The following is a 144,179-nucleotide window of genomic DNA, read 5'->3' on the forward strand; positions in this document are numbered from 1 at the left end:
GTAAATTGCACACACACCTCCCACTGTTGAGATATGACGTTCATCAGGTTGTTGATGTACAAGAAACACATGTCTGCTTCCTGCAGCCAGCAGCCCGCCCAGGCAATTAGCTAATATGGAACAGATACTGAAAATATAATAGGGCTCAAACTCAAACTGGTCTCAGGCCTTGGAATTGACTTGGCCCTTGAGGGCGTTTTCTCTTTGGTGATTAAATGTGAATTCTGGAGTGGTTTACCTGAAATTTAGTAGTGGACATTGGGCCTCATGCAAGAAGTACAGGTATGAACAGATTCGTTCTTAAGATGCATGTACAAGTGATTTAAGAACATTTGTGGCATTCATCAATTGTCTTGTACTTAGAATTTTATCTTAGGTACAAAATTTACAAGCGTCGTATGTGTCATGAATAGATCATCTCTGCCTTTCTTCACATGGGAGAAACACTTGTTTGACTTACAATTATAATGTCCTAATGTGAATGAATTTGGAGTTTAAATATGATACCGAAATGAACAAAAATTAAATATATAAGTAAAACAAACTTAATGCAAAATTCATATTCTGTTTACCACATTATCATCATCATGGCTGCCATTTTACTGAAAGTTTTTTTTAGATTTTACTTGGCATATTTTGGTGCAGCAACTTCTACATTTCAATAGTTGCAGGAAACTTCTCTCACTCTGACAGCTGCCTCTGTGTCTCTGCAGCTCTCCAGTATCATCTTATGTTGCAACCGACAGTGTAACATCACCTGTAGACTATAATATTCTCCTCACATCTCTGTGACTGTCACATCCCTTGACCACCTCCCAACACGAAGCGCTTTGCTTTAGAAAGATGTTTTTTAGCATCTATCTTCACGTCAAAGCATCCTCTCTTTATTTCTGTCACAGTGCAGAGCTGCTCGGATGACACATCGTTCTGGATTCATGTTTTCTAAATGTTTTGGCTCTCCTTCTACTGACGCTCCTAAATTTGTTGTTGTTTTGTCTACTGATCTCTGAAAGTAGGATTTGAAGCTGTGGGGTATTTTTTCTCTTTGAGAACTCTTGGTAAATGAAACTCGCCCACAAATGGAGCGGAACAGGACACCTTATATGGCAGATTTAAGGCCGTGGATTATGCCAGTGATCAAATCTCACAAACAAGCACATACTCATGAACAGGTGGCATTCCTCAGGCTGAAATGAGCGATTTACAACAAGTTCAGGCAGTTAAGAGAGCTCTGACTTGAAGCACTCTTATGAGCAAACCTCACAGAAGAAAGTCAGAGTTTTAGGATAAAAATATAAAATGTCCTTGCATGAGGCCCAATGTTTCAAAGCCTGGGTGCAGACCAAGGAAAAGGACTAGAGTCGGTTGAAATGTAGTAGGATTTATGTGCAATCCTCAGTCCCACAGGAGGACAATTCATGTGCTCATGTCGTGATGATATTACTCTTTGTTGGCAAGAGAACCAGAGAGATAAAAACTTTCAACTCCTTTCATCCCATTTCTTTTTCTCAGCGGTGCTTGCATGGCCTCCATCTTTCTCGTGATTTTTCTTACGTGCATCATAACAGGAATCAATCTTGTTTTAGCAATGGTGGTAAACAATCACACATTGTTAACAAAAAGACAGCAGAACAAGCACAAGCAGACCATGTGTCAGAACAGAAGAATAACAAGAAATTAGAGGAAGGGCGAAATTCTGATTCAAACTCAACAAAGTTTGAAAATCGCCTCAAAAAAATTTTGTTGCCTTTTTGCATTGCCTCCTAAAATATGGTTTCATAATGCAATCATATTCCGACTTAAATATGTTACACTACCTTATAAGTGTTTTTCCTTTATTTAAACAGAGGACATACCTTCAAAGGCTACAAACAGTTAAAGGAATAATCTTTTTAAACGCTCTGCATCATTGCATATGTAGAAGAATTTAGCAGAACTGATCCTCTGTGTGGGTTTTTTTATGCTTATAAGTTGCTTTGTCTGATTCATGTTGTGTCTTTATCTTTGCTGCTGAGTTCCCAAGTATTACAGCTCACAGCTTTTAGTTGCCTTTTGGTTCAGACCAGTCTAGTAGCTGTTTAATTTAAGTAGCAGTAAGACACAATTATAGCTCAGAAGATCAAATATCCACTAACAAATTCACTATTCTAAAAAAAAGTAAAAACTTCTGTGTATATATAAACATTTTTCGTATGTATTATGGATGTTTACAAAGAAGCATTTGAAGATGATTATGTATAACTGATCAGCGTAGTATGATGCTTGTAAGATCTTAACATCCCAATGTCGATGTGAATTACTGCATATACAGTATGTGACTGAAGTGTGTTTCAGTTTGGTCCAGCCTGGATTGATACACATTAGTGTAGATTTTAGAATCAGCTTCATACATGAATACATGAAGTACTGATTTAAATGAAATACACATTTTGTATCAGTTCATAACTAATATAAATAGCTTGAAACTGGGAGACACGCTGTCATCAGACTTAATGAAAAAAGCTCTAATAGAGACAAACAAGTCCTATAGTGACTTATAATAATGATACTAATATCAAGCTTTGCACTACACTGAAGTATCTTAGCTCAGCTTTGTTACTGTGACAGTAATTGTTTACATTATATGCAGTGTTGTATAGTATTACTGAATGTTTAAATCACTGTGTCCTAATGAAGGAATAAAGTGTGGATCATAAAGGGAAAATTACTGTGAAAATTCTTACAGCTTTTATGTTTGCATGTTCATTTTTTTTTCTGATGATGATTGTAAACAAACACTAGAAACCATCCTGACTTTGTCCTCATGACTTTATTCAGTGATCCTTACAAAATTCCTCAGCAGTTTCATTGTAATTTCAGGCAAATATTTAAGAGAATTTCAATGTACAAAACAGGGTTTTTGTTTTCCATTGGTACAAAATCTAAAAGGTACTAGTACTTGTGCTACAAAGTAGATACAGCTATATATTTTTTTATTCTCCATACAACAAATGGGTAGAAAGCAGAAATTTTCAAGTTCATCACTTACTTTTTACAAATACTGTACAGATTTTATACATTGTTTTCATTTCATCAACATCTGTAAAGCAGTGGAACAGTACAAAAAATAAAGCTGTCAGTTGCACGTACAACAAAGCTTCATGTTTTTTGGGGGGTTTTTTTATTTTTTTTTTTACTTTTTTTGTAACTACATTAGTTTTGATAAAACTCTAGATTCTAAAGTATTTGGATAGTTGTCCTGTGAATAAACGGCAGATTGTTGTTGTTGTTTTTTTCTGACATGATGTGAGCCACAAGGTTTGGTTTTATCAGCACATAAAGTAGACTGTGATGTGTGTAAAACTAATCAATGATGACACTGATTGACTCATTTATTTTTTTTATTTAAAAAGTGTGTTTTTGATCTGGACTTTATTTATTTAGCAGCAGAAATAATTAGCATGTGTTTCTCCTTTAACTGCACTCCCTGTTAATATTGTGTGAATGTGTAACAGCTTTACATCAGACAGAAGCTTCTATAGGAACTGAGGAAAACGTGGCAGACTCTTGATCCCAACAACTAGCAGAGAGTCCATCATGACTGTGTGAGACGCTGCGTTCTTTGGAGGTCTTTAGACTACTGGTGTGTAGCATGTGTGTGTAATATGGCTTTTGTAGTGTTCTAAACAAAAAAAATCACTAAAACATTTACTTAAAATGATGAGATTTTAAAAGATTCTTGAGTTCGTTGCTAAGATTTTAGTGATGCAGCGTTTCTGATCAGATCACCGGTCAATCAAACACTGATCACTTTACTGTCTGATCGCTACAAACCAATAATAACTCAAGATTTTAGGACACGTGAGATGGCCAAGGAGATTAACTACAGAAAATAATTTACAGTATGTGAGCAGGTTTCACATTATTACCACTTTAAGTATCTTATTTTACCATTTTGTGCAAAGACAGCCTTCATCACACAGTTTCCCTGACACGTTAACGGACACACCTGGGTAGTTACAGAGGTAATAATAACAGAATTCAATAAAAGTCTTAAACACAATTCACATGCAGTTAGAAAATGCATAAGTCATATTTTATTAGTTGTATTGGCCACTAAAACCTATGTGTGCGTATATTTATGAATCTTCTGGAGAGAAGAGAAAATGAGTGAATTTACAGTACATGTGAAGCGTATGTAAGTACCAGCTCATATCCTGCAGTGGTGTGGGTGAAACTAATCTGTAGATCTGTTGGGGTTTCCCAGTATTTTGCGTCAGTCATGCTCATACCTTTTAGTCTTTAACTTGTCAACAACAAAAACTCAGTGTCAGAAATAATATTTGAATATGAATGTGTTCATGAAATTACCCCTTGTTTTGGTTTCATATTTGAAGGAGCCCTTTGATTGCACAGATCAAACATGTTGCACAGACAACAGCGCACAGATTGAGGGATAAAAAAAATGCCCTGCCACAACCCAATGTTGTTTTTAATAAAAGTTGACCTGAAGACATTATTACAGTCAGCAGCGGTAGAGCACGTGCAGTGAAATGTTGCCTCTACTCAGCGTTTTTCCTACGAGCAGGTTTTCTTGTTCTCTTTACAGGCAGCAGCTGTTTTAGACGTCTTGTGTACTCAAACTGGCGTTGGAACAAAAACAAAACCCTACAAATTAAAGGCAACAGCTAACATCAATCATGTTACCCCAAGTACTACTGTATGTACACCCAGCAATATACTGAATTTATATATTAGAAAACTATATATTGTCTCCCTTTCTGTTGCTGTGTTTTGAATTTACAGCATGTAGACGGTAATAAACAGCTGTCAGACCTTGGTGTTCAGGATCTCAAAGCTCAAACTTATTTACTTCTCTTCTCATCTTACTGCACTGATTCATCCATAAAAAGCACTCAAGTACTGAAATTCAACCCTGAGGCCCCACAGTTGTGAAATTGCTGTTTGAAGAGTACCTATTATTGACTGATTGTAGACAAACAGTACGTATCCCAACAACCCAGACTCTGAACTGTATCATAGCAACAAGCAAGAAAATATTAATACTGTAAGCATTCCAAGTTCAAACAACATGGTTGTCTCCCACTGACCACCCAAGCTCTCAATTTCAACATTTTTCCAAGTAAGTATTTGAACTGTAGCATTTTTTCCCCTTATTCTAAAGATGTTTAGTGATAGAAAACTTTAATAATTAAAGAAAAAAGTATAATACACATGATTTGGAGGGATTTGTTTCAATGTCGCAAAAATGCAACACTGGGCTTCAATGGGTGCCACTTATTCACAAAAAGGCCCCATCACTGAGTCCTGAGTATATTCATCAAATGTGCCTATGGCAATATACAGTGTATATACTATATATGTATATATGGGTTATAGGGTTAAGGTTAAGGGTTAACCCTATATATACAGTATAGGGTTAGGGGGAACAGACTATATATATATATACACTCACACACATACATACATACATACATACATATATAAGTATTGTATAGGTATTTAGGTGTGTGCGTGCATGTGTGCGTTGCATTAGATATCTAAATTTATTTTTAAAAAACCTATTTACATTTCAGAATGCCATTGACTAAGTGAGGAAGAGTGTGCTCAGTTAAGGATGTATTGGATGCTGTTGTTATGGAGATACAAGTGATTTTGAGATTGAGTCAGAGAACAGTGATAGCGATAAAGAAAGCACAGCACAGGATGGCCAGGATTGGGACTTTTCAGCTGACAATGAAAATGAGAGTGAAACCCTCAGTCAGAACCAGGCAGAGAGCATGAGTAGCGACAGTGAGGATATGCCTGGTACAATACAGCGCAGGCAGAAAGCTTCGCTGGTTAAAGAAAGAGTTCATAATCCTTGAAACAATCTTCATAGGTGCTGATGTTGCGGCCACCTCCAACACTACAAACCCCATTGCAATACATGAAGAGATTTGTGTCCTCAGAGATGCTTCAAGAGCAATGAGCTTAGTCTCCAGAAACATGGGACAGTTGTTGACATATTTGTTAAAGAACTAGAACAAATGACAGGCATGTATTTGTGAATGGGTATAGTACAAATCTTATCAGGGTTTACTGGAAAGCCAAAACACACTATGTAGCTGACGTAATCTGTCGTAACTGTTTCCCATAATTGCTTTCATCATCCACTTTGTCAACAATCTCACTGCCTTGGATGAACAGAAGAAGGAAAATCTTTGAAAGATTAGGTCATGGTTGGATGCACTCTGAGAGAGAAAAGCCTACAGATAGTGCCAGAGGAGCATAACTAGATGAAAAGTGGATGAAATGATGATTCCTTTTGAAGGAAAGTTCAGTGGGATCAGACAATACACGCACAGGAAACCCTTAAGACTTGTGCAAGAACAGGAATGTCAGGTATACTCTGCGACATTGACGTGTCCAAGGTAGAGGAAGCTTTGACTTCTGAGTGGAGCAAAGTCACAACGTCTGTGCTGTGAGGTGGGATGACAACTAGTCAATTACTCTTCTCTCTACTTTTGATGGTCCACACCCAGTTGACAGGGTTGACTGGTGGGACAAATCCACCAAGTCCTACAATGAAGTGAGAAATCCATCCAATTGTGAAGATGTACAACAGATTCACGGGTGGGGTTGATTTGCTTGATTCCTTTATAGCCAAGTACAAGTTCCACATGCGTGAGGTCCACATACTGGTATTTGTACATTTTTTGGCACACCACCGTCCTTGGAGCAATTCAACCATGACTGTTGAAACCTGCAGATCCCTAAAAAGGAAGTTATGAACAGGAGGCACTTCCAGGAACAGCTGGCAACCCCTCTCATCCAAATACCCTGAAGAGAGGCAGACCATCCATGGATGAGGCAAGAGCAGAAAGCCAAGCCACAATGCTCCCCCTCCTGATGTTCGTAGGGATAATGTGGGGCACTTGCCAATGAAAGTTGAAAAAAGCGGCTGCTGCAGGCACTGCAAGGATGGATATAAATCAACTGCATTCATCAAGTGTGATGTTCGTTTGTGCTTAATGCATCAAAAAAACTGCTTCCTTCAGTTTCACACATAAGGAGACCCAAACGAGGAGAGCATCCACCAAGTTAGACATCAAAAATCATTATGACGTTCAAGCAAATTCAATGTGTAAATATGAAGAAATGGTAGAGGACTGATGTAATAAAATTCCAATTTTGCAAAGTCAAAAAACAAGTCATTTTCTTACAGTTTTTTATCGTGCGGACATGATTACAATTACAATTACAATATTACCTAGTCAAATTCATTTGCTTTTTATTGTGCTGTATCAAACAGTTTAATGTCAATAAAGTTCATTTTTAAGATACATATCAATATTATTGAATCATCAATGCCTAAAAATCTATGTACTTTGTTAAAATTAGAGTGGTAATATTTGTAAGCACTAAGACCCGCTGTTGCAATTTTTCAACGTTTTCACAAAATCCTCCAAAAACCACAAAATGAATAAAACTCTTTTTTGAAAACTTTCTTGATCAGAGTCTAAAAACTGTTTAAAAAGGAGAAAAAATTCTACATCAATAAAATCAATGCTTGGGTTTCAGAGGGTTAATTTCTTTGCTGCTCAGCTGATGAAACCCATCAAACATAACATGGAATTCATGGGAACTACTTACTAACTACTGGGAACTGTTAGTCAAGTGGAACATTGCATATTCTGAATGAGTATGTAACAATGAAATGGTCTCACATCACAGTTTTAAAAGGCCTTGATAAACATTAAGCATCACTATGGAAACAAGTCTGACAATAATCCTCCATTCATCCTTTATTTCCAAGGTATTTTAAGTAATCGAATCAGTAAAATTTAAAAAGTGGGGACATCACTGTCGTGGGTGTAAAGGAGGGAGGACTTACAGTATGTTTCCCTGTGTGTCATATGAGCGTGTGCCTGAAACAGAAGGATATGCCAGAGGACAAAGACTTTTTTCATTGATATGTGATTTTTTTTTTCAAGTCAAGTACTGACACAAGTAACGTTGAACCTGAAACCCTGAACTGTGAAGCCAGAGCAGCTCCCAGATTAAAACATATCAGCTGTGATGGCTTTGGATGGGCCTGATCGTCACTCTGCACTGAGATTACCTGAAATAAACTAACAAATAATATTATATATACATCTTTATCACCTGTTTGTGTCATTTGAGTCATGGCGGACAAAATGTAATCTGAATAACGAGCGGAAGATCAAAACTGCTTCTGTTATAACGTAATTACGTAATAATGTAATGTAATAATAATAAAAGTTTAAAATCACATCATATATAAATATATATATATGTTTCATATATATATATATATATATGAAACCCAACTGGATACAGGGCATCTTGGAATCATTGGGCGGCCAAAGACATTTTGCAGCAGGACAATTGTAGCTTTGCAAAGCCAGCTCACACATGCCTCATTTCAAACTGGATGGAGGAGATGACAGTTAGTTTTCACCTGCACTGAGGCATCAACTGGTGAAAGCACAACTAATTGGTCTGTCTTTGCTTCAGATATTCAAAGTGGAGAACAGGCTGCAGAACAAGTTATATATCTTAAACCTTTTCCACTAAAATCACTTTTCTGAATAAATTTGAAGTGATGTCTGTGAGTGTTTAGGAGGTGACACATTTTCTGGGATTTTTTGGCTTAATATCCATATTGAGGTAATGGTGTAGGACTCGTTTTATGCAGTGTAACACAGTTTTAAAACAGTGCAACAATGAAAGGACTCAGTCAACCAATCACCTTGATTTAAGGGTACTGGAGTGCTGAAGCTGTCTGGAGCCAAAACAAAACAATAATCAAATACTTACAGATTATGCACCTTATTTATCTCATCACTATAATTAACTCCCTGTATTTTACCAAACTGTGGCTCTCAGCTGCTGGGCTCAGTTGGTTCTCAGAGGATTTTGTTAGAAAAACTAAGTTCACAGGCTTTGGGTTGGCTTTGCAAAGCTACCAGATTACCCTACCTAAATCACCATTAATATAAAGAAAAAAAAAACAATTTCTAAGGAGTGTCCTGCTGAATGACAGGAGGGCTGGCAGGTAAATTGATTCCCTCTGGTTTCAGTATTTGCTGAATTTAACTCAGTCCTTCCATGAATCCATCTGTGTTTCCTATGTTTCCACTCTCCACTCCACAGAAAGAGAAAACAAGGCACTTTTGTTCTCTTATACCTCCATGTTTTACATTTTCTGTCTGTTGCAGGATACACTGGAGCACAGACATCCCCTCGATGTGGAATTGTAGCAGAAATTCAATTGAAAAAACCTAAATATCCTGTGTGAGCCGCTGCTATAGCGACGTGATGCATATCATCTCATCTGTTAGGTCCTCCTCAGATTTCACAGCCACGTACGGCTCTTCGTCACTATAGTCACGGATACTGCGGTCTCTAAGATGCGCTGTGGCAAGTGGGTCTGAGCTGATGCTCTCCAGTGCCCCAGTGGTGCTGTTACCCATACTCCCGTTCAGCAGATTACTGGCGGCGCTCTCCATCTCATCGATGGTCATCTCACAGGCGTCTGCGATCTCGTGTTTGGTTGCTGACACAAACTTGGGATCCCTAGCATATTTCCCCAGGCCCTCAGAGATCAACACCTGAAAACAACAAAGAAATAATAATCACATCTGAAGAAGATCAATTAATTCAAATCTGAATTCATCTTACTGTCAGACTCTGGCACACCTCAGGCTATCTGTGTGTACATGTATAATTTATGTTGAGTTGTAATGATCAGTCAGTTTGTTGATTAGTTTACAGAAAATTGATGAGTTGTAATTTTGATAGTCCAATAATTGCTTTGTCTGTCACCAAAATACCAAACATTTGCTAGTTTCAGCTTCAGATATACTAAGACTAGCTTGACCTTCTCTTAAAATCTGCAATAACTGATTTTTTTTGGGCCACTTATTCAAACCTTTTAAGCCGATATGCTGAACTTGTTTGCAAACTTGCATAGTTACATAACCAGCAAATACAGAGCAACAGTACTGAGCAGGTAGTTTATCAGAGTGGTTTATCAGAGTTTTTTTTTTTTTGTTTTTTCGCTGAAAACAGCCATCTGCTACGCCTGGAAACAACCCTGCTGACAGCTATGAGAGGGAACCAAAACAAACCCGCAACAATGAGCTGACAGATGCTATCATGCTTTGTGAGTGGAAGGAAGCTGCAGAGTTGGGTGACAATTCACCTTTGGTTCATCATTATACATACACAGTATGACAGGAGTCATGATGTGATCCATTGCTGATATAAAAATATTGATTATAGCAGCTTTAATATCATTATAAAATGAATGATTCTGTTTTTTTTGTTGTCGATAAAAGTATAAAATGTTCGAATGAAACTTTTGCATATTGCATTTTCTTTATTTGTAACATTTCATAGATTAAACCAGTGGTTCTCAAAGTAGGGTCTGGAGACCCCCAGGGTTCCTTGAGGGGTTTCCAGGGGGTAAACTAAACTATTGATCAGAAATATATATAGATTATAGTACATGATAACTGTGATTTTAGCATTCAGTGTAAACACTGTTCGATCTCCACACACATCAGTGAAATGTTTCTCAAATGTGGGTCTACAGTTCTATACTTTGAGGGTCCATGTGATTAAAAAACTCAACAGAGCCACTGTGTGTTACTCACAGCCTCTACCAGACTGTTGGCGCTGCCTCTCTTCTGCAGGAGGTGCGAGCAGCTCTCTGCAGGTAACTGCAAACGTGATGGAGACTGGCTGCGGCTGGGAGCTCCATCCTGGCTGTCTGTATACCATAGACTCCTCTTCACTGCTCCAGGGATGCTGCTGACGCTGCCAGGGCTGCGCCAGTCCACCTAAGTACACACACACATACAGACACACTCAGGGGCATACATTTTCAAACTACATGGTAGCACTGACTGAGACAGATTTGTTGATTCTAATGACATTAAATCATTTATTAATGTCAAAAGTTTGATTGGAGCATCAACAGTAATGAACGACATGTATTTTCGCCTCTACAATAAACATTTTTTCTGTCCTTACACATTTTTTCTTAGTAGGAAAATAATTAAGAAAAATTTTTGATATTTCTTTTGTCTTCATTCTTTTTTAATTTTATCTTACTAAATCTAATTACTACTGATTCAATTCAATTCAATTTTATTTATATAGTGCCAAATCATAATGAAAGTTATCCCAGGGCACTTTTCACATAGAACAGGTCTAGACTGTACTCTTACTTAATTTACAGAGAAACAGCCATTCCCCCATGAGCAAGCACTTGGAAACCACTGCAATGAAAAACTCCCCTCTGACGGTAAGAAACCTCTGGCCATCTGCCTTGACTGGTTGGGTGGACAAATATTGACACATTTTCCCAGAGCAGCTTGACCGAGTTACAAATGACTCAAATATGAGTGTAGTTCTATTTATGGCAGCACTACAGTCAAGTTTTGGAAATTCATTAAAAAATATCTGGTCACTAAAATTTAGGCTCATTTGAGAAGAATCACTTTGACTTTTCAAACCTGCAAAGATCATTTAAAACTAGTAGTAGTAGTATAGTAGTGCAGAGACTAGTTTGTTCAAATTTCACCAACGTCGCTGTGAACAATCTTTAGACTAGGACAAGTACTGTCTTTGATCACACAGGGAACCAGACCTGTATGAGCGGTGTGTAGCAGGGTGAGCAGTCATGGGGGATGGGGGAGGCCGGAGGTGTGGCCCAGGATCGCAGCGACCGTGTAGGGGACAGACGATGAATTCTGCTGGCATCCAGACCGGCCACCGCCATTACCTGAAGTTAGTGATAAAAGGTCATGATGATGAAAAGGAATCAATAAAGACAGACATTTTGGAGTACGGAGTAGAGACAAAACAGGTCTTGTAAAGAGGTGCTGCTTTGTGACAATATGTCCCAAGTTTTGTGTGTGTGTGTGTGTGTGTGTGTGTGTGTGTGTGTGTGTGTATGTGTGTGTGTGTTGTGTGCTGGTTTACCTGTTGCTGTACCAGGTGTAGCGGAAGAGCTGTGCAGGATGGAGAAGGGGGAGTGTCATCCTGACTACTTCTTCTGCGAAGACACTCAAAACTGAATGTTGGTCTGTTGGAAGCTGAGAGGACACACAATAACTCTGGTTATGTACTGAATAATACAGAGTTATTCATGATTAACATTCATCATAAATGTCTGTCAGATGTGACTCTGAGGCTTTAGCTGGATTGGGATGAAACACATGATAGTGACAACATATATAGTACACAGTAATAGCACAAACATTATATTCAGTAAAATATTCATAAAATATTACTACTGTATTATTACAACAAACAATCTGAGTGACAATAACACAACTATGTTAGTTCAATATTCTGCAGTCATTTTGAATCAGTCCAGGTTATCGACATGTGGAATAAAACACTAAAAAATATAATAAAACAAACTACAGTTGTTTTTCTGTGGCGTCCCACCTTGAGGTGACGGTAAAAACCATCTCCTAGGTGACCGCCTGCCATCTTGGTAAATTGGCTGTTGGTCATCGTCACAGTAACCATCAAGCTGATGGCTGCCCCTGGAAACCTCGAGGTCAAAGTCTCCCTCTGCATCATGGCGGTCCTTGTTGGACAACCTGTCAAACAAAATGATGAAAAATGAAGTGTATTTTTATTAAAGTGGACTGACCTGAGGAATTATTTCATCAAGATGTAACTCACTCTTATATAATAATACAGAGATTTATGGTAAAAATAACTTATTCACAACTAGCAAACCAATACAATGTTATTATATTATCACTCTTGGTGAGCATGTTGCTAGGGATGCACCTGTTTCACACATGAAAATGATAAATTTGCTGTTGCGGCCACAGTACCTGTCCCTCGTGAGCATGATGTCGTCTTCGTGAAACTCCTCCCCGCTGTAGTACTCTGCTGAGCCTCGCTCCTCATCGCTGTCGCCGCCCCCTGGCTCCTCTCGACGAATGGTGGGGTAGAGTCCCCCGCCACTTTCTGACCTGCATCCAAACGTCAAAGATACAATCAGTCATACTGTAGCTAGATTGACCAGTGCAATGATTAAACTGTCTGTTGAATTAAGTGCAGTAAAGTATAAACACTGATTTATTGTAAAATCATGACTTCACAGATTTGCATTTCCCCAGTGCTCATATGCTGTCATCACATGTAATGAAACTGACACTATTTGTCTGTTTTTTATTTGCAAATAAGAAACTATAATGTGACACAGCCGCCACCAAAGACAGCATTTTGTGAAATGAAGCTCTGTGAAGTCGTAACATCATGCACATACCTAATGTAGGCCTCATAGTAGCGTGTCCTGCTCCGAGGAGAGAAGGGGGTCAGTCAGACAGACAGGATTTTTTGGAACAGGAGGGCAGGAAAGGAAGACGAGGAGAGAGGTTGCGTGCAGTGACAAAGGACAAGAGGACACAAATTCAACATTGATTTTTGCACAGGCAGGGAAGTGGTTCCAATCAAAACAGCAAGGTCTGCAAATTATCCAGAGCAACCGCGACATTGTTTCTGGAAAGGGAAGTTACCTAATTAAGTTTTTTTTCTCCGTGCTGTGAGCACAATGTACCAAATTCCATTCACCTGCATCGTATTGGGGCGGCAACAGAAATTTCAATGGCTGATCAGACTTGTTTTTTGACTTTGCAAAATTGGCTCAGCACATGAAACAGAAGCTATATCGCTAGACAGTAAGAAAATATGTTTCCTTGTGTTTTGGGTGGACTGACCCTTTAAGATACTGTAGCTGAGACATTTTTATTATGTGTAAAGGCAGCTGCCAAGTGATTTAAAAACCAAATAATTTATATTGGCACTTTACAGGCCTAGTGTCCCAAAGCATAAAGGGAGCAACAGGGACAATATCACATGGCCACTTATTAATAGCTTTTTATATTAAGTCATGTTTATTTGTTTAGCCTATGAAGACAAGGAAAAACTTTGTTAAAACCTTAACACATAAAGAAAATGAGTGAAAACCTACTGATGGCTGAGCTCAAATTTTGAGACACTGAATCTCTAAAGTACCAACTGAAAATAAACGTTTAACTTTTTCTCCTGATTTGAGCTCATATCTGCTTGTTGATGAAATGTCATATTAATATAATGAGGCTGCACAAGTCATGTATAATAACACTCACAGTGGAAATATGGGTACATACTGTAGGAGGAGTTTTGGGTGACTTTGACATTTTAGATCAAACACTACAGTATTAAAAAAAAATATTATCTGCATCTGGTAAATGTAAATTATCTTTGGCACAGGAAACGAAACCCATGTAAGTGTCCTTTTGCAGTCAACTGCGTGGGCAGAGATGAATTCAGTTGAGAAAATACAGTTTGTCCGTCAACAGGATGATGAACAGTGAGACCTGATCACGCTGAACGGGAGACTCAGAAGTAGTTTCAGAAGGTTTTCGTCTGGCAATCAACTGGTTAATAGATACTGCAGTAGGATATGACTTAAATAAATATCAGTACGTTAATATGAATATTTTTCTAATATCACTATATTAAGGATCCCAACCACCTGAATAAAGGCCTTTTCTCCCTGCTGCGGTCGGCCTGCGGCCTACCCCCTCATCAGCTGACCAACAAAAAATTAATTGGCAACTGGCATTTTCATAATTGATTAATTATTTAAATATATATTTTAAAGCAAAAATGACCAAAATTCACTGGTTTCTCTCTTCTATGATAGAAAATTCAATATCTTTGGGTTTTGGACAGATGGTTGCACAAAACAAGCAGTTTGCATGTTGTACTCCAGGAAACTATGATGGACATATTTTTACTATTTTGTGACATTTTATAGACTGAATTATTAATGGAGAAAATAATCAGCTGATTAATCAATTACTAAAATAATTGTTAATTGCAGCTAATCCAATACAATTCATGAAAAGTCAATAAACACTTATACTGAATTATCCTACAATGCAAAACACAAACATACTTTAATTCATGAATCATTGAACTTTTGATGTCAGTTTTGAATCATTAGCAAAAATAGGAGCATCAAATATTAGATTAAGCATCTGTAACTATCAAATAATACATTCTTGTGGCTGCATTGGTTTATACCTTTAACAAAAGGTCCCCATCCCACCCCCCCAAACCCCATGCTGGTTATAAGTTTAATTAGTGTCTTAACAGGAAAACACGTCTCAATCAACTGACCTTGTGGAGTGTGACTTCCAAGGCCTGTCATGCAGGCCTTTGCTGTAAGTGGACACCGGTGATCCAGTTTTGGCGGAGGACGGGCGGTCTCGCCTTAACAAACACTTCTGCTGCCTCCCGTTGGTCATGGAGAGAAGTGAGGGCACATTGGCATTGTTGAGGTTGGCATTGGAGGGTATTGGCGATTGGTGGCAAGTGGAATTACAGTGAGGGTAATTATACGGATGAGGGGTGTGATAATGATGATTATACTGGATGGGTGAAGAGTTCATATCTGTCTCCCCTCCTCTGTCGCTGTCGCTGGCTCTCCCGCTGGTCTGGATGGGTTCAATCGAGGCACTGCAGGAAAAGGGCAGGATCTGTAGCGGCCGCTGAGTGACTGTAGTTGGGTGAGAGGAGCCTTGCTGATCTGCACTGACATGGTTGACATGGTTCCCAAAGAGACCGCCATTACGCTGCAGAGAGACACCAGAGACCAATGAGGACTGAGACAAAACACCATAATAAACACAGCAAGATGCTGAAAGTAGAACTCACAAAGATGCTGGTCAAAACTAAAAACCCGACAACTTTAACCAATACACATCATTTTAAACAATTCTCCAATAAATGAATAAATGTTGGTTCATTTAAAGGAGTAGTTCACAACTTTTTTCATCTTAGATAATCCCACATCCCCATCAGATGACCTCAAATACCCTGTCATCAACACACTTGTCATGTTTTCAAAATGTGTCCATTTAAATAGAGTTTAAACTGCTTATTTGACACCATTAATTATATAAAGCTGGATGTTGTTTAAATTTTTTCATACAAGGCATAGAGGTCCCTGTTCAACCTTGTCTTTTCTTCCTTTTTTTCAGTAGGTTTGATGGAGTTTACATTTGTACCAGTTCCAGTTGTAGAGAAAAAACCCCCAAAAAATACAAATAAACATAACCTGTGAAATGAAACCAAGGATTTATATCATCTGACCCTTCAGTCTGTACTGAAGAGAGTTAATGCTAAAAGGCTGTTTTCACATTCATTTGCTGAAGTTGGACAGTTTGTCTATGTCATCTACAATCAGAGTTTAAGGCGTGAACCTGCGTGCATGATTTGATTAAAAGATGTCTGAAGGTGATCTAAAAGGATGTTTACCCTGTAGATTTCCTCTTCTTCCTCTCCATTAGCATCTACTAGCCCCTCGTCCTGCAGGTCACATGATATGGCTCGACGAATCTCTGGTCCAATGTCATGCAGCGTACGCAGGCCGGCCTGCAAAGACAGCAGCTGTAATACCAAGCCTATCAGTAAATATTTGTTTTTTCAAGTGCCAACATGTCTCTCTTGCAGATCCCCTGACACAACAGTAATTACAGAGATAAATGCGGTTAACCTGCTTTTAAAGGTAGTCAGGTCTTAAATCTGGAGGTTTTCTACTCAGTGGAGCATGGAAGCTAAACTAACAATAACAATTGCATCTCCATGTTTAAATTGGGCAAGAAGACCTGAAAGGTCAAGAAGTTTCATATGATGAAAGAAAGTCTGAGATTTACTTTGGTCCAAACTCACTGAGAGATTTATAGACAAGCAGAAGTATTTATAAAGGGTTGTTTCACCCAAATTACAAAAATGGTAATTTGGGTTTTATTTGTCCAGGTTACTCTGTTACTCTGGATAATCCACAAGATACACTGTCAAAAGTTCTACTTCTTTGGTAGAAAGTAGTTCAATGAAATCTATTGACTGTGTCCTCTGGATTCATTCAGTAATTACTTTTTTAATCACCTCAGTGTACACTTCCAACACAAAAATTTACACAAAATATAAATTACAATCTGTAAAAACATAATACACATGTCTGTTAGAAACTCCCTGCAGTCCCGGGACTAAATCATCCCCTTTTAGCAGACTGTGGATAATAGTTGTAAAACTAACTTTCCCAGAATGCACTCCTCCTTTACCTTGTTTATTACCTAATTCAGCTCCTGACGCAGTTAGTGTGCCCTCACTCGGGAGAGCAGTAGCGAGCTCAGTAAATACCTGGCCCCTTCTTAAAACACAGCTGGTCTACCATAAATTATCCACAGTAACAGTGACATATTTTTGCAGTAAGAGCTGCTGCTCTTGGATGTCTTAATGTGTTTTTGCAGGAGCACCACAAAAGGAATTCTGTTCACCTTCATCGTAGCGGGGTGCAGGCAGACATATCTGAGACAGAATGTCTCAAAACCCAGAGAAATAAAACCAAAATATTTGCACAGCTTGATATGAAGCCTTGAAATGACGTATGACGTAGGGTAAATATGTTCAATGATGCTCTGCAGGCCAGTGCAAATATCTCAGACTTGTGTAATGCATTTAGTTTGTTTTTGTTAGATCTCAGCAATAGACATCTTAATAAGTATTACAATGTTCCAACCTCTGTTTCTCTTGTCTGGGAATGAATCATCTATTATTATATTATATATATTATATTCACTGTGTTTTCATGATGACTACGGGCTGACTTTTTTTAATGTGTTATTAAAGTTTTGATGCAATTTCATGATTAAATGATTCATGATTAGATGGTTTTCATAGACAGAGTTGATACGAGTGCAGAGTTTCAGCTTTTCTCCTGTATTTATTCTGTATCTAGATGAAAGTAACATAAGTAGTAAAATAAGTTACATCCAATCACTGATTTGTTCAATGCTCTGGTGGAGTAAATCTGTGAAATTGAACTACTACAGACACAAGCATGATACTCTGCATTTAACTCACCTGTAGAGCCATGGTGGTGTTCAGCCTCTCCCATGAGCGCCTGCCCACAAGACCTTGCTCTTTGCGCCTCTTGAACTTCCTGAAGTAGTCCTGTATCAGGAAGGTGGCATAGAACTTCCCCACTGTTACCTCGTCATCTGAGTGAACAGACCAGACACACCAAAGCCTCCCGAATCAACACCAAAGTACCTAAATGCCTCAACACAGAAATCCTGTATGTATTCATACACACAATTAAAACAAACACCAATAACCAATACTATCTCACCCTCTAAAAGAACACAAAAACATCTTCCCACATCAAAACAAATCAGAAGTATCAAAACGGTAACCTCTCAAGAGAAAAACATCACAGTGGTGAAGTACCACCACTGCAGATGGTTGTATGAAAAGACAATATCTTGACATTGAAATCAAATAACTCTGCATCATTAAAATTTGATATCCAGCCTTTAAAAAGAATACCAAAGCTAGTTCATGAAATGTCATAAACACTAACTGCTTGGGCGCTATGAAAACTGTTAATTCTAGGAAACACTATTTTAAGGAAACACTATTTCAAGGAAACACTATTTCAAGGGAATCACAACAGTAACCACACAGTAAGTAAACTGAATTTCTCAGTACACACATCATAAAACCTGTGGTCTTCCTGACTTAACTGAAAGTTATGTTATCGTCCATTGCACTGTATCCTGAGATGTGGCTTTATCGATACAGAGGAAAACATTGCTAAATTCCCTTTCAATTTGAACTTTGAACAAAAACAAAGGGTTTGATAAACCTTAGTCTTGGCACTGTCTAAGTGTGTTCAGGTGCTGTGATGACAGAGCTGAACATTAAAAGTCTGCAGGAATCTGCAAATGACATTTACACACACATGCAACTGTGTGCAGCAGGTTTTAACCCGACAATAGATAATATCTTGACCTGCAGCTCCAATCTTGTTTCATCTCTAAAAGCACATGTATGTGGTTATGAAGCACTCCTCTCAAACACACACACAAAAAAAAAAACAGGTATACACACACGTAACCCTGACCCACAAGTTACTATTACAGAAATTATAGCTGCATTGAAATCTGAGGAAACAGAAACATATAACTGTGTCTCGGTTACTGCAGCACAGACCACTGCTTCGTCATATAGTGACTAATTACAACTATAATTACTGATTTACTACATTAAACATTTACCACTAAAGAGACAGATGAGCAGAGTTGCTTTATATCTGTGATTGCAGAAAAACACGATCTGTGGCAAGAAGCACATGCAGGGAGGCAGCAGAGTTCAGAGAAGCAGCAGAGAGGGTCGGAGCTACAAAGTCCCTCTCAAGGGAGAACACCGAAACTACATTTAGCCATAGGGGAAACTGTGACTACATATCTGTCATGCAAGGAGGCTTATAAGCATCGGTCTGATTCACTCAGATAAGTGAGTTGCTGAAGCAGACTGGGGAGGGACACTACAGAAGAAAAAAAATGAGGCTGCATCGTGGAATGTGGGGAAATGTGGGTCTTTACTTTTATCACAAACTTTAGCTTGAGATGAATCGAGTAAAGGTGGCGAATGTCAATGGGATGGATGCTTTAAGATGGAAGCATCACTGCCTCCCATGGTTAAAAAACGGTGTTGGGCCTGTATTGATGATGATCCATCTTAGAGCAACTACCACATTTCCCCACAACATCCGACGCAGCCAGTGAGAAACTACGAAGGGCTCTGTTCAGAAAGAAAACCACTGAATTTACCTTTCTGTCATGACCAAAGCCATTTTCAAGGTCTAAAATTACACTGTTTGTCTAAATAAGGACTTAAAATGCATTACATGATTAACTATTTACTACACTACAAGAAAGAAATGTTTGAAAAGACTGGACAGCTGTCTTACAAAGTCTTTGTCCGTATGATACTGGATAAAGCCTGGTGTATGTTGATAACAAACTTTAGTTTGGATTTTCATTAACTATATACAGAAAGTGTTTGAGTTGACATAAAACCAGAAACATCTAAGGATTCACTTGATAAGATAGTAAAAAAAAAAATGTATGCATCAACCTGCCATGTCTGTCAGATCAATGTATGTTTGGTTCTCTTTCTGGGCAGAGCCTGGTGAAGTTTTTGAAAGAGAGGTATCAGTAGTTTCATGCCACCAGACTAAAACAGAACTGCCCCAGAGAGCTCAGGGCGGCAGAAAGAGAAGAGAAGAAGGCCAGCGACTGACTGAGCACTCTATTGATAGCAGAGCAAGCTGTGGAAGAGAGAGGCTTGGCAGAAAATATTCAAAAGAGAGAGAGAGAGACAGAGGTGCAGGGACTTAGCAGACTAACGACACAGACTAACACACAAAGACATGCAGTTGAATATGGTTTGACAAAATAAGTTCTAAAACACAGCAGTGCTGAAGTGTAGTAAGCAGAGTCAGACACAACTAGAGGAAGATCTGTGTTCATGCTTGACTGAGGGGACGTTCACAATAAGCCAGTTTGGAGCATTAAGTCTTTTACTGTTTGTTTTGTTTTTGTGATCTTTGTTTTGTCTGAGATCAGAAAAGTGACCACCCCAAATGACTCAACGACCTGCATATTTATGGGTAGGAGGAGGAAGAAGTAGATGTTGGCATCTGATAATGTCTGGAAAGTTTCTTACATGAGAACCATAAAATAGAACAGACCACAAACCACAGTTTGAACTCATATACAGTGATTTTTGATACTTGACTGGTATGACCAATGGCCACACACTTGGCTGAAGTGCAATTACTGGCATATCTCAGCTTGGCAATCATTTTGAAACTCCTTTATCTCGACATGCTGGTAATTGATGCATGCAAACACAGTTGTTCAAGGAGTTCAAGGAAATGCACAGTTCATCTTAGAATTGTTATTTGTTACGTGCATAATGTCAGTCAGTCAGTTTTTGCTAAAGCTGTTTATAAAAATGTTTGTAAAACTAGTTTTACAAACAGAAGTCTCAGCACAGACAGAAAACTGCACATGTACATGCACTTGGCCTGTATCAGTAGCAAAACATAAAAAGGATACAACATATATAAAACATCAGCATTTTATGAAATCTCTCTACACTGTTTCAGGATGTTCTGATCTGAATAAGATTTAGTCAGTATGACAGAGTGAGTGTGAGCTAGAGGAGGAGAGAGGTCCAACCAACAGTCAGATTAATGATAAACAAAACCAGTGATTCTAAAAGAAACTGGCTGAGACAGATAAGGGGTGTTTCTGTGAACTGAGGTGGAACTACAAGGAAGAGTCTGGTCCTCGGTCGCGTTTTGCTGGTTGTGGTCAGCAAGTGGGTGTCAGTGCTTCAGAGCAAAGCAAAAACAAGATACTCAAGGCCTCTCATGGATTAACCCCAAAACCTAGATTTTGCGCACTAAACATTTCCACTCTGTAAATTTGAAATGTGGCTTTGTACAATATGTAAATATCTCCTCCATAGTGAGCAGCAGTAGTCAGCTTGGATTCATGTTTTCATATCATTTTTTTCAACTTCTTAATGGAAAATAATGAACCACTAAAGGCCCTCTTTCAAGTTTAGGGTGCGTTTGATACCCAAAAGACAAAATCTGGGTATCAAATTAGAGTATAACTTTAACTCTCTCACTCCATCTCTGACACCATAATGATTTGATCACAACAACAAAATGTATTTGAAACAAAATATCACAGATCGGCTTGTCTTCCATCTAAGTTTGACATGATTCCTGTCTGACACATAGAATATAGTGGGTAAAACAGAGAGAGAGTGTATCCAGAAGAGTGAAAATAATCAGCAAAGCAAATGTAACCGACTTCATTTCAGTTCAACTTATGGGGATAATAAAGTCGCATTCAAAAGCATGTCCATTGTTTGACATCCTTCCTCCCTCTATTTATACACATGCAGTCTGCAGTGTTTCTGTCAATACAAATAATGTATTAACAGATGTAAATTAATTTTACATAATATTAAGATCTCATGCTTGATATCCCTTCTGTTATGTGTGCAAATGGTCCAAAATCAGCAGCATATCTGGTCTTCAACCAGTCTATTCACCTGCTCTTTCTCTCATTCAACCTTGTGGCACTTTGTGTCAGGTTGAACATGGAGCTTTTTGTATGCAGCACTTATTCTCTAAAGTGTCTCCTTGAGCTACTTTGACTTGGATTTGACCTCACTTGTATGTTGATTTGGAAAAAAAGCATCATAAATGCTATCAGCAGGAAGCTGTGTTCCCCTATACTGTCGGTCACATGTTAATTCTTGTGAAAATAGAAATGAGAAGTATTGTGTTTTCAAATCAAGCGAGAGAATGGTGCAGAGGGAGCGAGAGAGACAGACACCGTCATTCACAGAACTGTGAATGACGGTGTCTGTGTCTCTCTCTCCCAAATGAGAGAGACACAGACACTGTCAACTGATCATCACGTGTTCCTGCTTGTGTTTAATGACCACTGACCGCCTGCAGGGGGCACCACTTGGTCCAGCAGCTTCATGCTGGTCCTTTTCCAGATCTTCTTGATCACAGCTCTCAGCTCCTCATTGGCTTGCTCCAGGTTACCTTGGAAATGGCAGAAAATGTGAAGAATGTAAGGTATTTTTTGGCAAAAGTGTCAAGTAGCTGCTGAATATGTTGGTGAATTAAGTGGTTCATAGCAGAAAGTATTAATTGTATCTCTCTCACACATACACAGTTATCAATACACTGCAAATATGCCAAAGACAAATCAACAATAACATAAAACATTAAAATACAAATACATAACTAGAGAGAAAGTAATAAATCCAAATCCAATTGAGCAGGAAACACTCCCAGTAAACATGAAATAGAGTTTAAAAGTAAATTATCTGAATCAGTTGAATAAATTAAATACTTTTGATGCCATATTATGCATAAATGAAATGTTCTGGCTTTTATGTCAACTTAGCCGAGCAGTGGGTGCTGGAGAGAAACCACTTATTGAACATCTATAGTTCCCTCTTGTGGCAAAATGCTAAATGAGTTTATGGACTTTCTGACTAGGAAGAGTTCAAGACATTAACAGAGTTTGTAAATAAGGAACTATTCTATTAAAGTCACAGTAGCATGACGTGACATACATTTAAATGCATGAGCTCTGTCCGATGATCTCTGTCAGAGTAAATCATTTAGAAGTGTTGGCTTGCAGATTTCTGGACGTAAGTAATTGATGTCTTGGTATGTTTGGTTTCATTTTATAGGATTCATGCCTCTACACTGATTGATGAATTTGCTCTGTTTGTTCCATAAACTTTAATTTAATTAACCTTCATAAAAGGCATATTTTATATGCTGAATATTCATTTCAGTTTATGTTTTTGTGTCCTTATGGTGGTGAATAATGCTTACTAGACAAAGTATTAAAGCAGCTCTGTTCATGAATATGGGAATAATAACTGATTAAAGGTGAAAAAATTACCAAATATCAAACACATGGCCTCATGCAAGAACAACTCATGAACAGATTTGTTCTTAAGTCGCATGTACAAGTAATTTAAGAGAATTTGTGGCACCTCATGTTCTTAGAATTTTCTCTTAGTTACGGACGAAATTCGAGAGATCTCCAGATGTCTGAACTGATAACTCAAGTAGCTTTTATACGTGGAAGCTGCGGTACACACAATAGGACAGGCACTTACTGTATATACCCGTGCTCCATCTTCTTACCTTGTGGTCAAAGTACCTCAGAGTACTATTTTATACTACAAATCCCTCGTCTTTACTGTACAGAGTGGGAATGCACAGACCAAATAGCCACAATCCATATGAATATAACAGACAATTTTGAATATCTCTGATGGACAGGAGGTGCAGACTCACCTTCTGTTTTAATCTTGAGAGCGGTGCGGACCAGAGCAAACAAGGTGGCATTAAACATGACAGTCCCATCACTGTTCAGGGGCATGTTCATCGCCACCAGACGCTGCAATCACATGCAGAAATGTCAAAGATGTACAAAAGGTTTAATGTATTTTTGTCATCCTCAAGATTTACCACAACTTCAATTCATGCATTTCTCTCTCTGTATAAGTATGAGCATGGAAACCTACCTTGCAGGCCACTCTGTGAGGACAGAGCTTGCCGAAGCCCAGTGGAGGCTGGATCCTCCTCAGCAGAGTCACCACATCAAGGTGCTTTATCCTGCCCCTGACAACAACACACAATCAAATCAAAGACATGATACCACTGAGCACTGGCTTCACTACTTCCACAGTTACACTGATAATTCAAGAAAAACTGTTACTGTCTCCAAAATGAGTCCTGAGTACTCACTTGGCTTCAGGGTCATATTCAGACCAGATCCTTTTAAACTCATCCAGGTGATGTGGTCCAAGAATGGACCAATCACGGGTCAGATAGTCAAAGTTATCCATGATGACAGCTACAAACAGGTTGATGATCTGAAACCAGGACATGCAGCACTTTTTTTTAGCATTTTTTGTTGTATTTCATTGTATACAGGAATGTGCATGCAGTCTGTGTCCAAACATTACTGCTGCTGAATTCAGAGACACATCTAAAGATTACCAGAAAAGCACAGAGCATATAGAAGCTGATGAAGTAGATGACAGCAAAGCCACTGCCGCAGGTTCTTTCCTCTCCGGGGTTGTAGTCGGACTCCAAATCACAGAGCTTTCCTGGCAGACAGGCCAGCATGATCTCCTGCCAGGCCTCACCAGTGGCACACCTAACATTCAACAACAACCAGGAAACATTAATACAGAAGCAGAATGAGAGTTTTTTTGCACATCAACGTATGACTCTTAGTTACTTATAATCGGCAATTCAAGTTAAACAAACACAAAGACCTGAAGAGCATCAGGACAGCTTGAGGAAAGGTTTGGAAGTTGTTGTTGCGGTTGATTTGTGTCCCATCCACCATGGCTATTTTCCCAAACACCTAAAAGTGGACAAAAGTGTAATACAAAGAATCAACCAGCCTGCTCTCAGATACCGCCTAAAAAAACTACAAAACAAGGGGTTACAAGATGATATCAGTCACTGGAGGCAACATATATCTTGCAGGGTGTCTTTCAGGTTCCAGTCGTACTCTGATCACATTTGATTATAAAAATATTTTACACTTTACCTGCATTCCAATTACAGCATAGATGAAGAACAACATGGCTATCAGAAGTGCAACATAGGGAAGAGCCTGGTTGGGAAAAAAAGAGAAAAGAGTAAGACACTGTAACAAAACCCTGCAATCTACAGTCGTGAATTTCAGTGATGCACATTGTCATCTACTAGTTACCAACCAAACAGCAGTTGCAAAATAACCACTCAAACTTCTGTGCTCTTATGCAATTTAAAATGGTGTAACTTGGTTCACTGGTACAACTTGACTACTGACTTAGAAGGCCCCTCACATAAAAAATGAATATGGATCAGTTTTTGACACAATGCATGGTTAACCAATGATGCACTATGTTGGCCAATCAAATACATGATTATCACTTGTAACGTTTCAGTTATAAAATGTTGCCTCATAGTATCAGAAACTGATGTACAGATGGAAACATGTATTTTTCAAACAGGATTGTTTTTATTTCATCCTCTCACTGACGCAGCACCTAGTGTTTTTTTCAATGTAGTGCTATTTTCTTAAAAAGACAAATGGGCTGAATATATTATACATTGGTGAAAATATGTGAAACTACGTATTAACTCATAAGCCAACTACCCTGCAGCTGTTTTTAGAAGTTAACGCTCCAAGTCTCTCTTATCTGTTTTATAATACTGCAGATTCAAGAAGGATGTGTATTAGCTGCCTATCTCACAGTCTCACCTGAAAGGACTTGATGAAGGTCCACAGCAGAGTCCTGATGCCCTCCCCTCTGCTCAGCAGTTTGACCAATCGCATCACTCTGAACAGGCGGAAGAAGGTGATGGAGATGCGAGCGCTGTCCTCCGTGTTCTGAAGGGCAGGAGACAGAGAGCGATTAAGGGATGAAGAAACTAAAGATGTAATATCCAAACACAGCCGGCAGTCATTCTTACATGCGTTCTTTCAACCAGTCATGTGTTCAACTTACAAACAACATAAAAATAAATGAAAATCGTTATGAAGAAATCTTCCTATTTGTGATCTTTCTGCGTCTTTGCAATGACAACAATCAACGTGCATGCAGAGTAGCAGTGTCTTAAACACCATGCCATGAACAGACCTGGGGGATTTACACATACAGTACATTTAATTCTGACTGATAAACAGGCAACAGACACAATCTGCAGTCTAAAGACAAACAAACCAAAAGACAAACTGTGAACGACTGTTTACAATTGAGTCAAACACCAAGATGGATCTTTTACAGTACAATCACACAAGACCTTTGACAAGAAGTGTAAATTCAAAGCAGTGCATTGACTATATGACGTTGGTAGTCTGATTGCAAACATTTGGTCAAGCTATGCTGTAATGAAGAAATGAGACAAAAGACCACACAGCGCGTTAGCTGTTCCTCCGTCTCATGCCATGCACCAAGACAGGACAAGATCTAAACAAAACAAAATGTCAGCTCAACCATGAAACTGGGGGCCAAAATGCAACAAACCAGGCGGTTTCAAAACAAGACTTTGACAAACATTGAGAGTTCGATCACAAACCCTCACACTTGACTGAAAAAGTGAGACCAGAAGTTCTGACAGAAAGCATCTCAATGCATCAGTTAAGTGAGCGACAGAGAGCGACAACAAAAAGATCTTGATGCTTTTAAATGGGTAAAAAGGGTAAGGGGACATAGATGGAGGAGGAGGAGGGGCTTCTTCTTACCCCTGGTTCCACTATCACCTTGACGACAGGAATGGCTGCCGACTTGAAATCAAAAGCCTAAAGTTAATCCGAGTTACACAAACCAGCTGTACAGCACCAAACCGTTCACGAGTCAATGCTGCTGCAAACGTCATCACACATCATTATTACCTTTCATTCATTCAACATCTAATTACATTTTTAAAAAATCACTCAGAAGCTCCATCACTTAAAAAAAATCCCCACAGCATTATTATTTATACCACAAACAAAAACAACATCAGCGTGAAGCCTCTCATGCAAAAGCTTTACCTAATGTTCTCAGCAGACATGAGATGCAGGCATACAACGCTAATGGAAAATGAACTTCAGCAGATAAAGAGTTTATCTGTTGACATTCACCATGAGGGGGAAGCACTGATACACATCCTTAGAGGAAAATACTGATACTGTTTTGTTTTATCATTACTATCATCTACATAAAATTACCCCAAATACATTTTTATGCGATTCATGCTGGATGTAATTAAATATCTGAAACACTTTTTCCACTGTTTTTAAATTATATTACTTTTCAATATCAAACCTGATTTGCAACACGTTTCTTTTTGAGATTTTGTTTTGGAAGAGACTTTCATCACTTCCTGTTGCTGTATGACAATTACTGACTGATTAATTACTGACTTTTTGACTAAAACAAATCAAGGTGCTGTGAATTATTGTGATGGTTGATCAAGGTCGAGGAAGTTTCAAGTTGTTTTTGTTGTGTATGAAAATGAATGGGGCAATGGAGTGTCGAGTTGTCTTCCACAGTTTTATTGCTACAACCGGATCACACTTGCAAATGCGGATCCCCCAGTTTGCTAGGCTGAAGAGATACTGTATGAAGTTCAGTGTTGGTATTTGTACATACAGCTGCGTGCATCACAAACATCTCGTATTCGTCACACTATTAGGTTTCTTTTAATTAATTTACCATCTCTCTGGGGAGTTTCTCTCGGTCTTCTGAGAATTAAAAGTTGAAAGCCGAATCGTTATCTGCCTTAACTTTCCCTCTCTGCCTCTGTCTAATGAGCAGTAAAGCTACAGTGACTGAGCCCAACCGCTCACCTTTGATGGTACCTGTTGGGAACATTTTCACACAGGAAGCTGAGAGCACAAAGTCCTACATACTTCTTTTGGCAATAAAGGCAAATCTTAATCTTAAAACACTGGTTCAATACAGCAGCCACTGTACATGAAGTGCTGACATCTCAGGTTATATTTACTTTTTTCCTCTAACTCATAATATCCAGGCTCTCTGCATGCAACATTTATTTTATACATTACATCATATCCTAGAGTTTGATCAATGAAGGTTTACAGTGTGCTCTCTCATTCAAACATCCATTCAAAACAAGTGACTAACAGGACAAACATACACTTTCACACGGACCACCCTGCAGCTAACATGGGGTCAGTGTTAAGAGCAGACCTGCACACAGAGTGGTTTCGCAGTAGCAGGACGGCAGATTCAAAGAGTTTACAAGCAGAGGAATTACTACATGCAAGATTTTTACATGGGATAATTGAGTTGCATTCAAAAACAATTCAAACATTTTATTTTTACTGTCTCTGTTATCAATTATTTTTTGTAATCCAGGGAGGATAAAGCATTTTGAGGTATATAATCTGGACAGAATTGCAAGAAATGCTGATTAAATTTCGAAATCTTAAAAATCTTAACATAGATTTCATTTGTACACCACTAAACATGTGAAAGTCTCATTTTACCCTTTTTTCTGTTCAGTTAAAAATGATTTAGTCATCATAACATAATAATCAAATAAAACTGAGCAATTAATCTTGACACTGTGGCCAGTTGCTAGCATTTATTTAAACATTAAAAAAAATGTTGTGATCTTGAACGCAACTCTAATGCTAAAGCAAGGTCCTCCTGCTGGGAGCGTCACAGGAAGACAGGTGTGTATGTGTGATAAATGACTACTTACATTGATCTCAGTGATGGCAATGTCAACCACGCTACCCACAACAATTAAGGCATCAAACGTGTTCCATGCATCAGCAAAATAGTTCTGCAAGCACAAGCAACAAAGACACACAGAAAAGAAGAAAGAGAGAGACAACAGAGCAGGAAAGAAAAGAAAGAAGAAGAAGAAGAGGTAAAAAAAAGAAGAATTATGAAAGATAGAAGAGAACATCAAAAGGTTGTGATTTGATATAACAGTGAGGTTGAAAGTCAAATCCTTCCTGCCACTGAGCCTGTGAGAGTATAACTTTTTATATATAATATATAATGACAAATTTTTAGAAATATCCATCTGAAAACTTAGAACTCGTTGTCATTATTCTTGAATTTTGAAAGTAATTGTTACTCTCACTGATACAGTAGCAGACTCAAAGAAATGGCCACCATAGACTTAAAGCAATTTAACAAAATCTAATCAGTATGGACTCATGGCTCAATGCATACAGTATGTTTAACACTGTTGAGTTGTAGACGCATATAACTGATGGAAATTGTTCCAGTCCAGTTGGTCTATGGTGCCCATCAACCATTAAGTCCACACCAGATTCAACAGATTTGCTTCATGAGCAGAAATTGGATCAAGCCAACCTTAAGAGATAATATAAAATTAAGAGAGGAAGGAAGGGAAGGAGGAGAGACGTGAAGGAAGGGAAAAAAAGGAGAGTGGCAGCAGCAGTGGGAGAGCCGGAAGAGGGAATGACAGAGTTGTACATACTGACGTCTTTCTACCTGGCTGAGTATGATGTCGATTACACTGCCAATCACCACCAAAGCATCGAAGACGTTCCAGGCGTCTCCGACATAGTCCTGAATATGGCAGCATGTACAGCCAGCAGGAGGAGGGAGAAAGGCAGGAGAGGAGGGGGATGCAGGAAAGTGTAAGAGGTAGAGAGGTTACGGTGACAGGAGTAATGGAGGGTGGGGGTAAGGAGAAAATGGAAGAGGTGTCGCAGTCAGTGGGGGAAGAGCCCCACAGTGAGACGCATCAAGAGGAACCAGAGGGGAGGTAAGAGGGACAGGAAGAGTGTATGAGGGCTGGGTTAAAAGGAAAAGGGGAAGGCTATCAGACAAGAACCATTGTTGGGATAAAATGTAAGGGGAGGTCTAAAAGGAAAACTGAGCAAACCGTAGTGGCAGTTTTGCTTATATTTGCATATTATTTGCTTAAATATTGCAAATACTGCAATATCTGCAAATTTCTACAAACAAAGAGACTTACTCTGGGTTTGAAGGCGATGAGCTTGAGGATCATCTCCACAGTGAAAACCCCGGTGAAGACCATGTTTAGGATGTCCATGGCGTAGTTAAACAGATGAGACTGACCATGGTGCTGGAAAGAGACAGACAGACTGACTAAGCAGAGATATAAAACAAACATTTATCATTGATACATGTGTATTAAGTACATCTATATTCAGTAGTACACAATATAATAGGAAGTGTTGAATTTATTCAGTTATACTGTACTATTAACTCCAATGAAGAGGAAAATGCCCCAAAACATCTTAAAATAACTGCTGCCATGAAATTCTCAACAAGCACCGAAATATTTCCAACAATATTATGTTTTAAATATCTAATCTCCATGTGGTGTATATAATCAAACTAATGTTTTCCGGGTAATATGCAGTAATGGGTATCATGAACTTAAGCTAGATGGGTTTTGTCAATGGATTTATGATCCATTGTACCATTAAATGAATGAAGGTAGATTCACCAGCTAGTTTACATCAATTTTAGCTGAAGGACTGAATGAAGAGTACTTACCTGTATGGCCAGACACAAGGTGTTGAGGATGATTAGGACAAACATGACATACTCAAAGCCAGTGGAGTTGACCACATACCAGAACTTGTACTGGTACGGGTTTTTGGGGATGTATCGCCGCAGAGGGCGGGCCTTAAGAGCGTACTCCACACACTGACGCTGCAGTGATGGTGAGGTTGGGTGGTGGCAAATAGAGAAACAGACAGAGACACAAACAGATTAACAAGTGCAAAATGTTGTCTTATGTAAAAGATGCGAGCACTCTTTAGACCTATCAGTAATAAGATACAGGAGATATTTCATCACATTTGAGCACAAATCCATTTGGATCAGGTCAGTCTTTATTCATTTTTTAAAGCAGAAAAATGAAATTGATGAAATGGTGCATTGTTAATTAGCTACATCCAGTTGTTTGGGATCAACAAATCTCCTTTTACATGTTCTTCTGTTCTACTAAACTTAAAATGTTCAACCCATCACACTCACAAACGCAACAGGCTGCTCCTACCTGGTTCTTGTCCAGCTCACAGTTCTTGTACTCTTTCTCTCCCTGCTCCTGGAAGGTGACAATAACGAAACCGACAAAGATGTTCATCATGAAGAAGGCGATGATGATGATGTAGATGATGAAGAAGATGGAGATTTCAACGCGGTAGTTGTAGATGGGACCCATGTTCTCTCTGTTAGAGTCAATGGCCTTGTACAACAGACTAAGAAAAAAAAACAGAAAGTCAAGACACTGAACAGGTAATTATTGATAGCAACTATAACTGAACAAAGTTGGTTACTTAATAGTACATGATGGACTTTAAGTCTTACAAATACAAATGCATGCTTAAGCAAAAATTCATACACACAAAGTGGTCAATTTATAGACAAAATAGGTGATATCTCTTTACTTTTGGTTACTGAAAATGGTGACAATAGAGAATTTTCATTTAGACAGAAAAAAGGTGAATAATTATCAAACATTAAGTGAATCCAGAGTCCTACCAAACTCAAAGCAGTACTCACGTGGGCCATCCCTCAAAGGTGGAGACGGTAAAGAGAGCCATCATGGCCATGAGGACGTTGTCAAAGTTGAACTCACTGTTGTACCAGATCCTTTCCTTCACCATGGGCAGCGCAGTGTCTCCGTTGTTGTAGAGAATATAGGTACCTCTGTGATTTATAGATGAAATTTTAACCACATATATATGCATAAGCATAAACTCAGAGACACTCATGCAGGCCAACATCTGAAGCTGGAAACTGTGAAGACATAAAAGAACTTACTTGCACTCCTCTGGGCTGGACTTTGCCTCATCTGTGCATCGATAAAATTTCCCCTGTGTAAGAAAACAACAAAGAAAGTCAGAGATGCATTTAGTTTTAGACCCTCAACTTCTGTACAACAAGTTACTGTTTCAAACAAGCAGAGTCAGAGTTTGTTTTGTGACCACACTACACTCTTTCCCTCTCACCATCTCTTCACTGTACCTTAAAGAGCTGTACTCCGATACAAGCGAACATGAACTGCAGCAGCGTGGTGACGATCATGATGTTGCCAATGGTCCTAATGGCAACAAACACGCACTGGACCACATGCTGCAAAGGAGTTACACACTGTTAGTAGGAGTACACAGTACTGTATCAGAGGCATGCATGCACAAATATACTTCAGGACTTATTCACATGGAGAACTACGCACACATACAGTAGATACACACTGCTCCACGTTGTACTATTGTCATTCTGACCTTGAGTCCCTTGGCTCTGTTGATGGCCCTGAGCGGACGGAGGACTCTCAAAACACGGAGAATCTTCACCACTGAGATAGCAGAAGATCTATGGAAGATAAGAAGATAAGGATAAGCAGATTCAGCTAGGTAATGTATGTGACAGAGGTGTTACCATTAAACATCTTTGTGATGTTCAAGGCCTTAACTAATACTCATCTGCTGACAGCTCATTGCCTGTCATTCATTACAGATTATGGTTTAAAGGACTAGTGTGTAAGATTTAGTGGCATCTAGCGGTGAAGTTGAACCAACAGAATAACCGACTTAACCATCCATCCAGCCCCTCCACCACAAATACAACACAATTGCTCAGCCAAGACATTGAAAAAACAATGAATGAGTGATACGTACTGAATGCCAAAGGAGACCAGAGACACACCAACAACCAGCAGGTCTAATAGGTTGAAGTAGTTTCTGCAGAAAGCTCCTTTATGTAGGAATGCTCCAAACGCTGTCATCTGGACAGGAGAGAGAAAACAATCAGGACTAAAGAAGATGCCATCATAAACACAAGCACTTACAGTACAGTGGGACAGCCCCAGTTCAGGCTGAAATTTGATTTAAATGACTGTTTAGTGGACTGATATGTAAAACTACTTACAGCGTCAATTTTCAAAACTGTGTGTAACCAAAGATTTTTGTTGTATTTTGTATTTCTACTTGAAGGACAAGAGTTGATTGCATTCTGCATTTTATGAGTGTTCATAACAACAATGCAGAACTTAATTTGGTTTGCAGTTTCCTTGTTGGTTTTTGAAATAAATCCATCTCCCCCATCCTGTTTATTATGGGTATGAACCTCCTAATATCATCAGTAGAAGGCGTAACCCGTGGCTTCATGCGAGAGTTGGGGATCGCCCAGCTGGCACTATGAAGGTACTTGGACAACAACACAATAACAACCGTGTCACATGTCCAAGCAAAATGTGTACTGGAAACCCCCTCATTTAAGGCCAGCAAGTCCATGAGTATGGTGTATCGGGAAGGGCACCAACAAGTTCAGCCTCCAAGTTCAGGGTGAGGTCATCCACTGAGGACAACCCAACAAAGTGCTTAGGAAAGTGGTTTAATGTATCACTGACAGATGGAGCCATTGCACCAATGCTGTGAAGCAGATCGATGAATGGCTGAAGAGGATCGACAAATCCGGACTCCGGACCCAGTAAATTTAAGACAGACCTGGCTGTACCAGCATGGCCTTCTTCCCAGGCTTCTTTGGCTCTTCACAGTTTATGAGTTCCCCATGACCTGTAGAGGGCATCGAGAGGAAAATCAACAAGCACCTGCAGAGATGGTTGGGAATTCCCCCAAGTTTCTCTTTAGTGGGCCTTTACATCTGATCTGGGCAAGTACAGCTCCCCCTGTCATCAGTTGTGGAGGAATACAAGGTGGCAAAATGCAGAATTTTATTAAGCCCGAGAGACTCCAACGATGACCTGGTAAAGCAAGCAGCTGTCACAACCAGATATGGGGTAAGCGGGCAGCCAGCGCAGCCATAGAGTAGGCAGTGAGTTCTCTGAAGCTGCAAGACATCATCAGCAACCCCTGCATCAGGCAGCAAGGCCTTAATTCTGAACACTTCCAGTGGTGGGGAAACACAAGTGCATGGTCCAGGCAGAGGTATGGACCCATGAGGAGGAGAAGCGAATGTCAAAGGCAGTGGAACAAGGGTCCCAGGGCGCATGGACAAAATGGGATCTGCCCAAGCGCAAGATCTCCTGGGCAGAGCTGTGGAGACTGGAGCCCTTCCATGTTTCCTTCCTCCTGCCATCCATGTATGACACCCTGCCTTTGCCATCACAACTGCACACATGGGGGCTGAGAAAGGACCCACATTGCAAGCTCTGTGTGGGTGTAAAGCATGTCTAACTCAAGGATGGTAGAAGTGGCGCCATGATAAGGTGCTTCTGTCTCTTACTGACACAATAGAGCGGGAGAGATGCAAGAAGAGGTCAGCTGGCTTGAACTTGAAGAAGGTCATCACCTTCATCAAGTAGGGAGCCTGGCTTTTCTTAACTAAAAGACCAAAGCCCAATCTGCTGCAAACTGCCAGGTTCTGGGATTTGAGGGTCGACGTGGGAAGGAGGCTGCAGTTCTCGGAGGTGGTGAACACAACTCACTCCACTCAGACATTGTATTGTGGTCAACCAAAGACCGGAAAATGATTCTGGTTTAGCTGACAGTGCCGTGGGAGGAGGGATGTCAGAAGACCCATGAGAGAAAGGCCTTGTACCAGCCCTTAGTTCAGGAGTGTAAGGACAAGGGATGGCAGGCATGGTTGTTTGCCACTGAGATCAGCTGCAGAGGTTTACCAGCCCAATCAACAGGTAGTTGTTGTCAACTCTAGGCCTGGACAAAAGGAGCAAGAAACAAGCAGCTCGTAGGATGAGGGAGGAGGCAGAACAAGCCTCTTGCTGGATATGGAGTAGGCTGGGGAGGGAAGCTGGAAGCCAGGAGCAGATAGGCAGTGATTTGGACACCAACTGGAGAGTGTCGAAACACTCAGTGAAGGTTGGGTACCACCTGATGACATCTGCTCCTGGCTGAAGGCTACGGTTACCTCATAAGGTAACTGGAGAATGCACCTAAACAGGTGTTTGTCACAAGTAATGATAATTATGTTTCTTAGAGCAGGCACAGTTGAAAAGTAGTATCTCAGAAACAAACTTGTTAACAGATTGGTACTTGTAATATTGTGTAAGCAACAATAGTGTCATGCAATTCAATTTTTCTATTTTTAAAATTCTAAATAAAAAAATATTCATTCACATACAATAGGAACTTAAAAGCAGACATATACATATGCAGTACTGCACACACACATACACATAAATAGACAGATCATAAAAAATGCAAAATGTTCACAAGACATGGGGCACATTATTCCAAAGCCACTACATTCATTTCTAATGCAGATTAAGCCAGGGACCCTACAACAAACACTTTCCAAGAAACAGGGCTTATAATCCTCTCCTGATCAAATGTTAGGCTTAAAGTGAAAAACAAGGGATTTCCTGGTATAGGCATGCAGCAAGCAAAGGGTAAGGCAGAGGACTGAATTTTAACAGTAAAAATGACATTTCCTGATTTTTTTAGATTTCTTCAAGTTCATTCAAATGACCAAATTAAAGAGAGAAGAATATCTGTATGTGCAGTACACAGTCAGGCAGTGGAATACTAAGCTTGATGGTTGTTCAAGTTCAAGTTCATCTCTCCACAGTCCACAATGTTTCAAATTTAACACATCTGTCATATTAAAAAAAAAAAGTTAGTTGTTCATAATGTGGGTATTTACTAGTCAAGGATGTTGACAAAGATTCAAAGTTTTTAAAAATGATCATAACTGGTGAAAGGTCTCAAAACGCCACCAGAGTTATAGTGCCAATTAGGCATATATTTTTTAATCTTCAGAAAGTTAAAAAGAAAAATTAAAAAAGAATTTGGGAACAGCCAAACAGGAAGTTGTACTCTGGAGAGCCACTGGTCCATAAACTGGTCGAGGATGAAGAAGGGGAGTGGGCCGTGATGGAAAAGTGACTGACAGACAAAAAAATATCTGACAAAAATGCATGATCTCCACGTTGACGGATTGGCGCTATGACAACAAAACAAGCAGGCGGCCGTTTTAACAAAAAAAGTATAGAGACAAAAATGGGGGGAGGGAGGACATGTGCAGCAAGCTTGGACGTGGTGGGTTGTTGCTGAGGCAGCTCAACAGTTTTTATTATCCAAGGAGGGTTGAACCGAGGGCAACTGAACTTGGTTGAAGATACTTGAAGATGTTTCGCCTCTCATCCAAGGGGCTTCTTCAAGTATCTACAACCAAGTCCAGTCCCCCTCGATTCGACCCTCCTTGGATAACCATGACCTGGATGACTGAGAATCTTCACAGACAACAGTTTTTATTGTTTACCTTAATAAGGATCTCAAATGTAAACATACTAGTGAAGACATAGTCTGCATACCCTAGGATCTGAGGAGGCAATCAGAGTGACATAAGCACGCAGGGTTACTGAAGCTCTACCCAGCACAGCACAACACAGCACACAAAGGACATTTACCTTCAACAGGATCTCAACAGTAAAGATTGCGGTGAAAGCATAGTCAAAATAACCAAGTATCTGCAAGAGGCAATGCACAAGTTCAAGTCATCAAGTCATTCCAGGATAACAGCACAATGAATGATCTAAAGCTGTAGATACAGTGAGGGTCAACACATGACATAAAAATTTAAAGCTGCACTAGGTAATATTTTAATGTAAAAACAGTAAAGAGTTTCCCATAAACAAATCAAGATACTAGAGATTTATTTTTGTAGTAGTAGTTTGCTCTAATCATAGAATGTGAGGAATTCAAATTTGCATGTATCTCCTATATCTCTAAAAATATCTCTTTAAAGTCAAGTTTCAGACTTTATAAGACATCTTCAATACCACATAGAAAGCAATTTAATGTCTGTTTCACAATCATACAGATCAAAGTATGAAAGTATGATGGAAAACCAGTATGGACGATATGGCCTAGAATTATTTATTATTATATACTGTATTTTTTAAGTACTTTCCATCATTATGTAACAATAATTCCCAACAATATAAATAACTAAAGTAATGCAACTTGGGCCTGAATAAGCAGCATAAAATGGACAGATGGATTAACCAATAAAAAAAGATTAATTCATTTAAGTTTGTTTGAGTTTTTGCTAAAACCGACACTTGCCCATTATGAGACAATGAGCTTCCTACAGTAGCTACTGTACATAGCAGTAGTGACAGTGCTTGCTACTGTCTGATGGTGCTGACTGAAAGGCTACAAAAAAGAATTGAAGATATTGCAAAACCTGCAGATAAGCTGCTACAACCCAGGTACTTGTTTACATACAATATTGCGAGCAGAGAAGTTGCGTATGGGATCCTCAGCAGCCAGAGAGACGGAGCTGAGCATGATGAAGACCAGGATGAGGTTGGTGAAAATCTGATGGTTGATCAGCTTATGGCAGAATACACGAATCCTACAGTGATAAAAATAAAAAAGAGGGAGATGTGGAGACAGACAGGGAAAGGGAGCAGGCAGAAAAAGTGTAACAGCAAGTCTGGATTTGTGATAGAGATTTAATTTGGAAAGATATTAAAGGTTATTTTTCTGTTCAACTGAACAGGTTGACTGGTATGTAATTATGTCCTGGTAAACATCATGTACGATACTCACGGGTTAGTTCTGCTGAAGATGAAGAAGGCGCTGCCCTCTGGGATGGGCGGCATTTTTTCTTTGATGCTGAGTTCAGATAGCCTCTGGGGGCGGGGCCCTGGCGGGACTTCTGGGAGGTCATTATCATCATCATCATTACACCCTAAGACACAGAATCAATGTTGTTTTAATCCTTTTGAACATGAAAAAAATGTATCTGTTCTATTTGTAATTATATTGCTGATGCTTATTACAACTGAAAATTTAGAAACCAAATTCATTACATTTCATTTTTGTATTAACTGCTGTCAAGTGTTTATTTTGTGAAAAGTTCCTTTAACAGATAGATAAATGTGGAGAGTTAATGTTCGAGGTTGTGTCTTGTCTTCTCACAGTTGTAATACTTTGTTTAAATCCACATCTTCTCTCTAAGTGATCATCATTATTGATCATCAAATTTTGTCTGTCAAGTTTATTGTGATAATATGCTGAATCGCACCAAATAATTTTCACTGACTGCTGTGTTGTGTTTTATTTTAAATGTTACCTAATAACTTTCCCTTGATTCACTTTCTGTGTAACCCAGTACTGCATGCAGTCAGTGCACAGCTCCCACCACACATCGCTGGTATAGCTGCAGCATGTAGTGGCAAGTAATTCACCTAGACATGACAACAAATTATCTCTCCAGTACGACCTGTGCTGCAAAGTTTTACCTGGAGAGTCGATGGCAGGATACGACTCTTTGTCTTCCTCCAGTAAGATCTCTGCTGGCATCTACACACAGTGATCAGGTTTAGCAATCTTAAAATGCACAACTACTGAGATGAAAATTAAATACTGTGCTTAAACATAGCTGGTAGAAATTTGTTATATTCTAGACCTGCACACTTTATAGGATATTAATAATACAATTCACATGATTTATGAAGAGAACTGGAGCAATCCTCTGTCTTTTACCTTGGTCTCTCCATCCCTGGCATCCATTATTTCAACTCTCTTCTTCTCTGTGCTTGTTTCTCTGTTTGGGAAAGATAAAACAAAAGAGGTAACTAGCGAGGCAAAAGGCAATTTTTCAGTGGCAGTGGAAAGTGACAAATGTGACAAATGTCTTAGAAAAGGAAACTGAAAACAAAAACTGAAATGTGAATTATTGAGGTGTCCTTAGCTGTACTTGATACTATTCTTCCTCTTCTTGGCCTCTTCTTCCTCCCTCTGTGCTGTGTTTAGGCTCTCTGCATCTGCCAGGTTGTCAACAGCGATGGCCAAGAAGACATTCAGCAGGATATCTAGTCATGTGACTTAAGGAGAAAACACTGACCAACACCACGAAATCCAATCATGAAATGAGCTTGACTTGAGCGTTGAGAATATGGAAGTGGCTCAACGTCAGCATTTATATGTGAGTGTGTATGTCTATGGCTGGTAGGATACAGTTTCCACAGATGAAGAGGATTATGAAGTAAATACAGACCACCATTCCAGAGGAGGCCGGGCCGCCGTACGCCATGATACCGTCATACATTACCGTATTCCAATCTTCTCCTGTCAAGATCTAGTAAACGCAGTAAACAGTAGAAGCTATTTAAATCACTTCTTCCATGAGTGTCTGATGTCATTTTGTCACTTTTATTAGATAAAATCTTTTCATGAATACATTCTCCAAATTTTGAAATATTGGGAAGGTGATGCTACTAATGAGGATTTTTACATGTTTCAAGGTGCATCAACAGCTTTTGCTGTTCTATAGCAAAGTAAAACCATGTGCAGAGGTTGGTTTTTAATCATCACCGGTGACTGTGATCAATGACTTCTTTGTCAGATGCCGAGATGTCAATCTTTAAAAAGTACCAGCCTGCACTGTGAGGTTAAGTAAACATGTTGCTGTTGTTGCTATAAATGTCTCTTCAAGACATTTTGACTTGGTTTGTGGTTGGTAGATGTTTGTAAAATATTTTTATGATAAAATGTTTACGGAAATATTAGAAGATTTGAAATATTGCATAAAACCAAACACTCACCTGGAACACGGTGAGCAGAGCCTGGGGGAAGTTATCAAACGTGCTCCTTTTGGTCACGGTCTCGTCAAAGTTGAACTTTCCCCCAAAGAGCTGCATGCCAAGCAGGGAGAAGATGATGATGAAGAGGAAGAGTAACAGCAACAGGGAGGCGATGGACTTCATGGAGTTGAGCAGAGAGGCCACCAGGTTACTAAGTGATGCCCAATGACTGGAGAAGAAACAATATAAAACAACTTAAGAGACGGACAGACAAAGTGTTACACACACCTGTGAAGGTAATGAGATACAAAAATGGAAATGATTAAAAAAATGAATAAGACAAGGCATTAAGATCAACTCTAACATACATTTGTAACAACCTCCGTGGTTTAGGGCAGAGACTGGAACTAATCTTCTGTCTGACCTAATAACTAATTGCTGACTTTGTGAAAATTCTTTGTGCTCATTTAATGTGACGAGAGCAGATCACAACAGCCAGCGATCACTGCACTGTGTAAGCTGTCGTTGTAAGAACTGAACTGGTCTTGTTACAAAATGACTGTTCTATAATCATAAAGCTTACATGTATGTTCTCCTTAGTGGAGTATCCCCAGTGATACCAGAGAAAAACCCTTACAACTTTTGAAGTGTTTGGTCAATGCTTTGGCTTGTTTATTGCTATAGTCAGACAGTACTATAAAATGAACCACCAATGCCCCTCCAATCAAAAACCCTCAAAAAGACATGTCACTACTATCTGTTCCCAAAAAAAAGAGTAACAGAAAGAAATAAGGTCTGGTCTACTTTGCAACCAGCCTTCCCAAACCTCTGATACAGAGTGACCTTTGAGTTTCTGTAAAAGCGATCAATAGCAGAATTACAGGTATGCCAAACAGAGACATGAAAAGTCATCTTTACTGCACTCAGAAAACTAAAAACTTTGAGTCTCTGTTGCTCACCGTGTGACCTTGAAGATCCTAAGGAGGCGCACACAGCGGAAAACAGAGATGCCCAGCGGAGACATAATGGCCAGCTCCACCAGGATGGTCTCTATGATGCCTCCACACACCACGAAACAGTCGAAACGATTGAACAGGGACACAAAGTAGGCCTGCAGCCCCAAACTGTACATCTTCACCAGCATCTCTAAGGTGAACATCGCTAGGAGAACTTTGTTGGATACGTCTGGAGAAGAGACGAAAGGACAGAAGAAGAGAAGACTTACTCCAGGAACATTGAATTAACACAAACATGAAAAATAACACATTATGATGCACAGGATACAGTTCACTGTCATTACTTTTAAAGTCACAGGGCACATCACTGTGTAGAGCTGAGTTCATGTTTCACAACCAAACAGAACAGAGTAAAGAAGAATAGATACCCTGTACTTCAGTCAGCCAGTCCGGCTGGTTGTAGTGCTCAGAGGCGATGGTGAGAGTATTGAGGAACACCAAGATGATGACCAGCCAATAAAACGTCACAGATTTCACGGCTGCACGACACTTCCTGCGACAGAAACGGTTCCACCGTCGCCACTGACGACTGACAAACAAATAGTTTCACTTTATGATCAGTTGTCAGCATACGTACGTCCATATTCAGAAGAGTTTAGTTGCAAAATAACAAAACATTTCTTTTACAGGTAATGAAAGTTTTATTGAATTTAACATATCTTGGAATAAACTCTTCTGTCTTTGAACTTCAGTTATACTGTATATAATTGATTATAATGTTTTCTTTCTCACATATGCAATTACACAGCTGGTGAAATAAAATGAAAGCGCAGCATCACTATAAATCAAACTGAACAGAAATTGATTATAAAGAAGAGCAGGGGTGGATTTCGAGTGAGCAAACTGGACAAAACACAATGAAACTGTGATGAAATGAGGATAAAGGCAATAATTGGTCGGTCAACAATAAAACATAACAGACAGTGAATCGACAGCAAAAACAAAAATGCAGGTGAAAACATTAAGGATCTGAGTAATTCCAAAAAATCAGCCAGATGAGTTGAATCCATTAAGTGAATGATGAACGCACCTACCATGCAGCCATGCAAAGATACTAACCTGCACTTCGACTTAGTAATTTTTTGACTGAGGAGAATAAAAGATGAGGTAACTTTTAATAAAAGGCAGCAAGATGTGCTTTGTGTTTGAGTCACATGTTTCATATATACAATAGTCATTGTGTCCTTGTCAAATACGACAAACTTCTTCCTATTAACTCATCATCAGTTGACTGTTAGGACTGTCAAATAAATGTCTGACTGTTGTGTCCATAGTAATATGTGAAACTCACCACAGCGGTCCACAGCAGGGTGACTTGCCTTCCTCTTCATTGTGATTCTCTGTGTTCACCGACTCTGTCTCACTTGTGGGCATGCTCGCTGTCGTATCGCACACACAAACACACACCAAGAAAAAGGTAACATGAGATGATATGATGCCAAGTTAACAGAGAAGTTTAGGATATTAACTTTTTCACCAGTAAAATTCACATTGTAATAGATTTTCCTATTGACACCCATGCATGTTTGGTTTGGCTTGGTTCCAGGGTGATGAAATATGTTTTTGAAGTCCAATGTTTGTTTTTTTGAACACAGAAAGAAGAAACAATTCTCTAATCTACTGAGAGTCAAACATTAGACTGAAACTATCACAAGATAGACTCAAGTGCATCTTAGCTGTTGACTGGAAGCACTGAGTTATTTTCCTTTTCTGCCTGTAGTTGTGTCAGCTGAAATTTTATCTTTCATTTGTGTTTCACATGGCTTATAGACCAAGCCAAACCACCTGAAAGCAAAACTGACGATGTGAAAAATCCAGGTGTCAAGTAGAAAATGCTGGGGTGACTTCTTCTCAAAGTTTGACATGAATGAAAATGAAATTCAGCCAGTTTTCCTTAATTCTACATTATATTTGTTCTGAAAGAGACTGACGAGGTCTGATTAAAGGTCGACCCCTGGATGTTAGAGTTGCACTATGTGAAACCAACTGGTCTGCTTTGGGAAGCCTACAAAATGATGAATTTTAAGGTTTCTGCATAGATCAAATCACAGTGAGTAGCTACATGCTGCCAGACCTGAGTCAAAGTGGAATTTGTACATGATTTTAGTCATTTTTTAAACAATTTATTAATTAGAAACAGATTACAGATATTGACAGTGAGACAAAATAGTTTACTTGTAACAAGTACCAAGTGATTGTTTAATCTTTTCAACATTGTCCAGTTGAAACATTTTCTCAAACTATTTGGTCCAGGTCTGTATGCTGTATAATTTACATAGTCACATAGTCATTTACAACATACAGTATATTGAAAATATATACTGTACATGCATAAAATATTGTCTTTATAAGTGACAAATGAAAGGAATTCAAAATGATGATGACTGGATGAAGAATCTGAACACAAACACTTTGACAATTCTGTTTACTTCAACCAAAAATATAGTCATGAGATTGACGGAAAAATATATTTTTATACATTACAAAGTGTCAAAATGTAATATTTAATGAAATGTTTAAAGTGGTACTAAAATAAACACGAGCTAAATACATTTTACTGGCAAAAAAAAAATCATTTACAGGTCAAAATGCTGAAGTAAAGCTTGAGTGTCTTGTGGCAAAGAATTGGCTGAAAACATTTAAATTTGCGCAAATTTGCATCATTTAAGACTTTGAAATGTATTATTCACTTAAAGTTCAAAGTTCAAGTTTAACTTTTGATGTTTTCTGTATTTAAATAAAACATGCATTTTGAGTTTGGTCAGTGCTGTATATTTAAACAGTTTGAAGGAGCTACATGTGCCTCTGTGTAGTTACAACAAAAATTAAACCTCAGCTCGAGCTGTGTTAGTGTTATTGTTAAACTGACACATCTCTCATAAACTTGGCTGCTGCTTGGTGCCCGTCCGCCTCTATGGAGACATTTGACTGGAGGATTTTTTCCCCTGATCCACCTTTCATCTTCTACAGTACAAACTGTTGATTAATTTCACTCACAGTTAGACTTTGTTATTATTAGGCTTTGTCTAAAGAAGTTCAGCGATGATGGATGACAAAGTGTGTGTGTGTGTTGAAAGAAATGCTCATGATATGATGTTACGGATCAGATAATGATTAATGATTCCAAACAAAGAGCATGCAAACACAAAAGCACAAACAAAAGCATGAGCAAAGCACATGCAAGCAAGCGGAGGCACCAAAGATGAACTGTCTGTATGAACATGCACACGAGAACACACAGTCCCGGACTCTCACGCACACACAAACACATTTACCCTGTGTCTCTGTGGACTGAGTGAACCAGCCAAACTTTCCTTTCTTCTTCTGAGTGAGGTCAGCTAGCGTGACCCCTTGGTGTTACCAACATGCAGTTCACACAGCCAGACAGCAGAGGAAGCAGTGAGTCAGTACACAGCAGAACAAGAGAGAGAGGAAGGTATGGCAAGAGACAACTGCAATACAATCTATAGTACGAACACAGTTACTGTGTCCAGAAAAGCTTCAAAACAAATGTATAGTAACATCTTTCCATAACAGACTGACTACAGAATCCAAGTATGGATATTTTATCCTGCTACAGTAAAATTCATCTGTTATATTTAGTCCTAGCATTAAGTAGATTGACACTAACAGGAAAGACAAAGGTTAAAGAAGGCCTTACAATACAGCACAGTATAGCAACAATTCAGTCGAGGAACTAACATATTATATAAATATTCACAATAATCTGAACATTTAAAACCAGTCAATCATGCAGGAAGAGAGGATGATGGACATAACGTCCTCAAAATCAAATTACATAAAAACTCAGCACAGTTCACCTGTTACACAATATATTTGCTAACTGAGGTAAGATAGTTATATGTAATAGACTGAGTATAAGGGCCATACTTTACATTGCATCACATAGTTTGTCAGTCAAGAGCTCTGACAAGTTCGTTTTTTAACTGAAAAACATGCTGCTCAATACACATCATGGTAACAATGCTATAAAAAACTCATTTAATGGATCCCAATCAAAAATGTTTGTTTATGTAAACAAACAAAAAAAGAATATTAGCTGATAAATCATTATTGTATTTTTTTTTTAACTAATTCTGATATTGACCTCAATAAGTCAATGTCAGCTGGTCTATATCTCATCATTTAAAATCTATATTTTCTGGACATAGTAACTATACAGTATAATCCGATATTAAACTTGAAAAGATTAGTAATAAACAAAACTTCTTTAAGAAAACTGAAGATAGTAGACAGACAAGAGAACTGTTGGCGACAAGAGCAGAAAATATGAGGAAACAAAAAAGGAGAAAGAAGGGGAAAAAACTAATGTTAGCAGCATCTACAGACAGTTTTTTACAAGGCACACAGACACTGCAGGAATCAAGGAGAGAAAGTTAGTGTGTTGTCTTGGATGTCTACATCAATGACAGCAGAGGTACAATAAAAGCAGGGCAATTACTGGAGGACATAAAAACTGAGAGGTACATATGCACTGGTCTCAGTCAGCTATCTAATATGAGCCTGTCAGGGGCAGCTGCTAAAGAGAGAGGAAAGAAGGAAGAGAGGAGGAAGGAAACAAGGATGCAACAAAGTTAAGGTGCTGCAGATGTGACGAGGAACTGCTTTGTTGAGACTGTGATGGACAATCAGTGAAAATTCTCCTCCCTGAAGTATTTGGGGTTTAGTATTTGTTTGCATTTATATTTTTCATGTCATGTAGGTCTTAAAACAGTACTTACATGATCATATGTACGTACACTGCAACAGTTTTTAGTCTTTGTAATTGTTTCTCCTGTTAATACCGGTCATGAGGAGTTCCCTTCCTAATATGATTTCAATGTAAGTAATGAGGGACAAAATCTCATGAAGCTCCAGCAGTCTGAACTGTGTTTCCTGGCAGAGCTGCAAGCTGCGGAAATGTGGCACTATTGGTCATTAGCTATTCATAAAATATAAAATGCTTGTTTTTCCCTCATGAAGGCACCATTAAAACAACGGACGAGTGCTAGTTTTGTAGCAAAACCTAAGTAAAGTAGGTATTTTGAAAAATAAACATAAAAAATAATCTGAATGATAAATCAAATAACACGAAATAATGCTGTCAATCCAAACTCCTGGTGGGCTCCCACCTCCATCTGTCAGTCTTCAACACATTTCAGAAGATTAAACAAAGCTTACAATAGCAAGTGTTTGACTGGAGAAAACACCTCCTTAATTCATCTCATCAAACAGGAAGGGAGACCCTCTCGTAGCACAAGCCACACAACAAAACCACCGTACGTTTACTGACTATTCCACAACATGCCGTACACATCCTACATTGTCAGTTAATATGTTTCTAATTCATTAAATGATTCAGGTCATCCACAAAGAAAATAAATGAGACAGTGGGCGGAAAGTGATGTGCTATCTCTAGATTGGCAGATAAAAGAAAAGAGAAGGGTTAATTAAGATATTTTTAAATATATGCTGCAAACAGGATAAAATAAGTCACTTTTAATACTGCTCACAAGATGTTTGTAAATGAAATTAGCATAACAGGAATTAAGGAGAGCAAGTTAGTAACAAGTCATAAAAGGGGAAGGGGGCCAATCTGTGGAGGACAGAGGACACTGACAGAGTGCACTGTGGATGGTTTTAAGGCACTGAAGCAGTATTAAGAAGAGACTGGAGGCTGCCAGCAACAACACTGCAGGTCAAAGCATCTAAATGTGGAGATGATTTCCATTCAGTGATCTTTATACACACAATGTAACACATAATAAACTTTGTATGAACGCTACCAAACATGGTTATTTTACTTTTGTTGCCCTTTCTGTTGTTCCATCTTGAACTTGTCACTATTCATGCCAAACATTTTCAAGTATGCAAACATGCATTTATTGTCAAATGAAGGGTTTTTCATGTACTGGATATATAAATGCCTCAATATCAGTAATGCTCATGAATTACATATTATGGTTTGTCTGGCTGTGGTCCAACAACAAAAAATCTAATAAGTTTTTGAAAAAGGGGACATTATTGATCCACTATACAGTATATGGAAACCTATATATCATTCAATATGAAATCATTTTAATGATATTTAGGTTTAGGTTGAAATATTTGTTGAACATGACCTCTTTCCATGAAGTCAAATGATACTGAGGTGTAAGCTGTTTATGTATAAGGCATGTGGGCACAGTAGCTAAATGTAAATATTACTGCCTTGAAATAAATATCATTAATTACTTATTTTGGTCACTGTGTGTGGCTGTGGTGAAAAAAATTAAAAAATTAAAAAATAAAAAAACAAATCAATATCAAACACGTTTTGGAAAAAAGGAAAATCCCTGAACGAATATAAAATATCAGCAGACCTCATCATTCATTCAAATCTGTTTAACAGGCAAATAACTGTTTTTAATTTGCATGAAGTCAAATTAGTTGATCTTACAGTACTGAGGTATTGTTTTTATGTAACCTAATAAGTCTCTAAAAAACAGAAAGCAAACAAAGATGGAAATAATTCTGTCTTTTATCTGTTTTATATGCGTCTAAACGTTTATATATTTTCATTATTTTTAGTACATTGTTATATCCTTGTGGCTACAAAACTCTCAGAGATTCATCATAACATGATACATGATACTTCAGTTACACAGTACTTATCCATTAAGTGATATATACTCTAGTGGAAATTGAATAAAAATTCTAGTATTTGATTTATTTTATGTTTATGATATCCATACATATGGCTTGATTAAGACCTCCACGGTGTTTAAGGGTCCTGCTTCTCTCACCTGGTCAACAAATTGCTTTTACTGCAGAAACAACAGGCCTCACGAACAGATTTGTTCTTAAGTGGCACATACGAGTGACTAAAGATTTACAAAAATTCACAAATTTTTCATACTTTTTCATAACTTTGCCTGAGGTACAAATAACATCACTAAAACAATGATTCAAACTTGAACATTAACAGCAGAACTGTCAATAATTAGAGCGACCGCCTCCTCCGCTACAGTATTTTGTAATTATTTGACATCCTAAAATACAACTACTGACAATACTAAATGTATCTATATATTTCTGACAGCAGGACCTGAAGCTCTTCAGTGTGACATTCATCTTTTTACTCTTTGGTAATATTTTTGTGAATGAAACCTGCCCACAAACAGAGCAGAACAGGTCGCCTCATATGGCAAGTTTAGGGAAATCAAATCTAACAAACCCACACCTCCTCATGGACAGGTGGCATTCATCAGGCTGAAACAAGCGATTTACAAGTTTTGTAGTAAGAGTCTGGTGAATCTGAACTGACAGAAAAAAGTAAGAGAGATCAAGGAGAAGAATACAAAAAATGTTCTTGCACGAGGCCCATTGACACGGCTGAAAACTGTGAAATGTTCCAGTGTCCAACCCTAATCAATATGCATGTCTGTCACTGCAGGGCTGTGTGCTGTGTCCTCAAATGTTCCCAGTCTTAACCATTTTGTCTATGACTCAAAGAACTTGACTGAAGCACTGCAGAAAGAAATACACAGACCTGGCACTAAAGACAACATGGAGGATGTGAACATCTGGATTTAAGCAAATTGCCTCTCGCAGAACACAGAGATGTGATTTCTTAACTTTTCTCTATTATTCTGTCTGTTTCATATAATCAAAAACACAACAACATCAAACTAATAGAGGAAGGGCAGATTTGTCCATAAATATTAAAGCTTAACAAGAGCTCAACAATGATTTATTGAGGTTATACTATTGTTATACTGGATAGGGCTGTATGATGATGTGAGCAGCTGGAGATTGTCACTGGCAGATAAAAGTTTCTACAAAGAGAGGGAGACTAAGTTCAGGAACTGGGTGCCTAATAAACCTGACAACTACAGTATTGAAGAACATTGTGTTGTCCTGCATGATAATGGACAGTGACGTGATTACAGTTGTAAGGAACTCATTCAGTCCGCTTTGATGTCACAGGTGAGAATTTTTACTACAGTTTATATCCTAACATAATCCTCTTTCCCCTCATTACCTCACACACAACAACAACACACATTCACATTAAATTCACACCAGCCTGCTGCATTGTAAATACCACAGTGTTGACAGGAAATCCATTCCATGCATATAGTGCATATAATGATTATAGAAGTGATCTAAAGTTGTTTTTTTATGTTGCTGTGGTACTGTAGTGGATGGCACTCTGGTATAATTTTTCTGGTATTGTTATTATAATTATTAATATTATTATTAGTAAGTTCATGTTCAGATGTGGACGCTCTTAATGTTTACTCCCCACTTATACAGTAGATGGACACATTGTTTATGTGCAAATAAAACTACTGATTTATGACATATGTTTGAGTCTGAGCAGAGACAAAATGCTTATTCGTTGCAAATGTCCATTTTGTAATTTCCCTTTTCCATATTTTTCATTGTGCAAATATAGTTTCATATAGTTATGCATGCGACCCTAAAAACCAAACAAATAATAACAGATTTTAGGCCACTTGACAGCAGGGGAAACGAGCTCTAACACTGACGTACTAACACATGCTCTCCACTGAGCCCTGAGGGAAATATTTGGCTCTTTAGCTGCTAAATCCTCCACTATGTTCACCAGCTAGTTGCTGGCAGGTGGTAAACAGTGCGTTTTTTTATAGCTTTTTGAGAGAGCTGCCTTCAGCTGACAACAGCGCTGAGAGCATTGAGAAAAACCAAAACAGTAAAGACACAGAACATGAAAGCAAAACAATGAGCTGAAAGACACTGAATTGGGTGTTGGGTGATACATCTCTGTGGGTTCAACACTGAAAGCGACCCCTTTCACATACATGTAGTCGTGATCCAGTGGTAATATAAAAGTAATGATTAAAACAGCGTTAAGTAGCTGGTAACATGAACTCAAATTAAAAGCAGGGGCACTAAACCAGCTCAAATTGCACATGTGCACACATCCAGCTCGACAAAAGATAGATATAGTAGGCAGATCATTTTGTTGGACTAAAAAGGACACGTGAAACAAGGACTAAAACAAACTTCTGTCACTGTATCGGTGAAAATGGGAGTGAATACTCAAATGTTCACATCTAAACAGTTGCATCTTTATTTCACCTTAATTCTTAATCTTTATATCTAAACTGATTGATGACGTCACTAATATTGCCTCAGTTATGAAGTGGACTTCTGTACATCACTTTTGCTTCATGCCATGGACAACATACTGTATGTTATTAATGGCATATTGTATGTGAAGCACTTTACTATGGTCTATTTTCAGGGCTGAATGTGACATTTGTCTTCATCAACAACTTCATGACATGGACTGAGGCCCAGAGCCACTACACAGACCTGGCCAGTGTGAGAAACATGGCAGAGAACCAAAAGATAAAAGAGCTGGTACCTACAGGACAGATAGCTTGGTTTGGTTTTTTCAGAGATTCCTGGAAATGGTCAGATGGAAGTAACTCCTCATTTAGGCAGTGGAAAGAATTAACACAGGAAACTAATAACGTCAATAACATGGAGCAATTTGTGGCGGCAGACTTTAACCACTCTGGCAAATGGGAGAATTCGTCCTGTGAATGGAAGAGAGCATTTATTTGCTGCAGTCAGTGCGAGTGGCAACCCATGATTCAATTAGTCTCTATATTTGGATTTGTTAGTTTGCTTTTTCAAAGTCACAACAAAGCAAGTAATAAGACGGAGTCTGGTGAAAAAGAAACCCTCTCTGAATCTGACTGACCCTGCTGTGATGGAGGTGAATCATTTCTCACCTTCGTAATTTTATGCAAAAACAAACTAAATGACTTGTATATTTCAGCTGATTCTTAAGAGCAACTTATACATGCTGAAAGCAGTGTGATCATCTATATGCATTGTAACTAGACAGAGGTGCAAATAACAATAAAGAAGCTATAAATGTAGTAGAAAGGTAAATAACTGTATGAATGCGAAGCAGGTGAAGAAACATCAAAAACAATCCAGGATGTAGCTGACCAACAGTCTGTCTGTGTGAGTAATGATGTGAGTTTTGTGTCTCAGCTCAAACAGAGACTGAAAGGCAAAGACATCAAACTGAGCTGGAAGAAGCAGTCGGATGAAAAGGTCTTCAAAAGGAAAAGAAGGAAACAAAGAAAAGGAACACCATTAAAAAAAGATGATCTTAGGATCGTGGTGAATCTTTAAATCTATTTTCATAAAAGAAAGATGGTCATGTCTGGCTCTTTGTTCCTCCACCAGTCCACCAGATGCCCTCACACTTTCTCCCTGTTTGTTGAACTGGACTGAGTGGGAGTAAGACTGATAAGAGAGGTTGCAGATTATATTAAAGGACCACTTGAGATACTGTTGCTCGTTGTATTGAACCTTTGTCCAGATGTTTAACCGCCTAGTTCGTTCACATGTGCTCCACTTGAAGAGCTAACAGAACTAAGTGTAATCTGTGATACTTTTCCCTTCACCTGGTCAAGAATGAGAATGTTTGTTTAATTACCAGATTATTTTTGTGTTTGCATTTGGCCTGCTGACATTTTAGGCTTCCTTGAGCCTACTTATTGTGTTTTTAGTTTCCGTTTGCTCTGTGTTTCCCTCCTGTGTTCATGTGCTCCTCCTCAGCCTGCTTTTCCCTCCACACCTGCCCTGCATCAGTCTTGTTAGCTCTGCCCTGCTCCCTGCGTCTCCCCCAGCCAATCAACTCCCAGCTTTGTGTCTCGCCACCTGTTCCTCGTTGTTTCATTAGTTCAGTTTGTATTTAAGTCCTGGTTTTCAGTTTGGTGTTGGTGGATCCTTTGTTCAGTTATTCTTCAGTTCATACTGCCTGTGTCCTCCATTGACACTTCTTCCCTCAAGAATAATTTTGCCCTAAATGTTTGCTGTCATCTTTGTATATTGCATTTGAATATCTTCAAAGGAGTTATGATGAAAATTATAGCAAATTATATATAAAACACTGTATTATTGTTATGCTGTTATTAGGAATATAACATTTCAGGATTTCCTTAAAGCCCTCATGCATACATTGTTTTTCTATGACTGTAGCATCTCTAAAATTGAAAAAATGAGAAAATCTCAATGAAAATTTCTGTAGTCTACAGTACGTATTGCCTGCAGCCCATTATTTGACATGAGCCAGGTTCAGATCTGTGTGTGGGGACAGCAGGAATCGTACAGTAAGTGGCACAAAAGTGTGCTGTCACTCCAAACTGCGGCTTGTGCTCCTGCTGATGGGATACAACAAATACCCTAAATAAAGCCACTAATTCTGTACAAGTTACTGGCTTAATTTGAGAACACAGTAAATTAGATGAGACTATATATATATAAGGAGAATATAACTACATACAGTAGAGTGTACCAGCAGAGTACATGAAAAAATTTTGTGGTGTTTTGATGTATTTGAACTGGTCAGAAATGTCAAAAATGTTCAGTATGTGTAAATGAAGTTTAGTTTTTTGAATTCTGCACCAGCGCTGGTCTGATTTGAAAGCCACATAGGTTGGAAACATTGTGTTCACACAATAAGTGTCCTCCAGATCCCTAAACTCTCTCTCTCTCTCTCTCTCTTTCTTTATACACACACACACACACACACACTCACACAACCACATTTACCGGTGCGTTGTCATGGTGAAAAGCTCACACAAGGCCACACCATAGAAAAGACCACAAATGATTGCTGCTGTCGCCCACTTCTTAGTGCAGCTTCTGATGTTGCTGCCACGGTAGAAGTCACCGTTTTCACTTGCTTACAGCACATAGCACTGTTGCTCCATCCCAAAGAGTCTTTTTTTTTTTTAAATCCTGTAGCACTAAAAAAGGGGAAACATTTCACTGTGCGGAAGTCTGAGTTACACACATACTATAAACTGGATCACAACTGCCCTAACCTGCAAAGAGTTGATGTCTGCACATGTGTGATACATCAGTGTTATTTGTATGCATGTCAGCACACACAATATTTAGAACTATACTGTATACACATTGTGTTTCACATACAGTACGAGTGATGTAATATAAAGGACATGTAAAATAGAAAAAAAAAATGAAATTATGTAAGAAAATTGTACACTGTACAGAAAGATTTAATTTATCTAACATTAAATATATCTAAGATGACATGTTGGTCTACAATCAGCTGCATGTGATACTGTCCCTTTGTACTGAATATGAAATTTGATTGTGTTTGTTTGTCAGCATGTAATTTCTAACTATAATGTTAATGCAACTGTTTTATTTTGTATGTAAACTCTTCACATGCTCGAAAGAGGTTGTTTACTCAACATCCAATTGGGGGAAAGAGTCACGTATCAATTTATACATTAATGTTCCAGTCTGGAACAAAGGCCATTTGTTTCAGATACATAAAACATTTCCTTTGTGATGCATTAAAAGCAAACCGTCAGTGAACTTCTCTGAATGGAGTGACAGTAGTTAGATGAGTAATGGTTTGCCCTCCTCACCTCCCTCCTGTCATTACTGACGGAGCAAAGATGTGCGACATTATTTGAAAGGCAGAAGAAGTTAAGTCGAGGTTACTCAAAAATCTGTTCTTTGTTTCCCTGTTTCAGACTGAGAGAAAGGGACTAAATGGATTGAATCCAGGTAACTCACGGTTACGCTTGCCCTCCTCGTCTCCCTCCTCCTCGTTCTCAGGGTCGATGTCCTCGGCCTGAGTGATCCAGTCCAGGTAGCCCTTCAGATCTTCCTCTAACTGCTGCTTCTCACGTAGCTTCTGGAAGTCACCTCGAGCCTTGGCCTTCTCTCGCTCTTTGGAAAACTCTCTGGACAGGACAGAGCATAATGTCAGTCTATACTGTACGGGTTCCTTTCAACTCTTTCTAACATTGTCCTATTTTTAATTAATGAATTGTCTATTTGTACTACTTCTGTTTGAAAACTTACTTGCCTCCCGTTGCCCTTTGAGGGACGAACTATTCTGAATTGAATTTTTCTTTTCATAAAAAACATTTTGGCAAAAGTGCAACAGTAAACAAACACAAGCACACTGAACACTTACCCACTCAACACACCCAAAACCAAGTTAAGAACAAAGAAGGATCCAAAGATGACCAGACTGACAAAGTAGACCCACGGCAGCTCAAAGCCCATTGCGTCGTTCATCTACATAGAAACACAAGGAGAAAGAGAGAAAAGTGAATAAGACATATTAGATATGGTATTTTCATAATTGTGTACATTATTCTCTTTTATCGTTATATTTTAATATCTATGTGTCACATATGCATGTATTTTATTTCCTGTTCCATAAAGCATGTCTTACTGAAATTAACAGATCTACTTAATTGTGTAGAAATCTTTAGGTTACTTTATGTAACCCTCAGTTCTTTAATAATAGAGTGAGGTGTTTTCTGTTGGTTACACAGAAGCGATTCCCAGAAGTAACACAGAAAAACAACCCCTGTGCAAACTTTTAGTAAAGTATTAATGGATGGTTAATGGGTGGGAATGAAGGTGTGTGTCTGCCATTATTCACAGCTTCTGTTAGTAAGAACCACCTATCATCACCTGCATCTCTTCACACAAATTTAACTCACGTTATCGACTATGAACTGAATCCATGAATTAAAAAATAGTATTTAGTGCTTCTGAGCAATTTCTAGGCACAACCTTAAAAATTACATTTAAGTTCATGACATAAACTAAATAAAAGAGTAGTGTCAACTGGTTGGTGTTTCTTCCCTGAAATATTAACAGTGTGCTTTCATGTCATAATGTCTGATGTGAAAATGTGAATATTTACCACACATAAATGTTGAAAGTACAAAATGTGTAACTGTGTAGGTTATTGTGTGTTTGTACTTCTTGGAATATTAGTCAGTCTTGCTCAGCTCAATGGTGCCACTACTCCAGCAGTGGATTTTAAACAAAATGTAATGGACTGGAGGCAGTTCAAAGTCCATAATATCCTTCAGAGGGAAACAGATCGTCAACTTCAACTGGGACAGGAACTGTGACCACTAGAGGGCACCATGTGAGAGACAACTGGGCTCCTGGTGAGCGAGAGGAGGTATTCAGAAGTTGAGATATCTATTAGTCTACTAATCTATTATTAATGTGACCGTGGCAAATGACCTCACTACAGAGCTCAAGTGCCCTTTTTAATAAAACTGTTTTGAAGAGAGACACCCAGAGTTTATAGTTGGAGTTTGTCCATTTATAACCATGTAACTGGGTTTTTACACGGTCCAAATAATCTCTACACACTTAACACATAACTTTTCTTCACACCATGTACAGTACATGCATTGATTTCTACTAGATACTCATGTTCCCTCTGAAAGAAACAAGACAAAGTCCCAACTGCCTCCTACTTTTCATTTACACTGCTTTCTTTAAGAAAGGTCAAAGGTCATATTGAATCTATCCATCCATCCATCTATATGTCCATCTTTTAGGTTTATCAAGTCTCCTTCCTTCAACACTTTTACAGCGGTATTAGCATGAAATTGCCATGGTAACACATACATGCATAAGAGAGGTAAAGAGTGTGTGAGTGAGAGAGTGAGACACATAGACGAAGAAAGAGAAACAGAGAGAGAGAGCTTCATTATTTCATAAATGAGGGTCTCAATCAATAAAGGGATGTGGGTGGATTGTGGTGAAAACTCATTCTGTTTTGAACTTCAATGCTGAGTGTTTTGGCTAATTAGAAGCTGTTGGTAATTTTTGCTAATGAGCTGCTGAGGATTTTTAAGTGAATGTGGTTTTTATACTTGTTATCAACTAAACAAAGGGTGATGGTTCAAACTGGAGCTACAGTTTAAAACAATTTCTAATAAAATAAAATCATATCTTCAACGTGTTGGAGTGACAGATTATTATCATTTAGTCATTTCAATGGGTTGCTGTTCTTTTTCCTGTAGCCCTCAAACTTTCAGTAGAATAAACCTTGTAATTTATTTTATGTATAAATCATTATTGTGATCATGCGCTGTAGGAAACGTAACAGTTTGTCATCTTATTAATTATGTCCAAATTACAGGCATTTGTAATGTGAATATAACAATACAATGCTTATATCTTGACATCAAATGTTTTTTGGTGACTCAGCATCATTTCAAACATGCTGGAAGTAAGTTAATGAACCATGTGCTCAGAGTAATTTTGATGCAGAGTGGCAGATTGATTACCCAGTAGAGAACGTCGGTCCAGCCCTCCATGGTGATGCACTGGAACACAGTGAGCATGGCAAACAAGAAATTGTCGAAGTTGGTGATGCCGTTGTTGGGGCCTTGCCAACCTTCTCTGCAGACCGTACCGTTCATCATGCAATGACGGCCGTGCCCTGATACCGCACATGGCGTGGCCTCCTCTTCTGCAATGGAACCTGGGAGGTACAGAGATAGAAAGATGAACTGACTATTCTGTAATATTTATTAGCTTCTACTGGTTGATATAAAAGGAAACATATTGCATCCTCATGTTTTAAAACACTCCACAAGCCCACCATGTTAGGTATAATGACAATGATAAGACATTGATTCTGTAGTAGAGAGATGTGACATCAACACAGAAACACTGAAATTAAATACAAACATTAGGGCACCGAAGAGCGCCAGGTATTCACAGTATAAACGTCTTCTACATGTCTGTGCATCTTGGCAATGGTTGTCTTTTTGTTGTTAGTGAACTTCTGATCTCAACAGAGATTAAACAGTTTACATCTTGTGGTCATCTGAGGCTGACTGTTCTTCTGCTGTGCTGATGCTTCAGTGTTTTTAACAGCCTTTCATTTAAGATGACACCTTTCTCCTTTCTTAAATCTCATCTAAAATCCCATTTTTTACTGAATTTCTTTCTTACTATTACAGTACATGTTCGTGACTGCACTGCAATTAATCAGACTATTTTATCATCTCTTTTTACTGGTTAACCCACACCCTGTCTAAGCCTCCTATTATACTGAAATTGTATTCATTTTGTAAGACTGCGCACTCTTTTGTGTTAATAAAACATTTTTCTTTTTCTCTGCTTTTGTCCGATGTCAAGTCACTGAGTTCTAATTTTTAATTCTTCTGGAAAGTGCTTCTGAAATTATGCTCATTATTATAATAACTCTATATGAAAATAATCATACACAGTAATTTAAGTAGAGCACACAGAGGTCACCAGTCCATATATCCCTTCATAAATATAGCATATATATGAATAGTAGATTAGCCCACAACATGTTAAACTTCAGCTTACACCTTAAAACTCCTTCATAAAATATCCGCAACGCAAGCACATACATACAAATCCACACATACACCCCCAACTCCAGCAGCAGCAGCAGCAGACACACAAAAACACAAGCTAAGTGCCTTTCTCTGGGCCAACAGACACAAGTGAGAGGGGATTAAAGGGAGCTTGTATGTCAGTCTGTCATGACCCCTCAACTTAAGTCTACAATGCTTCTCCTGACGTCCACAAGTAACCAGCTCAAAGCAAGAAAGAGGGAAAGAGGAAGAGATTAGGTGAAAGGTGTGTGTGTGTGCGCGCGAGAATGAATGAATGAAAATTGCTGTCGTATTCCTGTGTAGCCCGCCATCGCTGTGACTTAAGCTGTTCCTGTCAGTCAGCCATTTTAGAATACGACTATGGTTTTAATGTGTGTATATATGAACATGACATTTATGACTGCTGACAACCATCCATCAATTTATCCTCATTTCCTTGAATAATTCTGCCATGTTGGAAGCAACGCTAGAGTAAAGGTCAAGCGTGTTTACATAATAGCCAGATATTAGTCATTTAATCACTGGATTTAATCCACCATCTGTTGTTCTGTCCTGTTTTCAGCAGCTTGCCACCATTCACATACATGGTATGCATGTTCATTCACTCTCAGGGATTAGAGCCTGTATTTATCCTTAACTGAGATGTATATGTCTGTTCATACTGTATGTTAGCTTAGGAGTTAATTTTATAAAGGGTTTTAAGGTTAAAAATCACTGTTTAAAAACTGAATCCAATTACCACGTCCTTAGACAGTTCACCAGATAACCCCAGTGGCTGAAAGAGGCACGACTTAATAAAACTGATCAAACGAAACCAAAAAAAAGTCAAAAACAAAATTAAACTTACTGCACTACCTTACCTGTTTGTATCACGTAGCATGTGGCGTGCATTTTGCCAATGAAGAGCTCCAGGCCGATGATGGCGTAGATGATGATGACAAAGAGGACCAGCAGAGCAATGTGAAGCAGAGGAACCATGGCTTTAATAATGGAGTTTAAAACCACCTGTAAACCTGCAAACACACACAGAAGCCAAAGTCAGAGTGAATACTTACAGCCACCCATATGAGAAAATAGGCAATTAATGAACAAACGTGTTTGTGTCTAAATAACAAGACAGTTATTCCCAGTGCTGAATGCAACTTCACAAAGTAGTCCTACTACACATATACAGTATGTTGCGTACATTAAAGCGAGACAAGGATACAAGTATATCTAACTCATTTTGAATACCAAACAATCTTTCAATTCTTTTCTCAATCAATCAATTGTTTAATCTATAAAATGTCAGAAAGTGCAAAATGCTTATCATAACTTCCTAAAGCCCAGAGTGATGTCACTAAGTTGCTTATTTTGTCTAATCAATGGTCCAAAAACTAAAGACATGATCACATGACACAAAGAAATGCAGTAAATCTTCACATCTGAGAAGCTGAAACTGTCCACTGTTTGGTATCTTTGCTTGAAAAATTACTTAATTGATGTTGCCAAAATCATTGCAGATTATTTTTCTTTTTGATGGATTCATTCTTTCTAATTGACCGGCTCTAATTAAAGTAGAAGATCAGCTGGAGTTGAGTAGATGGTTATTTAGCTGGCATAGCTAGCTGTTATTATCTGTAAATCTAAAAGCCTCGTGATATTGAATCGACATGAAAGCCAACGAACCGACTTCTGTGGCATCAGCAGACAAGCTGAAATATCACAACTTAATTAAACTGCATGTGTCATCCGACAAGACAAATGTTAAACCAGAATAGAACCAAAAATGTCGTTTCAGCTCAGTTCAACTTTATCTTTCCCCAGAGGTCCTTTCCTCCCTAAGACCGCTGAATGATGCGTTGCTATGGAAACTCAAAGGATGCAGACACATGAGGGCAACTCCATGTAAAGTTAAATGTATGCTGAGAACAGAAACTATGACGGAAACAGCATCTCCCTGGTGATAAATGAATTAGGCAGAACTGTGAGGACTAAGCAGATATTTTCTTTGCAGGATGGGAATTTTACACTTGTTTTTAAACACTCATAAATATTCATATTTAAAAATATAGATGATATAATATCTATATTTCTAGCAGTGCAGACTGATATATTTTAAATTTGTAAGTACCACTTTTTATTATAGAGGCAGAAATAACTTAAATATAACCAGTATAGGCTTTTTTTCACAGCAGACAGCAGAAAAAGCAGGTCTAATGAATTACATTAATAATGGCTCTGTTGTGGATGCTGATTGGTTGTGTAGCTGGTTACAATATTGTATTTACATATTATATACTACTACAATACACACCAATCAGACAAATACTACAAACTTACTTTTGCCACTGCAGTTGAAACAATTTAAATCCCCTTATTTGTTAATTTAACTATCTTACCAGCTAACTAGGCATAGTTAGATAACATAGCGTTAATTTACAAAAACAGCTGAACAGCTTCTCTTTGTTCTGTTAGTTACTTAACTTACAACCGTTCATTGTCAAGTGCAGTATTTGTTTTTGATATGACAGGCAGCGATGCCAATAACAAAAATAAATCAATTTACTATGTAATTATTTCTCTGAGCAAACACTCCGATCGTGGTGTATGTATAAAGCTTAAAAAGATTAAAATTTGTATGACAAGCACAACTCTGATACAAATGTTACTTACGGCTGTATAATAGTAGTGCACAGCTAGAAATGTTGGTTCCCCTGAAAATATCAACAGCCATGACAGAATAAATATCTATGGGGCCTATTTTTTGCACCATCACTCCATCTGTCATATTTCAGTCAGTGCCTCACGTTCTTGCTGTAGATTCTTGAGGAGAAAAACATCTTCAAGAGTCTAAAGTAAGTCCAGTTGTTTTCACTTAGCCATTCTCAATACTGAGGACCTTCACGGACACTGCAAGTTATTTTTATTGTTCCAGCGTCCCTGCATAAAGTGTTACAGAAATGCAACTGAAGTAAGAGAGAGACTGAAGTGGAAGAGTTAGGATAAAGGAAAGTTGGAACACAAAAATTGTTGTTTCCTCACAAAACACTGAGATGAACTGAACATCACAGGGTGAATATAGCAACTGTTCCCTCATTTTAAGACATGTTTTAAGACAGACTATTCTGCTTTGAATAATAATAAGTGTCTGATTTTTACATTTAAAAAAAAGTTTAATTAGGCGATCTGGTTAGAAATTCTCATAATGACACCTACTCCTTCTACCTCTTTGAAAAACCAAGAATCTATGAATATGTAATTTTTTTCCCTTTTATTTAGTTCAAAATGTGTGAATAACACAAACTGAGTGCAGGATAATTGATTAACATGAAAACACATGTGACACAGGACGGTACAAACAGGAGAGGCAACAAGAACCAGACAGTAACCCATTAAAACAATAACATGCAAAATAGTAGATGCACGTGGTGTGTGTGTGTGTGTGTGTGTGTGTGTGTGTGTGTGTGTGTGCGTGTGTGTGTGTGTGTGTGTTAGTGAAGGTAGGCGTTATTAGTGTTTGTGTGTAAGGATATAGGGAGAAGAGTGTTGTTGTGGGGATCTCTGGTTGGGTGCCAGGGTGAAACCAGGATGAGTCAGGGCAGAGTTTTTTTTTTTTCTCTCCCCCTCCTCACTCCTATCCAACCACTTCTTTTTATAGTTTGTTTGTTTGTCAGTCCACACTCCCCTTTCTCTCCTCCTCCCCCCTCTTTGCTCTCATTGCTCTCTCCTGCTTCAGGCTGCCTCCAGACCCATAGGAGGTGGCTGGCCTGTTGCAGGTCAGATACCCTCTAGAAAAGCCCCCATCCCTACAGGAAGGGTCTGTTCATTTGGGTCTGAGGAGCATCTTTCTATTTGAAGGGGGGTTTAACAGGGAATTGGCCCTAAGACACCAAACTGACCAAACCAGTCTGGACCCCCCGAGCTCCCACAGCCACCTGGGCCCAGTATGAGATGAAAATTTCCACACTTAATTTCCTCCTTCCTTCTTTATCCAAATGAAATTCTGGTATATGTAATCACACCTTTCTTCTCTTAGGATTAGATGTCACCATCACATGAAAGGTTTCCTAGTGCAGCTTTAATTAATTGCACGTGACAGTACGTTAATTCAGGACTGCAGACTTGGAACAAAGACACAAGTCAAAGAAAAGAGGACGTGTGACTTGGACTTGCCCTCAAAGGCTTGAGACACTGTTAAAGATTTTAAAAACAGCTCTGTGTGAACTCACTGGGAACTCCAGAGACAAGGCGAAGGGGTCGTAGCACGCGAAAGGCTCGGAGGGCCTTGACGTCAAACCCCCCAGGTTTGCCCCCCGACTGGCCGCCAGAGTCAGCGTCTTTGGTTATCATCTCCAGAACCACACTGAACAACCTGCAGAGGAGAGAGAGATAAGGGATGAGAGAGGAAGAGTAATGGGAGAGGGATGCAAAGGTTTGAAAGAGAAGGAGAAAGAGCAGTGACAGAGATGTCACGAAAACAGCAAAAAGATTAAAGCCAAAGAGACAGAAAGCAAGGAACAAAGACCTGGACCCTCTTTGTACTTGTCTCTGTGTACATGCACCTGTGTGTACAGTTGTGTGCTTATGCATTGTTTATGTGTGTGTCCTTTATGTCTGTGCATATTTACCTTTAGTTTTTTTACAACTCATCTCAAAGTCCTACTGGGTCCAGGTGGTCTACTGATAAAGCATCACTATGAACAACACCATGATTGTGTGTACATGCACCGGTGTGCGTGTGTGTGGGTGTGTGTGTGCATTTTATATGACTCCGTACATGTGCAGTTGTGAAAGCCATTTTTTAATCAGTCATCTCACATCAGTGTATGTATGAGTGTGTGTTTGTGGATGTATTAGCGTTTGACTACAAACATGCACTTGAGACTGACTGAAAATGTTGAGTTAACCCGTTCAGATCCGTTCCAATGGGCATAACTTTTCTAGGATGTCTAGATTTATGATTACTGTCATCTGACTCTACCCAAATGCACAAACTTTGATTTGATTGGATGTCTATGAGCCAATCACAGTGCTCCACATCATCTAAAGTGGGCTACAGTAGAACCAAACCCCCTTTTTCGGTAAACACGGCCGACCGTGAGGCAAAGAGGAAGCATTAGGCACATTTTAATCTATTAATCATATTGTTAAAATACATCATTTGTGTTTAAACTGTGTTTAAAGTAAACATGAGATGTTATATCACTTACACATGTCAAAATATTATATGACAGATTTATAGCTTTTATTCAAAAAATCCATCTATTGGAATGGTCGGTGGATCTGAATGTTAAAATAATACAAAATATATATGCAATGTGTTTTAAAGCATCACTTTATTCAATGATACGAGTTAACCATTCATGAAAAATAAATAAACTCATGTTTTTTGTTGAAAAAAGGTCTCTTAAAACTTTTTATTTATTTTTACTGTAAGGTGGTTTCTTGCGTTCAGATCCTCCGTCCATTGGAATGGACAGAAAAATAACACATTTATTTTAAATGTATTTTAATCATTTTTTTATTGCTAATGATTTATGAGTGCTTTTAGAGTAGAAATCCACCATTACAATATTTTTTGTGTGTTTGGAAAAGGTGCTTGCACAATGTATATGTGTGTATTTGTGTGTCAAAGTACACGAAGGACTGTATGAGTGATAGATAGCGACCTCACTGTGTGTCTGTGTGTGTATTTTTTGCCTTTGACTGGGTGCGTTTACACGTATATGTGCTACACTTATAAACTCACCCCACTATGACGATGACAAAGTCCAGCATGTTCCAGCCGTTTCTGACGTAGGAGTTTTGGTGCATTACCAGGCCGTAGGCAATAATCTTCAGAAATGTCTCTATAGTGAAAATGATCAGGAAGGCATATTCTACTGTTTCCTGCATAGAGGGAAAGAAAGGAAAGAAGAAAGGACAGAAGGAAGGGAGAACGTAAGATTACATTCATCTAAGCTCATCAGCAATTTCTATGAAACGAATTCACTGAGGGCCAATTAATGTGAATAGATATAATACACATAATATACAGTTTGTAATATACAGAAGCAACGATGCAGACACACATGAGGCCCAGCAAAGAAGATAACATTTTCCCTGGTTACCACCAAGAGTTGGCATGGCAACTGATTCTTTTTTTTTTTTTTTTTTGGTCAATGCCAGCAGAAAAGTATCTTTGACTTGACTTTGATCAACAGGCTCATGACTCCTGCTGACTTACAGTAAGACCAGGTCTCCATCAACAAAAAAAGGGCAGATTTTCTGTGCATTCCTGTTATTTTTTTATAATGACACACTTACACTTAGCTTTGCCACAGCAACCGCAGTTTGAATGCAACTCCACTCCTTTTACAAAAGCCTCAATTCAACATAAAACATAGCGTGGTTGAGAACTTTCACCAAACTTCCCCTTCAAGCTGAGATTTGATTTGCTCTTCACTTCTAGAGGACATGCTGACTGGAATATAAAGAGATGAAAATAAAAAGAAAATGAACTCTGGCAATCAAACAGCGTTGAATATTATTTCATCATGTTTTAAACGTAATCCCAGCTATGGATTCTAGAGAGAAAAAAAATAGAATTTTCTGAATTGATCGATTGACCGAACTGTACATTTCAGTGACACTTTATCATAGATTAATACTGTGTCGTATTGAATTGTTCTAATACATGTTACAGAAACACAATAACTTTATATGGTTTGGTAGATTTAGTTTGTATGTTTTTTATTTGTATGTTTGAATGTGTCTCAATTCGTTCATACGTGTATATGTTATTACACCATTCATTCATGTATTAAGCTTACTGCTGTACCAAGAAAAGCAGCCATGCAGGGCTGAATTAATTAACCCACTTTAAATGATGACAGACATGAGAGGGAGCAAAGGGATCAGAGATAAATGATACATTTATCAGATCTGAAATCTGTATGCAAGGAAGGGACTGAATCTCATGAGTGGGTGCAATAAATGTCTGACTGTATGTATTGTATATTTGTGTCACGTCCCATTTTTCTGGGTGGTCAGATCCCAGATATGATGTTGGGGTTGGTCCAGGTTTCTGAGACCTGAGATTTTACAACAAGACCTACAATATATGCAACGATTAAGGAAAAAAAAAAACAGAACTTCAGAGATATTTGATCAAAATCAGTGAATGTTTGCTGCTGTCATCTTTCCACTTTGGGACATAAGAATAATTTCCTAAGGGTAAAATATCCACATGCTGCACTTGAAGTTTAATATATTCTGTTATTAAGTGCAGTAACAGTACATTGACATACATGTCTTCTGGTTTTCAGATATGATCTGTGTGTCTTGGTTTCTCATATTTTAGGAAAAGGGACAAATCTCTGTCATCTTCATGTTTCTTCTTGGGTTAAAACTGTACATGGATCTTTGTTTTTTTAGCATGTTGAGTGATAATACTGTAGCATTCAGAGAAAACTCATTCCGACCCTATACAAGAACTTTAAACAATCCTGTCTGTCATTTTGAAAGCAAAGCTAAAACTCTAAGCTAAAAGATTTGAGAGCTCCAGGTTTTCATGCAGCAGGAGCAGCATTGTGATACATATAAAACTGGCCTTTTATGCTGGGATGTGGGTGGAGAAGATCTGTATGAAATGACAGCCCTTCTGCCTTGGACACATTATGATGCATTCAGGTGATCCTAATAAGCACAGCGCAGGAAGTGATGCTTTTAACATTTCAATCTCAAACTGCAACAACACAAAATAACAACGAGAAGATACAGAACTACAGTACCTGTCAAAAGTTTGGACACGTTCTCTCATTCAAGTGAACGCGAAGGTGTGTCCAAACTTTTGACTGGTACTGTACTTGCACTCTTCAGTCGCACTGTGTGTCCTGCTGCATCATCAGCACGTTTCCATGGTAACAGTGTGTCTGTTAATGGAAACAGGTCCCTGAATTTACATTTCCACACAATATCTATTTATTGTGCTTACACATTATTATACTTTCTCACTTCCACTCTCTTTCTCTCTCTCAGGAACACCTTTCACTCTCCTACGTATCTCACTTCTATCTCCCTCTCTCTCTCTCTCTTTCTGTCTCTCCCACACAAACTCTCTCTCTCTATCTTTCTCTCTGTGTGTATCCCTCAATGCAAAAGGTTAGTGAGTCGACAGGTTTTGAGGCCCATTAAGCTAAGCACTTCTCTTGTTGATTTAAAGGACACAAACACGCAAAGCACACTCGGACGGCACGCACAAAGACGCCGACGCATTCACGAGCAGCGAAAGACAATGACGACTACAGTAACACCCAGACTTCACACCCACATGTGCGGGCAGAGAGACCTGTAGTAGTACACACTCAAACCGTACTTCTAAGAGGCGTCAAGCCAACCAGACAGACAGTTTTACGTAGGGATTATAGATGATCCTGGCAAAGGCGACTTAGAATCAGCCAGTTAGGACGTGTGGCTTTGTAATAACACCACAGACGTACCACCTGTGTGTTTTGTGAAGTGTTAGTGCCGTTCAAACCTTCCTTGAAGGGAGGAAAAATACACTCAAGAATCTGAAACATTACAGTGTGGTTTGCCAAATATTCAGCAGTAATGTGAAATATTCTTAATTTGTAGTTAATGGGCTAAAAAAAATCATTGCTATGGTCCTGCAGAATTACACAGATGCTTCAGATGATCAAACTCAGCTGCAAATGTAAATATTGGTTCTTCTACAATGACGGTTGCCTTTGTCCGGCTCCTAATTGTTAACTGGTGTAAGCTGAGTGGTGTGCCATTACAGAAGCTGGGTGATGACTTGCTAAGGTCAACAAACGCCATGACTCAGAGCTGTTTCTCACTGATAAGAGCCTTCGAAGCACGCACCTGCCCCCATCCAATTTTACATTCTTGCTCTATCGTCCTGTTGTTTACGTAGGCCTGAAATGTCCGCTCTTCTGCTTAGTGAACAGCTGACAGTGTGTGTGTGTGTGTGTGTGTGCAGATGGGTGTGTATCTGCCTGTGTGTGTGTGTGCGTGTGTGTGTGTGTGTGTGTGTGTGTGTGTGTGTGTCAGTCAGGTTGCAACCGGAGACTACGGCTGATAATCAGCAGGGCTGAAGAATGGAGTTTACTACAGGACAATAGAGACAACAAATGGAGCGGTCACATGATCTTATACCAGACTAACACAGAAATACACACACACACACACACACACACACACACACACACACACACACACAACAGAAACAATGCACATGGAAGATTAAGTAATTACATGAACACCTGACAAAACTGTTAGTTGATCAAAAGTGAAATCAACTATTTATTCATTTAGTAGCAAATGAAAATGATACTATACTGCCGGTGCATTGTCCAGCATACATCATTTACTTTTCACAAGTCAAGTCAAGGACACACTGTGTTTTATCATTTGATTAAGTGATTGTTCAATAGTTACATCCAACAATGTAACGTATTTCTTTGAAGACATACTTTGTGATAAAGGACTATATAGAATTTTTATTACATTTTAGACACATTAACAGTCAGTGCATCGTTTCCTAAACAGCTAAAAGTCTTCTGTATCTCAGTGTTTTTCTTGCCTGTACAAACACACAATGAACTGACAAACTGTTTTTCAACCACCTAAACCAAACAGAAAAAGAAAATCCTTGACGAAATCATTCACAAAACACTGCGAGAACAAGAGCCACAGACAGTATTTTCAGAGGGCAGGTGCATGAATGCAACACTGATAATGAAAACTAAACACTTCCTGCAGCTGCTTCACCTTTAAAGCTTTTTGGATTATGGCTTTTACTGCGAGGCAGCTGCAGGAAGAGCTTTAATTACTTAAGGTAAAGCTGAGCGTGGGTTATTGAAGTTTCAACTGAGGTTTAAAATACATCACTCTGAGTGAAGAAGAATATTTCTTTGATGCTTATATCTGATACAGAGTTCATCGTCTGTCACCTTTTTAAGTAGCAGGTAAATAATATTTAATAAATAAACTAATTTAACTAACGTAGTAACAACAGCTCAACTGTTGTGAACTTTTGAATATACTTAAATATATATATATATATATATATATATATATATATATACACTGTATTTTGTTGTTCAACCCTTCAATTGTGTTATTTGTCTAATTCAGCAAATCATCTGGACAGAGACAGATGAATTGTATCAAACAAACACATATTTTCCATTAAAGTCCACAGTTTAGGAAACTAAAGACTAATATGAGGAGAAATGATGTGCTCGTGTAACTTACCCTCCCTTCCAGGAGTAGATTTAATAAGTATGGGTAGAAAAATAATAGTCTTTGCCCTCTGGCCTATTACACACCTCATGATAAGTTATACACACAGCGTCATGTTACGTAATAAATATCAAATCCCTTTCTTCACATCCCCCGGGGGTTCCTAGATAGTAAGTGGAGTATGAGAGTGACATGTGGCGCAGGCCTGAAGCTGTTTCTGTGTGACAGAGTTAGAATGGGGTTGAGTGCTGATCCGGAGGTGGAGAGAGAGACAACAAGTGGCCCCCCGAACCCTTTCAGCCCTCTTCTCTGGATGCTCAAGTAGAACTAGGGAGGGAGCTGGGAAATGCAGCACTCATGCAGCTACACTGAAGAGCTAGAAAGCTGTTGAGCTTTTGTTTTGTTGCATGTAAACTGTTCATCAAAAGGATAAATTAAACTGTTAATTAAAAGTTATTGGATCTGACTGTTCTTGTCTCCTGTGTGTACAAAGCAGTGAAGAGCGCTACACTAGTGCATCATGGTAATCTCCCTCTGTGCTTGTAGTACGGCTGCAATAGGGATAACGTTGCTATGGAAATCAGGCTTGTTTCATGTGTGGGCAGAGATGAAACTTGAAGTTGGGATACTCAAGACAACTGCCTCTGGTACAACACACTGTGTCAGATGAATCTGAGTTTTTACTGATGCACTCCAACGTAATGTCTTACACTAATATCTCCATCATACCACTTTATGTAAACTCTGAAGCAGGGAGGCTTAATGGACTTGTCAACTGCTTGTTAATTGCTAAAGGCAACCACCCAGGCTATTGAAGACAATGCAGCTTGTAGCTTTCAGCCACCACATGCTGCTGATTGCAACTTCAATCTGGAAATACAAAAAGTAATTTTTCTTCTTAAATACTGAGAGTCTCAATACCTAATTTCTATTCTTCTTTGTGTGTGTTGGTGGTGATTTTAAAAATAATTGCTCTTTTAAAACTATATTTAGCCTTAAAGACACGTACATATGTTTGGGGGTTTTTTTTTACCTTGACTGACAAGATCTTTGTCTCATAGTTTTTACGTTATGCTCATCAAACCGCAGCAGCTCCATCCAGCTTCCATCTACATTTCCCAGATTTTGATTTACTGGCTTCAACAGCAAACAATGTGTTAGTGAGTAGTAATCCCAAAGTAAAGACTTCATTGAAGTCCCTTCAGTGAACTACTCAACGGAAAATTTAATGAACTCTATGTCCATGTTTTTCTGCAGTAATTAATTGCCACTGGCTACATTTGTAGGACTGAGTGCATTTGTCCTGCTTTCCCTTGAACGTTACCTTCCGTGGCTTTAAGACGTATTTACTCTCCACTGACTACAGCACAACACAGGCCCAGGCACTCACAGCAGAGAGAAAGCGAAGCAGCTTAATTGATTTAAGAAGGAGCAGTTTGTCCCGTAAGCCCTCAAATCCCCTGTTTTGGGAGCAGGACAAGAAATTTTGGTTGCTTGAGCTGAAGCCAAGAGAGCGCACAGTGTCTGTGCAGAGGATGAACAAAATGTCCTAGATGATGTTTGTGGATACAGAGAAACTGTGGAGCGTATTTTCAGTCAGGAGTCCAGAACTGTCTGCACAGTTTGGGTTAAAAACAATCAAGAGTATTTAGGTTTCTGCTATATGAAAGCTACTTTAATGCTCTATGTTATCATGGCTTCATCGATCGACTACAATCACTATTTTGCTTATTGTTGCACTGGTAACGCACAAGATAAGTTCACTTGAGGTATCTGGTCCATCTGGAAAACATGACAGCTATTCTGGTAACACTGACAAAGTTCTCCCAGAATATTATTTTTGAATAAATTAAGAGTGAGAAATAGGCCATGCAGGAGCTCTTATGACGGCTTTATGTTTGAACACTTTTTTTTAATAAATTTCTGTAATTTCTTGTTACCAAGTTTACCATCATCATTCATTTTTTTACAGTGTCTGTACAACACTGTACCTGTCTTGTTTCACCATAACAGATGTTACAGAGGTTCAAAAGCTTAGAGAAGAGTCGGGTCATATTGAAGTTGCCCTGTGGAGCACTTGACCACTAGTAGCACTACGGAGTAATGTTTTTATGAGTGGGACTCCATTGTGTTTGTATCGCACGCACGTGCAATGACACACATGCACATGCATGAGCCTGCTGGTGACACAACACACCTGCCACTGTGGGGGCGTGATTCATGCTGTTCAAGGATATCCCCCCCTATATTAGTAATCCGCAACCTTATAAAGCCACAACACATCACAGTCTCTTTCTATTTCTAAGTGTTATACTGTTTTGTGTTTTACATGTTTCACATTAATGTTACAGATATGTTACCTTTTGTGTTTATGTGAGTTTGAGATGTTGGAACATTATCAGTCGTTGCATCTTTCCATGGAAAAACATAGACTGGCTAAATGGAACAGGATGGCTTATTTATGATGAAAAGAGATACAGTTTAAAATGAAGATATCTAGTTCTAAATTATTTTGTGGCCTTTGACCTTAGCTTGGAAAACTACAACCAAACAGTTGATGAGGTAAAAGATTATAATGGCGATCACAGCAGGTTGTAGAGAAGAAAAGAGAAAAGTAAGTGATTGTCATTTCTGTTATCAGGCTGTAAAATAATAAAAATTCACCAGTGAGAGAAACTGGTAGCAGCAGTGGTAAATTGGCTGTACTCTGTAAGTGCCACATTGTGTTGTGTGAATCTTTGCAGTTATACTAACAAGTTATTTTTTCTGTATTCCCACTGCACATGACCACCTAATTAATTATTTGAATGTGATTTTATCTGTCTGGTTAGTTATAATCTAACCAAATATTTAGAAAACAACTTCCACGTACCAAAAAAGTACCATGTTAGGACATCTCAGACTTGAAACTATTTAACATCTGGTAGGTCTTATTTGCAGCAGACATTTTGACTTGTCATAGTGGGAAAAGTTCCTCTCCTCAGTAACCTCATAGGTCATCTTAAAAAATGAGCAACAAAACAGCTTCAGTCCCTACAGCCTCTTGTAGTACAACAGCAAAAGTCTTCAAATGTTTTATGTCTCTCAAAAACGTTGTTCATGTGAAGATGGCGAGCAGCTGATGAGTGTTGCTAAGACACAAAGCTAGTCCTGAACACTCAACATGAATTATGCAGCATGATTCCTTGTGTTTCACATTTATATCAGACTTGTTTCTGACCACAAACTGCAAATGGACACAGAGTATCAGATCATATCATAATTCCACCAGAATCACTCTGCCCTACATTTTAACTTGGCTAAAAAGTAACAACCAGCATTTGGTAGTTCAACTGGGTTTTTATGTTTGCATCGATCTACAGTACGTGTTTTTGGTCTTTTTATGGATGTTGGATTATGTGGCTCAGCTCAACAGCTGCTCGATTTTGTTTCATCCATTGATCATTACTGAATACATAAAAGTAAGATTGTGCGTACTTTTATCTTCCTCGCAGTTTGCATTGTTTTCAGTTTCTTCACTGTTAGCCTGAAGGAAAAGAAAAACCTTCCTGCCACCCTCACTTCTCCTCCACGCTTCCCTCCCATCAGTCTTTGTTTATGTTGAGAAGCTGCTTTGACACAAGTCTGTTGTTGTTTAATACACTGAAAGAAAGGATGTGAAGAAGATTTGTGTTGGCTGCAATAGTGCAAAACAAAAGACTGTTTGATTAGGACTTTGTTGGAGATGGTTTCCATTTTGATATGAATTCTGATATTGTTGAGAAGTGTGAATTATTTAGGACCAATTTAAGTTTAGACACTGACAATGAGGACATAAAGTATATCTGACAAAAGTTAGGACGCACTTTCTCATTCAAGGGAATGTGAAGGGGCGTCCAAACTTTTGACTGGTACTGTATTTAGAAACATTTCCTCTAGTTTTTACTTTTTCAAAGGGCTGTTTGAGGGTTCAGACTTGATTTAAGGGGTAATTTTAGAATTAGTTAAAGGTTTATGTTAGAAGTTGAGACACTCGAGGGTCAGTGTTTTGGTGTTTACAGGTCTTGGGGAGTAATACTGTATAAATGAAATGTTGCTTAAAGCCTGTAAAAAGTTAGAAAAAAAGTGATTTTACCAGACCTGCATCTGCTTCTCATCTCTTGAGGCCAGCGACTCAAGGCTACATGAATCACTGCTAACACACCCCAACCTCCAACCAAACTGTCTGCGGTCAAGTTTCATTGTAGGTAACGTAGGTGCAAAGTTTTGAAGAGGAATGCATGAAATAAAAGAAGGCAGTATCTTTGATTCTACTTAATCATTTTTGATAATTATTTAAAAACTGTCCATTGTGAGTCCAACAATGTTATAGAGTGAAATGCTAAATCAGCAAAGAACTCATTTACAGTTGGGATTGGAGCTAGAAAATGCGTTATGTCAATGTACAAACATGTGTTAGTGTGTCTTGAAGAGGACTACCACACATTAATGTGTAAGCACACAAATCGAGACAAACAGATACACACGTACATGATTACAAAAACATGAAAAAACACTATGTTGTAAATTGCAGGACAGATGCAGACAGTTGTTGCCACCACAGAGTTCTCTCTGCCCTCTGTCGACTGTATTCTACATTCGTTTCTTCTGGGTGCAGCTGAGCAGCAGCGGCGACTACATCAGATTTTAAAAAAACATCAACATATCAATGTAAACTAGAGCAACATATTGAAAAGTATATAATGATCAACATTATGGATACACAAGATTAAACCCCTTGAATTTAAACCTTTGTTGGTGTTGAGCATTTACATCAACACATGTATATGAGTGTAGCCAAGGTTTATTTGTTTTTCAAGTTAAATCTTAATCTTAACTCACTAATTTACTAGTTTTCCACCTTGTTCTGAGAACAAACAACAATAATCAAACAATATGTAATTTTTTATTTTGCAGAACAAATAATCCATCCAGAGCCAAGTTTACAGTATGTGAGCTACTTTAAGTTGCATAGTAAGCGACACAAATCCAGTCACCCAATGACCTGAGGCTGCAAATAATCCAGCAGGATAAAGCTATCCAGACAGAGAGAGTGTGAGAGTGACAGAAGGTGACGCGGGCAGAGGTGTTAATTGTATAATAGCTACACAACAACAGAGTGACATTCTGCAGATGGGAGCCGTACTGACATTTTCTTTTCAGTAAACAAGAGATTTGCTTTCTGTTTTTTCAGGTGACTGTATTCATCCTTTTGTTCTTTATGTGTGAGCGTGCGTGCGTGTGTGCGCTTAAATTGATCAGAGAGGAGGGCTGGCCCGGCATCACCATCATGCCTGACCTGCCTAATAGATCAGCTGGGAGCATCACACACATACACAAACACATACACACACACACAGAGCAGACGTAGGTTCACTCGATGTCACTACCCACAGTAATGATAATGCGAGCTGACATAACACTCGATGCCATGTGGTTCAGGCCAGTGTGTATGTGGTGTGTATGTTTGTGTGTGTGTGTGTTTGGGCGGTCATCCCCCACCCCACCCAACAGGTACTGCAGCATCCCATAATGCTCTCTGTGTGACTAAGAGCTGTGATGATGTCAGTCCGAGTCACATGATGTAAACAGGAAGTCATTGGAAGTTCTTTAAAACTGAATTTTATTTGTATTGATACACATTTTTCAGCATAGCAAATAAATGGTGTTGGGTAACAAGCAGAAAATTAAGTTTTCTAGTCTTTGTAGTTCCTTTTAACGTTCCTATATATTGATGAATACCAGTCACTGTGAATGTGAGTAAATTAATTCAGAAACATGATGTCATCCATATAGCAATGGGGTCAGCGCTGCTCCTTCTCTGAGGTTAGGAGCTCCTTAGTAAAAGTTGCTCTTTGTGAACAGATCTTAAAGAGGAAACTCTTAACTGGGAAGTTTTAGCTCCATTTAGGAGGAATCCCAATGGTGAAATAATTCCCTTTGTCAATACGACCTCAGAGCAATGTTGGGAAAAAAGTTTTGGGATTTTTTTCAGTTGGGAAATATTGGTGGCAAATGACTCAATATGTCGTAATCAGCTGAGGATGTGAGTAATAACTCACACAGGAAGAAAAAAGCAGCTCTGAGGGTCAAGCAATGAGTTGGAGTCTGAGGTTTGATATTCAACCTCGATGCCTACATGTAGCAATGATGGCTGACTGATGAATATATGAGCACAGGACCTCAGTTCCGCAAGTGATTATGCACATACAGTCTATAAATTCATGTTTAAATTAGTTAGAGATATGCGTGTGTGATTGTGTTAGTGTGCTATTGTGTGTGTGTGCGTGTGTGCATGTGCGGGTACATGTAGGTGAATCAGCCAGGCGGCCAGAAGCAGGCTAATCACCTCCTATTAGCTTGTGTTCCCATTGGTCCTAATAAGATTAATGAGGGTCAGAGAGGCTGAGGATGTGCTGCTCACTGCTTCAGAACACGACCACCAATATCGCCACCGTTAGAGCTCTTTTTATTCTTACAAGAAGACTAATGAAGTGTTTTTCTTAAAACCGTAGCATCTGTCTTCTTCTACGAGGCTGTCATGTCAGTAAGTGATGGTTGATCCTTTTTATCACTTGATTCCACCCATCTAAGTGTATTTTACATTTTAAGCTTCTCTGAAAATGCTCAATTTCAAAGAGTAAGGTAGGATTATCGTCACATACACACGCACAGAGTACGCCCTGTTAACAGAGGAATTAGGTCTCCTTTGCTCGACTGTCCATCTCTCTCTCTCTCCATGTTATATTCATGAGAAAAATTGAAGTGGTTATATTATGGATGCTTCAATGGACCGTTAATTATCTTCACCTCCTCTCCCGTCTATTTATCGCCGGTTCGAGCTGCACATTTTGCAAAAGTTTGCAGACTTTAAGTCATTTCCAAACAATTTGGTAAAATGTAGCATGTCAAAAAAGACAAAATCCCCAATGATCCTGCATGTGCAACGTACACGCGAGGTCACATGAAATCAGGGGGAAAAACATCCTGATTTTTTTTTATCAGTATAAAGCCTGATTTAATCCTGAAGCTTGTGACTTTTAGGGCAGAAAGTACAGAACCAAAGAAGGACAGAAAAAAGAAATGGCACAGAGAATTTATCTACAGTACTACACATCTGCTGCTGTCATTGTTTCATAAAAAATGACCCAAAAATCTCTTTGATAATAGTTCAGAAAAGTTGTTCGCTGTGTGAAAAATTCATGCTCATTTCGGTTGATGACATTTAACCTACAAGTGATGTAAGCAGACTACTAACTTCTCTGTGTTACCGCCTGTTAAATACTTGCAGGTAGGGAAGAAACGAACAAAGGAAGACTATCAATGATCCGACTTTGTCCTGGAGCACTCAGTGGGAACAAGGGACGGGAATAGAGAAACACAAAGATGTGATCTGTATTGTCAGCCTCCCGCCTCTTCTCTACAGCATGTCTGCTTCCCTCGTCTTGCTCTCTTTCAGTGTCCCTATTCCTCCGTCAGCCTCTCTCTCTCTTTCTTTTTCTCTCCATCTGTGTCTGTTTTTCTTTCCATTTCTCTCTCATCTCCAGAATTAGAGGCCAGTCCTGTGATATCATGTTAGATAGAGATGAAACCAGATATGAATACAGATGAGAACGGTGTAATCACTACTTGCTAATGATTAAACTGATTCGTCTTGCCTGAGAGTGATTTAATGTGCATCAGTGCATAAGACAAGCCGTGTGCTGTACAGTATATGTTCAAATCAAATCTTTTCTCTTTTTTTTTGCCTGTGATCAAACCAAAAAGGAACAACTAAGCCTGAAGAACACAAACACTCACAGCCGAGTTTAATCCAGCGAGCTTCGCCTCAACAAATACTACGATGTCATACTGAACTTTTTCATCTTTGCCCTGCTGCCAAAACAACTTAACTCATTGTTCACCATTTCCCAGAACTGATCCTTTCTATCTCCTCTAGCTCTGTGGCAGCAGACTTCCTTCCAGACAGCGTTTTTTGATGGTTCAGCAGCCGAGTTTCGGCCTGTGTGCCTCCCTGTTCTCTCCATTTGTTTTCCAATTAAGCTCATACGACTCTAGCTTGTGTCTATTTTTAATCCCGATGTCAAAACAGAGAGCACGACCACAACGCAGTCCAAATAGCCAGCGTTGGTACTGGCTGACCACCAAAAGCGATTTACTAATCCAGAGTTGGTATTAAGATTAACGACCACAGCGGCAGCAAAGATCTGCCTCCGCTATAAAATGCAACAAGTCATGTGTGTGTGTCATCAGTCTACATGCGTAAGAAAGCGAACACACACGTCAGACCAGCGTTGATTCGGTTGGCGGTGGAGTGAGTTTAAACATGTTAATGACAGATAAACAGCAGGTCTAGTTGGAAACAGAGGATGAGAAACAAAGACAAGAAATGTTCATCTCCTCTTTATTCTTCCTCTCTCATACTCTTCACTCCTTTCTCCTGCTGTAATTTCATCTACATATCGTTCTCTCCTCTTTAATTCCGATCCTCGTTCTCCCCTCTCACCGTCACCTACAATCTTAACCTCTCCTCCCTCCTTCCTCTGTTCCCTTTTCTCTTGCTCTTACTATCACCTCCTTGTTCTCTTCACTCTGCCCTCTCTTGACCACTCTCTCGTCCTCTCGGCTCTTTTCTCAATTTCCTGTTCCTCTCTTCTTCCTCTCAGTCTGCCTCTTCTCTCTTCTCTTCTCTTCTCTTCTCTTCTCTTCTCTTCTCTTCTCTCATGTCCTTTCTGTCTCTTGTTGAGAGCCTTCTCCTCGCGTACTCCACAAGTCTCCATGGCCACAGTTGTCACGGCAGCAGGCTGTGCTGTATATGTAAAACGAGGTGAGGGAGCAGCACAATGAATATGAACACCCAGCTAGTTAAAATACATATACAGAACAGTGTATGCATGGAAAGAAGCTGGGAACATCCGCATCTGCACGCTTACAAAAACACATTTCTAGCTAGGTAGGTGATTCATTTTAGAAGGGTTTTTTGTTATATTTGTTGAAATTCTCTTTACATCCTGACAGTAATCAATAAATCAAATGTTCTGACAATAAAAAGAAATAAATCTGGTATCTGTGGCTGTCGCAGGCCTGTAATAAGTTCGTCCAATCATTTCATTCAGTCCAAGTCTTCCACAAGGCTAGGCAGACAAAACAGGAAGTTTGGAGCCCGAGCTAGCAGTAGGATACCAACGGATAGGAAGTGACGGGAAAAAAGACAGAAAGCAGAATGAAAAGCAATCTGCGATCATCAGACTATCACCTGTAGTGCACGGGAAACTAAACAGTGCATAATCTTATCAATAACGCAGAGCGAGAGACTTTCAAAGGAAGTGAACTCGGCGCCCAGAAGTGAAAAGCAGTGATAGATTTTTATGCATCACTGCGGCTTCAGATCGAATACTGACCTGTCTCTGCACCCTGGTGCTGCTCGTTGCTGAGGAGGTTTCGGAGGTGGACAATGAAAGAGATGCAATATCACTCGAATTCAAGCAGGGAGATGGGACACTCATTACTTTTGTGGTGGACTTCCAACAGGTGAGAGGTCCTGTATACTGTTTACTGTTTACTGAAGGTTGTTGTGCCTTGAGAGGAAGTTGTGTGTGTGAGTGAGTGCAGTAGGAAACACTGTTGTGTTGTGTGTGCGTATTAAGTGTGTGCATACGCCCATGCTTGTCTGGTTGGACTGTTTTCTGACGGTTTGATTATGTTTAAGCACAAAAAGGACTTTGTTACTTGGTGTAAGTTTATGGAACAATGTGCGAAAGTCACATGCTTTGTCGTACAATAGTGTCACGCTACACTCCACGCTTGCTCTTGACAGACAAGTCATAACTGCTGCTAAAGGTCCTCGTCAGCGAATCAAACAAGAGATGCTGCTGTTTTTCACAGGAAAACAATTTCCAAAGAGCACCTGTCACCTGCACTGTTTCCTCTAATCATTTCACTTTTGACTGATGCGTCTTCTAACAATCCTGCCTTTCAACATTAAAAACTGATGTGATGACCTGAAAACGCCCGGTGATGTCCACAATCACATGTGTACCCACATTTATCGAACAAGTAGTTAGCAGTCAGTCTCCAGCCTCAGTGACGTCACCGTGAAAGTCTTCTGGTCTTTCACAGCTAGAAAGATCTGAACGTTATGTGGCAGCAGGAGGTGTTTGGTTAGGTTTAGGTTTAGATTTAGTCTTCTTTATAACCCTGACAGCACAGCAAAGGAGAGCTGATGACAGAAGAGTGAGGCTCCCATTTTTTAGATCAGAGCAAGAAGGGAAACGTAGCAGCAAGTCTGATGTTACACAAGAGCCACAAAACCACTGAATGCTGAACATCATGAATCTTTCTCTCCTCTCACCTGCATGACCTCACATGTTGAGCCTAAACATCAGTTTACCTGGACGCTGAGATTGATTTAGAGAAGCAGACGAATGTCACTCTCTGACCCCAAAATATAAGACATCTGCCAGATTTCAGGGCCAAGTTGAGGTTGCAGTGACAATAAATGAGCGCAACAAACCAGCTAAAGCGTGGTGCAGTGAGTCAGAGAAAGAAGAGAAATATGTAAAGATGTGAAGGAAAAAACTCTTTAATTTAATTTAATTTAATTTAATTGTATAGCACAGCAAATCAAAAATGTATTTAAAGTTATTTAGAGAAAAACTCTTGGCTGACCTCCACTGGTTTAACGTCTAACGTGATGTGCAGGTGTACTCCAGCAACCCGTGACATCACTGTTGGGTGTAGTTACAGGTGCAACAGATCGCACTTCTGACAGCCAGCAGTACTTTGTGTTAAGTGTTATTCTTTCATTGCAAGCTAGAGGAATTTTTAAACTTGTGCTAAAGAAAGTAATTAATCTGAACTGCAGCCACAGACGTGTCTGCAGCTTCTCACAGCTTCACTGTTACAAACGTATACAAATCCAGTTCAGGTTACCACTAAGCCTCTAACCAGCGAGATACTGTATAGCAAAATGTCTCACTCCATTTTGCTTAGAGGTGAACTCCATGAATTGATATAACAACATGATACCGCTGACAGTTTACAACCTTTGATATAACAGTCGCAGCGTCCAGTGAAAGATTTCAGCCAAACAGACGAGCTGCAGGTTTAAGTGATGCTCCATCACTTGCAGAGCGAAGCGCCCTGCTGTTAAGGAGAAAACTGTTGAACGTTACAAAGAGATTTAAGTTCTCATTTATCCCACGAGCCATAAACCTGCTTAGCTATAACAGATAATCTCCTCATCACATTTCCTGGTCATTCAATCTACTGCCACTTTCATTATTCATTTTGAACAGTTTCGTTTGAGAATTATATATATGTCATTTGCAACAAGGATCACCTGAATCACAACGACTCACGTTTGTTTTTAAAAGGATGATAAATGACTGAAATGAATCAAGAACAGCAGATTATCAATATTTTAGAGTTGTTGAATGATGAAAGGTGATGCAGTAATTTTTTATCAGATATCTTGTTTTGAATGTTTCTATTTCTATACAAGAAAATAACCTTTATAATAAAAATGTATTTTACAGCAAATGCAATTAAAATCTGCTTTTGTCATGTTCACATCAAACACAACACCTGGTCATGCCTCGGGTAGGTAGATATTACATGCGGTATACTAACATGCTTAATTTGTGCTTAAACGTGTGTAAAATCGATATTATTTGCTATAATTTTGCTTCTTGTCTTTTCAATGAAATTTTTTTTATACGCTTAAAAACAAAAGACAGTAATTTGGGTCAAGTTCAGAGGAACACTGTGTTTTAGTCACATGGTCGGGTGTACAAGGCTTAACGCTGCGTTCAGTAACCGTGCTCTACTCCGCGGCTAATGTCTGAACTAAGTGTGGTTTTGGAATACAAAGCTTTAAAAATACAATGTGTGTGTGTGACACAGAGACAGAGAGTAACAAACACAGTGTCTATGTTTGTGCCCTACATTCCCTGCAGTGTCTGCAGTCCCTGGGCCTTTGGGTACTAAGCAGTCGGTCCTACAGGCCTCCTGACATCTGTCACCCAGCGGCCTAAAAACCAGTAAAGCCCCTGGGCTCCATTTAAAATACGCAAACACTCGCATAACAGTCAGACGTGCACATAAGTGTCGGTGTGTGTGTGTGTGTGTGAGGTGTTCATGTGAATGTGTAATGTGTGTATCTGCATACAGAACGAAGACAAGACGTTTTCAATATAATTAGTCACAAGATTGCAAGTAACGTTGTCAGATGAACATTTAAAAGAAAAGTTTTATGTCAAAAATGGATATAAAATATGTGACTTTGCCCTCCAGCTGGGGTTTCACATCATTAACATCATTTGTTTTCACTGATGTCTGAACGTTGAAATAAATATTTAACGTAATATTCTGTAAGAGTTTGTATTCTTTGGACTTTCACAGACAGTATATTCGCAAGCATGTTTGCTGCAGTTACACAGAGAGTCTATATATAACACATGATAATGATGAAGAGGAGTGACAGCTCAGACAAGGAAGGAAATGACTCACAATGATGGGACTGCACTCTAATAAAGCTGTATGATCACAGATGTCCTGAGGCACCTTTAATAGGGAGTGCACACACACACACACAGATACACAGATATACAGATACAGGGGCTCAAAAATACTTCCTAGTCAGACTTCTTTAATTTAAAAAAGGGTGACTGAACACAAGCATTAAGACTTAATACGTATTTTGTGCTCAGGACATATACAGTAGCTGCTGAGGGACACAATGACCAATAAATAGGGGCGTGCGCTATGGATAAATGGATAAAATCTTCCATCATGGTACATGTAATTTTATAACACAATCTAAATACATATTGATATCAACATTTTCTGGAAAACCAATTACAAAAAATGTTCAATTAACAGTGATTTAAAATGGAAAAAAGCAGCAACTTCACAAATTTCAGAAGAAAATATGATAGTAATATGGTACTTTTACATGATTAATGACTTAAATCATCATCAAAATAGATAATTATTTCATTTTTGTTGGTTTTGTTGTTCATTTCTGGATTACAACTCACACACATATACACATGTAAAAATGTTGTGATCTTGGATATACTGCTGTTCCCTTGATAACAACACAATGTTTACACAAGATTCACATGTGAACCTTCTTTCCTGCTTTCCCGCTCATGGTGTGGTAGCCTCGTAAAAAAAAACAAAAAAAAAAAACACTTTTTATACCCATGGCAATCCACCAAGGATGAATAGACACACACCCACAACCTGAAGCGTGAACCTGCTGTTGATATTTCATAAGACACACACACACACACACACACACACACACACACACACACACACACACACACACACACACACACACAGACCCAACACGTGGACAGTGAATGAGCTTTAACAGAGTGTAAACCAACAGGGTAAATGAAGCTTTAAGAACATTAACTATGGTCTTCTTCACGCTATCCCACCCCCTCCACATCCGCACACATCCGTCAGTCCCTTAATGCTGCAGTTCCCTTATATATAATCAAATAACAGCAATAAGGTAGCGATGTAGTGTTATGTCGGTGTCTGTCTGCATGTTAAGTCTGCTTTTTATCATCCGTGCATATCCTGTTATATCTCTTTCGTTCAACTTCCTCTAAAACTTTTCTTCCTTTTTTACATTTTTAAGCATATAAACTAATTATGGGACTTGTTCTATTTCTGTCGCAGGCCAGTGTGTGGGCAGTGTGACCTCTTGTTATCTGATCACAGTGTAGACAAACACAGCCTGTTGTTCCACTCTTTTCACTTCACGGGTACAAGTAGTGGAACAACAAGTGCCATTTGGTGGACGTCTGGGTGAAAAACAATGTGAAGACTTGATTAAAAAGTTTATGAACCGTTATGTTCCCTCTGTGAAAGGTATAAACTCTTCTATGACTGACTTTGTAGTTTTAGACCAATAATTCAGCAGTTTGCAGATAAAATAAGCAAATGGGAGCGTCTGCACATCGACCAGGTCTGTCTTTTCTTTCCATACAAATGATTCCAATCTGTTGTGGCACCAAGAAATTAAAATGGGTGAAGCAACGTGATATTGTGATCTGGCCTCCCTGAATGCATAATTATGTTCAGGTGCATCATCTTCCCTTTAACGCATAAAAACTTCCTACTGCAACTTCAGTCTTGATCATGTTTTAATTTAAGTTAAGGATTGCAGGATCTTTTATGGGTTGAAGTTCAAACAGAAAGTGTTTAGACGCCTAAACTTTTTGTTTGCATAATGTTTCTCAGCTGCTTAACTGATGATGCCTGGCAAGAATAAAATACTTGATTTTCAGTAATTCACAAAAACACTGAGCGCTGAATTAAAACATGTGCTTAGGATGCACTTTTAATAGCCAGCAGTGGGGTCATTTTATGAGTTTTGTGATTCACAAATGTGACATGACTGCCTTCACCATTACCTGGAACAATCTTTTAATAAAAATCCATCTTAGTATCCAAACATGTACGACTGCCAGTCCTTCACAGCTCAGACACACAAAGACACAAACACACACACACACACACACACAAACACACACACACACACACACACACACGCACACACACAAACACGCACAGAGTCTGTGCTTTTCTGTGCCTGGCTGCTAATGAGAGGGCTTCACCTCACATACTGCACACTCACATAAAGACACCTACATCCTTTCTTACACCCACCTACACACATACAGCAGATACATGAAGACACATAAATATGGATACAAACACAAAATATTGCAAAATGACAAATAGTTGCAGAATATGTGTGAGGATGCGTATATTGTGCGTTTGACTGTGTATCAAACACACCATACTGCCCTTAAGGCGGACAAGTTGCTAGGTCAACAACCAGCCACACACTGCCATAGTCTGATCACCAATATAATCAATTGATCTCTCTCACTCCCTCTCTCTCATTTTAGATGCTTTAAAATGACAGCTGATACCCAATACAGTATAAGACATGGCTGAAATCAGTGTAATAATAAGAATATGTTTTCTGATATTATACTCAAGATCCGCAAATGTATGGACAATTACATAAAATAAATGAAATGTCTTCCACTGTCATGTATTAAATCTGACACCAATTAAACAAAAACATTACAGTAATAGTGACAAGTCAGCTGATCGATTCATCAGTTGTCAGACCGTTCATCAAGTGCAGCCTCTACAAATATGAGGATTTGCTGCTTTTTACCATTTTTACCATCATTAAAAACTGAATATCTTTGAGGTTTGGACTGTTGATGGGACAAAAAAAATATCAGTTTGATAGTGTCAATTTGGGCTCCTGGAAATTTCTTGTTTAACAAGACATTTTTAGAAATGATAATATCATATGATCATGATGCAGTTCAACTAAAAGTTAATAATGAATTTTTGACCAGACTATTAATTAGATTAATAAAAGGAGAAAAAAAAGACCTCTGAAGCATGGTCAGTCTGTATCTCTCACTTTCTTTACAACACACACACACGTACACGCGCATAGAAAAAGACACGCCCACACACTCACGTGCTTGCTGAAGCAGTGGCTGCTTATAGTGTGACTCTCATTTCCCCTCCTCTCTAAACCTTTAATCCTTGACTGAGAGAAAAATGACGCAACCTGACATTCTGTTCTGAGCATCACACACACACACACACACACACACACACACACACACACACACACACAGACACACACAGACACACACACACACATACACGCAGACACACACACACACACACACATACACACACATACACACAGACACACACACACACACATACACGCAGACACACACACACACACACACATACACACACATACACACAGACACACACACACACACATATACACACACACACACACACACACACACACATACACACACACACAGGCAAAAACACATTCAAACAAAAAACACACCTCAGATATGACAACAACACATGTACATAGACATTTACACTAATGCATACAGATCATGTGTACAAGTTATAGATGTACACAAACAAACAGTGCACAAGCACAAAAACACACATGAAAACGCGCACACACAGGACAGTTTGTGCAGATGTACCGTCCTTTGGGCAATGTTTTTATGCACAGAAGTGCCAAACAAGCAGTCTGTGCTTTCACAGTGAGACAGATTAACAACATTCAGTTGATGTACGAACACAAACCTGAATCAAGTCACTACTGTACCGGTGATTTGGATTAACCCACCTTGTAGCATTCAGGTCTCATGACAACCAACTCAAACATCTTCTCTCTGAGTCCTGGTGAAGATAAATGTGTATCACAAACCTTTAACCAAAGACAGAAGCCTGATCTCTTGTTGATGGAGTGATTTGCAGTTATGAAACTCAGTAGTTGGACTAATGGCTGTGCCTAAGAACAGTTTTAAGATGCTACTTTTCTTTATAAATAATGCACTAAATTGGAGAATTACAGTGGTCAAAAGTTTCCTAACCTTCTCAGGTAAAATGATTAGGGCCGCAACTAACGATTATTTTCATTATCAATTAATCTGGCAATTAATTTCTCAATTAATCGATAAGTCATTTGGTCTATAAAATGTCAGTAAAAGGTGAAAAATGTCCATCGCTGTTTCCCAAAGCCAGAGGTGACGTCCTCTAATGTTGTTTTATCCCAACGAACGGCCCACAACCCAAAGATATTTATTTTTAGAAGACTAAAGAATCACAGAAGTCTGAAGAAACCAGAAAATATTCATATTTAAGACTCTGGAGTCAGAGAGTTCTGGCATTAAAAAGGATTAATCAATTATTAAAATAGTTGGTGATCATTTTTCTGTTGATCGACTAATTGATTAATTGACTAAACAGGATTATTGTCTGAAACTAATAAAAAAAACAGAAGACTCTCTGCTTGACAAACATCCACGTTTCATCCACAACTCATCTGCCCGTTTACTGAAAGGAGACTCTGAAATACATTAAAAATCATAAAATTGGCCTAACACTGGGAAAAAAACTACCATGAAGATTTAATTCTTGGAGGCAGGTGCATGAGAATCAGTTTCATTTCCCATTTGAAGCAAATTGAATTCAGGTGAAGTCGGGATGTTTTCTGCTGCGTGCTTTGACTCGTGTGTCATGACTAAGCTCCGGCAGAGTGAAACACCCCTGCTGCAGAGTCTGCCTATGGTTTTAATCAGAAAATTATGTGGCTTGTTACCATGGTTTTAACTCTATATCCAACCCTGCATTAGCCAAAAGATTATTTACCCTTTGATCTCTGACTCATGCTGTTCATGTGAAGACTCACCCACATGCAGTGAAATGGGCTCCACTAATGAGAGCAGAACACACACACACACACACACACACACACACACAACCAGTCAGGTTAACTGGGCAGAAACACAGCCAGATATGCTTCTACATCTGCTGATAATTACAGCTAATAGTCTTTTCATAATATGCTTTTGTCCGCTTTTTTCATTGTTGGTCATTATTCACATATCAGTTTGAAATATCCTCAAACTGCCTGTTCACATTACATTTACTCTTTCACTGACTGTCACACCTGATCCCTTCACTTCATGCAGGTTTCTACATACAGACAGAGATTCACAATGATTCAACATATTCTCTCTATATGTACAGTACCAGTCAAAAGTTAAGACACACTTTCTATATATTTGACTGGTACTGTATATTATGGAAAAATGTTCATATTACTCACTGTGACTCAAAGTTCGAAAAATGTATCGCAGTGTGGCGTCTAAAATATATTTTATTATGAAATTGTGCTCTAGTAAAACATTGCAGAAACTATTTGACTCAATTGAATCAACTCAATTAGATTTTTAAATTGTTATTTCATATAATCTATTTCCACAAACTTTAATTAGACAGTAGAACGCACCGACACATCAAATCCTAAAAACTGATCTAATTCAAACCGGAAGTCATTTTGCTGCACTTTGGTCAGAAGGCTGCATGTATACTTTGATTTACGAATACACAGAACCTGGAACAATAACTCTGTTGTACTATTTTGACATGTTTTTAAGTTTAAATGCCAGAGGGACGGGGGAGATAGCTGAGAGCAGGTATGTCATGACAGTTTTTCAGTTGCATCACAAATGTTTCGTGTTTTATGTGATGAGACGTCAAATACAGGGTCCGCACAAACTGTCCCTGAGACGCTGACAAACTCTCTGCACACCAACGTGACCTTTATCTGTGATTCAGTTTATTTACTCATCTGCCGTCTGATTTATATGTTGTGATGCAGCCGTTAATGCGGGGGCATAACAAGCAGGTGGGTCAGACGTTACAAACTCATTCTCAGCCAGACTCTGTTCAAACTCACTGAACTTTAAATTTGAATTCTAGTGAAGATCCCAAAGTTTCCAAACACACCAGATATATCAGGTAGAATGTTGGGAAATGTGTAAAATGATTTTAGTTTTGATAGTATGGTGCAGCCAGTCTTGGTTTTGAACATTTTACCTAACGTAAACATCATATTGCTTCAATAAAGACGTGTAAATAGCTGATGCAGCCAGACAGTAAAATGGTTTTAACAGCCTTAAAGCGACGTAAAGACAAAAGGAAACTGTGTGTTTATCTACCAACAGACTTTCAATCCTTGCAATATCTTGCACTGTAATCAGATAAAATGCATAATTTAATACAAATCTGAAACATATGTTTGTTGAAGAGGAGTTCTCCTCCTAGTGGCATGCAAACACACCTACACAGAGAGTAACGTTGATGTTTCAGACAGAGCAGAAAAATCTCATGCCGGAGATATGAAATTATTTTTCATGGAGCAGAGGTGAGAGGTTTGTCGATGTTACAACGTTACTTTCTTCAAAACTGAAGTTTGCCGCTATGGCGAGAACACACAGTAACAGCACATCCCAGCAGGTGTGGTTTGATCTGCAGGTGAAAAGACATCTAGGCATCATTTACAACTAAATCTGGATGAAAAGGGTTTACGTCTAGCTTACATGCTATCATTGTTTTGACAGCATACTTATCAAGTTCTCTAAGATGTCCTGCACATTTCTTGGCAAAAGTTGCACATTAGTAGTTAAAAAGAGAAATCCTTTATATACCTGACAGCTATAATGCTTAAAAACAAAAACCCAACTATACACACAATCACATTTGAATTTTATATCTTAATTGTAGTTTGTCTCAGTCAGTCTTCACTGACCTGACTGAGCGTGTCCACTTATATACAGCATGCCTTTAAGCCATTCACACACACACACACACAGCCTCTTACTCCATATACTCACACAGCAAATTCATATAGGAGTCTTATGGGATTATCAGATGATCAGCAGTGTATGTTAGTCAGCTAGCGGTCAAAGGGGCCATAAGTCTGCTAAAACACTAACCAGCTTAATAGGATATTAATCATTCTCCACTCAACAAGGGGAGGTGGAAGGGAGAGAGAGAGAGAGAGAGAAGGAGGTGGTTTAAATAGAGAAAGAATAGCAGTGAGAGGAGAGGAAACAAAGAGGAAAACAAGAATGGAAAGAGTAAGAAGAGAGTGAGGCAGTTAAGAAGACAGAATGATCATTTTTAGTGAACAGACAGTAATGAAGAGATAAAGAGAGAGCGGGACGCACCAGTGTGAGCAACAAACAAGAAAACATGCAGTCTTCTACAGTCTACGCTGCAGGCCTTCATGCTCAGTGTCAAACTGCTGCTTGTATACTTCATTTTGGAAAGACTTCTCATACATATACAATGAGCAATAATCAACGGCGATGTCAGAAACACGTCCAGAGTAACAAAACACATCAGATTCTTGCATGAACTTTCATTTCAGTTACAGTCTGTGTTTGACATTATGAGGAGTCTCTTGACCTCATATTAATACTGGTTCAGCTAAGCTACAGAGAATAAAGCAAAATTATAGGTCATTATGTAACTTTTTACTTTAACAAAATGTGAATTTATTTGTATTTATGTTTTTTTATTTGCAGGAAAATGAGCAACTGTTGTGGTTTGTCCTCATTTATTTCTTAGTTTTTATAAGGAATCATCCTCTGAGCTTTGTTCCCTGTAAACTGTGGTTGACAAATGTCCGCTGGCAGCAGGAAACAACAAGTTTTACATTCATGGGAATATCAATTATAATATTTTATTAATAGATATATAAGGGGGAAGAAATCAAGTCAGTCACATGGCAGTATTTATTAAAATCTCCTCTCTGTCAATGGACCCTCCCACTTGTAAACCCCCGCCCTACATCTCCCCACCCATCCACCCATCCTCCATCCATCCATCCATCCATCCATCCATCCATCCATCTCTCTCTTTTTCTCTCTCTGTAACCTCCACTCATTTATGGACGACTAATCCACTGCCCAGCTTAATCCCTCAACCTGCTCTCACACACACACACACACACACACACACACAAACACACACACACATACTTTCTCTCTCCTCCTGCACCACTCAGCTCCTCGTTCTGGCACACGTCCTCTTGTTCAGAAACGCAATCAAATCAAATACACAAACTCACTACGAGCATTTCTTCACTGGAAAGATTTACGTGTGCACAAGCAGCTCTAAATGATATGAGTCTAACTAGAAAACAGTAACTCACGCTGAAGCTCCTCACAGTGAGTGTTCTCGTATTATTGTATGCAAATCAGCCCACACCATAATCGTAATGAAACACAGTGAACAGTTTGTTATTTTTATGTTTTTTTCAAAGTTACATTTTCTTCCTGTGGGTAATAGGAGTAATACTGAATTTGTGGTTAAGAGGCTCAAACATGCATTAACACCAGCATGGTGATTTAAAGGCTGTGGCATGAAATCGAATGAGTTCAGCATCCAACATGAGAATCCACAACTGATTTATTAATCTGGAGAATTTCTCAAGTGCAGAGTTATCATAATTATTTGTGGTGTACATGATTTCCTAAGAATTGGCAAGAGAGAACAAATAATAAAGCCACTTTCCACTTATTTTCATGTCAAGTTCATGTGGAGATTTGTTTTAGCTGCAGTAGCTGCGTCCCCCAGCCGTCGATTTCCTATTCTTTGCTCCAGAAGGAGCTCAAACAACACCTACATGCTTTCTAAAAAAGGATGTAGTAGTGCAGCAGTCGTACAAATACTACTGAGGTGAGAGAGATGACCTGCGTTCCCCAGAACATGAATGGATACAAAAAAAAACACAGTTCTTAGTGTGTGTGTCACAGTGTCTGCTTTGGAGTATGTATTATTATGGCTTTCATAAAAATATATATGTTATTAATGTTATTTATATGGATTTGTCACACATACTATGTTTGCTTACATCTCTAGCAACAAGCATCATACTGAACATGCAGGTGGACAGATACTTTAATCATTTCTTCCTTTAACATGTTTGTTAATTAGGTTTTGGAGCAAAGTGTCACTTCATCAGTAAGCAAACAACTAGTAACAACTGTTCAGTCTTGTCTCTTTAATAAGAGAAGAAGACAATTTTAAAGCTCCCTCATCTAGCGAGGACTGTCACAAAAGGCCAGACATTAGACTTTTAAGTAAGTAGAATTTAAGCACCACATACCACAGCATTATTCAGAAGCCAAATTAATTTAAAATAATTAATATCATAATTAAATATCAATATATTTCCAACTTAAGTCTTATGCCTGAAATTAAAGTCCCCCTCCACTCAACAATGTGTTTTGCTTCTTGTTCCTTCTGTTGGATGTTTGAGCTTCACTGTGCAGAATGATGTTTATGCAGTTTGACACTAAAAGGCTGTTTTCACATTCATCTGCTGAAGGGGAAAATTTTCTCTGTGCTCACCTTAAATCTGTGTGACATCATAACTGGGAGTCAATCCTGGTTCAGTATACAACTTACACAAGTTGTTGACATGTTGTGTCCAGCAGTTAAACTTTTGAAATGAACAATATTTATATATTTATAGGAGTAGAGGTCATTTTAAGAATTTATAATTAAACTTTTTTTACAGAAACACGATATCAGACACAAATTATTATTCCAAACGGATTATTTTTAAATGTTACACATCTGGAGGGGATCTTTAACTCTTGTTTTCAAGACATCTCTGCCATCATGACACACTATATTTCTTATATACACCTTGTAAACCAATTCTAACCAGTTCTCAGTAAGACAGTATATCATGTTATCAAAGTGTGTGCAATCTATGGTACACTAAATTAATTCAACATGACAGACAGTTAACTATTGAATACTGTTAAAACTGATTGAACATTTACTGTAATCAGACAAATCCTTAGCGAAGAAAAAAGATAAATTAGTGACCAATTCAGGATGATCAGACATCTCTCTCTGAAAGCAGAAAAGAGCAGTGTGATGTGAGACTCTTTCTCTCTGATGTAACAGAGGTGCAAAACGATACACAAACATTCACTTTCTCTTTCACACGCACACATATACTGTACATTGTGCTGTGAGTGTTGAGCGTAGACTTGGACAGCGTGAATAATCCCCATCTGTTGAGGGAACATGCTACGTTTCTCTGCGTCCGTCTCTCAATCGCCCACTCCGCACACACATATATACATATAGATATACACGTACACAATTCCCAAAGAAGATAAGAGGGTCCCTTGCCAGCCTAAAAGAAAAAAGAAAATGTTTGCACTGCATGAAAAAGTCTTCTGAGTCCTTCTTGTTTGGAAAACCAGATGCCTGAGGATTATCACATCAGAGCGGGTGAGACAGAGTGAGAAAAGCCACTGTGACAAGGCTGGCTATCTGCTATTCCACATGGATTAAACATCACACTGACGGTTGGGGAAAAGGTGGAGGGTGGGAGTGAGAGGTTAAATTTCCACCATTACTACAACTGAGCCTGATGGACCTGTCTGTCTGTGCTCTTTAGCTTATGGGTCCTTCTTGTCTTCATTAGTCTTCAGTAACAGATAACAATTAGCCATCGACTATAGCAAATAAGTTACACACTAATGATGACAATCTTTTGAAGAAAATGTAAACTGCGTAGAAGTCAGCGTCCAAAATGCTCCTGATTTTGATTGGTTTAAAGGCACACCTCACACAGATGTTTTTGCTAAGCTTGTTTCAAATAAGAACCCTGTCAAGGGGGTCTTAAAAGTGCTATATGTAAAAAAAAAAAAAATCAAAAGTTAACTACAATTATCAACAGACTGTAAAGAAATCAGTTTTGACATTATGTCAAAGACATCTATGTATGTAGAGATATTTACTGAAGTTAGCATGCTAACGAGCTAGCCCCAGTCCATCCTGTCTCATAATACCACGTTGTAACTCAAGAAGCAATAGTGAGTCACTGTAGCGTCCAGTCTACCCTCAGTCCAACATGAGGAGAAGAAGTAGTGCAAACATTAGTTCAATGTTAGCACTGAATTGATATCGCTGTCATACTTAGTGAAAGTCTTAGTTACTTAGTTTGCTAGCTAACAGAGCACTGATTATGCACTATTGATTCTGCGCTACCATAGCGTAACATAACAAAAACCCAACTTTCTGGTGATATGCTGCCCTTCCCCCAACTGGTTTGGAGTGTGGAGTATGGATTCGACAGGTGGCCAGTTCTTACATATAGCACCTTTAAATATGCACTTGATGTCTACATACATAATATAATACTAAAAGACTGAAGCTAAAGCTGCATGTGCCAGACTGAAAGTCAGCCTCCTCACACAGTTGATGATCCATGTAGAAGTGGAAATAATGAAGCAGTATTGCTCTCGTTTTGCTGTGTAGAGTTAGTTAGTATGATGAAGTGTGATAAGGAAAAGTCTAAGGACTGTTAAAGAGCAAGACAGACCTGCTAACATTACATTAAACATTACAGCATTCAGGATGACCAGCCTCCACACAGTAGCAAAATACTACACAGCGGATATGAACATTATCTGTAACCCCACAAAATACGTTAGGTAAGGTTACTGCTATAGGTATTATGATTGTGTTTTTGATTTTGGAAAGACAACTACTACTAACTACTAGCAACTTAAAATGCTAGTATCGCAACTGGAACCCCATAAACACTACTTCAGCATGTGGACAAATCCAAAGCTTGACAGGCCTCTTGTTCAAGCCAGAGAAGGAGGAGGTTTAGCGAACAGTCAAATAAGTGAGGTCACCAAATTACATGAACTAATAAAAGTTAAAACAGGTGCAACAAAGCTAACGGGAGTATGTTTATGTCAATCAAGCATGATCAGTACACATCCATAAAGCCCTGAGAGGAGGTCCAATCAGTCAAGATAAATGAAAACACCTGTGGGGCTGAACCGTGGCTGTGTAGGTGCTGTAACCAGAACGTTTTTTGTCATCTATAGTGGATTCGGTCAGATCTCTCTCTAACATCAGCACTCGCACAGGCCTGCAAATACAAGGCTGTTAACTAAAATATCAGCATCAGTCCAAATTGCATTTTGTGTTCTGCTAGACTTTTCAAGCATTGGAAACCGCACGCTGTAAAACATCATCATCTGTCTTCTTACTGCCTTCATGGAGTAATTTCCTGTGGCTGGTTGGTATATCTTTTCATGAGCAGTGCAACAGTATTAAAAGGACTGAAACTCACATTTCACTTCATTTCCATCAGGCATTTAGAGTCTGTTCTGACCTCACCAACAACCTTAACCAAATAAGCCTTTTTTTTCCCTGCTCACATTTTGATATGTCACAGTAAGAAAAGCACAGGTGTAAAAAATAAATGAATGAATTCCATTTAGCTGCTTCGGTTTCGGGGTCCTGATATTGTGAACACTGGCTCAATGCCACAATGTCATGTCTTACTGGAACACTTGAATAGAAGAGAGTCATTGTTAATGTTATTAGTAATATCTGTGCTTTTCCTGCTGTGACATGTCAAATCCTGCTGTGAAAAGGTTATTGTTTGGTGAAACGTTTTCCCTAAAAGTTGTACCCTTATATGTGCAAAAACGAATCTAGGTTTTCTTCTACCATCTTTGGTCAGGGCTCAGCAGCACTGATAGTAATTTTGTCATTGTCACTATTTAATTAGTAGTAATTAGTGGTAGTATGAATAAAAAAATACTAAATACTGAAAAATCTGCTTCCTTTGCTGTAAATTTCAATAAACAGATCATTTGAGTTTATTACATAATCATATCTGCCTTGGATTCATTCACTGTATTGTATTTTATGGTAACAGTTATTATTTTGTTAATCGTTTGATGCTGCCAAATTACACTGTAATTATAGAGGCTCCAAAACAAACTGGTTTCATCTCTCACTGCCTTTCTGTCTCATAGCCTCGGCGCTGTTCTCATGACACGGGGAGCTGCCGTGCCACACAGAGGGATGACCTGCTGGGTGTGTGTGTGTGTGTGTGTGCACCACTGTTTGTGTGTGTCAACAAAACAATGAAACCCGACACATCCATCCAAATATTGCCGGGAAAGCCCTCTGACACAACACACACTTGCAGCCAATCACACTCATGCAAAGGTGTTGTGTCTAGCCTTTGTGTATAATCTGGTTGATGACAAATAGTGGCACGAGCAGCTAGAAGCAGCAAGCGTGTGTGAAAAAACTACTTTAACCTTTTCTACACGTCCAGCAGGCAACATCTGCAGAACCACAAACAGCACAAAGAAAAGCCAGGAAAAAATGAAAACCACTGCAGTACCGACTCCCAAACGATTCAAGGTCTTTTTTAAGTGTCGCCAAAATTAAAACAAAAATAAATAAATTGTAATTTTCACCAAGTCTTTGTTGTTCTTGGTAGAAAATAGTTCCAATAAAACCTGCTGACAGTGACGTCTCTGGATTATCCATTGTTTCTGAAAACACAAGCTGCTGTCGACTTCTTAAATGTAATTTTTCATTCTGTGAGCATCACAAACACAGCTCTACTCCCCTCCGTTATGTTGAGGTGGAGGCAGAAATCTCAAAACGTTGGAAATAAAACCAAAACTAGCTGAACGGCTTAACCAGAGAGACAATGTGCCAATATGAGGGTTTAAAGTATGAACTGACAGTTTCCTGATTTTATATGACTGCATCTCTTTTATTCAAATAAATGAAGGTACTTGCTGTAGCACACCAAGCTGTTCTTTATGTTCTCCCTGATAACTGCACGTTTGGTACCAAAAAACTAAAAAGTCAACTACATAATGTCTGCTGATCTTTTCTATTCAAAACACCAGATAGTAGTTTTTTTATATTCTCATAGGGATCAAAATGATCAAAAGACATAAAGTACACTTGTGGCCAGTCCCCAAAATTATCACAATGTGTCTTTCTGACAATCTGCTACAGCTCAAGACAGTTTCCAGTCACCAGTATGTCAATATCCTGACAACCTACTGATCTGGGCATTTAAAAACAGCAGGGGTATAAAAGGCAGTGAGGTGTAGTAAACACCAGTGCATCCTTTACATCACTGATCCTTGTTTCTTTATTTTTCAGTCGTACTCACCAGCTCTTGGTTGGTAGAATTGGAGTCGTCTCCGGGGAAGGGGATGTAGATGGCTAAGGCCACACAGTTGGCAAAAATAGACAGCAGTATAAAGATATCAAATGGTCTGGAAAAAGACAAACTGTTAAGGAAAACAAATTGTCTCAAAGAAAGACATAAAAAAGAAGGATTATGATGAGGGTTTGTGAAGTTAGTGCGTTCTCAGTCATAGCAGGGCTTTGAACTTTGATGATAGAAGTGTTTATTTGAACTGTGTAAACTTGTCATACTTTGGTGAATCCCTGCATTTTATCTGCAGTAGTCGAGTCTTCTCTCTTTGTGTTTCTCTCACTGTGTTAAGAACAGGTGGAGAGAACTTCATGTTATTTTAAAACTAATTTATTGGATAATTGTCCGTCTTCTAATCTATCAAATATTTGATCCATACAAACAAACATCAAACTCAACCAGTGCCTTTCTCTCTGGGCTGAAGGATACTTCCACTCCACCAGGCTGATGCAGGCCCTGCGGATCGGGTTGTTGAGGGTGAGGCAGAACAGAGCTCTGGGCGGCCTGCTGTTGATGGATCCGCCCTGCTTTTTGCTTTTGGCGTACTGCTGCCTCTTCCTCTGCGCCAGTGAGCCCACAGGAGCTGGTCCAGTGGTGCAAACTGAGGGCCGTGAAGTCATGTCGGGCTTTGCAATGTCATCGCCCTGTGCTTGGCGGGCAGCGCTAATAGCGGCATGCCAAGCCAGGACCGGGCTGACACCGGTACCGGTGCCGCCAGGACCCTGAATGCCACTGTTGGCTCCGAGGAGGCCGCAGGCAGAGCCGACGGGCTTGCCGGTGCTGGCAGGGGCCTGAAGGGGATCAGGTGCATGGAGCTGGTGCAGACGGGTGTGGGTTTCTGACCAGAGCGCAGAGGCGTTAGTAGAGGAAGTGGTCCTTTTGTTGCTGGCATACTGTGCCCCTGGAGGGAGAGAACAGGAAACAGAAACTTTACAATATAGGACATGTATGTAATAATCTGGTCAACACCTATTGAGACTGTTTACTAGCATCTACAGTATGTGCAGGAACCAAAACCTCCTGTAAAGATCAGATCATCAGATAACACAGAACATCAGGAGAGCTGTAGGACAAACTTTACATTTCAGTATAATTTAAGTAGTTTATAATCTAACACACACCTGTATGACAACTTCATAGGAGAATACCAACTAGAGAAAAATGTGTGGACTGCACATCAACACAAACTCTTAAACAACGTATGTTTTGACCTTTGTTATGCAAAATGATCCCAGATTTGATGTTATGAACTGCTGAAAAAACTTTGCACTGACACCTGTAGTGTGCATCATATTTTATGCAGTTTTCTACACTGAGGAACTCTGGACACTGGCAGATTCAAATAAATAAAAAATGTAAATTTAAAATCTAGAAATTACTCAACATGATTAATAATATATTGGTTAACATGATCAGAAAAGCTTGTATACCACAGGGACAAGAGTGTCTCCAGACAGAGTTCTTATTTCCTGTTAGTTTTGACATTTTGCTTTCAAACTTCAGGTTTTCAAGTCTTGTGGCTGAAGAAATACGGAATTAGATGAGCACTGCCATTTAACATAAAACTCTTTATCACTCGTTGCAAATGTACATAACTGACGGGACAAAAGAAGATAAAAGCTGAACTTGAATTTGAAGGGGGAAAAAAAGTAGAAATGAACAAGGCAACAGACGGGAGGAAGACCGGTTTGGAGGGCGTGTGAGGGAGCAGAAAGAGCAGACAGGCTGCATGAATGAGAGAGACTGAGAGAGTCATTAAAATCAATGCAAACGATGAGTTAAAAAGACAGTGCCCTTGACACAGTCTCTTTGGCTCACTGCAACTCTGCAGCGCACAGCAGGGCCCACACTGTCACAAGCTAACCAACAATTCATGTCAGCCAGCATAAACAGCTCTCACATTGAGATGGTCAAGACAAAAACACAGATCCTCTGGTGTGCCTGTGGGATCAAAGTATGTATCCTAAAAGCATCATAACTTTTCAGCCTGAGTGAGAAGGAAAGCAGAGTTTAAATAACTATTCAGTACAGAGTAGCAGGCACCAAATTCCTTGTCAGACTCTTGATCTTTAATCTTTGATCTGTTACATGAATCTAAGTGATTTTTGTTCATTTCTATTGTATTTGATTAAGGCCAGGCTTTGTCTTATGAAAGTTATGTATGTGAAACATGCATTTGAAAGATAGATAAGCTAATGAGCGAGGTAAGGTGTCAAAAATATTATTAGTGGGACCATCACTGAACATTTCTGAGCATGCAGCTCCACTTGAGTTTACCTTGAAGTCAGTCTGATCAAACACGGTGAGACATTCGTGGGGAAAAGTCATTTTTTAAGCTGAATAAAGAGGATATTATTCATGCAGAACAGTAGCAAAATGACAAGTGCAGCCTATTATTTAATGATGATCACAGCCTGTGTGACATTTCAGAGATGTAACAGGAATTATCCAAACAGTTCCGCTGCTAGAAGTCGCACATCTGTCACACACTGCTGGATAACAACTGTTGACTCTGTTGATGTCCCGACTTTACTTTGAACTGTGGTGGCTTTTCTAAATACTACAGTGTTTGAACCAGTTTAAACCCATTATTTTAACTACTTGAAAAGTTAATTAAGCGTCGCTCAGTTCATTCAAATGGCGCACAAATCCAAAGCATCCTGTCTCATGGCTCCAAAACGACCACTTTAATTTTACAGCAAATATACAGTCAACCATATTTCGGAGAAGTAGACGCAACTCGTTTCCCAGTGGATTTTATAACTGCTGTCACTGCAACCACGCAGCCCACAACAAGCATCTACAGGATTAATTCTCAATCTGTGGACTAAAATTAATTGGAAAAACAAAATAGAAGCAGACACTCCTAAAAATATAATCACACAGAATAAACAGACATCTCTCTCTCTCTCTCTCTCTCTGTCTCTCTCTCTCTCTGTCTCTCTCTCTCTCTCTCTCTCCCTCTCTCTCTCTCTCCTCCTGCGCTCCACGCACCGTTTTTTTTTTTTTTTTTTACCTTCTGACTGTTCATCTGCTTCTTGCATCCTCGAATCCACATTGAAAAGATCCGTTTTAAATCCAACTCATCGTTGGAAAAAAAACATCTAAACGTGTCGACGCGCGAGCCTGAACCGAGCCGTTAACCTGAATTATAAAATGTTTTCCGAGCGCAAACCCTGAGAGGAGCGCCAAACATTTTCGCCACATCCGGGTGCCTGGCTGCAGATTCACGGCGGATCCGAGAGGACGCGCTGACAGCAGCAGTCAATCCACTGCTGTCAATTATTCTGCCTGGCTGCAGCCACAAGTTGGAGCAATCACTGCGCTGGATATGAAATCACACAAAGGCTACAAGCAAAACAAAAAAATGCACCTGTTGCTGTAACTTCAAAAGAAGTTATTAAACATTTCAACTCAAAAAGGAAGTTTGACATTATTGGCGAATGTTTTAAGACAGACAAAACTAATTATAGACACTAAAATAACAAATAATAGGCTGTGTTCTGTATGTGATGAGAAATAGCCCTCTAAAGCAGAGGTTCTCACACTTTTTCACGCCCCTAAACTGACACAAATTAGACCACAGACCCCCATCTGACAAGATGTAGCTATGCTTTTAGATGTTTTATTACAGACAGTGTATGAAACCCATGACCCAAATAGTCATACATTCTGTCATACATTCTGTCATCCATTACTTATGGATGGAAATATAGTGAAAATAAATGAATTCCCTATTTGCTGAAGACCCCCTGGAAGCTCCTTAAGGACCCCTAGGGGTCCCCGGACCACACTTTGAGAACCACTGCTCTATAAGAAATGTAAAGAGCAAAAAACGGCAGTGAAATCAACAGTCTGCTACAAGTTAGATCTGACTGCATAAACTGTACAAACAATGTTTGTGTTAAGAGTAAAATGTATAAAGCAGCACGTGACACAATGTCACAAACACACAAAGCGACGTACACATATTAAGGCCTGATTAAAACCTACATTTATATTTAAATCTAAGTTAGTTTAAAACAATATTTAAAAGTAGCATTAAACCTGATAATAGGCCCACAACACGTGACACTGAAGTCATCAATATTTCTGTCAATGTTTCAGTTCAATGTCAGTTTATCTATTAAGAAACCATTCAGATCAGTAAAAAAAACTATTAAACACGTTATAGCAGCGTCTGTGACTCACTTTCCCTGCCAGTATAGTTTCTGGATGGTTCTTATCCTAGTCCTTCAGGTCTTTACTTACCCCTCAGGGGTCGTCCCCTTATAATGAACGGCATTCTGTCACCTGGCTCTCTTCTGGGGCCTCATAGCGCCGTTTTTCTGCCCGCTCTCCGCCGCGATTCGAGGGGAAATGAGTCGACGGAGCCGTGCTGGAAGGTTACCAGTGATTGGATTACCGGTGCCTGTATGGAGGATAACCGGCAGCGCGTAATCCTTCCATTATAATCCTGCTCCAATGTTCCCGCAACAGAGCAGGTGAGTTAGGCAGCTGCAGCTCAACATGGGACAAATAATAGCAGATCAGAAAACTTTATGTTTTGCGTTTATAGGCTATAAATTAAATAATTCTAACCAAATAATCCCAATAAAAATACAGTATTGAGTTTGAATTGTAGTCTTATTTACATTAATGGCCTATTTCTTATTGTTTATTTATTTATTATTTATCAGTGTGTCGTTTTGATTACTGCTTAAAACTAAAATGGCAGGACTTCACGTGAATTCACTGAAACTGCAAACAGCAGGCTCACATCCTATAAAACATGTTAACATGTTAACTGCTCTTCATTTGTGGTCTGTAGTGCAGACAGACTCTCAGATTAAAGACCACATGTCAGATTACACTTGAAAATAAGGACTGCAGCGCAACCCTGTGGTTTTCATGTAATATGTAGACTGTCAGTATTTCTCTCTGCAGACAGATGCGTCAAAGTTTTAGAAAAATGATGTGAAAGTCAAATGAGTCTAATATTTATTACAATCAGCTCCAGTTTCTACATTGTCGCAATGTATCCCTTGATTAATACGATTTTTTGTCTCTTCAGTGTTTCTTTAAAATATAGAGGCTATAGCTAAACTAATTTAATTTAAAGCCTACAGCAGTAAGGAAATTACTACTTATTAGGCCAAATAACCATGTTTGTCCATTGTTTCTAGGTTTGTACTTCATCACAAGAGGGATATCTTTATTTATTTATTCATAACCTTTTTGATTTTTGTCATTTAAAGCGAAGCTCGTGAGACTGACCATCATTTCCTACAAACGTTTCGTTTTTAAGCAGCACTTATTAGGAGTGACCTAAATGACGTTTGAGATTAATCTGTGCAGAATAAACGTTCTTGTAAAACATCCGTGGGAACAAATATGTGTTGGAAACTTTTGGAGAGCCGGAAGTTATAAGTGTCCGCAGAAATCTGTCCGTGCGGGAGCAACAATCACATCCAAGATGGAGACCGCAAACGCAGGACATATGATGAGCTTAGCAGCTCTGCAGAGACAAGACCCGTATATAAACAAGCTGCTCGATGTGACCGGTCAGGTGGCTCTGTACAACTTCAACTCTAAAGCCAACGAATGGGTAAGTTTGGTTTGTCGGAAGACCCGAAACTGTTTCGTGTGCAGCCAAACGAAAAAGTATTATGTTAGCATGCTAACGTTAGCTCCTCGATAAAAACAACACAACAACACCAAAGAAATACGTCAGTATTTATCAAACTGTAATTATGCCAGGTGTGTTCACAGACATACTGTCTAGATACTGGTGCCTGGTGTCTGTTTAGTGTTTTAGTTTCGACATTAAGTTAGCGTTATTTTATGTGAGCTAGCATAAGTTGGCTAATTACACTCTGCGGTCGTTGCTAACGTTCAGCACGTTTTGCATCAGGGTTTGTTGTTGTTGTTGTCTGTTGTTGTTGTTGACGAATTACATTACTTTTTATTGTAGGAGAAGACCGAAATTGAGGGCACCCTGTTTGTTTATACGAGGTAAGCATTTTAAAGTGTTTTTGGTGATTTAACACGACGACCGTGAAGGTTGTTTACTTTTTTTTACGTTTCCTCGCGCTGTCATTCCTCTGCGCATGTGTGTAGGCCACAGTCTTTGTCAACAAACAAACAAATAAAAATGGTTTTCCATAATTTGGACATTGCAAGAAAACCACAAACTATTTAGAATAAAATAAACAATTTTACATTAACAACATTGAATCTTAAATTGTAATAAATTATGCTTCTTGTATATGAGGACCTGTTTGTTTTTCTCTTTTCTCTCAACCAGTTTTGGCTCTTGGTCAAACTATATAAGAGACTGTAAGATATCAGTCTTTACTATGGTAACTTACTAACAATTAATATTTGTTCAGCACCTTTCATTCAGGTTATTGCAAGTGCAAAAAGCAATTCAAAGCACTTTACAAATGACTCATAAGTCATAACAGAGCAGCACAAACATTAACTGTAAAACAACTGGAAACTAATGTACCTGAAAGGTAAAATGATAGAAGTGAAATATTAAAATCAATAACATAGATATGAAAATATTATATAAATATATTTAAACCAGAAGATTTCACTATAAATGTTTAAAACAAGAGAATGATGATTAAATACATTAGAACATATGTAATGGCCTAAAAATGTCGGTTTAACGTTTACATCTAAAGATATCAACACTTTCAGCTCCTCTCAGATTTTCAAGTAAACTGTTCCAATGACTTGGATAAAAACTCAAAGCTGCACTTTGGAATGACTGAAAGAAAGAAAAGAAAGCAAGGAAACTAATGTCAGGACTTTAAAAAGGGTTTAATATGTTCTCTCATTTTGGTCCTCGTCAGCATGGCCATATTTCATTTCTTTTCAATTTTAAGAGTCAGTCAATGGAAGAGCTGATTAATTGATTAATCAATAATGGAAATAACAGTTGGAGTTCTTCGCTGTTTACAGAGGGCTCCAAAAGTCCATCAGTTTCATCAGATACAAAAAATATGATTGTTTTGTAAAGCGATATGTTTAAAATAGAATTAACTACATTAATATAGTGAAAAAATAATTTTATATAAAGTAATGCAAGTGAAAAAAGTTCAGATCATGAAGAAAAAGTCAAGTCAGTTAAGTGAAAGTTAAGATGTTAAAGCTTGAATGAATGAACATCATTTTACAGTGTTTGTGGTCTTTGTTGGTCTAAGGTCTGCCTCCCCTCACCACGGCTTCACCATCATGAACCGACTGAGCACAGAGAACCTGGTGGAGCCGATCAACAAAGACCTGGAGTTCCAGCTGCAGGATCCTTTCCTGCTCTACAGGAACGGCAACTGTGAGTATTTTGTAGAATGAGTCCTTTTAAAACATTATGTGAACAATAGACGGACATACATTTCTGTATCTGTGTGGACTGAAACCAGATGCACTTGAAGATTATTATTTAATTTCTGAGATTCACTGAAGTATTTCACTGTTTCTCAAGAAGTTAAAGGCAGCAAAACGTGTCATGTGAGGGGAGCAAGAATCTACATGACGACAAATGTGAGATATCTCCCAGTAGAAAACGCCCTTTATATAAATGCAGCCATTTACGAATGCTGTACAAAATGTCAAAAATCATCATGTCAGTGGGAATATCAAGCATTGTTTCTTAACTACAGGAGAGGATTCTGTTTCTGCTCAGCTCCCATGAAACACTGCTGTATCACAGAAAATATACCCACTGTGCACATCTTGGTGTTGATGATATTCACACACACACACACACACACACACACGATGTAACAAAACACAGCGGTACCTCTGAAAATGCCGAACAAACACCTCCCCAGTGTTCTCTGAAACATTTCTTTTCCTTTTTGCTTGAAGTCATCTTGGCGTCTCGGAGTCACATTAAGCAAGAAAACATCTTCTGAGACGACTTTTCCACTCATGACCTCACGCAGGCCGATCAGACGGTAACAGTTTCAGCTTGGTTCGGCCACAGTTGATATTCTGCATTGGGGCAGCAGCCAAAAAGACCTTTTTATTTTGAATCTAACTTCTTCTTACTATGTATTTTAATATATAAGTTGTGGTTTGCTGATGGCTTTATCCAGAGATGAGCCAGTGCTGCAGTCAAGCTCTTCTAGCGTGAAAGAAAGAGTTCAACAGGACGTAAAGTGAAATAAAAAGGAGTGTTGAAATTCCTCAGATCTTCAGAAAGTAACTGACTGCGCTGCCGCCGAGGTAATCTATCAGAAGTCTGAACAGGAGTTTCATCACAGCAACAAATAAAGAATTTGATTGTTTTCCCATTTGTTTGCTTATCAGAAAAAACAACATAGCCAAGGTCAATGTCAGAGTAGACTGCTCCCCTTTTGGACTCGGTTTGCCCATCAGCCTGGCCGGTATGGAAGACATGATGTAATTTCTTGTTGGTATTCAGGCCAAAGCAGCTTCTCCAGTAACTTCACATCAGTTCAAGTGCTGCTCTTATCATGTTTAGTTCCTCAGAGTGGGTTGAGTTGCAGACGGTTAAAAACTGGTTACACTGGTTGACTGTATTCCTCAGGTTATGATGGAGATGCTTTCTACCGCCGCCAGCCGTCACCTCAGGGAAACTGGTCGGAGTAAATATTCTCTGATGGTTTCCTCTCCTGGTTTTTATTCCATCTGTTGGTTTTAGCTGCTCGTGTAGTTCTCTCACTCAGGTTTTCTTCAGTCCAGTTGTTCTTATCAGTAATGCAACTTGTTTGCCAAAGTTCGTTCAGTTCTTCTCAGACATGAATTGGTCAGCACCTGTTGTGGTAGAGATTTAGAGAATTATCTTCGAGATGGTTTTTAAGACTCCGCCCTCCGCTGTGAACAAGATATAAGTTTGATGATTTGAAGAGCAGAGAGTCCGACACAGGGAGGATGAATTCTTCAGAGATGTTGATAATTAACGTGCCAGGGTTATTTCTGTCTGTTGCTCTTTAAGCGCTGGTGAAGTCACCGCCTGAGGGTGATGAGTGTGTTCAAAGTTGAGTTGAGAGCGCTGTTCAGAGAGACCTGTGTACTTGGACACACACACTTGTTTACACCCATCCATATTCCCCGTGGTCGCAGTAGATGCTGCAGGGAGACAAACACATAGGTTGCTAGGTTACCTCAGCCTCTTTAGGGACCTTGAATACGCCAGTGTTTCATCACACACACACAAATGAAACACAGGCTGTAACTCAAACACAGTTTGTGTGTTTGTCTCTGACTTTAATGTAGCTGTTGACTGTTTGAACTCTATCTGGACGAGATTTAAAACTTTCTCTGTTCATTTTCTCTCAGGACAGACGCACTGTGATTCAAATGAGCACAGATGATTTGCATCATGGTTGTAGGGATTTGTTGTTTTTATACTGTGCTTTTTGCACTTTTTATATTTCAGTCCTTATTGATTTTAAAAATACATCACCAGACCCCCCTGCCAAGAAAATTCAATGTAATTATCCTTTTTAATTCTAAAATTTCTTTTTTTCCTTCCTGTTCCTCTTCCTGTTTATTTATTTTGTTATTTTTATTTATTGACTTGTTGTTATTAATATTATCATCATCATTATTATTTTTTATGTACACACTCACACCTACACACACAGGAATCCGTTAGATTTTTTCTTTTTCTGCTGTTACTGTTGTACGTCCTAAATGCACGTTTAGTCTTGATGCGTTAATCCTGTATTATCATCTGTTGTGTTACGTTCTGTCTTGTCTCGTATCTCTTGTTTTGTCTCATCTCACTAAATTAGAAAATATATATACATCAGTCAGTATGTGTGCAGGCCCAGTTTACATGATGCATTGAAACTAATAATAGTGACAGATGCTGAAGTCCATTTATATCCTGTTGTCCTGGACAGTTACTCAACATATTGACTTTCAATGGAACCGTAGTGTGATGATACGATCATATTGTGTCTAAAGTTTTACAAAACTCTGTCGTCTAAAGTAATGATTCCGGGCTAATTATAAAACCTTAATGAGTTATTATATATGTTACTGTTTTATTTTTATTTGTGAAGAGTTTTGTCCGATTTAATGCTTGAGAGAACTCTGTGAAGTTTCATAGTAGCGCTATGCAGCAGTTATGAGCGGGTCCCGGTGTTGTTGGTCTCATGCACAAAGGCAGGGAGAAGACTGCAAGGATGTAAATGATGCAGGATCTAAAATACTTAAAATCAGCTTTGCAAATATTTTATGATGAAGGACATTCATTGAACACTTTGTCTACACAGGAACAATCATCACTTTCACACTTATGTAACTGAACGATGTGCTTCTGTTGTAATCGATACATCTCCCTACACATGCTGAAAAAGCTCATCTCACTCATGCTTCACACTCACATAACTGCAACCGAAAGTGTCTTTTCTGACTCCAAATCTAATTTCTTCTGACTTGCACCTCTGAGCATCGGGCTCAGAGCTCAGAGCAGTTCTGTGGCTGTAGACACTAACAGAGAACAGAAAGCCAAATTACACTTTTTTACACTTGTGTAAATTTCATCACCTGTCCACGACGGTCCATGTGAAACACCTAAAATATATAACAGCCTCGATCCATGACCATTTATGCTGACACCCAATGAGGTCTAAACAGAACCACGTCCACTGTTCCTGCCTGGTTTATGGACTATAACATGACTAGTGTAAATAAGATGTAATATAGAGTATTTGTGTTTTTCTTGCAGTGGGTATCTACAGTATTTGGTTCTATGACAAGCGAGACTGTCAACGCATCGCTCAGCTGATGGTCAAGTAAGTAGCTGCACACATGAACCGTCTCTGGATGAGAAGGTGAAAAAACCTTCAGTTAGCTTCACAAGATGCTCTATTTCAACAAAACAGTTAGATAATACATAATTAATATTTATAACATGCATGTAAGTCAGATCAGTGGTGGGAGTCGACCCACAGCTCCCTGTGTATATATATATATAACGCTTTACCTCTCCCCCAGGATTGTGAAACAGGAAGCGGATCATGCCCAGAGAGAATCACCAGAGAGGGCAGAGCCGAGGAGGACCAATGGTACTGCAGATCCACGACCGATGGACATCCTAGAACTGCTCAGCAAAGCCAAGGAGGAATACCAGAGAGTGAGGACGCAAACACACACTCGCACATGCAAAATTAACATGTGATTTAGGTCCTTAAATCAGCAAATGTGCTTATCAAAGTACTGGTTCACAGGTTTGACTCAACAGATACAGACTCATGAGTCACACACATGCTAAGTTTACAGTGGTACTAAATCTGGGATTATTTCAGGTGTGGGGGCGTCATAAGCTTTAAGGTGGAAGAATTTATAGCTATTCTGGTTTCTTAACCTCTGCTGTTAGTCGACATATTTATCCTCTGGCTCTGTATGAAAGTTTGAAAATAACATTAAATTTTTTTGTTTGTGTGTGTGTGTGTGTGTGTGTGTGTGACGCAGGCTCAGGCAGGTGATTCAGACGTGTCTACTGAGCCAAATGTGAAAGCAGCTACAGATCATCCCCACAGCACACTGCAGCCTGAAAAGGTACACGCAGTACACACAGTACACACAGTACACACATGGTACTTACTCATTGCAACTAATAATAGTTTTTTTTTTATCATTATTGAATCATCTGTTTTTTGATATTTTCCTGTTGCTTGTTTTGTCCAAAACTCAGTGTTATTCTAATGTAAGCAAATATCACCTGATTATTATTTATTATGAGCTTTATTTAACTAATATATGTTACAACTATCTTTAAGTAGAAAAGTCTGACAAGGGACAGAGGTCGCAAATTAGCCTTGTCTAGAAATCCTATATGCAACACATCTGTTTCATGTTATTTTAACCTGTTACAATGTTTTTTGCATCATCCTTGACAAATAAACTAATAAATAAATATTAAAATTGCTGTTGATTTATTTTCTGTTAGTGTTTTGCACTGATTTGTTTGTGTGATTTCCAGCCAGCTCACAGATTTGTTCTTTTTCACCCATCAGAGCACTCACACCGTTGTGAAGCAGATCACAGTTGAGGAGCTCTTTGGCTCGTCCATCCCTAAGGACGCCTCTCTACCCGCCATGCCAGCACAAAACACCAGCGCTCCCAGTGACCCCTCCACTGCCTTCCTCAAGAACCAGCCATATCCCACTCCAGCCCACCAAAACCCTCTCCTCCCACCCCATCTTACAGCCCCGGACCCGGGGTCAAACCAGCGGCACCAAGCCCACGGCCTGCTCCCGGCTCCTTACACGCTACACCCCAGCCCTGTTTTCCAGTCAGTGGGCCCCAGATCAGACCCCCAACCTCTGTGCTCAGTCTCCCCTCTCATGATGCCTCAAGCTGGCTCAGAGACTCGTGCTGCCCCCCCTGGTCCTGCAGCGCCGTCAGCAGCTCCTACGGCCTATTTGGGACAGGAGATACTCAGCACGCTCAAACCGCCAGTGCAGTCAGTGAACTCGGACATCCACAAACCCATCCTCGCACCCAACTTCCTGCCAAGCACGCTGGTCCCACCCCACAGCTTCCAGGAGCACATGGCGAAACCGCTTCTCCAGCACGGCAAGGAGATGGATGTTTTCTCTCAAGCTCCAAGCCTGATCAAACCAATCTCTGTGAGGTTTTTTTTTTTTTTTTTAGAAGTCTCTCACATTTACTTTTATACCACAACAGATTAAACGATAATACAACATGTTTTTGTCTCTCTGTCTTTCCTTTTCTATTCTCAGGCTGTCCCCATGAGTCCAGGTCTTGCTGTTCCACGGTCGGACACTTCTGTGCTTCTCTCCCCCAGCGCCTTCCAGCAATCAGTCAGTAAAGCAGCAGCATCAGTGGTCCCTCCTGCCCCCTCTGAGCTCTCCTCCACCTCCGTAGGAGCTGTAGAGCCTCCACAAGCCCCCTGCAGCAAAACACAGCTACAGGAGACTCTGATACACCTCATTAAGGTAAAACCAGTGTAGAAAAAGTCAGAGCTAGAGTTGTGCACAATTACAGTTTCAGAATGACAAGACTCAAGAATAAAGCTGACACACATTCGTTCATTCTCTTGTTTACTTCCTCCCTGTTCAGAACGACCCAGACTTCCTCGGTACCATTCACGACGCTTACCTGCAGAGTCTGTCCAAGGACTTCAGCAACATGAAGCTATAGTCCTACTTCAGACATCACCGCTGTAACGTTCAGAGCTACGACCAACCCCTTTACAACCTGTGAGGAGACCAGAAGATAATGAGTTAAAAGAAGTGCATCAAACAGGTTTTTGACGCACTGTAAACCACAACTCTTCAAAACGAGTCTGTTCTAAGGGATATTATAGCATGCAGCGCTCCATTTAACCTTCTGTTCCTGACTCAGAACTTGTTTTTTGAGTCCTCACTTGGACTCTGATGCTGTCCTAATCGCGTTAAAACTTGGATCGACTTTTTGTCTACACGTCAAACCAGAACTACTGAGGGAGAGTAGGATGAGATAAAACATCCCAGTGCGGCCTTGAGGGTTTCTTTTGTTTGTTTTTTTAACTTTATAAATATTGTAAAGCCCACGGCTTCACACTGGTACAGATTACCTGTCGCTGGTTTAATTCGTGGAGGACAAGACCACAGTGGAGCTTCGACAACCTCAAATCACAGATAATTTTGCAAACACACACTCTGCTTCTCTTACTCATCTCACGTCTTTGGAGTTCTCGCAGTGCGAGAGTGAGAACACACTTCACACTCTAGCTGCTTATTAAGACAAAGACCTCCGAACTGTTTCAGGGGTCTTTGCAGACAAACTGTCCCACTGTGTGGCATTAAAAAGGACTACTTGTTCTCCTAATTTCACTTATTGAACCCTCTCCCTCAAAGTGATGCTGACACTTGTATAGTTTTAGTAATGATACAGACGCACTGAACACAGTTTTTCGTTACAGTTACTTTTGTGGCATTTTGTGTTTGTCAGTGTCTGTTAACGAGGAGGACTTTTTTTCTTTCAACTCCTGTCCAAGGACGACACAAAATGTTTGGAGAAGCACTTGCAGCTAAGAGCTCAAACTTTTTTTTTTTTTAACGTTACTTTGCAGACTGCCATGTGTTCATAGAGGCACACCGACAAACGCACCAACCAGTTCCTTTGCTGTCATTCCTTTGTCCACCCTCGTCCGTCTTTCAGCTCCCCCCCACCAGCTGAGCTCACAGAACTTGTTCTCAGAGGGGAACGTACGATAGACAACAGCTGCGGTGCCTTTAGGGAAACCAGTATTTTGGGATATTTTAGGATGGTACAACAGAGCTTAGTTTATCCAAACCTGTGGGTTCTGCAGCTGATCTATAATTTGGGTAAAATGAGCAGAAACACACAAAAAAACTGTTTACATTTACCCTTTGATATTAAATTGATTGAAAAAAAAAACCCCAAGAGGAACAGATCTACTTTTGACATTTTCAGTCCATTTTAAACCAGTTAATTCCGTTGATACCAGTAATCCAAACTAAAAATATAAACTACCTCCATTCCAGTATCAGTTTATTTTACGAAGCCACAGTTAAGTCTTCAGTCACAAAGACTTAAAGAAGAAAACTTTTGGTAATTTGGCTTTTTTGCAGTAAAAGGCTACTGCAGCACAGAACCGTTGACCCTGCAGACTGCAGCGGGGACAGGAAGTGACACACCTGTCTCATCATCATGTGCAATGCTGAGTGGAAAGTGACGCTTAAAGAAAAAAAGATTTAGAAAGGAGATAAAAAAGAGAAATACTATGTGGCATATGTGCATTTTCTAACCACACAGCAGGTTACTAATAGGTTTCATTTACCTTGTTAGAAACAACACAACACATGTAAAACCATGAAAACAGTCGAAAAATAACGTAAAAGCATGAAATTTTAGGTTGTAAGGTTTTTGTAACAAACGGTAAAGTGATATTTGTCAGTAGTCGGCTTGTGGATGATCAGGCTACTTTTTCACACAAGTTAGCGCTCAGATGTCTGTAGTTCTCTGGAGAATCGATAAAACACGTCAGCGCAGATGGAAACTTTAGTCATAGACGTTAATGGTTTTTTTTATTTTGCAAACAACATTTCAGAGATTATGGCTGATTTCAAATTTTTTATGTCACTTACGGAACATGTAAAAAAAAAAAAAATCGTGTAATCAAAAATGTTTTACATTGCGATAATAACCGTGTGAGTGATATGAATTTCTGCATAAGTCCTCACTGACACCACACCTGTGTCTGATCCTGCTATATGAATGTATTTGATGTTTACTCGCAGTATGTATGTGCCAGTCTTCTGTGTGCTGCGTATTTAAGTTGAGCTCAGATACACATGCCTTCAGAACCAACTGTTACTTATGATGATGGTTTGTTTTTTTTTTAAATCGGCAGAATTTATATAAGACATTGGAAGTATCCGCAGTAATTTGTACACTTCGTCGCCCTGTCATAATTCATTTTGCCAACACTTCTGGTATGTGTTGGCTGAATAAACGCACACAGGAAGAAATGATTGGAATGTAGAGATTGTTTTTAATCCCGGTCTCATATTTAAGATTTTTAGGTTATTTTTCGCTTCGGTATAATTTATCTTATTGGCCAGAGGTATGATTTTTTTGCTCAATGTTTTTGGTAAAGTCTTTGCAAATTCATTTTCTAAGATTGTTGTCATTATGCGGAATTTGGTTTATTTTGACTATTTTGTGATATTAAAGATTTGAAAATAGACTCGTCTGTTTTTGTGTGCTGCTGGGAGGAGCCACCGTGTTTCTGTCAGCTGTTGAAAGCTCTTTATTTTTATATGTTTTAATCCTAAAGGATTTGTGACTCATGACAACTCGCAATTTACTCCTTTTTCTCCTGTTGGATTGTATTAGAGCCTGCATTAGTTAACTGGGGCTATAACCATATCATACTGAGTTTTTACACCATTTGACAAACAGTTTCTTTTAATAAGTGACCCCTTCTCTAATGTTGAGAAATACAGGACAATGCAGTTTCTCTGTGTGACCACCAGATGTCACTAGAGTCTTACTTTTAATCTGTTGAACACTACAATCTGCTTCTAACACTGCCAACATTAAATTCAGTTGGTTTCAAGCCCTGCAGGTGTGTATCCCCTTGGATAACTTGATGTAGAGTATTTCCGTGTTTAAGTGCCAAAACAAATTTTCCCTCTCAGAAGGGACTCATTGATTGGCTAGGAGGATAATTATCATTATTATTATTATTATTATTTATAAACCTCTACAGGTCCCCTGCTGGCCAAATGTGTAATTTAATCTCAGCCTGTGGCAAGAGTTGTCCTTATCATGAGAGAAATGTTCAGTCTTCTCAAATGAATTATGTAACTGTGTGACACCAGGAAGGTAATATATCATTCTATATGAAGTGTAAAAACCGCCGTTGGCTGTGTGTCAGTCAGTACCTGAATGGCGTGTGAGTGCATGTTGCAGGTGTGCGGCTAATCATGTTGGCCTCAGAAGTAAATGTCATTAAGGTAGATTACTGTCATTTGTGATCCTTCCTTTTGCACGACTCCCCTCCTCTCCTCTCAACTGAACGCTTCACATGACAGCTTCACGTCAATGTTTAAAACTGATACGCTCATCTATTCTTCATCTACACTCTTTTATGTCACTCATACCAGAATACATACACATTAGACCACAGACCCTCCTCTGATAATGATCCTTAGATCAGTTTTAATGTATGTAAGAAGGCTCAGGTCAGACAGTATCCTGCTGCACTTCACTGACAGAGGTGTTGATTGTGTGTTTGGACGTCTAAAAGCCTAAATCTCAGTGCCTTATCCACCTCTTTTTGTACATTTTGTTCAAATGCTGAGTGTGTTAACTGTAGAGGAGGTTTCTTGGTGATGTTGGTGCAGGTGTGACAGTTTCACATCCATACTGCCACATGGTGCAACTACAAGAAAAGTCCATTACAGTGAGATCATCTAGAAACCTATTTATAGGTTACTGTGTGTATATAGTATGTATTTACAGCCTGTATAGTTGTATACAGTGATGGAAGTAAGAATATAAGCTCTCTGTCACTCAGTGTGAAGATGAGCCAGGAATACAGACAGAAATAATGTATTTTGTTGCTGTCTCACATGAAACCACACACACACACACAAATCTGACTGTTTATGATTCATTTATACTGAATTGGTCACAACCTTTAACACGTTTTGGTTTTTTGTTGTTTTTTTTACCAGGAGCGTCACTGTTTATGTTTTACGCTCCTTGAAACGTGTCATCAGATACAGTAGGACGCGTTGCTGCACTATTGAGATTGAACTTGAGCGTGCCGGACTGCGTGTGAGCGTGCACCTGCGCTTGCGAAGGGTGCGCGTGGCCTTGGCCCAAAGCCTTCCTACTATTGGCTGTGCTCATGCGTGACAGTTTGGAGTAACTGTCGGCTCCTTTTAGCCCTAGATTAGCCATATTCATAGGCTTTGCTTGCAAACACGCCCCCTCCCGCCGTCTCGCTCTCTCAGGTTCAACGGCACTGTCTCTTTTTAACCCCTGCGATCGACCGCTGCGCACTCATCGCCTGCATTCTCTGGGCAGCAGACCGGGGACTTTTAACTCTTAACTCCTTTTAACAGGCGCGTGTGTGCGTGTGTGTGCTCTACTTCGGTGCATCGGCCAGATGGAGGACTACCATAAACCAGACCAGCAGACTGTGCAGGCGCTCAGGAACATCGCCAGCCGGCTCCGGATCAACTCCATCAAGGCGACAACTGCAGCGGGCAGCGGGTAAGAGGCGGAGGAGGGAGAGATTAAACGGAGCTGGAGACAGAGTATGACACACAAAAAAGCCACAGTTACTGTCCTGGGTCGGTCATTGTATGATTCATACACTTGTCTTTTTGAAGGACGCATTATTAAACTAGAGGAGAAACGCAGGCTCAGATTTGTGAGGAGGGAATTTAAGACTATTTCCTGATGGACCTAGAAGAGGACCAGTAGCTACAGCAGGATGATGCAGAATATAAGAATCTTTGCGTCCTGTATAATACATAAAATTAATGACTTTTAAAATGTTCTTTATTATTTTTACTGTGCGTAAAGACGGTTCAGTACCAACATGTTTTGTGCGCAATTTACGCACTTCTCCAGTAAGGACGGTTGATAGGTTTTAAGGGTCAGAGCGCATTTATTTGTCATTTTCGCGTTTGGATTTCAGTTAATGATTTTTTTGTGAGAGTAATATGACTTTCTGCATTAAATGAACAGACTTGTTTGCTTTGCACGAGCGTCCCTTCAAATCATACAACACTTAATAATATGAGATTTGGAGATTGGGTCACAGAGTGCTGCAGGTGCACCAGTGCTCGGTTCCCTCTCTACCGCTTAACGTTATGTGATCGGTTATGTAACGGAGGAGGAGCAGAGACCGGATCGGTGCATGATCCCGTGCAGCCAGTTGGAGCGGCTCGTGGGGCGACGTGTTGTGAGGACGCAGCGGAATGGAACCGGGGGGACGCACGGACGCGCTCCTGCCGACACGTCGCGCCTGCGTACCGCAAGTGCTGCTTGTCACCGCAGCGTCAATTAGACAGATTGAAATAGAAAAAACACGTCCGGTGAGAAATTTCAAAATACAATCCGAAATGACAAACGCTCTGTAACGTATCTGGAGGGATAGAAAATAAGATGGAAATAGATTCAAACGGCTGTTTCTGACATCTAGCTGCACTATTTTTCTTCATAGTCATTTGAGACATGATTCTAGTGAAGAGATGTATCGATGAGTGTTCTGTTTCAAGAGTAGCTGATTCCAGTTCATTCAAAAATATTAACAAATAAAATTCCAGTTTGAAACATGCAAACATAAAAACCTTGAATAGATCGAAGCTGTGAAGAAAATGCTTAGTTACACCCCTGCCTGAGGCTCAGCTCTTCCATAAACATGGTGACAGAGAGGAGGAGAGTATTATTTCACTATTTAAAAAATGTTCTTCTGAAATACATTTAAAATGTTTGACTTGTAGCCTCACAGGAGACCAGTTAGTTCTGTTTTTGTTTTTTTTTTTGTTTTTTTCTATTAATAAAATCAACCAGGAGAAGCACTGATGACGAGGTTTTTTTTAGATGTTGGTCAGTTGGTGTTAACTGCAACATAGACAGAATAAACTGAGACTGGACTGTAGCCGACCCTTTTCTGTTTACTCCATTTTTTTAGAGGTCATTATTTTATCACGTTTCAACAGAAGCATCCATAAATATGACATCAGTCACCGTTTCACCCTTTTATATGACATCCTTCATCCCTGAGAAGGTTGTGATTACTCATCATCCTTTACTGTTTTTAATTCTGCTTATTTTTATTATTATTTGATCACATTTCCCATTTCAGGAAATTAAAGGAAAAAGGCCTGAGTGAGGTATTACTGGCATGTGGTTTGAAAATAAACAGACGAATAACATGCAAGAGATCAAAACTTATCATAATCTACACACTGAATGATGTCTTTTGTACACGTGTGTGTACGAATGAATGAAAGAGAGGAACATCCTCCAAATGCATTTCCACTATTTGATGTGTGTGTGTGTGTTTGAAAGAGACTCTAAATGTACTTACTGACTGTTTGACCCTGACAACGTCAATCAGACTAGTGTGCCATCTGCCTAACTCTCTGACTACAGATGGTGCAGCATGAATTAACCCACTACTACTACACTTTAGCTCAAACTGTCAAACTCCACTTCTGATTGCCGCTCTTCTCTCCTTTTTTTCCACGTTTTGCCTCTCTTCTCTGCATCTGTGTGTTTACAGTTTGCTCTGGACACGCTTATAGATTTAAACTGATGGAAAAATGAGGAACACGTAATGTTTTTATGTAACTGCTGCGTGCCTAATTCCTCTCTCACCATCATTTTCTTGCAGTCATCCGACATCATGTTGCAGCGCGGCAGAAATCATGTCTGTGCTGTTCTTTCATACCATGAAGTACCGACCCGAAGACCCCCGTAACCCCAACAACGACCGTTTCATCCTCTCCAAGGTAGCACACACATCCACACATTATCCATGTCGGTGGCATGCACACTCTGTGTCACTGATTTCCAAATAATTATTTATATAAAGCTGCTCCTTATTTATTACTATGCCACAAAATTCAGATTTAAGTCCTGCAGTTGATGGATTTTGTGCTACTGGATAAACAAGCTCTGAAACAAGTTTCAAACTTGACTGGAAATTTTGATTTAAGTAGCACAAATGCCTTTAAGCAGTATAAGGTGTAGATATGAGGTGTAGATAGTAATGAATAGTGTGTTGATTGAACGTGAAATTCCTGAGTGTGTGGGTGTGTTCTTGGTGTGTGTGTATTAATTAACCTTTGTGGTAAAACAGAAAATTTCCTCATGTGTCCCTGCACCTACACTGTATTTGTTCAGCTTAATTACTTGCTTTTTGCAGGCTATTTTTCACACATGATTAACTTCTTCATCATTTGATGTCTTTAAGGTGCCGGTGGCAAATTCCAGACGTGACTCTGCCAAATTTCATGCTTAATTTGACACGTATACACTTCACAATAAAAACGTTCCTTTTCTTTCTCACACATCTCATTCAGCGAGACGTTTGGTTGTGCAGGAAAGACTGGAAACGACTTCGAACAATAAACTTCATCTATTATCGCTTTTACAAATCTCTTTCACTTCTGTCTCCTTCAGGGTCATGCGGCCCCCGTGCTGTACGCTGTGTGGGCGGAGACGGGCTACCTGAAGGAGAACGAGCTCCTCAACCTCCGCAAGGTCGACTCTATCCTGGAGGGACATCCTGTGCCGGTGAGGTGGCAATCAAACCTGCAGGAAGTTGTCGGTCTGATAACTCTTGTATTCCAATATAGCAACACATATGCATTAAGAAAGCATCACAACACTTAAACTATTATTCTGTGTGTTGATTTAACAGATATTTTGTGAAAAGCATGTGTGATTGTGCAACAATAAAGCAGCGCTCAGAGTCAGAACCTAAATATCTTTCTGATACGCGTTCAGAACAAATCTCCCACCAACTCAAACATCTTATTGCAAACATGTTGTGCTTCTGGTTAAGGCTGACTTTGCTCCTCACCTCTTACTGCATGTGGCCGTCTGTCAGACTCTTGCTTGCAGCTTACTTGGGCTTTGGGCAAACTTGGTGACAGCATCTAAGAATCTTAAAATATTAATATGACATGACTAAGTAAATGTTTGTCACAGGATGTAACCATACTGAAACTTTCAAATATGTAGCCTTGAAAAACCTTCCTTAAAGCTGTTCAGGATGGTCTCATCATCTCTGCTAGAAACAGTTTGACTGTGACTCACGCTGCGCTATAAATTTATGAAGCTTTAGTTCCTGTAATGAGACATTCGATTATTTTACCGTCAGGAGTCACGACCCTAAAAAGGTAGTGAATGATTACTTTAGAGCATGTTCACATGATGCACATAGAGACAGCACACACACACACAGATAACAGACACACTGTATACAGGCAGAGACGTAGTGACAAAGATGTTGTTGTGTGACAGAGATGGTCCGTCCTTAGCTCCTTTCTCCTCTGCTGCAGACATTAATGACCCCATGTTCACATAAAGCCAGACGCTGACACACTGCAGCACACAGACTGTACTGTTACTGTCCAAACAGTTTGACTGTCACTGTGTTTTCTTGCACATTATGAAATTAAAAAGAATGAATCCGCTGTATTTGCATGCTTAAAACTTGTGCAGTCTTCTGAACAAAAGGTATGTTGTGTGTGTGTGTGTGTGTGTGTGTGTGCTAACAGAAGCAGCAGTTTGTGGATGTGGCGACTGGATCTCTGGGTCATGGGCTGGGAGCTGCCTGTGGAATGGCCTACACTGGAAAGTACTTTGACAAGGCCAGGTACGGTACATAAAAACACACTCATATATAAACACACACACACACAAACTGTCCTTAGAGAGAAACAGACCTTGATGCAGGCAGAGACCTTCCCAACATGCACAAGACACATACATGCAGGAGCGCCGCAGCTCAGTTTGCATCTATAGACGGTATGAAATTATACGTGACAGACTGTACGCTGCAGCGAGCTGTGCTGACATGTGACATTTCAGCCCGGAGCTTTGGATCAAACCCTCCCTGACAGGTTTTGTCTGGGTTGGCATTTAAGCAGCCGCTCTGAGAGCAGGAGAGCTGACCTCCGATCAGTTTTACCTTCGGATCAGGATGAATGAGGGATCAGTAACGTGCGATTAGAGATGACTGCGGGAAGAGATCAAGCGGTTAAAGAAATCAGTGATAGGGATTATTTTGCCTCTCGACAAAGGTGGAATTCAAATTTAGAGATGAATGAGGCATGAATGCAATTTTTTTTCAAAAATTGAAAAACAATTCCAACATATTTACATCACAATAGACTGATGCACACCTCAGCTGAATGTTAGCGGAGTTGCATCGCTCTAACAGATCAGTCCACATGTGTCTCCTTTGTTCTAGCGTGATCTAGAAAGAGCCGTGTGGCTTTCAGTGCGACAATAGAGAGCACGAGACAGTTGCGTGGCCTGTAGTAGGACACAACACCCGCATTTTTTTACAGATATGATACCGAAGCATCCGAGCTGAACTCTTGAATTTGAGGGACGTAGTTTGACACATTTGTGCTGTGAACAGATCAGAGGGAGACCGTCTCAAAGGCAATTTTGTTTTTTGCACGCAGCAGATGCAATGAAACAGGCGTGCAGGGAATGCCATACTTGCAGTCTGAGTTGGCTGCCCTTGATATCTCTCTCTCTCACACACACACACTCTCTCTCTGCATTCTGTGTGCACTCGATTGTTTCTGCTCTAATAATCACACATGCGAGAGCACAATTCCTCCCTCGCCTCTCCTTCCGCCTCGCTCTATCCCTTCGTCTTCTCTTCCAAAAACGACAAAATCTCCGTTTGTGTGTCTGTTGCATCTATGTGTAAACAGCTGATTATACTGTATGTGTCGTACATGTGATCGCCAAACTGTGTGTGCACAAGAGCGTATATGTTTCTCTTGCGATGCTCAGAGCAGCTTGTCAAGCTAATTTGATGCAACATAATGGCTCAACACTCACTTAGAAGGCTGCATCACTGGTTTCACAACGCAATCTGGGGTAAAAACTGCTGAGTGGCAACTATATCACCGCCTCCTGGACACACATATATACACAGACACAACCCACTCTGCAGGATCGACTAAACAATTTCTCCTGGAATGCAGCAAGCATACAAAAGCATCTGTCGTACTGTCATGACCTTGAAGAAATACTGCTCAGTAGGATAATGAGGAAATAAAAAACTTTAATGTTGGAATATGTTACATTTTTATCTCTTATTAAACTGTCACAGGAAATGAATCCTACAAAAATCCAAACAGACGTCTCAGGTTCTCTGAGGGTGTTGTTTATTAAAGAAAAACGATAGATGCACGAACCTGTCAAATATGCTTATCAGCAGCGCTGAGATGAGACTGAATAACTGACTGTTCATTGCTTCATGCTCGTGTGGGTCTCATTCAATACTCTGCAGTTGTAAAGATGAACAATATGAGATTATTGGACGAAACACACACAGAGTTTCTCCTCATGCTGGTTCACACTTTGTAGTAAACCCTCGCAGAGGAGTGTATTGTGTTGGCAGGGTGTAATGGTGTGGGGGAAACAGAGTGAGGAAGGGGTGTGTGTGTGTGTGTGTGTGTGTGTGTGTGTGTGTGTGCACGTGTGTGCCAGTTGGACTGGTTTGGGCTGTTTTAAGGGAGAGATATCACCTCATCTTGATCTGTTATTCTCACCTTGCAAAGACAGGATGAAATAAAGATGAACACACACACACAAACACACACACACACACACACACAATCTCATCTTGTTACTTACTCTTGTTAGTCTTGATCTTGTTGCATATTAGTATCACCTTTGGCAGAATGTCACACTGCAATTTTTACCACCAATAATTGAAGTGAAAAAAGAATAAAAAAACTAAGACAGCTTTATAGTCTATTTAAAAATATCCACAAAATAAGTAATCCACAATCCACATCCAAAATGCAACAGCTGCTCTTATAACATCTAATTTTACACTTACTAGTAAGAATCTGACTAAAATACATTTCAAACCAAGAAAAGTCACCATGTGCTGGAATAAGATAATCATTTTGGAGAGCTTGAATGAAGAACACAAGCTGGCAGTTTTTCCAGATGTTGCTCAGTGCATCTGTATATATCATTATGACAGGGAGGAGACACCTTTAGGGTTTAGAGATCAGTTTAACTGGTAGCACTTTCCTCTTTTCCCACTTTTTCCCTCCAGTCTCAAATCTTTACCTCTTTCCTCTCTCTCTCTCTCCATCTTTCCCTCTGTGGAATTCCTTCCCTCTCTTCTCTTCTTTCCCTTCTTTCTCTATTTTCTTTCGGTGCCGTGTGGTTTTTTCTTTGCGCTCGGGGTTGGAATGCGTGGTGTAATGCGGCATGTCTCGGCCTATCTTCCAGCTTTAATGAGAATGTGTCTATTTGACTGGAAAGCTGTCAGGAGTCGTTACGCCACGGGAGCAACTAGTGAGGATGATCAGAGCGTGGCGGGCGGGGAGGATGAAATGTGTGTGTGAGTGTAGGTGTGAGGCTCAGCTGTCACATTCAACCCTATAGAAGGATGGGAGGATGTGCTGAGGGGAAAAATGGAGTTGATATGGAAAATTACCTCTCTCCACTGTTTATTCATCGCTTTCCAAGAATCTATCTGTCTGTCTAAACTCTGAATTTACTGAAAACTCTCTCTCTGTTTGAAGCTATCGGGTGTTCTGCCTGCTGGGTGATGGAGAGATGTCTGAGGGCTCAGTGTGGGAGGCCATGGCCTTCGCCTCCTACTACCAGCTGGACAACCTGGTTGCCATCTTGGACATCAACCGCCTGGGTCAGAGCGACCCAGCGCCCCTCCAGCACCACGTAGAGAAGTACCAGCGACGCTGCGAGGCCTTCGGGTAAGCGAGACAGAGGGGTGAGGGTGTGCGAGTGGGTGAAGGAGGATATAAAGTGTTTGTGCATTTGTTTTTTGTGTAAATGTGAGGTGAGTGTATGTCCTTCAGAGCTGAAATGATCAAACGATTACTTGAGTAGTCAATCCAAAGAGAACTGAACTACAAATAAATGAATCTTATTGGATGAATTATAATTCCAGTAGGATTATTTCATCAAAAAGGGGGTGAGATATTCATTCAGGAAGCCCAGAAATCCCAGCTCCTGCAGGACTGCATTTAAAGTTGGCTCTTCCCTGTTTTTGCAGCTGGCATGCCATCATTGTGGACGGACACAGTGTGGAGGAGCTGTGTAAGGTGCTGAGTCAGCCCCGCCACCAGCCACTCGCCATCATCGCCAAGACCATTAAGGGCAAGGGCATCCCAGGTACAATAATCAGTCACACACAGTGTGTGAGGTTAAATATCAGTGTTATCCTGTAATATGTAGAGTTTAAGAGGAGTTCTTTTGTTCTTCAGGAATCCCCAAATAGCGTATAGAGGATGCGAGTTGTTAAAATGTGCTCCACAAACCGCAATTAACTACTTTAGGTGGCGTAATTCTGTTGTTATTTAGTCTAAATATCACTTAAATTCTCAATTCATTTTGGACCAAAATTCTCAGCAACATATATATCAAAAGTAGAAAATTCAGTGCAGTTTCATAACCATGACGTTGGGCATTTATTGCTAATCTGCTCCAAAACCCTGTTTGTAAATGATGACTTTGTAAAACGGCGGCAACTGACTGGGAATAATAGTTCTGTCAGAGGTTTTCTAAACGGCCCCAGGGACCCGCTGTCACTTCGCAGGGGCCCTCACTCGCTGTAATCCTGACAGCGCTTTAGTGCTTTAGCTGCTGCAACTCAGTAATCCCTCAGAAATGTGTAGGATACACTTCCAGCAACATCCCATTGTGCTCATGTTGTGATAACAATGAGGGGGTGTGTGTGTGACCGTGTGTGAGGGGGAGAAAGAGGCAGAGATGCAAAGAAAAGGTAAAGAGACAGTTGTTATAACAGTTAGGTGTGTGTGTGTGTGTGTAAGAGAGGAGTATGTCTTTGTTTACATAAGATTGTTTCAGAACTGGTGAGTGTTGGTATAAGCCTACAGCCTCTCGACTTTAACCTTTGACCTATGAAGTAGCCTGTTGTGACCCACTGAAGTGGAAGATTGTTATATGTGACAGCTGGCTGTGGTTTATTTTATGCATGTGCACATACATAAGAGATAACTATGGACATCAGGAGTTTGGTTTATAGAGTATATGAACTTTACATTTTCTGTAAATTTGATTAATACCACAAATGCATACATGTAATCTCTAGTGGGACCTATTACCTAATTTTTCAGGATTATTCTATCAATTAATATTAATGTGCATGAAATATTAATATGCATGGACACATGCATGAAAACTGCAACCACTCTCACCACATAAAGAGTCAAGTTTGCTATTTGGCATCGCTTTTATTTTTCTTATAAATAAAAAAGTTTGTTTGTTCTCCATCTGTAATTTTACTCCTGTATAATAATGTACAAAGATAATAATAAAAGAAGATAAATCCACACAGATATCAGACGATAAAAATACATATTTTGAATTAGTCCTCAGTTGTGTGTGTGTATGTCTTTCAGCGGCTGAGGATAAGATGGGCTGGCACGGTAAACCTCTGCCCAAAGACATGGCTGAGAATGTGATCAAGGAGCTGCAGAGCCGCATCATCAGCTGCAACAAGCGCCTCTACCCTGCTCCACCCAATGAGGACGCTTCACCTGTCAGTCTGCGCAACATCCGTATGCCGAGCGCCCCCAGCTACAAACCTGGAGACAAGGTAGCATCAGTGGCGGCAGACAAGCTGAGACGTCTTTAATAATCTTAATAACAATAACAATAAAGCTTTTAGCTCAGCTGGGATATCTGGTGTACATAAATAATCTGTCTGTATTTAATGGCAGTTGACTGATTAGTTGTCTGTTTGTCTCTCTGTAACCAGATTGCTACAAGGAAGGCGTACGGAATGGCTCTGGCCAAGCTGGGCCGTTACAACGATCACGTGGTGGCGCTGGATGGAGATACTAAGAACTCCACCTTCTCCGAGCTCTTCAAGAACGAACATCCCAACCGCTACGTGGAGTGTTACATTGCTGAGCAGAACATGGTACGAAAGAGATGTTAGCTCTCCAGTCAGAAGGCTGAAAAGGTTTTTGGTCCAGTGTAAAGTGTTTAAAGATGAAGTGTCGCAGAAAAACATCAGGCATGCTCAGCAAACATTGATCCCTTTACATGTACAGCTTAAAAAATCCTGACAGTCAGGTCTAGTCTAATAACATCTGTGCAGGTATTAGTCTTTTTATCTTAAAAAAGAAGATCATAACTAACCTCCAAACTTCTGATTCATCAGTCTGAATGAAGTTGCTAGTTGATAATAGACTGTAATGACAGATGCCGTCATCAATCAGTACATAACAGAAGTTATTAAAAACATTTTGGCATAAATATGAACTATTTTTATACATGTTTACCCACCAATCTGTAATCCTCTGTTGTTTCTAAAGGTTATACTGCAGTCAAGAGTGTTTCTGCTCTCTGTGGGCTTTTCTGAGCCTTTTAATAACAGTAACCTCAATAACAAGGGTTTACTGTACACTGATTACATTACTTACACATTAAACCCAAGTACATTTGGTACAATGGGGATAGTTTAGTATATGTTGAATGTATTGAGTGCTGCAGGTATAAATGAGACTATCTGTAGCCATTCTTGTGGCTCTGTGAGGCTGTACTTGAGTTTAATACTCATGTCAGCATGTTAACACTAGGGCTCACAGCGATAATGTTAGTATATTGATATTTAGCACATATAATGTTTACCATGTCCAACATAAAAGTTTAGCATGTTAGCATTCAAACATTTGCTAATTAGCACTAAACACAAAGTACAACTGAGGCTGTCATTAGTTGTGCAGGTATTTTATCATAAAAGTATTGGACAAATTTCAATTTTGAGCTGTTGCTGGCGTTAGATGAGAAGTTAAGAGATCGCCAAAGTCATTGTTTGGAGACCATGATCAAACTGTCATGACAATCCATATGATAGTCCAAACTGATTTAGAGCAAATTTGCAGTAAGGAGCTCAGTAAAATAAACTTATATCTTTCTTCGCATTGTAGCCTACTTTGTAATGAATAATCACACCTGAATGATTATAATCTGCATGTCAGAAACTAAATGTATCCTTACAAAACTGATGATCTCTGACACTCGAGTCCCACTTAATCTTTACTGCTCTCGCTGCCTCTTTCTTTATATACAAACAAATACACCTTAAATATTTTTCATCTGTTTTTTGTGTGTTAAATGTCGTGTTGTGTATGAGCTTGTTTCACTCTTGTTTCTCTTCACATCGTCCTCCTCCTCCTGCTCACTCTCTCTATTCTCGTTTACAGGTCAGCGTGGCGATAGGTTGCGCAGTACGGGACCGTAATGTGGTGTTTGCGAGCACCTTCGCAACGTTCTTCAGTCGGGCCTACGACCAGCTGCGCATGGCTGCCATCTCTGAGAGCAACATCAACCTCTGCGGCTCCCACTGCGGTGTCTCCATCGGTCAGCACCCACCTCTCCTTCCACCAATCATAGCTGAAATAATCTGACCTTTGACCTTTCAGTGGCATTCAGATGAGAGAGGGAAAACACACATGATGTCATAGATTACAAATTAGGGTGATGAACATTTTTGTTAGCATATACGGTAACTGTGGTAATCTGTGGAGTGATCTTGTATGCAAGTCACTGTAACCGCTGTTATAGCTCATCACCATTTCATACACCACTGTCAATATTAAACCAATCACAGCCTCAGTTACCTTTGACCTCTAGACTGAAGTAGCTGCATTCATTACGACATTTACTGTCACCCAGTGTTCCTCTCAATACACACTTTTCTTAAACTCAGTTTTGCATAGTTCTGCTTTTGGATTTATTCAGCCCACTGAAGGATTTAAAAACAAGTCAAACTCATATAATATTTTTTAAAATGAGCACATTGGTCAAAGTAAACCCAGACTTACGTTGTTCATTGGTTTGTCACATGTTGTTGCCTTGTTAATATCACTGCAGTGGGTCGAACCTCTCCTCAGTATTTCTTGATTTTACTTTCCCTGTATCCTAAACCTTTTTTTCCCTCCATCTTCTCACCTTCTCTGTTATTGTGTTGTCCATCTCCCTCTCCTGGTATCAGCACTCCTCCCTCCCTCTCTCTCCCTCTCTCTGTGTCACGGAGGTGATGACAGAGCGGCCTGATTCTTTCACCTCCTCCTCCTCCTTCCCTTTCACCTTCTCCTCCACCTCCTCAGGTACATTGCATGCCCACGTTTCCAGTCTGAATGCATGCCAGTCTACTAGAATCAATTTTACAGCCTACATCAAACATGTGAGTGTTACTGTAGCTGACTTTTGTCTGTTGATGTTGCTGTGTGTGTGTATGTGTGTATTTAGGAGAGGACGGGCCCTCTCAGATGGGTCTGGAGGATCTGGCCATGTTCAGAGCCATTCCCACGGCAACCATCTTCTACCCCAGTGACGGCGTCTCCACTGAGAAGGCCGTGGAGCTTGCTGCCAACACAAAGGTACCTGTAATCACCTATCATAAGACCTGAGAAAGAAAAAGAAATGCCTGATTTCCTCTGGTTCTGTGTTATACATACAGACACATGAAGGTTATTTCTGGTTTGTTTCAGGGTTTGTGTTTCATCCGAACAAGCCGCCCAGAGAACAACATCATCTACAACAGCAACGAGGACTTCCATGTCGGACAGGCTAAGGTTCGTAGCAGTGTTTTCCCACCATCATCTCTTTTCTATGTACTATCTAAATAAAATCCATTTTTTTTCATACTTTTTCCTGCTCTTTGAATTCAATCGTTACCACAAATGATTTATCTGACAAGACTGTGTGCATGTTTCTTTATGGATTCCACATAAAAACGTATCTTTGCTTCCCTCTCAGGTTGTGTACAAAACCAATGATGACCACGTGACTGTGATTGGAGCAGGAGTGACTCTCCATGAGGCTCTGGCTGCAGCTGAACAGCTGAAGAAAGGTACAAAGAAAGAGAGACAGAAAGAAAGAAACTAACTCATGTCAGCAGAAATCACTGAGCAACACATTCTGCTTTATGGCTTTGATAAAGTATAGCCTTTCAAATGAAGCATCGGTTTGATTGTTCACTGAGCGTCCACCTTCCTCTTTCGTCCCTCAGAGAGAATCAACATCCGTGTGATCGACCCGTTCACCATCAAACCTCTGGACTCTAAGACCATCATCGACAATGCCAGGGCAACCAGAGGACGCATCATCACAGTGGAGGACCACTACTATGAAGGTGAGGAGGCCGACAGCGCCACAAAAATGACAGAATACCTTCCAAAAACACAACAAAGATATGGCTGAATTATTTTCTTTAAATGTCCTAAACCTGAGCAAAGAAAGTGCATTTTAGCACAAATCCAGGGTTCAACTAACCTGTAACCTTTGTCACGTGTCCTTATCTTCTGTCTCTAATCTATCCCACAGACTCTGTAATACAGTAAGTGTGTATTTTGAAAGACCATCTTAAATCTATTTTATTTCCTGTGGTATGTTCCTAAAATTATAATTCTTATTGGTATATTTGGTAATATTGATAGATTTACTAATATCTTAAAATGCCAGAAATGCACGGTCAAAAATGGGAAATTAACAAATTTATCTCAATTTAGAGTTATTTATACAAACATTATACATATATTTCTCTATATTATTTGGACCCATTGAAGAGGATTAAGTGTCATCCTTCTGCATAAATCTACAGAATGTTAAAATCATGTCCAGTTAAAATCAGGACAGTCACATCTGTGGGGGGTCCGTGGCATTAGCAGGAGCTTTAACTAGCAGAGATTATTAGGCAGCTGCTCCCGTGTTTGTGCTGCTTATTTATCAGCTCATGAATAAACAGGCCCGAAGCAGCAAATGACAAAGGTCTGTGTTCAGATAGAGATGCTCCAAGGAGGCTGGAGTCTGAGCGAGGGAGGACAGAGAAGAAGAGCATGAAGAGGACTAACGTATAAAGATACTGTCTGTGGCAGAGAATTAGGGTGAAGGTTGTGGATGTGAGGAGAGAGATGGAAGATATAAAAAAAGGTGAAATGATAAACAGAATATGGAGGGGGAAGGGAAGATGGGGGGTGGTGGGGGTAGAAGAGGAGGAGCTGGGAGAGGCTGTCAGGGTTTCTTTATTTCAGCTGCGGCCTTTGGGCTCTCGCTGACCTACATACAGTACCAGCATGACAAAATACAAGTGTCCAAAAAATGCTTTCTCTCTCTCTCTCTCTCTCTCTCTCTCTCTCTCTCTCTCTCTCTCTCTCTCTTTCCTGTTATGTCGGTGTGTTTATGTTGTCCTATATGTAGTTCCTTTCTCCATCCTTTGAGATTGTGTCTGTTTGCCATAATCAAAAAAAGAAGGCAGCACCTTCAGCTTTACAGTCCACACACACACATACACACACATATACACACTTACACACCCCTATAAACCCACATGAGTAGTTTAGGACAAGTGAAAATGTAAAAGCTCGGTCGTGATACATGCATGTGTGTTGATCTTCAAACTAAAAAAAAGAAATATTTTTGGGCGGTGTGTGTGTTAGCTAAGTGGTATCCAGGGAGCGAGAGAATGTGATGAACAGATGGGTAAATGGTGACTATGGTGTAACACTGGAAGTCCCCAGAAGTCCCAGAAATGTGTTTGTTTTTTTAAATTTTGCATGAACAAGATAATAATTTGTGTGCGCAAGTTCGATTATTCAAAAAAAAAAAAACATCATTTGGGATCCAGTGCAGTACTGAACATGGACAGAAAATCAGAATATCAGGTTCCAACTTTTTAGAAAGAAGCTTTTTATCAGAGATGACTTTAATTTACAAAAGCTGGTGGAAGAGAAACTGATCCAGATACGTTGTGCGACTTGGACTCTATAATGTATAAACTGCTGTGTAACAATGTTCACACTACACTGTTTTGCCAGTTAATAGTTTTTTTATTTTTGTGTCCAAAAAATGTGCCCATCCCCACATATTATTACAGTCCACCGCTGTAGGCAAAACATCAAAATATACAAGAAGTTATCACTCTTTTACCAGTTTGTAATTACATTAAGTGACTCAAGATGAGTGAGTGAAACCTTTACAAATAGTTACAAAACATGTTTTTCCAAGGATATAATTCTCCACAGTTATATTTTTATCAGCAGTGAGTAGCTGCTCCATTCTCATTGTGTGTCGAATTGTGGGTCCACAGTGACCTTCAGCACCGCACACACACACACACACACAAGAAAGAGACACACAAAGGTTGTCAGTTTCAAATATGCAAGTCTATTTCTTTATATATGGTTTTGTAGAATGAACATGTCTCTCTCTCTCATTCACACATGTACATACCAGTTAGTACGTCAACCACAGGGAGGGAATATATCAGAAAGATGGACTAAGTAATGACTTCCTAATTGTCTCATTCCTCGTGTGCATTCATGTTCAGTCAATAAGAAATGTTTGAGTGACAGTTTGTAGTGAGATGTGAATGCGTGAGTGGGGGTGGAGGGGGTAAAAGTGAGACAAGATGAGTGAGAAAGTAGAGGGAGGGCTGCAGCGGTCTTGTCAGTCCACATCACATCACTGCAGAGTTCAATTGCCCATGGAGGTGTGAGGGATTTTATATGACAGAGGGGTGGAGATCAAAGGCAGGAAGGGTGGGTGGGTGATAGATGGAAGATTAAAGATTAAATAAGACATCTAAATCTGAATTTTAGGAGATAAATTCTGTTTTTTTTTGTCTGACTGTTCTGTGTCTGTGATTCCTCAGGTGGTCTAGGTGAGGCGGTGTGCTCAGCAGTAGTGAACGAGACCGGTTTCACCGTCCACCGCCTGGCCGTTTCCCAGGTGCCCCGCAGCGGCAAACCCCACGAGCTCCTCCGAATCTTTGGCATCGACCGTGATGCCATCGCTCAGGCAGTCCGCAAGATGCTCAGCAGCTCCGCCAACGCCAAGTAAGGATGCTGCAGCTGTGACAGCAGCGGCAAACAACATGGTAAAGGACTCCGTGGTTGACTGGTGATCTCCATGGAGACAACAAACAAATAAACCAACACAGGACGGGAGGCACTTCTGGCCCATGCACGCCCTCCTCCTCATAAAACAATCTATTAGTATTTGTTTGAAAAAATAAAAAGATAACTTGGTTCTTCTCTTTTAACTGTCATCGATGTGGTTTTGACACCCCCCCCCACCCAAGATTTTTACCCCATCAGTTTGTGAGTTCAGTAAACACCCCCCCTCTCCTTCACACACACACACACACACACACACCTCCACCCCCCGCCCCCCAACCCCTTCCTACCTCTCAGAGAAAGTTCTGGTACTGCTGTAGTGTTTCAGTAAAAGCAGTGAACGTGGTTTGGAGTAAAGTGAATTATTTTTTATCATTTCTGTGGATCCCCTCTCACTTCTTTGGCGCAGCGCTGCGTACGTCTGCACCCAGTACGACTTTGTAAATCCCACCCCACTAGAGTCAGCAGGGTGTGGAGAAACTCTGGTTTGGTCTGTTTTTGAGCACTGACTGTTTTTAATCCTTTTGACCCTGACTTGGATGGGACAGCTTCACACCAATAAAGGGATGGTTTCTTCACAACACGTGTCTGAAGTCTTTCTTGTGGGTTGTGGTCACATGAAGGGTCAAATTACAAAACTTGTTCTTGATTTTACATCAAAATCCCTTTTTTCTCACATCCTAGAAAGCAAGGAATTTTTCACTGTTGCGTACCAGTATGAGTACATAAAAATTTAGCAGAGGGAACTTATTTTCTGCTTCCACCACATCTATTGTTGTATTAGGAAATCTCATGAAGTATCACTTATGTAGCTCACATGTAGCAACTTTTGACAAAAACCTCTTATTTTTAGTCAAGCTATAGCTCTAGCAATAGCAATGAAGTGTAGTTGGGAAGTCAACCACTATTATCTCTTGTGATAATATCTAATAATTATGTACATTAAACATTAAAGACCAAAATCCCATCACCATGCTAACAGTATTTGTTAATATGATGTTAACGTTAACTTAATGTTAGTATGCTGGTAGGTCTAGTGCTACTATCTGTATAAATGCTAACTTACTGGCGCTAATTACAGTTTTTCAAAGGAATTAGTGTGTCAAATTAGCCTGTTAGCTTAATAACATGCAAAAGGTTACATGCTTGGTAACATGCTAATTGTAGCTGGACTCTGCTTAAGGAGCATACGGTCTTTCAGTTGGTGTGTGTGAGTCACTGTAGTGTATATAGTATGACTGAATAGTATGACAGAAACATCACGTCTTCAGCTTTTGCTGATGGTTCATTTTTGTTGGTATGCAGCACCTGTCTATCTGTTTGAGCTCTGGAAACTTTTCCCAAGATGCCATGAATTGATTTATTCAAGAATACATCTTTCTCCATGGAAGACTTTTTTTTTCAACTGTCACAGTTTGAAAAGCTCAGGTGTAAATAATTAAGTTAATGATGGCTGAATTCCACCTAGCTGCTTCAGTGTCAGGCTGCTGGTATTGTGCATGCTGGCTCACTGTCACACTGTCATGGCTCACTGAATACAATAGAGCCATCATTAATGTTAACACCTGAGCTCTTCCTCCGATGTCTGGACAAGGTCTTTAGTTTAAGGTTATTTGCAAATCATTTTTTGATTATTTTGCACACTTAAAAGCATGCATACATAACTTTTCCTGAATAGTGGTCACTGTGGCAACAAGTTACCAAAACAGGATGTTGGTAAATATATAAAAAATATTGTGTAACAGTGGCACAAGTAGAGAAAAGTCATACATTCATCAGAATGACTCAGTACCATCTGCTATGTAGCAATAACTGGTAACATTATCTATACCAGACCACTCAAGGTTGTAGCTGGGAAACCCTTCAGAGTATTGTATTGAGCAAAGGTGCCTTTTAATTATTTATGAATTCCTCTTGTAAGAGGAATCATTGCTTTAAACAGTCCTTCAAATTAGACAGAACATGTGAAAGAGATCTCTTTGTCATGTCCTGTCTAAACATCCAGGGTCGACCAAATCACAGACACCATCAGATTACATTATCACTGACTTCTAAGTCAAAACATATCTGGTTGACAGACTGGAGATTAAACAATGGGGGTTTTGAAAGGATATAGGCAATAATATGATGATAACACTTCTCCTGACTGGATGGTCAGCAAGTCAGATACAGATCCTCCAACACTTTTGGACCTGACCAACTCCAAAATATAATATAATTATTATATTAATGAATAAGACATAATAACATATCTTCTGACCAAAACATCCCACAACTCCTCTTCAGTCCTGACCTACCAGCTACACACACAGGAACTACTGAGCTACAGTGCTTTGACACTCTTATTATTGAGTTTTCCTTTTTAATGTACTATACAGGAAGGCTACAGGAGGACTTTCTATTATCCAAATACAAAGGAACACATAAGAAACCAGATTTTGATACAAATCTACAAATCTATTTCACTGGCAGCATGTTGACAACAGTAAACAATAAAAACTGAACCAGCAACAATCAGTGTTTTTTTTTTCTGCGGGACAAATAACTTGTAATGGAGAAATAACTCTGTTCAGTATAATTTAATTCTTCAGGTTTCCCACTCAGTAGATGCAGTCCTGAAGACTTTTAACTTATCTTTGTCCGATCTTAAGGGACAGTCACCAGAAAATCATGTCCTTAACTTACTTAACGTCCTCTTAAATTAAAATCCTCTTATATAAACATGTACAGTTCTGTATGAAGCTAAGCCCCACCTGCTGCGGTCTGTTCGTTAGGTTCAGGTTCAAGTGTCCTGTGACCGGTTTAAGTCTGTAGGATCATCCAAGCCTACATCCACCATGTGCTGTGCATATTTTATGTGTGTCAATAATTGAAAGACCTATTGAAAGACTCACTCAGACTGCAGCATGTGTACGTGTGCGTGCATAGGAGACATCATGCAGCAAATGTGCGTGATATTTACTGTACGGCATCTCAACTGTAACTCAGATTTAGTCAGACTGGGTTTTGCAATTTCGCAAAATAACATGAGTTCCAAAGGAGGGTTGAGCAGTGACTCAATGGTAACATTTGTAATCATACTAAGACACATAAGATGTGAAACAAGTTAGGAAACAGGACTTGAAAATGGTTGATTCTGTGAAGATTCTCATTCATAAAGGTCAAGAACTAAGAAAAAACAGCTCAACTTTAGCTTTAACAGTGTGATTTTTGAAATTTTCAGATGGATTTTTGAAATGCCTTCAACTTAGTGCATGAAAATCAACAAAAAATGTGGTAAAAATACGTCAGCAGACGAACTGCTCGACAAAACTCTTGTGTTTTCAATAACCAAGTAACTCAGTATCTAACTGATGATACTTTGAAATGTTTTTTGTAGACAACTGGATTGAAATCTGGGTTCAGATGGAGAAAAAAAACAACTTTTATTGTTGATGAGATATTTCAGCATTCAGAAGACACTCATAAAAATCATGAGATTTGTGTAGACTTCTTAAATGTAGGCAGTAACTCCTCTGACACGCTGCAGTCAAAGGTAAACAGTTGTTTTTAAATGTTTCTAAATGTGTTTCACAGCTTCGTGCAGAATCACAAATCCTCTTTGTCTTCACTATACCTCACAATCCTTTGTGCTCTGCGCTGACTGAACTCCAGCTGGTGAGAAGAGCCACAGACGATTGGATGTGATATCTGGGACGACCTTTGACCCCGCTCCTATAGCGCAGCAGCAGTCTGTCTCGTCTTTGAGGTGGACAGAGTGTGTCAGCTGTGTGTGTGTGTGCGAGGGAGAAATGTAAAACAGACTGACAGATTGTGTGCGCGCCTGTGTGTATGTTCATAATGTTCACACACTGTAGGTGCTGGGAGCATAGACAGGCTGGGCGTTTCTTTCCGTCGGTCGTCTAAGCATCTGTCTGCATATCTGTCAATCTGTTGTATGGATTCTTCACTAATGCATAGACACACACACACATTATAGTGCATATGAACACACGTGGAGTGGCTCACACACCCTCCTGTCAGACTACATTGCTGCTACTTCAGTACACATACTGTACATGCAAACATGTAAAACCCAACATTAAAACATGCTCACAGCACACACAGATTAATTGATTACCTACAGACTACACATAATAATCACACTATAATTATGCCCTCACCCATGTATACCTTAAGACACACAGTATCTAGTCACTACAATCCCTCACCAGTCACACAAAGCAGCACATGCTATTATCATAAAAGTGAATTTTATGTTCAGTGATGGGAGATTAACATTTGTGTGTGTGTGTGTGTGCGTGTGCATTTTCTCGTCATGTGTAGGGCGAGACAGTGCTACAGGGTTCCCCATTTCCTTCCACTTCATTGAGCCCCTGCCCCCTCAGTACTGTACATACTGTACACGCCAACACGTCTACCTCATGGCCATTTTCTCAGACACAAAGGAATATTGATGAACATTGTCTCATGATATAATTTAACGGGTCAGTTCACCCAGGTCACAAGAATATCTGTGTATATTATGATATACATCTCAACATCATCAACATCTCTTTCCAGGAATAATGTCTCATTGTCCAGGATGATAAAAAGACCTTCCTGAACGCTCCGCATGGCTAGATACCACATTTTATTTATGATTTAGGTGAAATGATCCTATAATCAATGAACTCCAGGGAGACAGCAAAAAATGACTTTTTTTTTTTAGAGGTTTTATTGTTCTCCTTTCACTCCTTTAGAGTGGTTTTCTCATTTACTTAGTAAAAAAAAAAAAAAAAAGTGATTCAACTTAAATATTAAATTCAAGTAAAAAGTAGACACCATCTCATTATGTTCTTTCATTAGAAAATGATTAGAAAATTCTTATTACGGCTTAAAATGACAACTTTGACGCTGAACTATCACTAAATTCTGACTTAAAGACATGCTGGATACCTTAATGTAAACACTGATTATTGTGTGTTTGAGCCTCTCTGTGAAAATATATTCAGGCATGAATGAGAAACTTCTCTCCCTCATCGAAAAAAGATTGAAATAAACCTGTTCAACTGCATCAGGCATTCAGGTGGAAGTATAACTACATCTTGTATGAGGCGCATAATCTTACTTATAACACTTATAAATGCAAAAAGATAATCATTTTAGGCTGAATGCTCTTTATAATCTATGACAGAGGAGCAGCTACAGTCTCTTTGTGCAGAAACTGAGATTGGAGACTGATCTTCATCAGAAGTTCTATTTATATTATTTTCCACTGTTGGACTGTGCTGTGTGAGATGTTTCCTCCCTCGCTTTACTCCTCCCTCCTTCTGTCACATCCAGTCAGTCAGTCCACCCCCTCTCCCCTTTTAGCTCCTGTACTCATCCCCGCAGTCCCCAATGAGCGCCATGAGGTCCCTGGAGCGGCGTGTCACTGCTTCAATGGCGGCGAGATCTTCCGCTGCCAGCTTCAGGTCAGGGCTGCAGCTACGTAGACTGTCTCTGATGTGACGCCCCGCCCCTGCTACGCCTAACCGACAGCCCACGATGACCCCGCCCACTGCAGGGCGGTCCAGCACGTAACGCGTTGCCACGCTGGCCACCGAGCAGTCAAGTCTCTTGGCAACGGTCTCCAAGGTGACAAGGAGGTCCTGGAAAAGTCTCCAGCCGCCCCAAGTGTCGATCATGTTCTTGTACTTAGAGAGGGAGGCGGTGTAAAGCTCCGCCCTGGTGTTCGGCTCTGCCTTTCCCAGATAACGCTCAGAGAGCAGACCTCCAGCTGAGAGAGGAGAGAAGGAGTTAAATGAGTTGGAGAGGATGGAAAGAGGGCAGGAGAGGAAATATGGGATGGAGTAAAAGGAGAAGTGGGAGGAGGAGGAGGAGGTGGCAGGGGTAAAAGGATAGAGGAAGAGAATAGATGAGATGGAGGAGGACGGGGAGGACAAAGAAGGTGAAGTAAGAGAAGGTTAAGAGAGAAAACGAGGAAAAGGAGGGGAGAAGTGATGGAGGGGGAAAAAAGGGCAGAGATGACCGTTGAGGTTAGCAGGAGGACGGGATGCAGAGACGGAGGGAGGGAAAGGTTGATATACAAGGGAGATGATGGAGTAAAGATGAGAGGGGGAGGGCAGACGAGAGAGGATGTGTCGTCGTGTCGTCATGCTGACTCCATCTTACAAAGCCCACCATTTTACATCTTTACATCACGATGGTAAATGTGCTGCTTACATCATAAATCATGAAGCCTTCCTCTTTGTAAAACGCTTTACCGGAGTGATGTTCATGTGTAAGTAATGCACATTATATAATTATAATTCATATAATGCGTTGTGTCTCACCCAGAGTGCCGTAAGTGAGGAGCTGGATGTTGTTTTCCAGACAGAACTGCTCCATCTTTGCCGCAGGTCGCTGGTCAATCAGAGAGTACTGAACCTGAAACACAGACACATTAAATATGTTGTTAATACACAAAAAAAAAGAGACGGAGACAGAAATCATGAGTGTGATGGAGGAGTGTTGAGTAGAGGGAAGTGTTACCTGGTTGCTGGAGATGCGGATGCCTCTGTTGGTGATCTCCTCCAGTCTCTGCGTGTCAAAGTTAGTGAGGGAGAGCTCACCTGACAACAGAAAAGACAACAGTTGGTACCTTGAATCCCAGAATGAAAGTAAAGATCCTGGATCACAGGAAACCATCAAGATAAACACGTCTGCTTTCCTGTTTTGACACTTGAGACATACTGTACTACCTTCAATAAATGATCACATAAATATGTGTCTTTGCGTACGTGGACTGAATCCTTCTACAGTGTGATATTCAAGAGTAAAAATAATCAAATAACGATATACTGGTCAATACATGTTTTTTGTTTGTTTTTTTAATATATTCTGAGGGATTTTATGCCTTTATTAGACAGTGAGAATTGAGAGAAATGACAGGAAATGACGTGCAACAAAGGTCCGATGCCAGAATCAAACCACGGACGTTGTGGTTACATGTTATGGGTCTTAACCAGAAGGCTACCACGGAGCATCCAACAAACGTTTTTCACAAAACCATTTTAGCAAAGATCTCTTTTTATTATTATGATCTAAAATTTTATAGATGAACAATAAACTTAAGCAGAAAATAAACAGTAACAGCAAATACAAGACAGCCAAATTTGAACAGTTAACTCGATTAGGCAATTCAATTAAAGAAGTAATAAAAGGCTGCAACTAATGATTATTTTCCTTATCAGTTAATTATTTTTACAAATAACTGTTTTCTGACATTTTATGGACCAAACAGTGAAAAGGAGACATCTGGCTTTCCTAACATTGGAGAAGATGGAAACAGAAAATGTTTGATGATTATAAGCGAAATTGCTGTTTATTAGTTTTCTGATTATTAACTTATTGATTAATTGACTTCTTGTTTCAGCAAAATCAAACTTGGAATATGTAAAGCAACTCAAATACCTGATATTACAACCACTGATATATCTGTAATAAGTTATCACACTACTAATATATCTGTCAGTGTGTAAATCATACATAGACTGGTCAACAGTGTGGATGAGCTGAGCTATTTTTTAATTTTATTCATCCCTGTTTTGTATCATGTTTATCTGTACATGTTCACAGTATGTACTGTGTATTACAGTGTACATACGTATGAGTCCGTCCTGCTGCAGGTCGGACAGGTGTCCCAGTGCGTCCAGGTATCTCTTGTCTCTGTAGTCCCACCAGTGGAACTGAACACAGTCCAGACTGTCCACCTGCATACGGGTCATGGAGCGCTGCAGCGCTTTCTCCACCACCTGCACAGACAGACACTTCAGCCCCTGTCTCAACTTTCAACAGTGAAACTGACTGTACTGACTTTAAAAACAAAAAAGAAACTGCATTTAATGAGCAGAGTTTCATTCAACATGAGGGTCCAGACTCAAGCAAGTCTCTTGCTGTGTACATCAGCTCTGACGGTGCGTTTAGCTGTGACTCAGAAAACCCAAATTATTTAACATAAAAGAAGTTGCTTAAATCTGTTTAAACAAACAAATGGTAAAAGCATTTTACTAGTGGATTAAACAAGAGTACTGTAATACTGTACTGCAATACTGCAATTACAACATATTGATACTGAGTTTGCAGAATATTCATATTGCAGAATGAAGGATTAAGTTGGTCTAATCTCCAACAAAGAGCTCAAATTTCCAGAGATGAAATCCACCTCAGGTAGACCGCTGCTCTTTATATAGAAACGCACTGCTCTCTAGAGGTTAGCACTGTCCTCACTGTTAGACACACGGCAGACTGAGTGTGAATGCCCCTCCAAACCCGTTTGTCAGCTGCTCACCTTGCGGTCCATTGGTCCTGGTCTTGGCACATATTTAGTCAGACTCTGCAAAGCTGGGATGGCGTTCCCTGATGATCTCGACTTCAGCTACAGATCAGACAAAGAGTCATAAACATAACAAACCATTTGAATGGGCTTGTTTCTGTACAATATTATCTATTATTACCACATTCAGTATCTTGCAAATGATCAAATGTTGCACCACAGTTTGTAACAGTTTTGTACTGCAGCCAAAAATACTGTGATGCAAATAATTTAACAGGATAACAGGGGTTTAACAGGAGTTCAGAGGTATCTGTTGATTCATTTACTGTAACCGTGACAAAGAGTCAAGAAAGCAAATGTAATGAGATAAATAGTAAGAAGAAGAGAAAAGATGGGTTGGTGAGAGAAGAGCTCTCTGATTCTCTGCACATTATTCCAGGTGAACGACCGACACTGCAGTCAATACCATTAGACTGTCACAACACATCAGCCACAAAAACTCTGATCTGAGCCACACTGGGACCCACTGTGTGTGTGTGTGTGTGTGTGTGTGTGTGTGTGTGTGTGTGTGTGTGTGTGTGTGTGTGTGTTAGTGGACTGTGAGAGCATTTCTTAATGTGTGTGTTGAGTGTCTGCAGCTCTGTGGAGAACACAGTAACATCTCTGCCACTAACAGCTGGATGGAGAATCAATAACCAGGCAGGACTGAGCTTACAGTAAAATACAGTGTGAATGACAACTGTATCCATCACAGTTACCTCAATAAAACTGTATTAAATAATACAGCATGTCCTGAATATGGTCAGTTTACTTTACTTTGAGGTACAAAGGTTTTATTAAAGAAAATGTGAGACTAATTGAATTTAGGACAGGCTTATGTGCAGCTTGTCGGACCTTTTCACCTCAATATTATTCCCCAAAGTAATCCTGGGAGTCCTGTCACAGCAGACTGCAAACCAAATACATAGTTTTTAGGGATTTTATTTTCATATTTATATCACGTAATATAGATGTTTTATTTTGTATTTGTCAGGAAACAGAATGAGAAACTCCTTCAGTCGCCTGTTTTTTTCTTCTTTTTTTCAAGTCTCTCTTGTTCACTGTCTCCGATTCGTCCTTTCTGTCTATGTCTCTCTCTCTCTCTCTCTCTCACACACACACACACACACACACACACACACACACACACACACACACAGTCGCCCCCATGGAGCACCAACTTCAGTCTACTACAGTGCATCAGCTCCCTCTTGTGTTTTATGTGTTTGAATCAGTCAAAAACATCAGGCAGGATGTGGAATTAATGCAACTTTACTGTGTTACTGTGATTCATTTCTTCTTGATTAAACATGTCCTGTACTAATATTTATTACTGAGAATAATGTTGCACTGACAACACAAGCTAGTAGGACAATTAGACAATTAGAAATATCTGTCTAATCAACATTGTATGTGCATTTTTCTGTTCATCTACTATATTTTAAAATGATTCTTAAGATCACAGACAACTATTTCTTAAAAGGGGGAAAAACTTTAAAATTGTAATATTGAAGTTATGAAGCTTTCACCAAACGACAAGGTCGGATTAGTTTGAATTTCCTCACAAACAAAATGAAAAACATGATTCAAAGTTGTTGTGGGTTTTTTTTTGTTTGATTGTTTGTTTTGTATAATTCTGATCATAGCCAGACTATCAGGGTGATAATGTGGCTATGAAAGATTCAACCACTTCATTCAGTCTCTTATAATAATAAAATATATTGAGATGGAAACTCACCAAACAGCAGGTCAGACTTTGTGATCAAATTAAGTGCTTATTTGATCACAGTTGCTCACATGTTTCTACCATAAAACGTGTGTGTGTGTGTGTGTGTGTGTGTGTGTGTGTGTGTGTGTGTGTGTGTGTGTGTGTGTGTGTGTGTGTGTGTGTGTGTACCTGGCTGTTGAACTGTCCAAATATTTCCTCGGCAGGCCCATAAATGTCTGCCATGTCAAATGTGGTAAGACCAGCGTCTACATAGGCCTGCATGTCCTCAACTGGAGAGAGAAGAGAGGAAACAGCGTCGTTCAGCTGTGTAACAGGTACTTAAAGAGAGTATAAACAGTGACAGTCACAGCTGATCTGCTGAAGTCTTTTTGCACAGTCAAGATGTTGCACCACTAACATGTGCAGATGATCTGTAGTATCTGAGTCTATCTACCTCTAACACATTTTAAATGCTTTCCTGATATTGTTCAAACATTTTCATTTGCACGCAGCTTTACTACACAATCCTTGCAAAGTGAGATTCACACATATTATTAAGTTTGTCTCCTTTGAATACAAAGAAAAACTATTGATTGACTCTTGAAACAGGGCTCCTATCATGGCCCTGGTGTAACTTTCAAACAACATCCAAATCCAAATTGTAGTGCTTCATACAGTAAACTAGACCTGTAATCATAACACTTTAAGTCCTCATATTTAGGATTCATAAGCAGTATACAAACATAGTTAATGACACACTATAGTGTAGTTATAAGCAGATCTGTCCAAATAAGGACAGTTTCAAGTATTCATTGACTTCTCCTAACAAGACATATTCTATATCCTTACATCAGAGTTTTACTATATTGTCATTCATCGTTTATACATCAGCCTCCACAAACGGCCCACAGGAGGAGTTACAGCTGCTGACAAATACATTAATAGACACTTCTATCTGCCAACAAGTAAATTATAGTGTACATCTAATTAAAAAACTAAACAAGACAATGTTTCTATTCCAAGCTATCTGTAATATCCACAGATATACACCTAACAGTTACATGTTTTTAAATCTCCATGAACCCCGGGCGGGTTAATGTTCACCTGCTCTGGTTTTATCCACCGGGCCGTGAGCCCCGGACACCTGCCACATCCCGTTCAGGACCCGGCAGATCTCCAGACCTCCGGACAGCTTCACTTTGGGCACCGGGAACATGTTGCTTGCAGGGCCGGAGGAGAAGCTGCTTGAAGCGGGCTGCAGCTCTAACAAGAGTTATATAGTTGCTCATTACTTACTTGCATGTTAGATAGGAAAGTAATATAAATAAATACATAGTTGAAGGAGAAGCTAGTATTCATATTGTTTTTCCTTTGTTAACATAAACATTAAAATCGACTAAATCAATAAAAGTAACTTACTTTGTGTTTCGTTTAGGTCGTGCTGGAAGAGACGCTGTTATGAAAATATTATTCAACAGTTACAAAAGAGGTTGCGTAAGTGCGTCACAGGAGCCACGAGGGTTTCAACCAATAGCGGAGTCTGTTTGACCGGAAATTGGCTGTTTCTTCTTCAGCAGGCGGCTGCCGGTGGCTGGTCTGTCGGTACTTTATCTTCTCGTAACAGAAAGTATTGTGTTTCGTGTTAACAGGACAGACGTTAACAGTGAATTGATAATGAACAGCCTGACACTCCAGGCGAAATGTTTCATCCACGCATGTAAATGAAGGAAAATGAAACTTTGATTTTCTGTTTTCAGAAGAGACCTTGAGAACAATCATCAGTACTTTGAGACTAATAAAAAGAAAAATATAAAACATGCAAAGTCTCTCCTCAAAGATTATGAAGAACTGAAAATATCTGATGACCTCTAGAGCAACTATGGAAGAGGACACACTTATTATTTAGTTTAAAAAATATATTTTTCTATTATTATTTATCTTATTTTATATAATTTAAAGCATCTTTTCTTATCTAATGTGCCTCGTATGTTATTAGGTGTTTATTGTTGTTTTGGTCTCTATGCCTTGATGTTTGTAAATTAATCCTTTTTAATTAAAAAACTGTCTTGAAAAAAAGGTTGTCTGCTGGTTTTCTGCCCCCTGCTGGGTAAAAGCTGTTACTGCACCTTAAAAAACTCTTGAAATGTAAATAAAGGAAACCAGAGAATATTTTAAGAGGATGAGAATATTTAACAACAATGACACACAGAGAGCTGATAAAACACCGATTGTACATTAAAACAATCTTTACTTCTCAGTTACATCCTCCACATATATCTCCACAGGATTATTTCACACATAGACATAGAACTGAGCCCTCGTTAGTGTTATTAATAACACTTAGGCTTCCTACTACCATGAGTCAAAATGTCTGCTGTGAAAAGCCAGCCATTGTAGAGCGTTCCCTCCAGACAACATGCTGTAGCAGTCTCATTTTACATTTCTTATCACTCCGCTGTTGCTGCCGCCTTCTTCTTCTTCTTTTTCCTCTTCCTCCTCTTCTTCTTCCCTGGTGTACTGTCAGTCTGCCCTGCAGCAGGCGTCGGTTTGTCCTCTGTCTCTGAAGCTTCAGACTCTTCTGAAGACGCTGCAGGTCTCTTCTCACAGGCAGGTGGACTGCGTGGCGTCACCTGTGAGTCACTATGACAGAGCAAACGGCAACAGTCAACCTGCTCATCTGATTTCAGCATTAATTGTTTTTCTGTATTACGAGCTTCTTTTAAAGGGGCACTCCACCAATATTACACATGCAGGCTGTTCCAAAACTGAACAGCCTGTGAGAACAGTCTGAGGCTATAATATCTACTGTGGCTCTGAGGGGAGATTTCTGAAGTTATTTCAGCTTCAGTTCGAGTGTTAAACTTACAACAGAAAGCCTGTCTTACAAACTGGGAGGGTGGATATTTATCAGGCAGGGAGGGTAACAAGATGCATTATGGGAAGTGCAGGACTAAAAGTTGAAAGTCTCGGCCTCTGCTGGTTCAATTTTCATCATTCTTTTTTAAAATCTGTTTCTCACAAGCCCCCAAACTTTATGGAAGTGCAATTTTAAATTGCTGTTACTGTTACTACTGTTATGGTGGAACTTTTAAATCAATGAAATACACCTAAACTGTCACTGCTGAGCTGCCAGATTCATTTTTACATCATGTTCACAAATTACACATTATTTACTGACTGTGGTGCCTCCATTTATTAAGACAGATAATGACTGAAGCTCAATATACAATAGAAATAGAAATCCATCAAAAACAAATAACTAAATAAATAAACTAAATGAATAAAAAACAAAAATAAATAACATTCACTATACAAATTAAAGGCACTAAACAACATTATATTATACAGATGTGACATATTTGAATGTAAATTAAATAACTGTTTTGATGTCCTTTGAAAATACTAATTCAGAGCAAACAGGACTTTTTATTTAGATTAACTTCACGTGACACCTCCTGTATTTACCTTATCTGGACGGCTGGTTCCTGCTGCAGTTTCCCAGCTTCAGCATATTTCTCCAGCAGAGCCACAAAGAAGCCGTGTGTGCGGGTCTTGGAGGTGCTGGCACGCAGACACTGAGTCAGCGGCTCCAGGCCTCGTTCAGGCCACTGAGGCAGCAGAGGAACCAGTCTGAAGGAAGAAAAAACCCTTAAAGTAATAGTGTCACCAATAATAACATGTGATGTCCAACAGAAATACGAGCACACTGGGAAAGCAAATGCTCTCATATTTGCAGGTATAAAAATATGAAAAGGTTTATTTTCATCTAGTGAGAGCGGACTGTTGCTACCTGAAGCCGGGGTTCTGCTGCAGACAGGCGGTTATGACCTCCTCGTTCTCCTTGCTGTGGATGGAGCAGGTGGAGTAGATCAGGCGTTTCAGGCGAGGGAACCTGAGGCCGTGGTTCAGGCAACGCAGCTGGAAGGAGGCTAAGGAGGCCAAACGAGCCTGATCCTTCTCCTGGTCAGCAGAGGTGTTGTCCCGCAGACACACCATACCTGAAACCCACACAGATAACAGAAATTACAATTACAATTAAAGCACACAGTTGCTGGTTATGATCCAGTTTTTGAAGAATCCTGTTTACTCGTTTCAGGATTCCACAGTACAAACAGATTGTAAGAAACATGAATATGCTGGGTCAGGTATCACCCGTCCAAAGTCTCCCATTATTGACCCCGACCTCCACAGGTCTCCTTTGAGAGGTTTAGGATTTTAAAATTGCTTTTAAGCATACAACGATGACACAAGGAGGGGTACTGTTGATGCACAAAAAGTGCTTTTCTTAACCACATAATAGCTCGAGATAGGTAGTGGTCATATCAGATCAGAATCTGATTTATTCGCCAAGTAGCAAGTAAAAGGAATTTACTGTGATCCAGATGTCAACAGAAAAAACAATAAACATGAACACAAACATAGCAGTGTAAGAAAGGAACAGTAATTTACATTTCTGTGTAGTGGATATAAAGTTGTTTGAGACTTCTTGTCAAGAAACCTGTTTTAATAAATATCCAAAAAAAAAAAAACTCTGTGTGTGCCAAAAAAACAGGATATAGCAGTATTCATAGCAGAAGTATGAATACCAATGTAGATATATATGTAGAGTTAACAGTTAATCGATACACATTTACACAGTGCAGGACAGACACAGACACAGTATGAGTTAGAATGAGAAATGGAGGTGAAGTTTATATGTTTACAGACTTTTACTGTCCTGACAAACATGTGCAACATGTGACTATGAATCTATAGTCACATGTTGCACAGATTCACAGGTCCAGGCATCCCTGTAAAGACAATCTGGACAACATTAAACATGTTTACAGGGACACTGGTTACTCTACCTGATCCGCTGCAGGAGGGATCCAGCAGGATATACTCAACATCTTTATACTGCGTGCTGTCAGGATCCACCTTCAGGAAGTCCTGGTTGGCCAGCTGCTGACAGGTGACCCCTGCTCTGAGCAGGAGGGTCGACATGGTGCTGAGTCGCTTGGCATCCAGATCGAAGGCAAACAGCTTGCCTTTGTTCTTCATTTTGGCTGCCAGGTGGCTGGTTTTGTTGCCGGGGGCGGCACAGGCATCGATGACATGGCAACCAGGTGAGGGGTTGAGGAGATGGGCGGGGAGGCAGCTGGCTTTGTCCTGCAGAATGATGTGGCCGGCTTTGTATAGGAAATGGTCATGGAAGTCTGTTCTAGGAGAGAAGACCAGCACCTCGGGCAGGTGTAGGTCCTTCACAAAGTCTCTCCCCTCCAGGGTCAAGTCATCCAGTCTGGAGGCCTGTCCCAGGTAGGTGAAGCCATCTCTCTTCAGGTAGTCTACAGCATCCTCCACGGTGGTCTGCAAGGTGTTCACACGCACATACCTGGGTAGCTGGTCCCCGGGGTTCTGCCTGACGCCGGCCTGGAGCAGGTCCTCGTTCCTGCTCACCTTCTGCTTTACCTTCATGCGAGCAAGCACCGCCTGCATCCTGGAGCGATGCTTCATCATGACTGCCTTCCAGGCGCCGCCGCACTTCAGCCCCTGCCCCATCAGCAGGTCGTAGACCAGCACCTTGGCCAGGTGCATCTTCAGCTTGGTCTGTTTGAGCAGCTTGGTGGTCTCGATGATCTCCTGCAGGATGGCGGAAAACTTCTGCGTCTCACAGACCAAAGCGAAAAGCTGCTTGATGTTCCCAAATTTACTGTCGTAAACCAGGGTCTTCAGGGCGCCCTGCTTCCTCTCGGCTTTCTCCAGGATCTCAGCGGCTTTCATGTACAGAGCCATAGCGACTGTTTTTACCAAACTACCTCGCTAGTTTCTTTTCCTATTTTACTTTTGTTTTAGGTTTTATTCTTGTCAGCTATCCTGACACATTCCTCGTCTTGCTGTGGAAGTCTCCTCTTCTCTCTTGAGCGCTGAACATGTAACAAAAGCGGGTTATTTTTCCTCTTCTGGGTTTTTCACAAGCAGCAACATGATTACTTTCCTAACACGCGCATGGTAGAGCGAGAGGAGAGGGTCGTGACACCGGAAGTACAAGCTGACACAGTTTTCGTCTGACGTAGCAGGTCTGTCCAGCCAATCAGTGGCGAGAACTAAAAGATAATAATAATAATGAAGTTAATTTGAGCTGCACTTTTCATTCGCAGAGTAAATAACATTCACAGAAACATTAGTAGATGTAAAGACATTCCCCAAAAGACATCTGAGATTTTTAGACTTGCCACATTTCTATTTTAAACATTACTTTAAAAGGAGCAGTGACCAACTTACAATTACTGACGGACGGAGAATTAAAGGAAAAACCTGATTAAATGAGTGAAGAAACATAATAAATGCAGATACTTCCACACAGATGCACTGCATGATACAATTGAACAGTTAACATCCAGTCAGTCTCTGTGGCATTTATTCTGATTTTGTATCGAGATGGCAAGAGGAAAAAGTCTAAGTGACGTTGCAAAAGGGTTGATTATTGGGGTCCAGATGACAAGAGCTTCAGTCACAGAGACTGTACAACTTGCTGGTGTTTCAGCAGTGACTAAAGTGACATCTGCATTTAGATGTATGGGAAAGACATCAGTAAATAGGGTCGGAAATTGTGGTCGGCAGCACACATTTGATGACTGTGATGCTCGTCTATTAGTGTGATATGTAATGAAAAACAGGAGGAACACTCTCTCTATCCTATGATGAAACATTTCTATCCTGATGGGAGTGGTCTCTTCCAGGATGACAATGCCCCCGTCCATAGAGCACGAGGGGTCACTGAATGGTTCGATGAGTATGAAAATGATATCAGTTCCCAGTTGATTACAGTATTTGTTTATTCTAACACAGACATTTCTGTTAGAAAACGCAGCATCAGACATGAACATATGAAAATAGTTGACCACAAATAAAAAAAACTGTAGAGAAAACATGTTTATTCTTAAATATACAAGTACAATCTCTGTATATTTCCATGTGGAGACACAAGAGGTTAAACCGTTAGAAGCACTGAGTCCTTTTCAAGTGAAGCAGCTGAAATCTGTTTTCTGAAAAAGAAGAGACTAAACTGTTTAAATAAACCCTGTTGCTGCAATATGAACAATCATCACTGCAATGAAATCAGTTAGCTGTCATTCAATGTGAACTTAAGTTTGTTTACAAGATTTCCTTTCTATTGATGTCAAATTAACACGTAGAATAACATTTCCCATCAACTTCAACGGACATAACAATTAATTTAAGAGCAAAAACTATTTATAAATCATCAATGCTCTTGGAAAAAAAAAAAAAAAAGACATTCATTGTGGTACATTTAAGGCATCACGGACCAATAAAAAATATAAACAAACTGTAAAAGATTTATAAAATAAACACTGCTTTTACAAAAAGCTGAAAGTGTTCAATTTACTGCCAAGTGACCCAGTTCATCTGCATGTGTTCAGCATCAAAACAAATAAATTACAATGTGTGAAAACAAAAATCACGAGTATCTTCACACTGCAATTTACCTGCAAAAATAGACCTCCAGTAACTATCTTCTGTCTGTAGTTTA

The 144,179-nt window shown here is 39.5% G+C and overlaps 6 protein-coding genes across 7 annotated transcripts in view; 2 read left to right on the forward strand and 4 right to left on the reverse strand.

Annotated features, from left to right (window-relative positions):
* Positions 1–8,339: 8,339 nt before the first annotated feature.
* cacna1db (calcium channel, voltage-dependent, L type, alpha 1D subunit, b) lies at positions 8,340–96,680 on the reverse strand. The gene is made up of 49 exons (XM_042407944.1): positions 96,482–96,680; positions 93,895–94,366; positions 93,418–93,523; positions 62,470–62,609; positions 60,950–61,092; positions 57,599–57,751; positions 55,650–55,846; positions 53,516–53,619; positions 53,110–53,279; positions 41,798–41,885; positions 41,566–41,592; positions 40,875–41,035; positions 40,450–40,675; positions 39,512–39,719; positions 38,925–39,045; positions 38,665–38,779; positions 38,451–38,511; positions 38,207–38,267; positions 37,512–37,653; positions 37,185–37,314; positions 36,217–36,276; positions 32,655–32,761; positions 32,262–32,349; positions 32,002–32,109; positions 31,798–31,850; positions 31,537–31,683; positions 31,031–31,232; positions 30,523–30,681; positions 29,975–30,085; positions 29,485–29,562; positions 28,718–28,801; positions 25,764–25,892; positions 25,065–25,130; positions 24,784–24,875; positions 24,503–24,662; positions 24,248–24,375; positions 24,025–24,121; positions 23,795–23,897; positions 22,415–22,516; positions 17,956–18,092; positions 16,348–16,464; positions 15,208–15,662; positions 13,307–13,333; positions 12,870–13,010; positions 12,469–12,626; positions 11,998–12,110; positions 11,663–11,797; positions 10,665–10,850; positions 8,340–9,617 (listed from the first exon to the last, which is right to left on the reverse strand). Exons 1-49 carry the CDS (start codon positions 96,507–96,509, stop codon positions 9,312–9,314), a joined length of 6,702 nt encoding a protein of 2,233 aa, XP_042263878.1. The 5' UTR covers positions 96,510–96,680; the 3' UTR covers positions 8,340–9,311.
* A 2,207-nt stretch (positions 96,681–98,887) lies between these two features.
* dcp1a (decapping mRNA 1A) lies at positions 98,888–109,151 on the forward strand. The gene is made up of 9 exons (XM_042407946.1): positions 98,888–99,052; positions 99,419–99,459; positions 100,659–100,786; positions 104,159–104,225; positions 104,428–104,566; positions 104,905–104,991; positions 105,450–106,064; positions 106,179–106,394; positions 106,519–109,151. The coding sequence occupies exons 1-9, from the start codon at positions 98,921–98,923 to the stop codon at positions 106,597–106,599; spliced, it is 1,506 nt and encodes a 501-aa protein (XP_042263880.1). The 5' UTR covers positions 98,888–98,920; the 3' UTR covers positions 106,600–109,151.
* A 1,643-nt stretch (positions 109,152–110,794) lies between these two features.
* LOC121895658 (transketolase-like) lies at positions 110,795–127,180 on the forward strand. The gene is made up of 14 exons (XM_042409044.1): positions 110,795–111,192; positions 113,327–113,444; positions 114,118–114,231; positions 115,221–115,318; positions 118,233–118,424; positions 118,727–118,845; positions 120,096–120,292; positions 120,455–120,619; positions 121,908–122,064; positions 122,956–123,086; positions 123,198–123,281; positions 123,466–123,559; positions 123,719–123,841; positions 126,359–127,180. Exons 1-14 carry the CDS (start codon positions 111,086–111,088, stop codon positions 126,544–126,546), a joined length of 1,887 nt encoding a protein of 628 aa, XP_042264978.1. The 5' UTR covers positions 110,795–111,085; the 3' UTR covers positions 126,547–127,180.
* Positions 127,181–131,331: 4,151 nt separating this feature from the next.
* LOC121896420 (uncharacterized oxidoreductase At1g06690, chloroplastic-like) lies at positions 131,332–138,804 on the reverse strand. The gene is made up of 8 exons (XM_042410302.1): positions 138,068–138,804; positions 137,753–137,911; positions 136,838–136,938; positions 134,917–134,997; positions 134,233–134,380; positions 133,119–133,198; positions 132,920–133,013; positions 131,332–132,363 (listed from the first exon to the last, which is right to left on the reverse strand). Exons 2-8 carry the CDS (start codon positions 137,862–137,864, stop codon positions 131,954–131,956), a joined length of 1,026 nt encoding a protein of 341 aa, XP_042266236.1. The 5' UTR covers positions 137,865–137,911; positions 138,068–138,804; the 3' UTR covers positions 131,332–131,953.
* A 72-nt stretch (positions 138,805–138,876) lies between these two features.
* nsun5 (NOP2/Sun RNA methyltransferase 5) lies at positions 138,877–142,677 on the reverse strand. Its single transcript, XM_042410300.1, has 4 exons — positions 141,496–142,677; positions 140,439–140,646; positions 140,114–140,278; positions 138,877–139,288 (listed from the first exon to the last, which is right to left on the reverse strand). The coding sequence occupies exons 1-4, from the start codon at positions 142,418–142,420 to the stop codon at positions 139,096–139,098; spliced, it is 1,491 nt and encodes a 496-aa protein (XP_042266234.1). The 5' UTR covers positions 142,421–142,677; the 3' UTR covers positions 138,877–139,095.
* An 868-nt stretch (positions 142,678–143,545) lies between these two features.
* mybl2a (v-myb avian myeloblastosis viral oncogene homolog-like 2a) overlaps positions 143,546–144,179 on the reverse strand; it is an 8,802-nt gene continuing 8,168 nt past the window's right edge. For both annotated transcript variants that reach the window (XM_042410018.1, XM_042410017.1), the window contains one exon: positions 143,546–144,179. This exon is cut by the window's right edge and continues 1,119 nt beyond it. The gene's annotated coding sequence lies outside the window, so the exon portion shown is untranslated.

This window comes from Thunnus maccoyii, chromosome 4 (genome assembly GCF_910596095.1).
Source record: "Thunnus maccoyii chromosome 4, fThuMac1.1, whole genome shotgun sequence".
Lineage (NCBI taxonomy): Eukaryota > Metazoa > Chordata > Actinopteri > Scombriformes > Scombridae > Thunnus > Thunnus maccoyii.

What these genes read in the sequence shown, in the direction of transcription:
- cacna1db (XM_042407944.1), bottom strand. Translation starts at nt 96,509, where the DNA reads ATGCAAGAAGCAGATGAACAGTCAGAAG. An exon ending in ATTACTAAGTCGAAGTGCAG is followed by an intron (nt 41,036 to 41,565) that starts GTTAGTATCTTT and finishes TTTGTTTGTCAG; the next exon opens with TCGTCAGTGGCGACGGTGGA. An exon ending in AAGAAGAGGAAATCTACAGG is followed by an intron (nt 15,663 to 16,347) that starts GTAAACATCCTT and finishes GTCTCTCTGCAG; the next exon opens with CGTAATGGCGGTCTCTTTGG.
- dcp1a (XM_042407946.1), top strand. Translation starts at nt 98,921, where the DNA reads ATGGAGACCGCAAACGCAGGACATATGATGAGCTTAGCAGCTCTGCAG. An exon ending in CCAAGGAGGAATACCAGAGA is followed by an intron (nt 104,567 to 104,904) that starts GTGAGGACGCAA and finishes TGTGTGACGCAG; the next exon opens with GCTCAGGCAGGTGATTCAGA. An exon ending in CTCTGATACACCTCATTAAG is followed by an intron (nt 106,395 to 106,518) that starts GTAAAACCAGTG and finishes CTCCCTGTTCAG; the next exon opens with AACGACCCAGACTTCCTCGG.
- LOC121895658 (XM_042409044.1), top strand. Translation starts at nt 111,086, where the DNA reads ATGGAGGACTACCATAAACCAGACCAGCAGACTGTGCAGGCGCTCAGG. An exon ending in GCTACAAACCTGGAGACAAG is followed by an intron (nt 120,293 to 120,454) that starts GTAGCATCAGTG and finishes CTCTGTAACCAG; the next exon opens with ATTGCTACAAGGAAGGCGTA. An exon ending in TCCATGTCGGACAGGCTAAG is followed by an intron (nt 123,282 to 123,465) that starts GTTCGTAGCAGT and finishes CTTCCCTCTCAG; the next exon opens with GTTGTGTACAAAACCAATGA.
- LOC121896420 (XM_042410302.1), bottom strand. Translation starts at nt 137,864, where the DNA reads ATGTTCCCGGTGCCCAAAGTGAAGCTGTCCGGAGGTCTGGAGATCTGC. An exon ending in CAGGACCAATGGACCGCAAG is followed by an intron (nt 134,381 to 134,916) that starts GTGAGCAGCTGA and finishes CTGTCTGTGCAG; the next exon opens with GTGGTGGAGAAAGCGCTGCA. An exon ending in GCAGCAGGACGGACTCATAC is followed by an intron (nt 133,199 to 134,232) that starts GTATGTACACTG and finishes TTCTGTTGTCAG; the next exon opens with GTGAGCTCTCCCTCACTAAC.
- nsun5 (XM_042410300.1), bottom strand. Translation starts at nt 142,420, where the DNA reads ATGGCTCTGTACATGAAAGCCGCTGAGATCCTGGAGAAAGCCGAGAGG. An exon ending in TCCCTCCTGCAGCGGATCAG is followed by an intron (nt 140,647 to 141,495) that starts GTAGAGTAACCA and finishes TGTGGGTTTCAG; the next exon opens with GTATGGTGTGTCTGCGGGAC. An exon ending in CAGCAGAACCCCGGCTTCAG is followed by an intron (nt 140,279 to 140,438) that starts GTAGCAACAGTC and finishes TTCTTCCTTCAG; the next exon opens with ACTGGTTCCTCTGCTGCCTC.